At 37.2% G+C, this 144179-nt stretch overlaps 2 protein-coding genes and 1 pseudogene across 4 annotated transcripts; 2 read left to right on the forward strand and 1 right to left on the reverse strand.

Moving 5' to 3' along the window:
* Positions 1–18263: 18263 nt before the first annotated feature.
* Positions 18264–18956, forward strand: LOC120077785 (uncharacterized). The gene has a single exon (XM_039031809.1). It carries the CDS (start codon positions 18264–18266, stop codon positions 18954–18956), a length of 693 nt encoding a protein of 230 aa, XP_038887737.1.
* Positions 18957–51481: 32525 nt separating this feature from the next.
* On the forward strand, positions 51482–99649 carry LIG6 (DNA LIGASE 6). 3 transcript variants are annotated; one of them, XR_016525323.1, is made up of 19 exons: positions 51482–54172; positions 54285–54402; positions 54550–54631; positions 56581–56683; positions 56812–56908; positions 57429–57531; positions 75286–75414; positions 75626–75673; positions 79265–79362; positions 79460–79525; positions 85639–85798; positions 86136–86243; positions 87258–87307; positions 88138–88280; positions 96261–96295; positions 96398–96459; positions 96532–96693; positions 96777–96865; positions 99099–99649. XR_016525323.1 is itself a non-coding variant. In XM_039022288.2 (19 exons), exons 1-19 carry the CDS (start codon positions 51757–51759, stop codon positions 99405–99407), a joined length of 4335 nt encoding a protein of 1444 aa, XP_038878216.2. In that variant the 5' UTR covers positions 51486–51756; the 3' UTR covers positions 99408–99649. The 3 variants fall into 3 exon arrangements, 2 of the variants coding, with proteins under 2 accessions (XP_038878217.2, XP_038878216.2); XM_039022288.2 differs by lacking the exon at positions 88138–88280 and adding an exon at positions 98080–98179 and having other exon boundaries at positions 51486–54172; XM_039022289.2 differs by lacking the exon at positions 88138–88280 and having other exon boundaries at positions 51484–54172.
* On the reverse strand, positions 61512–66495 carry LOC150038574 (uncharacterized; annotated as a pseudogene).
* Positions 99650–144179: the final 44530 nt, after the last annotated feature.

The following is a 144179-nucleotide window of genomic DNA, read 5'->3' on the forward strand; positions in this document are numbered from 1 at the left end:
ATTCGAAGCTGACCCAGAGATCGAGTGTACATTTCGTGCAAGGGCACGCCAGAACAGAGCAAGGCGTAAAAGAGTGAATATGGCAGAAAAAACAACAATAATGAGGCACCCGCAGTAAATCAAAAGGTAAACCGGCCAGCGCAAGATCCCATTTTTCTTGCTGCTGACCGCAATATCCCAATGAGGAACTACACGGCGCCTAATCTGTATGATTTCTCGCTTGGAATTTCATGTCCAATAGTTGAGGAGAACGCAAGATTCGAGATTAAACTGGTCATGCTCCAAATGATTCAGAATACGAGGCAATTTGGGGGTCTACAAGGTGAGGACCCGCATGCCCATCTGACCAGCTTTGTCGAGATGTGCAGTAACTTCTCCATTCCTGGCGTCACCTTAGAAGGTATCAGACTATAACTTCTCCCTTACACCTTGAGGGATGAGGTTAAGAGGTGGGCTCATTCATTGGAGCCAAATGAAATAACTTTCTGGGATCAGTTATTGGAATGGTTTATGAAGAAGTTCTTCCCTCTAGCAGTCAACGCAAGAAGACGAAAGGATGTGTTAAACTTTGAGCAGATGGATAATGAGACCCTAAGCACCGCCTGGGTGCGATTCAGAAGATTAGTGAAGAATTGTCTGCATATCGGGATACTCGATTGCGTTCTGATGGAAACGTTTTACAATGGCCTGAACAGATTAACGCAAGCGGTTGTCGATGCCTCTGCAGTAGGAGGATTTATGGATAAAACATACAGAGAAGAAAAGGTCATCCTTGACCGTATCTCGCAGAATATGGATGACTGGATAGATGACGGGTACGGAAGAAGAGGCTCCGAGAGAAGAAGAAATGATAATGCCATTGTACCTGCAGATACAATGACGACTTTGGCTACACAGATGGTCGCGGTGACCTCTCTTCTACAATCGATAGCACTTAATCAAGGTGCCCTCTCCCAAGGATCAGCGCAACCCAATGCGCTGGCACAAGTGGCTGCAATAAGTTGCGTCCAATGTGGAGGGGGCCATGCGGTGGAAATGTGCCCATCAAACCCGCAGCAAGGGTGTGTTATCCAGAATAATCCGTACAGCAACACTTATAATCCTGGTTGGAGGAATCACCCTAAATTTTGTTGGGGAGGAAATCACAACCAAGGTGGGTCGAGTAACCATCAGAACAGCAACTCTGAGAATCGAAGAAACCCTCCACCTTTTCACCAATACCAGAATCAAGGTCAACAGAGACAACCGCAAAACCAACCATCCTCCTCAAACACCTCTGGAAATTCATTGGAGTCCCTGCTCAAGCAATATATTGAGAAAAATGATGCTATTATGCAGTCGAAGGCGTCTTCAATCAGAAACTTGGAGATCCAAGTTGGGCAACTGGTAGCCGAACTATGCAATAGAACACCTGGAACGCTGCCAAGCAATTCCGAAGCCCCAGGATCTCACGGGAAGGAACAATGTCTGTGATGACATTGTACAGGCAAGCTAGACCGCTTGCGGAGGTGTGGATTGCGTTCATCATGGAAAATTGTCTTCCGGTTCATATCTCTAAATTCTATGTTTAATTGCTTTCTGAATTACCTTCTTTATTGCTTTAAGAATTTTGTTATTTATTGCTTCTTGAAACTTGCTTTTATTGTTTTATGAAATCATTTCTCATTTAATTAACTTGCGTTTATTTTCGTGCTCTGCTTAGTTTCCTTACTTTTCTGTATTAAATGCATTATTCTTAAATTTTGGTGAATGATTATGTAAAAGAAATTGATTACCGCAAAGTCCTTATGACTTGTGTTGATGAAAAAAAAATAAAAATAAATAAATAAATACAATCAACATCTGGTATGCATTGCGATGATGGGTGCGTCTTGTGCTAACAAGATACACTTTGCGTTCATCCTACTCAAATGCATTGTGCCGAGGGGTGTGTTGCGCACGTATGTGTTTTTCGCCTGTCCTTAGCAAAGATGCACTATGTTGAGGTAGTGTTGTGCCAGTAGAAATACAATGCGCCCGTCCTCCGAAAATGCGTTGAGTTAAGGGGTGTGTTGCGTTGATACATGCATTGTTGCCCGTCCTCTGCAAAGATGCATTTGCGTTGATGGAATCATTGTGTTAATTCTTAACCTTACGCCCATCCGAATAAAACACTAAAGACAAATTCTTTTTGCAAATAGAGTAGTCCAATCGTTTAGGCTTCCCAGGAAATGATGATTTAGCAGATGAAAGGACGTACTTCTCTGCTGATTCATAAATGTGAGGAGTGCGGTGGTAGGCTTTTTGAGTACCTCAAGGCCTACCACCGCAGAATTTGCATTGGGCCCATCAAGGCCCAACCTATAAATTCCCACACCTTTGTCTGAGAGAGCCTATTTGAGTCTTTTTTAAAACCAGAAACCTTAAGAGCTTTTGCATACCCAGACTTGCTTTCTTCCTAAAACCCTAAGAGTTTCCCAACTTACTTACTCAATTCATCCATGGCCGACCAGTCTTCCCATCCATCTTCTTTACCCTCATCACCCTCAAAGGCCCAAACCACTGCAAGAGAGGCAGTAATCCTTGCAGCAAACCGCCATCTCACCATCCAGCCATAAACCATCCCTCGAGTCACCGAAAAACTTTGGTGAAAGCCTTTAGTGGTCAGACCACTCCAGTTTAAAAGAGGGCAGAGCTCGGAGAGTGCCTCACTCCCAACATTGTCCTCTGAAAGTGAAAAGAAAAGAAGGGACGATAGAGAGGTGTTTGGGAGTATACTCAGTAACATGGAGAAAGAAGGAGGACTGCCCAAAGCTGGGGTTGTGAACCAGCCACTGCCTTCGAAGGAGAAGATAAAGGAAGCATCAAGAAGAAGCACTCTGGCAATCTCGAATCCTAAGGAAACTACTCACGTAGAATCCTATGAGGGAACCTCCAGAGTTGCTTTGGAGGAAGTAGTGGCAGAGAAGCAGCCGAAAGTGGCTGGGGAGAAGAAGAAGAAGAAGAAGATCAAAGAGAAGAAGGCTGAAAGAGATAAGAAAGCCCATCCAATCAAGAAGAAAGAACTTGACGGAGAATCTACCTCCGTAAGGGTGGATAAGGGAGAGTCAGCATAACAAAGGGAATCAGTGCAACCTGAGGAGGAAACAACGCAAATCAAAACGGTTGTGCCTGATGATGGGGAAGATTCAGACATTACCTCCCTTATGCAGCGTCGCAAGGAGAATGCACCGCAAGGGTCAACAATTGACCCACCAATTTTGCAAGATGCTGTAGAGGAAAATGAGAGGAAAAGAAAAGAGGAGGAACAGAAGCAAGAGAAGATGTTGCGGGCACAACAGATCATCGTAGAAGGCAATTTAAGAAGGAAATTACATGATGAAGAGGAGCGCCGCAACAATGCAATATCGGCAGAAGAGGAAAGGAAAAGGCTCGAGGAAGAACAACGCATTTTGCTGGCCTCAGAGCAATTTGAAAAAGAGTTGAGAGAAGAGGAAGAAGAAGAAAGGAAGAAGAAGGAAGAGAAGGACAAGAGGCACCGAGCAAACATTCAGCACATAAGAGAGAATAAGGGAAAAGAAATTGCAGAGTGGGAGAAGGAAGAACAACACAAGGAAAGGGAAAGGAAACAAAAGCAAAAATCCCACCTTGCGTTGACCAAAGAGAAGGGCAAAGCAGTTGTAGAAAGCAATGAGCCCACGCTAGCTAAGGGACGTCCATCGAAGAAGAAAGAAAATGATGATATGTTGATGATACTAAGTACCGTCATACCTTAGGTACTTCTGTTCAAATACCTTCTCAAACATCCTTCAATATTTGGTTGGTTTGATACCTTCTCAAACGTCCTTCAGTACTAATAGATACCTTCTCAAAGTCCTTCGGTATCTAGTTGGGCGGATACCTTCTCAAATGTTGTCGTTTTGAACATTTCAGTATTTAGCACAACTTTTGTAACGAACAACCTTAGTACATATAAGTTACTTTCCATTGAACCAAAGCCTAGTTCCATTATATTCTTAAAAATAAACACTTTATTTTCAGAGAAGGATAGACAATACTTTTATTCAATCAGACAATAAACAGAAATTAAGTTTCTCTTGATATGAGGAATTACATATACGTCATATAATAACATATATCATTTCTTGTCCAAAAATAACCTAAGCCTACCTACGACAACAACTTAAATGGCCTCACCAGTTCTGAATGTAAGAGTCATCTCTCCAACTACTAATTGTCTTTAGGAATTAAATCCCTAATAGGAAGAACATACGTGATTAGTAGCTCCTGAATCAACTATCCAGGCAGAATCATCATTCTCTATTAAGCACGTCTCTAAGACAAATAAATCATACTTATTTTCTTCGGAGTTTTTTCTTTTCTAGAGAGTAGTGGAATCAACTCCATAATCCATATCATCAGCTCCAAGTTTCATCTTAGAGGACAATCCTCATTGATTAACTACTAGATTTAGCAACAATTGCGTTCTCTATTTGTACCTTCACATTCAGTATGGACTAGAGTTTATCAAAGGAACTGTCATTACTGGTTTCATCGTCATCAACCCCATTTAGGTTGAATTATGAGAACTTTCACTCAAACAATTCCTGCATTGATTGCATGATCTGATGTGCAGTGACCATGCTCTCAAATTTTTTGGCCAAGACATCAGGTATGCTTGTCAAAATGTAAACTCAGGCCTTTTCATTAGCCTTCATCCACATCTCGTATGCATCACGAACATTTCGTGTTACATTAGGGGTTAGAACTTAAGGACAATCCTCAGTCAAGATGATGTTTAGGTCGTTAACCATGGAAAACGTTTTAATTGAATCTTTCCACATTGAATAATTAAAACGGTCAAATTACTAGAGGCAAAAAACGAAAAAAATAAAATCTGACATTTTTCCTAAAACGAAACAAATTGATCTACATTAGATTTTAGCATAACACTAAAACATCCAATCGATTTTAGCAAAAACTAAATGAACCCCATATAACATTTAATTTTTTGCAATGATGCTTCAATGATTTAGAACAAAAGCCATCGAAGGGTAGTCAGTTATCCTTCACTGAACTGAGACATTTTCAACCAATTATTACACCAGAATAACTCTTATTCTTATAATAATCAATCATCATTGATTTGGTCAAGAAATCATTAACTAGCTTAACAATTTCTCGTAAGTGTGACCCTTTATTTTAGACTCTAGAGTTTCGCCCCAATGAGCCAACTGAAGAGCAAAAACCAGAGAGGACCTAATAGATCTATAGATTAAAGCTCCAATGGTATTTGGATAATTAATTAAATTACCCAACATCCATTAACTGTCGATCAGTCCACTAAAGACCGACAGTTACACTCTTCGCACTGTAAATATATTTCTATGTCCATTGGATATAACCAGTCAACAATGCGATGATCTGATAACTTGTAGAAATACAAGTTATTTATACTGCTTTATTTAGATATTGCGGCTAAAAGAGAGAAAATATGCGTCGAATGTATGGAAATTGGCTAAGAAATACAAGAATTAGAAATTATCGCCAATACACCCATTAACACCATTGCAATGGTAGGAAAGGATATTTTAAGTCTTTTTTACAGGAAATCAAGTCACCGCTTGTGTTCGTGACTCAAAGAGAAATTGAACAACGCATCTCCGTCACATTGCGCCTGTCAATCAATCATGAAGAGACGATCAACACAATGACAGCGCATGTGACAGTCGATCCAGAGCTTAACTTCAACCGCATGCGGTAATCAAAAGCAACACCGCATACGAACACACGATCGAAGATGCAATTGAGAAACGCAATTACAGAAGATTCAGACACGTGTACAGCTAACCGTTGTGCATTTCTGACGAGATTGATTGCATAACAAAAGGAATATTCATTCCACCATTTCCGAAAATGCCTTAACAATAAAGTGGGGTCCACACTACAGAGAGTCAAATCTGAGCCTATAGATACCCTCTGAAATTCCATTGCAAGATATACTTGATACGGGGGCGATTTTAATACTTGTATATTGAGAGAGAGGCCGGTCTGAGTGTTGATCGAAGAAGATCCAAGAAGAATTAAGAGACAAGGCCAAGAGGTGAGTCTCAGGACAAATCCTTCAAACCCCCGCCGTGAAGCTCTGTACCAAGGTCACTCCTACCGAATGAGCAAGCCTGAGAGGGAAGCTCTTCCTATTCATTCCATACGCCGGCAAGCAACTCCACCATCCAAATCTGTGTCAAGACGTTGTCACTTTTCTGTATTTGTTTCTATCTCTATCATCAATTGTATTCATTCTCTTAATCTCTATCATTCACACCATGTATCAGACACTAAATATTAGTATTGAATGTCATGATCATTTTCATCTCCATCAATCTATCTACTTTCGTTCATCCGTAAATCGCTTTCTCCACGATGTTTTCTTAATCCCTTGGTAATTTGAATGAATTAAACAAGTAAATTAAACTGTGCTAAAGAAATAAATATGTTTAGCTAAAGCATGCTAGACGGCATCTTCACCTGTGAGAGCAGAAGTGAAGATGCCATTCTGCCTGTCGAGAGAAGGTTAAAAGAATGCGTTAACTAAAGTGAGAAGTACTTCTAGAGATGGAAGCAACCTTGCGTTCATTACGTTCATCCCTGTTTCACCACAGAGATGTGGGAACGCGGCCGATCACCGAGAGGTGTACGCCAAGGAAAAGTGGAACCGTAATTATATCTTTAATGCAATTAATGAAATTGCGATGTTTTTACTAATTATCCTTTCTATTTCTGATTCATACATAAAGCCTTGCCACCACATAACATGATCCTTTATATAATCTTCACAATCTGTCTCAAACTCGATATCATGTATCATGTATCCTGTATCTTGTATCATAATAGCTTAGGTTTACTTTTATCGCACTTTACTTTATTATCACAACTTTACTTTATCTGCACAGTTACTGCAATTTAATTTTCTGTATAAACACACTACTTTTATTAATTGAAAAACCCCCGGTCGCATATATCACGAATGTAACGCATTAATCTAAAACAATTCCTGTGTTCAACCTCAGATCACTCCGAGAAACTTGCGTTGGAATTATACTTGGTTTCAGCACAAGGAAACTTGTGACAACGCATAGCATACTACAAGCATTCCACTAATAACACATACATCTAGAAGTAGTATCGCATAAAAGTCTGAATAAACATAACACATCATCCACATTCCATTTCCATCCCGAGTCATCAAGTTTATGGTAACATGAGCTTGTATGATCCATCATTCATCAATATCCACATGCTTATTTAGAAGAACAATCAATTTTACGATCTTACATGACCCTTCACGAATTACTCGTGAGTACAGTTGGGCCAAAATTATCGTTTTGCCCCTGTAATTACATCTAACTCCTTAAGTACCACTAGTTCCTCTAATGAACAATAAGTCATAATCCAACTATGACCAAAGCCCTTTCGAACCAAGAGAGGGTGTGGCCACAATGTTCAAGCCTCAGAATCAACCCTTAAGAGAGTAATTTATCTACTTATGATAGCTTGCAGAAATTCAAGCTATCGCAGCCTTTTACTTAGAATAATGAGGGTTGATGAGCAAAATATGCACTAATAATACTAAGAATTCATGTGAAATAATTAACTTGCGTTGATCTCAATGCGTTATCTTGCGTCATGCGTTATCCTGCGTTATCTTGCGTCAAAGTGTCTATTTTGTAGTTATTACAAGAGTCAATCGAATGCACTGATCTCAATGAAGAAAATTTGATCGCATGCACTGCCGCAACTATAATGATAGCCATGATAGAAGTATGATCGCAAAGAGTGGGTGGAATATGTTGATCCTTCAGAAGAAACAAATATGGTCGCATACCTCGGGATATCTGAGCTACATAGCAGATCTTCTTAAAAGCAATTAGATCATGATGAAATTCTCACCTACCACGTCAGTAAGGGCGGTGATTCAGAGTGGGATTATCAAAGCTCTCGGCATTTGGCTCTATAAATAGAGCCTTGATTCCTAAGTTCAAGCATTCGGGACTTCTGCCTTGAGTAGATTCCTGTGGTCACAAACAGAAGCATAAGCAAGAATTCCTCTGAAAGTTCTTCACTTCCACAACCACCTCCGCTTGATGACCAGAGCTTTGTCGGAGGTAGAGATCGAGAGGGCTTACTCCACTGCCCATCCATTGCACCACCGGTGGCCTTGACATACATATGATGGAAGCAAGAGATTGCCTATATCTAGCTTTCCACTTCTCTTTCTCACCTATATGTTGTATTACATTTTGGATTAAGATATTAATACACTTTGTAATCAATGCATCTCTCTAATTCCTTCAATATCATTTTCATCATCTTCTTCTATTTTATCATATTTTTCTTCACTACCATGAGCTAAGTGCGGATCCCAAAAGTCATCGTACACACTCATGCGTCATAGAGATATGACACATGTAGCAAACCACCGAGAGGTGTGCGACACGCGAGTGTAAAGAGTTAATCTTGTTTGCTTAATGTGAAGCTATCGTAGTGTTTGTCTATGATTGCTCATAGAAACAAGTAGTTATAACCAACTGCCTGAGAGGGTAAGTAGTTGTGGAACTCACTAAGTAAAGTAAGAAGTGTTCCTAGAGATAGAAATAACCTTATGCTCAACGCATCATCAATCATGCATCATGGAGATATGACACATGTAGTTGACCACCGAGAGGTGTGCGATGCGCAAGTGTGGCGAGCTAGGATTACCCATGGATCAAACTTAGGGACTTGAAAATGTCTCCTTTCCATCCCTACTTCTCCATACATCTTTTTACGCGTTAACAGCTATCGTGTCTCTAACAATCCTTATAGTTAGACTTCAATTGCCCACTCTGTTTAGCTAAGAGTAGGAGTAGCGTATAGTTAATCAACTTCTTCTTTTATATTTTACTCTGCCTCAAACACATTACTTTACATTCATCTTTTAGTTGCAAGTCCCTGTGTTCAATCTCGGATCATCCTGAGAAACTTGTAATCTTGTTATACTTGGTGAGAGAGTAAGAAAACTTGTGACAACAACGCATGATCATCGCATATGCACTCAACGCACATTCTTCAGACCATCGCATGATCATCGCATGACCATCAACCCATATCAACTTATATATTTCCCCCACCACTTACCTCGACATTAGGGAAAGAGTGAATTCCGTCTTGTATAGTTGTGTTCTCAGCTTCCCAATTAAACGAATTCCTAAAATGGTAGGCATATTGATTTCGCAATCCAGCCACTCTCACCCATACAAATCAAAGGACCTTTGCGATCCTATGAATGTGCAAGCTCGAGGAGGCTATGAGTACTTTATCAGTTTTACTGATGATTACTCGAGATATGGGTATGTTTATCTGATGTAATGAAAGTCTGAATCTTTTGAAAAGTTCAAATTATTTAAGGTTGAAGTTGAGAATGCTTTGGATAGACGGATTAAAACACTTCAATCAAATCGAGGTGGAGAGTTTTTGGATTCTAAATTCCAGGACACCTCAGTAGAATGGTGTAGCAGAGAGGAGAAACAAAACCTTGTTGAATGGTTCGTTCGATGATGAGTTATACTTTCTTACCAGACTCGTTTTGGGGTTTCGCAGTTGAGACTGCGGTATACATACTCAACTGTGTTCCTTCTAAGAGTGTTGCGAGAACACCTCTGGAGTTATGGAACGGGCGTAAAGCTAGTTTATGTCACTTCCGCATATAAGGATGCCCAACACATGTGCTTGAGGCAAATCCCAAGAAGTTGGAATCACGGTCAAGGTTGTGCCTCTTTGTAGGCTACCCTAAAGGTACTCGAGGGGGTTACTTTTATGATCCGTCCGAAAACAAGGTGTTCGTTTCCACGAACGCTACTTTCTTGGAAAAGGATCATATCAGGGAGCACAGTCTAGTAGTAAAGTCATGTTACGTGAGCTTTCCAACGAAACTACTGAAATTTCAACAAGTGTTGTTGAAAGACATGCTTCATTAGCCAGAGTTGTTGATGATAGTTCATCTGGTAGGTCGGTTCCACCTCAAGAGTTGAGGGAACCTCGACGCAGTGGGAGGGTTACGAACCCGCTTGATCGCTATCTTGGTTTCACGAAAATCCTAGCTATGGTGGCAAATGGCGACGTTGAGGAACTGTTGTCTTATCAAAAGGCAATGGAGGATGTTAACTGGGATGAATGGGTCAAAGCCATGAATCTCGAGATGGAGTTGATGTACTTTAACTCAGTATGGGATCTTGTTGATTAGCCTGATGGGGTAAGACCTATAGGTTGTAAATAGATCTACAAGCGAAAACGTGATGTTGATGGGATGGTGCAAACCTTCAAGGCTCGACTTGTGGCAAAGGGTTATACCCAGGTGGAGGGAGTTGGCTATGAGTAGACTTTCTCACCTGTTGCCATGTTAAAGTTGATACGCATTCTCCTGTCCATTGTCGCTTATTATAATTATCAGATCTGGCAAATGGACGTCAAGAAGGCTTTTCTGAATGACAATCTTGAGGAGACCATTTACATGGTGCAACCCGAAGGATTCATTGCCCAAGGTTAAGAGCAAAAGGTTTGCAAACTGAATCGGTCAATTTATGGGCTGAAGCAGGCGTCTCGATCTTGGAACATTCGGTTTGACGCTACGATCAAATCATATGGATTTGACCAAAATGTTGATGAACCTTATGTTTATAAGAAGATAGTCAACAGTTCAGTAGCATTCTTAGGGTTATACGTAGATGATATACTACTCATTGGGAATGATGTAGGTCTACTGACTGTAATTAACAACTGGCTAGCGACCCAATTCCAAATGAAATATTTGGGAGAGGTTCAGTTTTTTTTGGGTATACAGATCTTTCGGGATCGTAAGAACAAAATGCTAGCACTGTCTCAGGCATCGTATATTGACAAGATCTTGCTTAAGTACTTGATGTAGGACTTCAAAAGGGGTCTACTACCATTCAGGCATGGAGTCACTTTGTCTAATGACGTGTTTTAAGACACCTCAAGAGGTTAAGGAGATGAGATGGGACCCATATGCATCTGTCGTTGGCAGTTTGATGTATGCGATGCTCTACACTAAATCATACATCGACTATGTTGTGGGAATAGTCAGTAGGTATTAGTCTAACCCAGGCCAGGGTCATTGGACCGCAGTTAAGAACATCTACAAGTATCTTCGGAGAACGAGCGACTACATGCTTGTGTATAGGTCTAAGGATTTGATCCTTACTGGATACACGGATTCTGACTTTCAGACTGATAAGGACTCTCGAGAGTCCACTTCAGGGTCGGCTTTTACTCTTAATAGAGGAGTTGTAGTGTGGTGGAGCACTAAGTAGGGGTGCATTGCCAACTCCACGATGGAGGCCAAGTACGTAGCAACTTGTGAAGCTGATAAAGGGGTAGTCTGGCTCAGGAAGTTCTTGATAGAGCTAGAAGTTGTTCCAGATATGTCTAGACCCATTACCCTCTATTGTGACAATAGTGGTGCTGTGGCAAACTCCAAGGAACCCAAGAGTCACAGGCGCGTCAAACACATAGAATGGAAGTATCATTTAATCCGCGAGATAGTTCATCGAGGAGACGTGATCATCACGAAGATCGCCTCGGAGCAAAATGTTATTGATCCGTTTATGAAGGCTCTCATGGCTACAATAATTGAGGGTCACCTTCAGAGCATGGGTCTATGGGACTACTCGGGGCTAGACTAGGGCAAGTGGGAGATTTTATTGTACTGGGTTTTTATGCCCTAGTTTATTGTTTTGTACTTGTTTTTGTACTCCCTACTTCACTTTAGGACAAGTGGGAGATTATTGGGGTTTGTGCCCTAAAGTCTCGTGTCCTGTAGTTTGTAAACAATTTTGTACGAACGCTTGTGATATATAATATATATGATATTTGCTTCACTTCTTGACTTTGTACATTTAGATGTTTTTATTTTACCACAAACCAATAAACTTAATATCTCTGGTTGTCTTTATGTAACTTAAGCATGTATGTAGTGACATACGTGTGAATCATGTCTTAAGTGACAACAAAAGTGGTCTGTAATATATGGATATAGAAGGGAAACCTTATCCTAGTAACGCTATGAACGTGACCCGCTTTGTGGAATAGTTACAATGTTGCGACTTGTCATAGATAGTCTGATCCTAATCATTCGTGTAGGGGACATACGAGCGGGGGCGTCCTATACAAAGAGTTTGTATAAAACCTGACTACGAAGTGTTAACGTCTCGTCAAATAACTCCGTTCATGACAGAGACTTCACTTCACTAAGATGACCATAGGTAATATGACCTCAATCCTAAGTGAGTTGGAAACTCTTGCCATTGAGGGCGGTCCCTTGATTTGAATGGGTGCGAGTGGCCAGAGCGCCGACTCAAACCTATCACTTTGAGGATTCGTCTGATTTGGGAGATGGGAACTCCACTACACAAGATGGAGTTCACTCCTTCCCTGAAACAGGGGTAAATAGATTGCTCTCTTAAGGACTGATCCCAGGGCTTGAACGATGTGAAACCACATGAAGGAAATCGAATCCGAGGATTTCCATGAGTAGTAGAATACATCATGCCAAATTACAATCATGTATGAACGTTACAATTACAGTCGTATACAGAAATAAATAGTTATGCAATCAGCATGAACAACAAGAAATCAAGGAGAAAATCTATGAATGTTTGTTGACTCGTCTCCACGCTCCTTGCTCACAAATGCTCAAATACAGCAACCTCGAACACTTGACAACATGAGTGCTCCGCAGCACGAACACCGCGTACTCGTCCTCTGCAGTAGCCTCAGTCACGAACACCCTAGCAACACGAATAGCCTCCACAGAACCTTAACGGTTTTGAGTTGAGTATGACACCACCAAGAAGGTTACCTTGGTATTCTCGGTGTGAGAATCTAGAGGATGGGCTCTGTGTGGACTTGGTATGAGGCAAATGAAGGAGGAAACACCGATCGTGTACACAATTGGACAAGTGGGAGATGGCTGAGACCTATCGTATAGGCCGATGCCCAATCGTTTAGCACAAACTAAGCATCGTCTAGCAAAAGCTAAGCAATCGTTTAGCTCAGTGTCTGTTGTTTACAAAACACTACATGATCGTTTACTAAATCAAGTAGTCGCTTAGTAAATTGGTATTTACTTGACAACTTTCGTTCCGTGAGATTCTTTTTCCGAGAGAAATCTCAAAACTACTTTTGCAACACTTTTCAAAAAAAACTTACTAAAATTAGGAAAATAATTTTTCTTTTATCTCACAGTTACCATGAACTACCAATAACCTCCCACTCAATTGGTTATTAGAGTAAAAGATTTAATTATCCAATAATTAATATTATTACAAATATAAATGATAGCCAACTTATCATACTATATTTATAACCTATAGTTTTAATATTTCATCTCATGAAACATATAAACCATAGTTCTTTTTTCTATTGCATTGTACTTAATGTAAATCTCATTTACATTAATCCTCCACTAGATGTATCTCATACATCATACCGATCATATCATATATAATCAAATTACCTCTTGTCAATTTGAACATTTCAAATCAATACCAAGAACTGATCCTCAGCTGAATCCATTGAGCTACCAAAGGAACCTTATGGACCTGTAGCTCGAAGCTCCAACGGTACATGAATAACTGACTAAACATTTTAGTCACCGGATCCACCATCTGTTAACTGCCAAGCACTCCACTAAAGACTGACAACTGAACTCTTTAGGTATCATTTTCAACCTAATCATGTTACTGATTAAATTCTTATTTACATGACAGAGTTTAACATGCCAAACATCTATAGAACACAACATATACATAGAAGATTTCATTTTATTGAGGTCTAAATTTAATTTGAACATTCCTTCATTGCATACCCTTTTCCTACAAATACATTATTTTTGGTAAGGGTATATAGGTCTGCCCCTATAGTTTGAGTAAACCTGACTTTGTTGAGGAAATAGCCCAAGACCAAATTCTTTCTTATCTTTAGAGTGTGCAGGTTGTCCTTCAATATAAGGGTCTTTCTAGAGGTAAACTTCAGTTTCACCTCGTCGGTTCCAGGAACCTTCGTGGAGTGGTGATCCCCCAATAGAATATTCTTATTCTTAGTTTCAGTATAAGTTTTAAATAGACTAAGGTCGTGACAGACATGGCGCTTAGCACCAGTGTCTATCCACCACCCTTCACAACCACCGATCACATTTACTTCTGTGATCATGGCAATTAACGATTCTTCTGTCAGGTTCGCCTGACCAGTAGAACAATGCCTGTTCCTACAGTTTCTAGCCATGTGCCCAGGTTTATTACAATTAAAGCAGAGGAACTGTACCGTTTCTCCTTAAGGGAGCTTCTATTTTTTCTGTTGGTTCTAGTTGTTGGAGCCACAGTTCTGACCTTTCCTCTTTGTCCCCTTAGATTTTTGGTTTGGTTTTACCACGACAGAGGCGGGTTTCCTAGGTACTACGTTTACCTCCTCCCTCTGGTCCTGCTTCCGAGCTTCCTCCTCGATTCTTAGTCGGGTGATAAGACTCTCCAAGGAGAACTTCTTGGTCTTATGCCTCAAAATGTCCTTAAATTCTTCCACAAATGGGGCAGTTTATCAATAATAACAACAACTTGGAATTGTTCGTCTAGAGGCATACCTTCAGTAATTATCTCGTGGGCTATCTTCTAGAGTTCATGGGACTGGGCCTCCACGGATGTCATCCATCATCTGGAACTTGAGATAATGGCTAACAGCATATTTCTTTGACCCAGCCTCCTCGGTGTCATACTTCTTTTGCAGGGCATCCCAGACCTTCTTCGCTGTCTTCATTGTACTGTAGTCATACACATCATTAGTTAAACCATTTAAAATAAAGTTCTTACAAAAAAAAGTCTTTCTCTTCCCAGTCAGTAGCTTCTTTTTTTTTTTTTTTTGTTCAGTTGGTTCTTCTAAAGGAACGATCGGCTTATCTCTGGTGCAAGTTTCAACAACTTTCTTGACGGTGAGAAAGAACAGCACTACTTCCACCGTTTGAAGTTCTCTCCTTTGAACCGGAATGGAAGGTTGAGGTCATATATCATAACGTTGTTGTTGCTAGTAAGGGCCATTAGTGATGTGGCGGTACAAACGTCTTAAATTGTTGAAAACGGTAAGACCCTCAGAACGACGAATAGCAAATGGTCGAGGTGCGACGGTCAAGCAAAGAACAAAACCTGCCAAACAGAAACTCGTTATAGACTGAGTCGCGGAGCTCACTCTCTTTAAGACGTTTCTCGACTCTGTCCAAGTGTGCAAGTAGGACCCGAATATTGCCACGTCATCCTCAGGATAAAATAGCCAAAGAAATCCAATCGAAAATGCACCATTACCGACTAGAACACACACCCTTTCTAACCCACTACTCAAAGAACGAAAAATGGAAGAGTAGAAAAGGAAAGCAGAATATTCGAATGGGAGTGAAAAATTGTCTATGAACTGCTAAAGGCCACACCTTTTATAGGCCTTCAGTGTGGAACGGTAGAGTGAGAAAGAAGCAGATAGCCTCAGAACGTGCAAGACTCGCAGCAAGGGATAACTTTTCTTTTTCCAGTTTTAAAATAAAATAAATAAAAATAATAATATTTTTATTAAAGAGAATAATAATAATCAAACACATGCACTTCACCACACCCGATTGATTGTGTGTGGGACGTCCACCGAACCCACATTGGTCTATCTCTTCACTCCTTCCAAAACATGGATACCCCTTGGGGCCCAAACTCAAAGCTCAAGGTTGGAGTACATAAGGGAGGCTTCCAAAGCAAAGTTTTCTAATGTGGAATTCTCCAATCAAATATTGGTTCCCTCTTAATTTTAAAACTAATATTTTCACCCAACATTTCCATTTTTCAACAATAAAATCCTTGATAATAACACTGCAAAATCATAATTTTTTTATATCTCAAAGCTAAAAGTCATGAAGATGGTTGAAGTTACTCTACCTTACTAAACATGTAACCCAAAGAGATTAATGGAAATGATGGTAATTAGAGGAGAATGAATTATTATTGCAAAAAAGGATACTTACGTTCTTGTTTTCTTCTTTTCATTGTATCTCATCTTAGCTTTGTCCCTATTCCAATCCTTTGCATGTGGACCAATAGCTTTCATACTATAAAGTATATAAAGAGTACATTATAGTATATAATTGAACAGAAAAAACAGCTTTTCTCTTATAGTGGACAACCGACATTGTATATAAAGTGAACCAGAAAAAACTGCGAAAATTAGAGGAATACCAATGGATTTGGGTTTAAAATACTGAGAAATAAAGCAAGGACCATTGTATTTAATGGCACAGGGAAGTTTATGGGCTTTACCACTAAGATCCAAAGCTACAAGAGTCACTCCCAAAATCAAAATTCAAAATTACTTTCCCTTTCTTCGAGTTAATTAAGCAAAGCATTAAGACTCTTCATCAATCTCTAACGTTATCCGACTACTCTAGTGTTCAAACAATAGTCTAGCATGAAAGATCTAGTATAAGATCCTCTCGTTGAAGCAAGATTCTAAATCATAAAATCATTCAAACATTTATCAAACTTTCAAAAGCATTAAGAACGATCATGCTAGAAAGTATTAATGTAAATTGAATTCAAAATCCATAAAAGCGTCTAGCAATTTTTTGTAAAATCTATCTAACCCTAGAACAATGAGAACTTAGCTTAATATGGCTTTGATAGACAGAAACATCATTAGAATACAAGAATACAAAAATAATCTAAGATACAAAAAAAAGGGAAAGAAGGCGTATTTTGAGTAGAATCAACCCTTTAACGTTTTCCAATCAACTCCAGCATCAAGGACCTCGATACTATGCTAAAAAAACTCTCTCTAGACCTCAAAAACTCCAAAACTTGATGATTATGGCTGGCCAAAAATCCTAGATTAAATATGAAAAAATTTTCAAAAGTTGCAAACATCTTTCCTAAAATAGTCTCGGTGTCACAAAGCTTACTTAACACTGCAGCACTAGTGCCTCTCTTCTGCACTTTTGCTTCTTTAAATGGCGCCATGCCATAAAGCCATAGGGCACCGTGGCATTGCCCTATTTTTGGTTATTTCTTAATCTTTTCCTCCTATTTTCGATGTTTAGCTCGAATTTAACTTATTTAGGTAAATTTGGTCCATTTTAGTTCTTTTTAACTTTGAATGTCAATCTCAAACACAACTTCTGAAAATTGCTAACAAACGATATTAAATCTAATGAAATCATATAGAAGTGTTCTAAATTCAAGGAAAAAAGCACACATTTAAGGTGCATTTGATGTATTGCCTACAAGACCCTTATTGGGATGTCGCCAAGTAGGTTGGTCTATGAAAGGGTGTGTCATTTACCTATTGAGATGGAGCATAAAGCCTGTTGGGCAATGAGAAAATGCAACTTAGATACAAAGGCCACTAGAGAAGCTAGACTTTTACAACTTCAAGAATTTGAAGAGATTAGACTTGAAGCCTATGAAAATTCAAGGATCTACAAAGAAAAGACCAAACTGTTTCATGACAACATGATTGCCCCTAAACAGTTTGAAGTAGACCAGAGAGTCCTTATGCTTGATTCTCACCTCAAGTTCATGTCAGGTAAGCTTTGTTTTAGATGGCTTTATGTTAGTAACTCAAAACTACAAATTAGATTTTGAGTTGGTCTAGTCAATTCCTAGTTTCTAGGAAATAGTTGAAGTTATTTTTAGTTGTAGTCAAGTCTAAGTTCCTATTCTTGTGGAGTTAGTGGGATTAGTTGTTAACCTTGTGGAATCTATTTTTATATTCAAGATATGTATTTATATGGAGTTTTCTAGAATGAAAAACACACTTCCCATTTTTCTCATTTCCCTCTCCTCAGTTAGAACAACAACAGTGGTATCAGAGCTCTCTAGGAGTGAGAATCAGTGAAATATCTTCGAGAGAAACTAAGTGATACACTTGTGAGAGTTGTTAGAGATGCAATTAAGATCAAACAGTCTTTTTTCATTGGCTCCACCTGTGTTTGATGGTGAAAACTACCAGGCATGGGCTATCACAATGTAAGTCTACATGGAGGGTTGTGATTATTGGAAAGCAATTGAGCAAGACTATGAGATTGCTCCACTTCCTGATAACCCAACATTACATCATATCAAGACTCACAAGGAGAGGGTCACTAGGAAGGGAAGGCAAAAGCTCGAGCTTGCCTATATACAGCTGTGTCTCTCGCCATATTCAAAAGAATTATGGCCTTGAAGTCAGCAAAAGAAATCTGTGAGTTCCTCAAAAGTGAGTATGAAGGTGATGAGAGGATTAAAAGCATGAAAGTGTTGAACTTTGTGCGAGAATTTGAGAGAATGAAAATGAAGGATTCTGAGTCAATTAAAGAGTACTTAGATAAGTTGATTGGGATTGTTAACAAGGCAAGAGCATTACGAACCAATTTATCTGACAATAGATTGGTTCAGAATATTCTAGTTTCAGTACCTAAGAGATATGAAGCAACCATTGATACCTTAGAAAATACTAAAGACCTCTCAAAACTCAAGGTGATAGAAGTGGTTAGTGCTTTGCAAGCACAAGAGCAGAGGAGGTTGATAAGACAAGAAGGAAGCATTGAGGGGCCATTGAAAGCTAGAGTGCAGCAGGGGGAAGGTGGAAGAGAGAAGAAGGGAAGTGGCAGTAGTAGCTCAGAGTCTGCTGCAAAGGATGCTGGTAGTGCATACAAGCACTATGGGAAGCAGAATCATCCACATTTCAGATGCTGGAGAAGGCCAGATGTGAAGTGTAAAAGATGTCATTTATTGGGACACATTGAACAATTCTGTAAGGAAGTAAAAACTCAACAGCAAGGAGGAGCACATGTTGTAGTACAACAAGAAGAAGATCAACTCTTTGTGGCTACTTATTTTTCATCAATCACTCAATGTGATGATTGATTGGTTGATAATGGTGTACCAATCACATGACAAGTGACAAAGAGTTGTTCAAGGACCTTGACAAGTCATTCAAGTCAAGGGCGAAGATAGACCTTGACAAGTCATTCAAGTCAAGGGCGAAGATAGGAAACGGTGAGTATCTAGAAGTAAAGGGAAAGGGACAGTGTCAATAGAGAGTTGTGTTGGAACCACGTTGATTATTGAAATGTTGTTTGTCCCTGAAATTGATCAAAACTTGTTAAGCGTTGGTCAATAGTAGAGAAGGGATTCAAAGTGTTGTTTGAAGAAGGAAATTGTCTCATTTCTGATTCCACTGGGAATGAGTTGTTCAAATAAAGATGCAGCATAAGAGCTTCTCATTGGATCCACTCGAGAAGGAGCAAATGACACTAAGTTATAGCACAAAAGGTTAGGGAATTTTCATCAAAAAGGGTATGCACAAGTCTAGAGAATTGATTTTTTTGAAACTTTTGCACTAGTTGCAAGAATAGACACAATCAGGTTGCTACTGGCTATGTCAGCCCAGCATGGATGGAAGGTGTATCAGCTAGATGTGAAGTCAACATTCCTAAATGAAGTGTTAGAAGAAGAGATCTATGTTGAGCAACCAGACGGATTCATCATACCAGGACAAGAGCAGAAGGATTATTTGTTGAAGAAGGCTCTCTATGGGTTGAAGCAAGCTCCTAGGGCATGGTATAGCAAGATGAATGATCACTTGCTAAACCTGTGTTTTGTGTGAGTCATTTTCAAGCTCTTAGGAGGAAGTTAGGTGTTTGCAGTATTTGAGTTAAGAGGAGAATGTTAGTAACTCAAAACTACAAATTAGTTTTTGAGTTGGTCTAGTCAATTCCTAGTTTCTAGGAAATAGTTGAAGTTATTTTTAGTTGTAGTCAAGTCTATGTATCTATTCTTGTGGAGTTAGTGGGATTAGTTGCTAACATTATGGAATCTATTTTTAGATTCAAAATATGTATTTATATGGAATTTTCTAGAATGAAAAACACACTTCCCATTTTTCTCATTTTCCTCTCATTAGTTAAACAACACTTTGTCCTTTTGTTGTTTCCAAAGTCTTTTTGTAAGGTGCAGTTGAAGTGTTGAGGATACCGATTGGCATCGATGGAAGATCTTCTAGGAGGATGACTTCATTTTGCACTATAAGAGCTTCTTCTTACTCAATCTAGCCACCTATCATTGACCGAGTCAAGTACTATCAAGCAATCAACCATTAAAAATTTGCTCTCTGAAGGCAACTAGGATGTTTTTATGCCTTCTTGATTTTTATTGTTTGTTTTAGCTTTATTCTTCCTTTCTTTTTTTTTTCTAGGTTGCTTTTAGCCCATACATGAAAAAATAGCGAGGGTTACGGAAGAAGCCAGTTTTACCCATACCCAGTGCACATAAAATTTTTTCAGTTGGGGTTTTCTATTCCCTTCTAATTTTCTCCTTGCTTTTATTATATTCTATATATTGAGGACGATGGTAATTTCAAAAGTTGAAGGTGGTTGAGTGTTGGTATGTTATGGATGAATGATTGTTTAGTTAATTGCATGCTCTCGTAATTATGACAATTGATGAGATATCTTCCCTATGACTTTGTTTTCTTGGAATAGTGTTGGAAGAATAATCATGATTTGAGACCCTTTAAAAAAAAGTTTCTTAACTCTCATGCATGTCCAAGTTCTTTGTCTAGCTATTTTAGGCCATTTTGAGTTTAGAATTAAGTTATGTGGTTCATATATTTGTTGTCACTCCGAAAGGCCCCACTGAGATTAGATAGTTGTCTTGCATGATGGATTATAATGTGGTATTGAGTGAGAAAAAAAGATGATATTTGCCTAATCTTCATATATATATGATAATAAACAAATGATGTATAAGAGATGATTGATGAGAAAAAGAACAAAAGAAAAAAAACTTTTGATGTGTATGCATGGATAGGAGTAAAAGAGTTGTGTTTGCTATGAACAATTAAGCCACCCATCAAGGTAATGTTCTAGGTATAGGTCCCTATAGTGAATGTGTGAAAGCTAGTGCTCCTAGGTAAAAGAGATGCAAGTTTCGAGATCCCCAGATTATTGTTTCTAGGAACCTTAGTTGATATATTACTCTCTTGATTGTTGGGACGCTTAATGATTGGTGTTTATGCTAGAGTAAGGGAAGATGAATTGAGGGCTGCATAAAGCCTTCTAGGTATGAAAGGGTCTAAGTAGAAGGGCCTTGCACTCATTCTTGCATGATTAGGTTAAGAAATTCTTTTAAGATTGCCTCATTGATTCATTAATATTCTATGACATTATGAATTGTAAACCTTGTCTTGAGAAGATGTTAAAACTTGAGTTACGAACCTTTCATTAAGTGAGCACTATTTGTTTTGTATGATCATAATTTTTTACCTTACTCAAGGATGATCAAGAATCAAGTTGGGGGTGATTTGATAGCACCTAAAATGTGCTATCTCGTTTGGCTTAATTCGAGTTCGTTATTATACTTTATGTGTTTAGTTGATGATTTTGGAGGTCTCAAATGCTAAGGAGGTAAAATCGATTGTTAGGACAAAATCAAAATGAATTGAAGCACTCAAAAAGGAAACTATGTCAAAATAAGGACCAAAAGCAGCGCCACAGTGCTATGCAACACCATCTACTGTGCTGAAGGCAGTAGCTGGGGTTTCAGACAGTGCTGATACTGTCCTATGGTGCCACAACGCCAGTTCATATATGGAAAAGAGAGATGTGGCAGCAATGGCCATTGAACTGCAATTCCATCCTTAGCACCGCAGAGCCGTCACAGATTTGGTAAGTAGGAAAATAAGGGCATTGCAGTGCCACATGCGGCAACTGTAGCGTTCTCAATGGTCTACAAAAGAGATCTTTTGTGTTAGGTCAAATCATCAAGCAATCCTTTAATCACTATTTCAACTTCTCCATTGTTCCCTATTTATTTCTTCTGTATTATCCCCTCTTATATCATATTCCAGTTTTCCAAACTTATATTCATTGCAGTTGAAGACTTGTATGGGCTATGAGGTTTGTTCTAGCTTAGGTGACAGGTTTTCCCTATTGTAACACTTGTGAGACTTGTTATAAACTTGACTATTTCTTTATTATCTATAGATGTTTAACTTGCTTTATATTCATGGTGTGTTTCTTTGGTATTGTCTATCAAACTAGTCAAAGTTTCCTGATCTGTTGTTATAAGGTTAAAGTCTTAATTCGTAATTGTTGAGATCTTCAATCACATGGTAGTAAAGTTATTTTAAACTTATGAAGTTGTTTGGTATCTACTCAACAACTATGGTTTATTTAACTTCGTTGAATGTCATACTATTTGGCTTGTGAGGCATTACCTTCTTGTCATGCATCTTAGCTTTATCCCTAGAACATAATGTAATTGATTGACACGTTTAGGATGCATTACATCTAGAAATGTTAATTGATTAGGTGTCTTCGACTTCCATTTAGTATTACTAAATTAGTTGGTTAAGCATAGATAATAATAGAAGATATTTTCTTGTGTTCAATAATCAATTGAGCAATTAGGATACCTCAAAAATCTAAGTTAGACTTTTTTAAAAAAATTGTTATTTTCACAATACTTGTCGCTCTTTTTACTTTTCTTGCATATTCAAAGCATATCTATAGAATTTTGTATTTAGTTGATTATCTTTTGTATATTTATTTGTATTTGTATCTTTATTTTGGTGTATCTAGTTAGTTGAGATAAGTTGTTTAGATTTTATTTTAGATCGTTATTCTTAGTTCTTTGCTAATTCTAGTTTAGCCTAATTGTATCTTTAAAAGGTCTTATTGTTCTTTGAAGCAAATGAGAAAGTATTATTCTACTCAATGTCACATGGTATCAGAGCTAAAGAAAATCTCTAAAAGATACGTTGACATTTAGAATTTCCATCAACCCGAAAAACCCGTCGAAATCCTTTTCTCCAACTTGATTTCTTTCTTCTTGGATCATCTTCATAGTACGAGACCCACAAGAAACTAATACCCATTCACCAACATTCCTTCTCTCAAGAACAAAATCTTCATCAGATAATAGATTTAAGAGCTACTAATCGCATGACTAGTTGCTTTAGCCTATTCTATTCTTATAAACCTTGTGTAGGAAATAAAAATATGAGAATGACAAATGGTTCTTATTCTACCATAACTGGTGTTGGTAACATTCATATATCATCATCTCTAGTCATATATAATGTCTTGCATATTCTCAAGTTGACTTATAGTCTTATAACTATATAAGTAAAGTAAAAATAAAAATAAAACCATGTCATGTTGATAACAGGCAAAAATGCACGTTATTACAGTGCTAAGTTATTAAACAATGCAAGTTTGCATTGATAAAATATATAAGATTGCGTCCAAAAAGCATTAAGTTTGTAACATTGCAGTCGCATGCGTTCATCGCATAAAAACAGTTAACTTTGGTATTTTTATGCAGAATATACGTTAATGCAAGGCGAAAAGCGCGATCACAAGAAATCAACGATCGAGCGCAGCGTTACCACAAGGCTTTGTGGTGACTTGTGCTCGTAAACATCTACTCAAGAGGATTGCCATATAGAGTCGGTGCAACTTGGTGGGCGCATCTGGGTGAAAAGCATAATTAATCACGATGGGACAGAAAGCTAATGACGGTCGAATCCGAATTAAGTTGACAAGCCGCTAATGATAACAAGTACACTCAGCTTTTCGGTGAAAAATATTCGATGCATCAGTCAGAGAATTAAAGTCATCCCATCTGTGTAATCATAAGAGAGAAGCCGCCTTTCACCCCAAAAGCTCTATAAATACCGAAGGCAACTTTCAGAAGAGGAGTTCGGATAGTTAGAAAATTTTCCCTTAGAATAGCCTTATTCATAGTTTTCCTTTTTATTTAGAAGGCGGAGCGAGAGAAGGGAAGAGACGCTGGAAGATCGCTCAGGGCAACTTGAGAGAGAACCCAGAGGCATGGAAAAGCAGAGAGCGGGTCGACTCTCACGAGAGCGAGACTTTCTTTTGAACAGAGTAGAAAACACAGTGTAAAAGCCTTGGGAAGCAAGATATTGCTACTAGGCTCTTTATTCTCATCTTGCATTGTTATTTTGTATTTCAACTCTATATCTATACAATGGAATTTCTTTATCTACATTTGTTCACTCTCTTAAAAGCACGCATGAGTAACTAAACTTGTCGAATAAGTTGAGAAGAACTAAGCTAACATGACCTAGGATGTTCATTGCTTGCGATTATCTTGTGTTATGCTGTGCCAAACATCCCTTTAGAGCTACTTGAGAGAGAATCTAAAGAAAGAACCTAAGACTTGAGAGAGCTAGGTTATAATCTAGACTAAAGAGAGCAAGATTAGATTTGCATAATCAAGAGATAGGGACTTAAAGATAAGCTCTGTTTGTCAACATGCATCACATGCACCCTAGAGATAGGTTAGAATATTATGTGGTCGCCTTATTTGTGTGTGTGTCATTTTGTCGTTGCATGGATAAGAATAAAGGCTTATGTGTAGGTCCTATAAACTCAACGCATATTTCGCATGCGTTCTAGTATTAGAAGTCATAGCATTCGCGTCGAGAGATGGTTTGCTATTGTATGTGTGTTGCATGGTCGCATAACATGAATGCATCCTAGGAAGTGTTAGTCAAACCCCTTCTCAACCCATTCACCGCATACTCATCGCATCTTCCCTATTATCAACTCTTTTCATAACTTCGCCACATTCGTTTATTTTATTACCATACACACAACATAAAACAACTATTTGATTTCTTGGTTACCGCAAAGTCTTCTTGAAAATTACCACCGTATAACATTTTCCCTAGTCCCTGAGTTCGACCCTGGACTTACAAGGAAACTCAATGGAATTTATACTTGGATCCCGCTGAGAAAACTTGTTGCTCAACGCATTTCCATCATCGCATCTCATTCCATAATTTCACCTCATAAAGTAACGCATCAAGTTTTTGGCTATTGTCGGGTATTTCGGCAAATCAGTGTGCTAACGGTAATTTTTCTAATTTCTTTGCATCTCTCAATCTCTGGCAAATTACGACACGGAGATTGGGAGGACAATTCGAAGACGATTAAGAGACAGCCGCAAATAACAACAACCAGATAAGGATGATATGGCGGAGCAGCCTGGAAACGGAGTACCAAACGAAAACAACGTCATGGCAAATCCAATCCTACTAGCAAACGATCGCAATAGGCTCATTCGGGACTATGCATCGCCAAACCTATAAGATTTCTCTCTAGGAATCATGAGGCCTGCTCTTGATGGAAGCTGATTCGAAATGAAATCAGTGATGCTACAGATGATCCACAGTGCAGGACAGTTCGAAGGACGGCATGGCGAGCACCCGTACACCTACCTCCCTCCGTAGCTTTATAGAAATATGCAACACTTTTGTGTTCCCGAACATCTCTGCCGAAGAAGTTCGACTAACTTTGTTTCCATTTTCTCTGTGTGATCAGGCACGAAAATGGGCATATTCCCTCGAGCCAGGAGAGATCACTTCCTGGGAACAGGTCATAGAGAAGTTTATGAAGAAATATTTTCCACCTACTAAGAATGCTAAACGAAGGAAACTAATAACCAATTTTGAACAAGACATGGACGAACCACTCAGCGATGCCTGGGTGAGGTTTAAGAGGCTGGTAAGGGACTGTCCACACAACGGATTACCAGACTGTTTGCAAATGACTATGTTAAAACAATTGCACATTAATATTTCGTTCAGTGAAGTGATTGAGGAGATGTCTGCATACACGAAGTTTCTGAAGGATATGGTAACCAAGAAGAGAAGCATTGGTAAGTTTGCCATGGTGGCTTTGACGCAGAGCTCGATATCAATAATTCCATCGAAGATAAGCGATCCTGGGAGCTTTACTATACCTTGCTCCATTGGAGGACTGTACATCGAGCAAGCATTGTGTGACCTTGGAGCCAGAATTAACTTGATGCCTCTGTCGATCTAAGCAGCTGAATGTGAGGCAACTTGCGCCCACAACCATGACTCTCTAACTAGCAGATAGATCTCTGGTGTATCCAGAGGGGAAGGTGAAGGACGTGTTGGTTACCATCGACAAATTTATATTACCAGCCAACTTCATCATCTTAGATTACGAAGCCGATAAAGATGTGCCCATTATCCTGAGGCGACCATTTTTATCAATAGGTCATGCCCAGATTGATGTACACAAAGGAGAGATCACTTTGATTGTGAATAGATAGAAGTTCAAGTTCAACATCATCCATGCCATGAAGTTTCCTGACGAAGAAGACGTGCATGAATCTGATAATGACCAGAATTTGACTGAAGAAGAAAAGTCTGATGATAAAAATGAAGAAGATGATGCAAGTGCATCCATTGTTGCATGAGATCATAGAAAAAACAAACAAGGAAGTTGAGATGATCGCAACCCAAGAAGAAGAGCCAACAGAAAATGAAGAAAGAAAAGCAACGCAACCGTCCTTGAAAGAACCACCAATAATAGAGCTGAAGACCCTGCCGAATCACCTATAGTATGCATTTTTTGGGCAGAATGAAAAGCTGCCAGTAATTATTTCCACGGAACTTAATGAAGACTAGGAGAATTCGTTGATGCGCATTCTGAGAAAATATGTGCGAGCAATTGGATGGACGCTCGCAGACATTTGAGGAATTAGCTCCGCACACTGTATGCATCGAATTCGTCTCGAAGAAAACCATAAGGGATCGATCGAACATCAGCGCAGACCCAACCCTGTGATGAAAGAGGTCGTTAAGAAGGAGATCATCAAGTGGTTAGATGCGGGCATTATTTATTTGATAGCAGACAACACGTGGGTCAGCCCCGTGCAGTGCGTGCCAAAAAAAAGTGGTATGACAGTAGTCCCCAACGAAAATAATGAGCTGATACTGCAAAGAACCGTCACTGGGTGGCGTATTTGCATGGACTACCGCAAGTTGAATGCGGCAACGAAGAAAGATCATTTCCCTTTACCTTTCATTAACCAAACGCTGGATCGTCTAACCGGAAATGACTCTACTGCTTTTTGGATGGGTTGCCGGGTATAACCAGATTATGATTGCTCTAAAAGATCAGGACAAGACCACATTCACCTGTCCATATGGAACTTTTGCTTTTCACCGCATGCCATTTGGCCTCTGCAATTCGCCGAGCACGTTCCAAAGGTGCATGATAGCCATCTTTTCAGAACATCTTGAGGACTCTGTTGAAATATTCATGGACAACTTCTCTTTCTATGGGCACACATACGAAGTCTGTCTTGCCAACCTGAAGAAGATGCTGAAAAGATGCGAGGAGACGAATCTCGTCTTAACTGGGAGAAATGCCATTTTCTGGTGAAGGAGGGCATTGTTCTGGGCACAAGGTATCTCGGGACAGGTTGGAGGTCGATAAGGCAAAAATAGAAGCAATTGAAAAACTCCCACCTCCAACAAGTGTAAAGGCTGTAAGAAGTTTCTTGGGGCATGCTAGATTTTATCGACGCTTTGTCAAGGACTTCTCGAAAATAACACGACCGTTGAGTGCGTTGATGGAGGCTGACAGAAAATTTTACTTTGACGACAATTGCCTCAACGCATTCAGGATTTTGAAGAATGCACTGATGACCACGCTCGTGTTGATCGCACCAGATTGGACACTTCCCTTTGAATTAATGTGCGATGCAAGCGGGTATGCGATGGGAGCAGCTCTGGCACAGAAGAGAAAAATAATCTTACATCCCATCGCATATGCGAGTAAGACTTTGAATCCTGCTCAAACTAACTACACCACCATAGAAAAAGAGCTACTTGCTGTAATTTTTGCGTTGGAAAAATTTAGAGCTTATTTGCTAGGAACAAAAGTACTCATCCACACTGATCACTCGGCGATAAAGTATTTAATGACAAAGAAAGATGCAAAGTCGAGGTTGATCAGATGGGTTCCCCTCCTCCAGGAATTTAACATAGAAATAATTGATCGCAAGGGAACATAGAACCAAGTTGCGGATCACTTATCCAGATTGGAAAACCCAGAGGTTGACCGCAATCAGTCAGAAGTGAGTGTGGTGTTCCCAGACGAGCAACTGTTTCACATTGAAGAATTGCCATGGTACGCAGATGTGGTAAATTATCTGGTTTATGAGAAATTTCCAGAGGATTATACTGACCACAAAAAGATGAGGCTCAAGTACGAATGCAAATCATATTTGAAATAAGCCAAATCTGTATAAAAAGGGGGCAAACCAGATTCTGCGATTATGTGTACCGAATGCTGCTCAACAACGCATATTATCGCAATATCATGATTCACCATATGGTGGGCACTTTGAAGGACAGTGCACCGCAGCTAAGTATTGCAAAGTTGATTCTATTGGCCAACACTGTTTAAGGATGCAACTGACTACGTGATGAAATGTGACCGGTACCAATGCACAGGTAACATTTCGTGGAAACGTGTGATGCCTATGAACACCATTTTAGAACAAGAGTTGTTCGATATCTGGGGACTCGATTTCATGGGACCATTCCCACTATTGAATGGTAAAAATTATATTTTGTTAGCCGTCGATTATGTGTCCAAATGGGTAGAAGCAATGGCATGTGCCGCAAGCGATGCGGTGGTAGTCTCTAAATTCCTAAAGAAAAATATTTTCACTCGTTTTGGCACCCCAAGTGCCATAATAAGTGATGAAGGATCCCACTTTGTCAATCATACGGTCAAAGAATTGCTGCGCAAATATAATATCCTCCATAAAGTCGCTACCACATACCATCCGCAGACGAATGGTCAGGCCGAATTGTCCAACCGAGAGATCAAGCTGATACTTGAGAAGGTGGTAAGGCCTTCGTGAAAGGATTGGGCAACAAAGCTCGACGATGCATTGTGGATATACCGGACTACATATAAGACACCTATAGGTATGTCCCCGTATGCGTTGGTATTTGGTAAAGTATGTCATTTGCCATTGGAGCTGGAACACAAAGTGCTATAGGCGGTGAAGAGACTAAACTTTGACTTGAAGACAGCAGGAGAAGCGAGAAAACTTCAATTAGTCAAGCTAGAGGAATAGAGGATCAACGCATATGAGAACGCAAAGATCTACAAGGAGCACATAAAGCGCTGACACGACAAACACATATGTGGCAAGAACCTCCAAGTTTTGTAGAGGGTCTTACTATTCAACTCACGACTATGGCTCTTCCCTGGGAAATTAAAGTTACGTTGGTCTGGACCATTCATAATCAAAGAGGTATTCCTGCATGGTACGGTTGAGTTATCTAATGATGATGGAACCAACATATTCAAAGTTAATGGGCAACGAGTAAAAGTGTATCATAGAGAAGGCTGGCATCGCCAAGACGACTCCATGGACCTGAAAAATCCAGATTGAGAAAGAAGTGGGTGGTCCCTGCACTGTCAAGCCATTTAAATTCATCAAGGACACAAGTTTTGTGAAGCTTCCGTTGAAATATTAAACTCTTCAACTTATCTCTACTCCTTAATATTTGCATATTCACTATCCTTTTCTTTAAAAAAATGATAGTGCTCAACGATTGCAGTAAAAAAGTTTATTTTGTTTAATATTATTTGACCTTCTCAACATTTTTATTGCAACGATCGAGGCAAACGATTGCGGAGGCGCTATACGAAGAAGCAACTTATCTTGATTCGTCACCGCAATCCAAAGAAGATAAATCGTCGCAAAACAGGATGCATCAACAAACAATGCGGGTGATAGCACAAATTTGGGGGTTGTATTCTTCCTTAACTTTATTCCAAATTCTGCACTATCGCATCACATTTTAATTCTGAAAGTTTTATCACCGCATCCTCTTTGATTATCGCAATCATTTAACATTGATGAATTTAGCAAGTCATCGTATGCTTTCTCTTTGCCAATTATGATTCAATGATGAAACACATGCGTCTATTTTTTCGTATACACTAGAGTTAACTTAATCTTAGAAAAGTCACCTCATGAAATATTTTTAGAAGTTAGTGGTCTGCTAGCTTTCTTTCAAACTGACCCTTTACCAAACTTCCTAAGAACATCGCATAGACTTCTTTTAATCTTTTGGCAATGAGGACATTGCCACATTTTAAATTTGAGGGTGAGGTATTTATTTTCGACCTTGCTATTTTTAGCTCTATGAGAAAAAAAAAGAGAAGAAAATTTTGAGAATAACAACTCCACTGTCAATGCAATGGGGAAACTCATGTTGATAAGAGTTAAGTTGTGAAGGGCACTTACCCGTGGTTGGATGTCTGTATGACACACGTGGGGGCAAGTCAAAACGAAAATAAGTCACCAGGATCAATGCATAAATAAATGATCGTAACTCCGCTGCCAAGTAGGCATGAGTTTAATCTGAGAAAGAGCGTCTTACTCGTAGTTAGATGTCTGCATGACACACGTGGGGGCAAGCCAAAACGAAGGCGAGGCACTTGGATCAGCACAAGGTCAGAAAAAATAACGTCAAAAATATGCAAGGATAAAAATCATTTAACACCCCAGTGAAAAAGTTTTTTTTTTAAATAAATCATACGATGTCCTGGAATCTAGTAAAGTCCTTTTGAAGGTTAGGCTTGCGGTCCCTAGGTCTTAGAAATATTTTAAGAAGAGACTTGAATAAGAATCAAGAAAATTTTGGTGTATAGGAATTGAATGAAGTATCCTTGAGAAATCTAGGAAAAAAAATTGCAGGCGACTTTCTAAAGGAAATCTTTAGCTTATGCTTGAGGACAAGCACTGTTTAAATTTGGGGGTGTGATAACGGGCAGAATTGCACATTATTATAGTGCTAAGTTATTAAACAATGCAAGTTTGCATTGATAAAGTATATAAGATTGCGTCTAAAAAGCATTAAGTTTGTAATATTGTGGTCGCATGCATTCATCGCATAAAAACAATTAACTTTGGCATTTTTATGCAGAATATGCGTTAACGCAAGGCGGAAAGCGCGATCACAAGAAATCAACGGTCGAGCGTAGCGTTACCGCAAGGTCTTGTGGTGATTTGTGCTCGCAAACGTTTGCTCAAGAGGGATTTTCGCATAGAGTCGGCATAACTTGGTGGGCGCATCTGGGTGAAAAGCATAATTAATCACGATGGGATAGAAAGCTGATGACGGTCGAATCTGAATTAAGTTGACAAGCCGCTAATGATAACAAATACACTCAGCTTTTCGATGACAAATATTCGGCACATTAGTCAGATAATTAAAGCCATCCCATCTGTGCAATCATAAGAGAGAAGTCGCCTTTCACCCCAAAAGCTCTATAAATACCGAAGGCAACCTTCAGAATAGAAGTTCGGACAGTTAGAGAATTTTCCCTTAGAATAGCCTTGTTCATAGTTTTCCTTTTTAGTTAGAAGGCAGAGCGAGAGAAGGGAAGAGACGTCGGAAGATCGCTCAGGGCAACTCGAGAGATAACTCAGAGTTGTGGAAAAGTAGAGAGCGGGCCGACTTTAATATAGATGTGATTTATATTAAAAGCCATTAATGTTTGAAAGAAGAAAATACATCTATAGGTTATATTGAATTTGATACAATATGTAACTATAGATTATGTGTTATATGGGATATAACATATAGTTTATATACCTATAATAAGGTTGTTATTACATGTATAATTATTCTTAATTTAATTTTATTAAATTAATATTAATTAATTCAAAGGAGGGAGTTACAACTCCCTCCCCCTAATTTCTCTTAGTCAAGTACATGATGAGGGGATGGTGATTTATCATCTTTCTCCTTGGATTTACTGAGAGAATGGTTCTCTCTGAAAGAAACACACGGAAGAGAACATTCCCTCTCCTCCTCTCCATCTCCCTTCCCTCTTCCAAGGATTCAAACAAAGTCCACAACTCTTGCTTGAATCCTTTGTCCCAAGAGAATATGGAGGGTTCTCAAGTGGTGGTGTCCATTTTAGAGAAGGAGATCCATTCGTGACTTGTTCGAGGGATTTATGAAGAGTAGTCTTCAAAGGTAAGGGTTTCTGAAACTCTGAGTTTTCCTTTATTGCATGCTATAATTTATGTAAATGCATATCTTGTTCTTGTTTTACTGTAAAACTTAAATTCAATAAAAAAAAAATGGAAATTGGGTCAATTTTGCTTCCACTCAAGGATCTCTCCTCAGTTAGAGTTCCTTCAATTGGTATCGGAGCCAGGTTGGTTGTTTTCTGATCCCAAATTCCATTCTTTTATTGAATCGATTTTACAGTGATGGTGGGTTTTACAAATTTTGCATTATGTTTCATGTGATGAATGGTTTTGAATGTGGTTTTGTTGATGGATGTTTCGGGATAGGATACTATATTTTAAGGTTTTTTTTCTTTTACAAATTTGGTTTGTCCCCTGTGGGCATATTCTTGCTTTAGAGTATGTAATTCATAAGTTTGAGTCACTCGTGCTGTTGCTGAGGAGCTTTAAAGAAGTATTGCAGAGCATTGTTTCAATAAGGAAGACAAAGAAGTTCTACAAGATCGTGTAGATACAACTACATGATCGTGCAGATTTTGCTTAACAATCATGTAGCATTTGCTACACGATCGTGTAGCATTTGCTACAAGATCGCACATCCAGTTTGCTACACGATCACTGCAGAGGGTTCGTTGAAGGGCAGTTCGGTTCGAGCGGTTCAAGGCCTAGTTCACCTGTTTTGAACCAGAGGACTATTGCTTATGTAATAGATAGCCTTTTAAATTTCTTTTAGGTGTCCTGGGTCCATTAATTGTTTGTATTAAATATATATATGATGTATATTTTTTCTTATATGTCATATTGTATGTCATACAAAATCAAAATGCACCATAGGTTACGCATTTAATTTCATGCATCATTTATATTATAAGTGTTATAATATATACATATGTATGATTTAATTTTATAACATGCTCATGCATCATATAATATAAGTGTTATACTATATGTTTGCATGCAAATAACATAGCCATGCACCGTTTATATTATAATCGTTATAATATATAGTTTGAATGAATGCATGTAATGTATGTTATTTAATTTCATTACTTTGATATATATAAGTGTTGTGTATGTATAGTAATGAAATGAACATTGCATGATGCATGACATTACTTTAGATAATCTTATAAATGTTATAATTTTATAAATATTTGTGTAGTAGGTCAATATCAAGGCAAACTCCAAAAATGGATAAGATCACTTTAGTTTTTGCCCCAATTGGTTTTTTCCTTCAATTGGCTCACTGAGGCGGAACTCTAGGATCTAAAATGAAGGATCACACTTACGGAAAATTATTGAGCAAGTTAATGATTTCTTGACTAAATAAATGATGACTGATTGTTATAGAAATAAGAGTTATTCTGGTGTAATGATTGGTTGAAAGTGTCTAAATTCATTGAAGGGACAACTGACTACCCTTCGCTAGCTTTTGTCCTAAATCACTGAAGCGTCATTGGCAAAATTAAATGTTAAATGGGGCTCATTTAGATTTTTCTAAAACTAACTGGATTTTTTAATAGTTAAGCTAAAATCTAATGTAGATCGATGGAATGTCCTAGAACTCATAGTTCGTGTTAAACATTCTTTTTTATCAATAACAATGACTTGTTGATTTTGCATCTTATTATGAAAATCCAATAAACGCATCCTTGGCTATAGTTTGAATGCTGCAACTTTATGTAGTGACATAAACAGGATCAAGTTGACAGTATATAGCCTAAATGGTCTAATAAGTATATGGATGAAATTGGATATCTCATCCTAGTGACATTATTGGCTGCGGCCCACTCTGTGGTTGTTACAAGAAGTTGTAAGGTTCTACAAACAATGTGATCCACAAATAATTCATGTTAAGTCATGAGAGTGGGGGCATCCTATGCAATGAGTTCTCATATAGACTGGACCACGAAAATAGTCACTTTTCTTTATAACGACCGTTTACTATTAAAACTGATTATTTCATTTATTTTATAACCTAGGTTAACTCGATCTTAATCCTGAGCTAGCTATGAACTCCTGTTTGTTCGGGATTATCCTTTGATCTGCAAATGGTGAGAGTAGTCCAACAGCACTGCTCAATAAGCTTACCATTTTGGGGATAAGACCAGATGAATATCTAGGGACATAGCCTTACAAGATGGAATTCACTCCTAGCCTATTTAGGGTTAGCAGATAGGTTGTTCTCTTAAGTACTGACTCCAGGTCTTGAACAAACGGGGCCCCGCCTTCTCATAATAGAGAAAGGATTTGATTCATAGAGATCATGAATTAGAATTGTTAATTAGAGGATCAGTAGAAACTTAAGGAACAAGATGTAGTCACAGGGGTAAAACGATATTTTTGACTTAGCTGTGATTACGAACAACCTGTGAAGGATCGACTTACTGATTATGGTTATTAAGTGGACATAATATATCTACAGCGAGGGGAGTTCAACTATGGGCTATAGTGGAATGTCCTATTAGTTAACGAATGGGGGTTAGATCGGTCTAATGAGTTTAGCTGATTAATCTCGAATCGTTGGGGCCCATGATTTGTAGGTCCGCGGGGTCCCCCTACTAGCTCGTAAATGGATAAGCTTTAGGGTAGCTTGAGAAATTAATTTGAAACGTTCAAATTAAATGGAACAAGAGAATATATATTTAAATATGATTTAAATATATGAAGATGATTATTGTGCAAAAATTAATTGAATATTGGATATTAAATTAATTAATATTTTAAATTAATTTATGAAATTAATTTAAGAAAATAATTTTTGAATTAAAATGGTTTAAAATCATTTTATGTTTTAAAAAGGAAAAAATGGAAAATCGTTTTGCATGGTTGCACAAAATGGAAAATGAATTTTCTCCATTACCTTCATCTTTATGCTCACACAAAAGTCATTATCCTCTCTACTTTGATTCTCCAAGCATGAGCTGCAAGCCATGCACTCCATCTCTTTGCATGTTCATCTACTATATATAAAGAAGATTGGAGTTGTTCGAGAGGGATGAATGCAGAATTTTTAGAGAAAAATTTCTGTGAAGAAGAAACTATCTTCTTCAATCGGCTGCTGTGAGCTCCACTTGCTTCTTCATATCTTTAAGTTATTCTTGAGTCCCATAGCTCTGCCTAAAGCTCCAAATGCATAATAGGGAAGGCTTTGAGGTGGTTCACGGTGATATCAAGTGAAGACAGAAGCTATACAAATGTTTTCTTGAATAGTTCATCAAAGGTATGTTTTGAAAACCCACTTTTTAGAAGAGCATGCTTTAGTTTTTGCCAAAATTAGTGAATTAGATTGCTTATAGATCCTTGATACTTCCGCTGCATGTTATTTAAATCTTTTAATTGGTATCAGAGCATCTTTTAAGCTTTCGATTCAGTCTAATTTTGGCAAGGTGGGTGTTTTTTCATGAGATATATGAAATTGATGCACTGTTATGGTTTTCTCTGTTTTGGCATCTTAATACTCTTTAATTTCTTAATTAAATTTGTAATTGGCTCTTGTTTGATGAGCATTTATGTGTTAGCAAGAGTCTATAATTTATTTGGAGTCATTAGAGTTGAAATTAAGATGTAATTGAAGAAACAAGCGAAGGAGGTCGAGCTGCTGTTCCAGTTTTTTCAGCTTCTAGCTTAAATTTGTTGTTGAGGTCCAGTTGCTAAACGATCGTTTAGCTCCAGATGTTACACGATGAGAAGAAAAGCTAGATGATCTTTTAGTAATATGCACTGGTCGTTGTGATGTTGAACATTAAACGATCGTGTACCTGTGGGAGCTAAGCGATGTGTTCATTTGCTATACGATAGCATTACACGATCGTTTAGTTTTGTCTTAGGAACTAAATGATACGTTGATTTTGCTAAACGATGGCGCTATACGATTGCTTAGCAATGATGCACATTAAGCGATGCGATGAAGTGCTACGTGATAGCACCGAGCAATCGTTTGGGCGCGGAGCTAAGCGATCGTGTAGATAAATGTTATGCGACGTGATGATCTTCTATACGATGGAACTATATGATCGTTTAGATGCGGTGGATACTAAACGATGACTTGAAAGTGTTGGGTGATGGTGTTATGCGATCGCTTAGTACTATGCAATGGAGCTAAGTGATTGCACTGTGATGGAACTCAGCGATCGTCTAGTCCTATGCGATAGAGCTAAATGATCGTTCAGCTTTTAACAAACACTATGCGATTGTGTACTTCCTCTCAACCCAAGGCGATGACACTAGACGATTATCCGATCAGCCTTAGCAGCATATTGAGGTTAGACCGAGAGCAACCGATTTGACCGGTTTACTCAAGGTTCAATCTGGTTTAGCCTCAAATGGTTTTGGTTGGTCCGGTTCAGACTCGTCCAGCCCAGTTCAAGTTGTTTTGGGTTCGGTTTGGAGAAGTTTGAGCGATTCAAAGACGGTTATGAAGTTGTTTGTAATAGTTAGCTATCTGTTTGCTTGTTTATGCCAAAACGAAAACCATAACAGTTAGTATTTAATTGTTTATGCATGAGATGTATATGATAATTAAATAATTCATGTATATGCATACAGTATGCCATGTAGATTTAAAATCCAATCGTAGAAAGCATGTTACATGCATTGACAGCATGCTATGATTGTTATAATATATAGTATGCATGTTAGGGTTATGTTTAATATAATAGTTATATTAGATACCTTTGTTGAATGTTGTGGATGTTAAGCATGTCTAAATTTTGTAAGTTGTTATAAAATTGGTTAGACGTTTAAAATCCATAACGAAGAACAGTTGCATGCTCACTTAGGTTAACAACTAATTTTAATCATTAAAATAGATTGTTGCCTTATAAAATACGGTTACAAACTCATATCGGTTCATAAACCTGTCTAATGCTGGGGGTACTTAAGTTGATGGTTTACGGAACACCTCTTACCTAGGGATTATGACCGAACTATTGAGAGTAGTTAACTAATTTTATGAGCTTGCGTGAGAGATGTGAGGTAATAAAATGGTTTATCACCTAGACATTGTAGGTTAAATCCAATTATAAGAGTTATATTTGGATAAACCACTTAGACTTAGGTTGTATGAAATTAGCCGTCATGCCTAAGTAAATTACCCAAACATATAGAACCCTTCAATGAGAGATTAACAATATATTTGATATATAGTTATTAGCTCTCACGTCCTCAAGAGTTCACACCGGGAGATCCATGCTCGGCTTCTTGTTGATTTTACCTCGAATGATCCATATGGAAAGTGTTTGCATGGGTCAATAACCAGGTGAATGAGGGAAGTGGTTCATAGTAAGTGGGTGAATGAAATGTGTCAACATTTTCCTACGGTCTCCTCCATTAGTTTGAACCATGAAATTCCTATGTTGCGCCTGCTGTCGTTTTTATGCAGCACTAGCTAGTCGTATATTGACAAAATGTTTGTCAGATATTCGATGCACAATTCCAAGAAGGGTTTATTACCTTTCAAGCATGGAATTGTATTGTCTAAGGAACAGTGTCCTAAGACTCCTCAAGAGGTTGAGGAAATAAGACGAATTCCCTATGCATCGGCTATTGGTAGCCTTATGTATGCAATGTTATTTATTAGACCCGACATTTTCTATGCAGTAGGAATTGTCAGTCGATATCAATCCAATTAATGATTAGATCACTGGACAGTAGTCAAAATGATCCTAAAGTATCTTTAGAGAACGAGGGACTATATACTTGTGTATGGAGATAAGGTTTGATCCTTATAGGATACACAGACTCTGACTTCCAAACTGATCAGGATTCTCGAAAATCTACATCAGGGTCAGCCTTTACTCTGAATGGAGGAACTATAGTATGATGGAGCATCAAGTAAGGATGCATCATAGACTCCACTATGGAAGTCGAATATGTAGCTGTTTGTGAAGCTGCTAAAGAGGCTGTTTGGCTTAAGAAGTTCCTTACTGATTTGGAAGTTGTTCCAAATATGTCTTTGCCCACACACTTATTGTGATAACAGTGGTGCTGTAGCAAATTCTAAGGAACCTAAGAGTCACGGAAGAGGCAAACACATAGAGCGAAAATATCATTTGATTCGGAAGATAGTGCATCGAGGTGATGTGACTGTTATGAAGATTGCTTCGGAGCACACCATAGCTGATCCGGCTACAAAGGCTCTCATAGCTAAAGTGTTCGAGGGTCATCTAGAAAGTCTGGGTCTACGGGACATGCGACATATTGTCTAGGACAAGTTGGAGATGTTACTAGGGTATAGTATGCCCTGGTTTATTGTGATTTTGTACTTCATTTGTATTGTACATTAGGCTCCCTAAGCTTTAGGACAAGTAGAAGATTGTTGGGATTGGTGTCCTAAATCTCTTATAATCTCGTAGTTTGTAAACTTTGTATAAACATATTGTTATTAATAAAATAAGTGTTATTTTTTAAGCATATACTCAATCCAATAAACTAAGGTCTGAGGTTATTTCATGTAATTTAAACAAGTATGTAGAGACATACAAGTGGATCTTGTTTAAATAATAACCTAAACAGTCTGTAGTAGATGGATAAGGTTGGGTACCTTATCCTGATGACACTACGGATACGACCCACTTTGTAGGTGTTACAAGTGTTGTAAAGTGCTACAAATGATATGATCCTGATCATTCATGTGGAGACATGTGAGCGGGGGTATCCTATATAAAGATTTTGTATAAGACCAGACCACGAAATGATTAGTCTCTTTATATAACATCGTTAATAATAGAGACTTACATTTCACTAGGATGACCATAGGTGACAGGACTTAAATCTTGAGTGAGTTGTGAACTCCTGCACATGAAGGTGGTCCTTTGATTTGTATGGATGAAAGTGGCCAGATTTCAAACTCAACAAGCCTACCATATTGGGGATTCGTTTGACTGGAGAGCTGGGAACACAGCTACACGAGACGGAATTCACTCCTTCCCCAATGTAGAAGCAAGTAAATAAATTGCTCCCTTAAAGGCTGACTGCGGGTCTTGAACATAGTAGCCACATCCTTTCTTGGCCCAAGAGGTACTTGATCATAGTTGGACTATGACTTACTGTTTATTAGAGGGATCAGTGGTACTTAAGGAGTTAGATGTAACTATAGAGGCAAAACGGTAATTTTTGCCCAGCTATACTTACAAGAAATTTGTGAAGGGTCATCGCACTATTGATTGGTTATATTCAATAGACACAGAAATTTATCTGTAGTGCGAATAGTGCAGCTCTAAGTCTTTAGTGGAATGACCGGGAAATTTATTGATATTGGGTAATTTAATTAAAGAGTTTAATAAATTATCCGAGTACCGTTGAAGCTTCAATCTATAGGTCCATAAGGTCCGCTCTGTAGCTCAACGGGGATTTAATTGAGAATTGTTTTGGGATTAATTTGAAGTATTCAAATCAATTGAGAGAATTAATTATATTTGATATAATTAATTAAATTAATTATATATGTGATATAATTAATATAATGTATTTAATATATTATAATATAAGATAATATGAGAGGAATTTGAATATGATTCAAATACTAATTAAATGAATGAGATTCATGTAATTAAATTTAATATAAATATGATTTATATTAAATACCATAAATAACTTGAGAGGAATTAAATATTTGAATATAATTCAAATATTAAATATATGAAAGAGATTCATAAGGTGAATTTAATATAAATGTGATTTATATTAAATGTCATGTATGGTTGAGAGAAAATACATTTATAGAATATATTGTATTTGATACAATATGTAACTATAGATTATGTGTTATATGAGATATAATATATAGTTTATATACATATAATAAAGATGTTATTACATGTATAATTATTATTAATTTAATTTTATTAAATTAATATTAATTAATTAAAGGGAGGGTGTTACAATGTTGACAGTTGCCGCATATATTTATCTATTTTTATCTATTTTTCCATGCATCTTATTACGCGTTGACAGTTGCCGTATCTCTACCAACTCTCATAGTCATACTTCTATTACTTAATCTGTTTAGTTAGGAGTAGGAGTAGCGCATAGTCCTTAAACTTCATTATTCTTTTATTCTTCGCCGCAAACACATTACTTAGTAACATTTAGCTACAAGTCCCTGAGTTCGACCTCGGATCACCCCAAAAAACTTGCAATCTCGTTATACTTAGCAAGAGAGCAAGAAAACTTGTGGCAGGAACGTATGGTCATTGCATAGATTCTTAGACGCATATTGCATATCCCTTAGTCCAACGCATGACCAGCGACGCATGGAGAACGAATGCATATCATAAGATGAACACATATATTTACTCTCCATTTTCCACACATCAAAGTTAATTTGGAGCAATCAAGAGCTATAAAAAGAGCAACCAAAGTTCAAATGAGGGGGAAAAATCCAAAATACCTCTAGAGAAGCACAACGATGTCGCACCCAATGTTTTTTTGCGAGAGCGTTGTTTTGGTAAAATGATGATTGTGTCGCGACGCTCCGGAGGACATTAGCAGGCACACGTACATGTAGCGCTGCGCTTCGACAACAAGGCCTAATGTCACGATGCTGTCCCTCAATGTCACGGTGCTGTCGTGACTATATATATATGTTCCTTCATTTTAGGGTAGAAATGATCACTTCGTTCGGCTTCCTACTGAATTTCTCTCCATTTTCTCCCTTCCACTTGTATTTCTCTTCATTTTCTCTCATGTAATCGACAAAAACCATGTCGAATTTTTTCTTCTCCATCATCATGGGAATGTAAGATCTAGATCTCTAGTTTAGGGGATTTGGAACTTTGTAATTTTTGGAGTTTTATCTTAATGTAATTATTATATCTTAGCGATGAGTTTCTTTCTATTTAAATTTGTTTTGTGATTCTATTTTCTCTTGATTCTCTGACAAACTACTAGGGAAATTACGATTGAATGCATGAGATTAACTTGAAATAAGTGAGATGAAAATATAGGTTGATTTCCAAGAAGCAAAAGGTTAGATAAGCTTATCATTTGTTATCTATAACGAAGAGTATTGACCTATTGACCTAGGAAAAACTATACTGATTGTTTAATTAGGCGATTGTAAATTAAATGTTTATCTTGGCATAATCTCTAGAGTTAAATGTGTTTACTATGGAATCATCTATTCATGTTTGGCTAATTGGGTAACTAGGACCATGAGATAGGATTCTAATTGATTAGGCTAGGCATAGGCAACAGGCCAAAATTATGTTTTGATAATTAGATGAACAAAGTTATATTGGTCCATTCTAATCCTCTAAGCTCGAATGTCTTTATTGATTGCATTTCTATCCTTTTGTTTTCTTTCTTTTTATCTTTATGCAAATTCATATCTCCAACCATACCAAATCCCTTCATTTACCACTTTAACTAAAAATGAGCTTTGAGGAGTTAATCTTCACGCTTTCCTATGGTTTGACTTGGACTTGCCACTTGTACTATTCAGTAATAAGTAGTTAGAACATGAGTACAAATATTATTTGATTGATAGAAAGCCTCAAAAACTTTTTGTCTATTAAAATGGCGCCTTTGTCGGAGAAGCCAGTTAGTTGTTATTAGTTAGTTATTAGTTAAAGTTTCATTTTCTTTGATTTGTTTTCCGTTTTGTGTCATCTAAGTATGACGAGATTTTTTTAATTGATCTTGAAAGTCTAAAGACAGCATAGCAGGTTCTAACGGTGAGGTAAGTGCATTTAGCCACCAAGTTATCGAGTTAGCCTTCTTGATGGGCCACGTGATGGGACGGAGTTTGCAGCAAGCAGAGGTGTGCAGGAGTTGCCTTCTCAAAGGGTATCCTACGCAAGCATGTTTGAGGTTGCAGTGGAGTCCAACACCACAACGATTCACTGAGGAAGAGTATTATGGTCATTTGGACTATTAGTCTCATCATTCTACATGAGAGGAGGCCATGGACTATAAATACCCACGATGGTGACGAAACCCAGATGCTTGATGCTCGAAATTATGTGGTGGAAAAATGGATGATATGCATTGATGGATTTGCATTGTGCACTCAAGTTTCCCCAACGGAATTCAAGTGTAAATTCCTCTGAGTTTCCTGGTAAGTCCAGGGTCGAACACAGGACTTGTGAAAATAGTTGCGTTGGTGATTTTTATGAAGACTTGTGGTAACCAGTTAAATAAATAAATCGTTGGGTTTGTTATTTACATTGATGAAAATAAATAACAAATGCGGCATAGTTTGAAAAGAGTTTGTAGACGGGAGATGCAATGAATATGCGGGGAACGGGTTGAGCAGGGTTCAGCTAACATTCCCTAGAATGTGCTTTGCGATCATGCAACATGCATACAATAGTAGACCACCTCTCAGCGTGAATGCTACGACTTCTAATAAGAGAACGCATGCAATGTATGTGCAAAGGTTTCTATAGGTCCTACACATAAACTTCTAATTCTTGTCTATGCGACGATGCACAAACAAGGCGACCACATATCATCATACCTATTCCTAGGATGCATGCGATGCAAGTTGACAAACAGAACTTATCTCTAAGTCCCTATTTCTTGTTTATGTAAGCCTAATCTTGCTCTTGCGAGTCCAGATTCTAACCTAGCTCTCGCGAGACATTAGGTTCTTTCTTTAGACTTTCTCTCGAGTAACTCTAAAAGGTATTTTGCACAGCATAAAACAAGACAATCGCAAGCAATAAACTTCCTAGGTCATGTTAGCTTAGTTTTTCTCAACCCATTTGACTAGCTTAGCTACTTATATGTATTAAGAGAGTGAGCAGATGTAGAAATAGAACTTCTATTGAATAGATATGAAGATGAAGTACAAAATAACAATGCAAGTTTAATAAAGAGCCTGGTATCAATTTCTTGCTGCCAGACGTTTACACTGTTTCTACTCGTGCTCTAAAGATAATCTCACTCTTGCGAGAGTCGGCCCGCTCTCTGCTCTTATGCCCCAAGGCTCTCTCTCGAGTTGCCTTGGGTGATCTCCGGTGCCACCACTCTTCTCTTGCTCCGCCTTAAAATGGAAAGGAAATTATGAACAGAAGCAACTGGTTAACTCGTCAACTGATCAACCCCTTCTCTGAAGAATGCACTTGGTATTTATAGAGCTTTCATGGTGAAAGGCGGCTTCTTTCTCCTGGTTGTACAGATGGGACAACTTTAATTCTTGACTGATGCGCCGGATAATTATCATCGATAAAGCTGAATCTTTGTGACCATTATCAGTTGTCAACTTAATTTGGATCCGACTATCATCAGCTTTCTATCCCATCGCTCTTAATTATCCTTTCACCCAGATGCGTTCATCATGTTGCGCTGACCAAATTGCGGCGATCCTTCTCGGGCGAATGTGTGTGAGCACAACTTCACCGCAAGCATAATCAACGCAAAGCCTTGCAGTAAAGTTGCACTCGACTAGTGAATTCCTATGATCGTAATCTTTGCATTGTGTTAACGTATATTCTGCACAAAAATATAAAGATCAACTGTTCTAATGCATTAGACGCATGCGACCGCAATATTATAGAATTTATGCTTAATGGTCGCAATTAACATATTTCATCAATGCCAATTTAACATTGTTTAAGAACTTAACACTATGATAACATGCATTTCTGCCAACATTTGATTAATAAATGGCAGGTGAATGTGGTCTTGTCTTGGTCTTTAGGAGCTATCATGATTTGATTGTATCCGGCATATCCATCCAAGAAGCAGTAAAAATCATTCCCGGCTAGTCTGGCCAGTATTTGATCAATAAATAGCAGAGGGAAGTGATCTTTTTTTGTGGCCACATTCAACTTGCGGTAGTCCATGCATATGCGCCATCCAGTGATGGTTCTTTGCGGTATTAATTCATTGTTCTCATTTGGGACTACCGTCATTCCGCCCTTCTTCGACACACATTGCACAGGGTTGACCCATGTGCTATCTGCTATGGGATAGATAATGCCCGCACCCAGCCACTTGTTAATCTCTTTTTGACGACCTCCTTCATCGTAGGGTCAGTCTGTGTTGATTTCAATTGTTGCCTTGTGGTCGTCTTTAAGACGAATGTGGTACATGCAGTACGCGGGGCTAATTCCTCCGATATCAGCGAGCGTCCAGCCAATTGCTCGCACATGTTTCTTGAGAATGCTCATCAACGCATTCTTCTGATCTTCGTTGAGCGCAGAGGAGATAATCACTAGCAGCTTCTCATTCTGCCCTAAAAATGCGTACTTCAAATGGGTTGATAGGGTCTTCAGTTCAAGTGTTGGTGGTTCCACTAGGAAGGTTACGTTGTTTTTCTTTTTTCTTTTGGCTATTCTTCTTATGTTACAATCATTTCTTTTTCTTTGTTTGTTTTTGCTACGACCGCATTGCAGGCAGCTACGAATGCGTTGGCATCCTCTTCTTCACACTCTTCATCAGACTTTTCTTCTTCAATCAAATTCAGGTCATCATCAGAATCTTGCAGGTCTTCTTCATCCGAAAATTTCATGGCACGAATCATATTAAATTTGAGCTTCTATCCGTTTATACTCAAAGTGATTTCTCCCTTGTGCACATCAATTTGAGCACGACCCGTTGATAGAAAAGGTCGCCCTAAAATGATGGGCACAGCTTTGTCGGCCTCATAGTCTAAAGTGATGAAGTCAGCTGGCAAAATAAATTTATCAATCGTTATCAACACATCCTTCACCTTACCTTCTGGATGGACCAAAGATCTGTCAGCCAATTGGAGAGTCACTGATGTGGGCACAAGTTGCCCCACATTTAATTGTCTAAAAATCGACAACGGTATCAAATTTATGTTGACCCCCAAGTCACACAGGGCTTACCCAATATAGAGTCCTCCTATGAAGCAAGGAATAGTGAAGCTCCCAAGATCGTTCATCTTCGGTGGGATAATAGATTTGGAACTTTGCGTTAATGCCACTGTGGCAAATTTTCCAGTGCCTCTCTTCTTAGTTACCATGTCCTTCAGAAACTTGGCATAGGCAGGCATTTCCTTAATCGTTTCACTGAAAGGAATGTTAACATTAATTGCTTTAACACGGATAAGAAGCGTTGGTACTGTACCTCTTCATTTTCCTTCTTCCTTAGCCTCTGAGGGAAAGGTGGTAACTGAACTTTCACGGTTCTCGTTTCATTTGGCTTTGAGGTTGACACAACCTCAGGTTCTACTGTTTCATTTTCTCTTTCTTCTTCTTGTGTTATCGCAATCTCAGGCTCAATTGCGATGGAAGTTGGTCTATTCTACTCCTTCTTTTCTCTCTCCACAATCTTTCCACTGCGCAATGTCACAACCTGACATTGCTCCTTACCTGATCCCTCTGGGTTGTGTGGAAATTCGGTTGAACTTGGCAATGCCCCTTGTAGTCGACTCTTCAACTCATTCACAATCTGGCCCATTTGCAATTCGAGGTTGCAGATAGACGTAGCCTGACTTTGAAGCACTATCTCGTTTTTCTCTATATATTGCTTCAATAGGCTCTCCAAAGAAGAGGATTGCGGTGGTTGTTGTGAGTTACTTGCTTGGTTGCTCTGTTGACCGTTGCTGCGTTGGAAGAATCCTGGTGGCCCTTCTTTTTGCGCCACAAATTGAAAATTTTGTTGTTGATTCTTCCAGGAAAAATTGGGGTGATTTCTCCACCCTGGGTTGTAAATGTTTCAAAAGGGATTATTCTTTACAAAGTATACAGATTGTGGATTTTGCAGGCAATCTTCCATCGCATGCCCATCACCGCAAGTCGCACACCTTGCAATGTTTTGACTTATTGCGTTGATTTGCCCACCTTGCAGTGTTGGGCTGCTGATCGTCATTCCTTGAATCAAATTCATCATTGCGGTCATTTGGTTTTGTAATGAAACAATGGCACCGTTATTTGCGTCAAAATCTTTGAGTCTCAATCTCTGGTCACTCTCCCTCTAGTCTTCATGGTTCTTGGAGATGCGGTCCAGAATATTCTTCGCCCCACAGTAAGTTTTGTCAAGCAGACCACCAAGGGTTGCCGCATTGGCAGCGATCTATGAAGTGAGACAAACCATGATAGAAAATTTCCATTTGGAGGTAGTCTAGTAACCCATTATGCGGACAATCCTAGACCAGCCTTTCAAACCTCGCCCAAACATCGCTGAGTGATTCGTCCATATCTTGTTCAAAATTTGTAATAAGCTTCCTTCGTCTTGCGTTCTCAGTAGGTGGAAAATACTTCTTCATAAACTTCTCCACCACCTGCTCCCAAGAAGTGATCTCTCCTGGTTCGAGCGAATAAGCCCATTTCTTAGCCTGGTCATAGAGAGAAAATGGGAACAATGTTAGTCAAACTTCTTCAGCAGAGATGTTTAGGAACACAAAAGTATTGCAGATTTCAATAAAACTTCAGAGGTAGGCGTGCGGGTCCTCGCCACGCTTTCCTCTAAATTGACCTGTAATTTGGATCATCTGCAGCATCATCGGTTTCATCTCAAATCTACTTCCGTCAAGGGCAGGCCTCATGATTTTCGGAGAGAAATCATAGAGGTTTGGCGATGCATAGTCCCTAATGGGTCTATTGCGATCGTTTGCCAACAGAATCAGATTCGCCATGACATTATTATCGTTTGTTGCTCCATTTCCAGGCTGCTCCGCCATCTCTTCTTTATCTGATTGTGGTTGCTGTCGGCGGTCTCTTAGTCTCCTTCGAAACGTTTTCTCAATCTTCGGGTCATAGTTCGCCAAAGATTGAGAGTTCTACAAAGAAATCACAAAAATTATCGTTAACAAACTATTTTGCCGAAGTCCCCAACAATGACACCAAAAACTTGATACTCGAAATTATGTGGTGGAAATATGGACGATATGCGTTGATGGATTTGCGTTGTGCACTCAAGTTTCCTCAGCGGAATTCAAGTGTAAATTCCTTTGAGTTTCCTGGTAAGTCTAGGGTCGAACACAGAGACGTGTGAAAATAGTTGCGTTGGTGAATTTTTTGAATACTTGCGGTAACCAGTTAAATAAATAAATCGTTGGGTTTGTTGTTTGCATTGATGAAAATAAATAACAAATGCGGCGGAGTTTGAAAAGAGTTTGTAGATGAGAGATGCGATTAATATGCGATGAACGGGTTGAGAAGGGTTCAACTAACATTCCCTAGAATGCGTTCATGCTTTGCGATCATGCAACATGCATACAATAGTAGACCACCTCTTGGCATGAATGCTACGACTTCTAATACTAGAACGTATGCGATGTATGTGCAAAGGTGTCTATAGGGCCTACACATAAACCTTTAATTCTTGTCTATGCGACGATGCACAAACAAGGCGACCACATATCATCATACCTATTCCTAGGATGCATGCGATGCAAGTTGACAAACAGAACTTATCTCTAAGTCCCTATTTCTTGTTTATAAAAGCCTAATCTTGCTCTTTCGAGTCCAGATTCTAACCTAGCTCTCGCGAGACATTAGGTTCTTTCTTTAGACTCTCTCTCAAGTAACTCTAAAGGATATTTTGCACAGCATAAAACAAGACAATCGCAAGCAATAAACTTCCTAGGTCATGTTAGCTTAGTTTTTCTCAACCCATTTGACTAGCTTAGCTACTTATATGTATTAAGAGAGTGAGCAGATGTAGAAATAGAACTTCCATTGAATAGATATGAAGATGAAGTACAAAATAACAATACAAGTTTAATAAAGAGCCTGGTAGCAATTTCTTGCTGCCAGGCGTTTACACTGTTTCTACTCGTGCTCTAAAGATAATCTCGCTCTCGCGAGAGTAGGCCCGCTCTCTGCTCTTACGCCCCAAGGTTCTCTCTTGAGTTGCCCTAGGTGATCTCTAGCGCCACCACTCTTCTTTTGCTCTGACTTAAAATGGAAAGAAAATTATGAACCAATCAACCCCTTTTCTAAAGAATGCACTTGGTATTTATAGAGCATCCATGGTGAAAGGCGGCTTCTCTCTCCTGGTTGTATAGAGGGACAACTTTAATTCCTAACTAATGCGCCGGATAATTGTCACTGATAAAGCTGAATGTACTTCGTGACCGTTATCGGCTATCAACTTAATTTGGATCCGACTGTCATCAGCTTTCTGTCCCATCGCTCTTAATTATGCTTTCACCTAGATGCGCCCACCATGTTGTGCTGACCAAATTGCGATGATCCTTCTCCGGCGAATGTGTGTGAGCACAATCACCGCAAAGGCTTGCGGTGAAGTTGCGTTCGATCAGTGAATTCCTATGATCACAATCTTTGCATTATGTTAACGCATATTCTGCAAAAAAATATAAAGATCAATTGTTCTAATGCGTTGGACGCATGCGACCGTAATATTATAGAACTTATGCTTAATGGATGAAATTAACATATTTTATCAACACAATCCAACATTGTTTAAGAACTTAGCACTATGATAACGTGCATTTCTGCCCATTATCAATGCCCAAGATCATATCACATCTCAGTAGTCGGCTCATGCTTAGTCTTTCAAGTCAGGTAGTCCTTAGAGTTTTTGGTTATGGAACTTACTAAAAAAACTCTTGAGTTTCTGCAGGAAAACCTCCGTAGGCAGCAAAAGTTCGAGAGCTTCCAGTAGGAGAGTCTTTGCCCCGAGGCAGAGGCTAGAATTGATTTGCAAAATCTGGGTGACCTTGTTGCTCAGCTTGCAACTTTAGTTGGAAGGCATGATAGCACTGAAAATGTGCTATCTCCTTTTATTAATTCAGGGTCGTTGGTCTACTTAATGAGCTTAATTGATGATTTTACAGGCCTTTGTTGTCTAAGAGGTAAACAAGACATTTGGTACGAAAAGGTGATAAAACAGTCAAAATTGGAGCTTAACTGCACTATAAGAGGAAAAAGGCAGTGAAATTATGAAACTGGCCCTGGTGGGAGTGTAGTTATGATCTGTGAAGCGTAACGTTACACTCAAAGACAGTAGTTTCAATATTTTAGAGAAACAGAGGAGCATAGCATTATGTTCAAAGATAGTAGTTTCAATATTTTAGAGAAATAGAGAAGCATAGCATTATGCTCAAAGATAGAAGCATCATATTCGGGAGAGGCGCTAGAGCATAGCTTTGCAGAGCACTACGCTCCATAACTTGATGGAAATCTCCTTCCATGTGTGCACGAGAGCATAAGGCCTCAGCATCGCTATGCTTAAGGTCTACACTATGGCAAGTTGAAGACCAGTGTCGCGATGCTTCACCCTAGCGTTGCAATGTTGCACGCTTGTTATATAACGATTTGTTGCCCTATTTGTCAAGGTATCATGTTGTTTTCCATTTTCTTCACTTGTATTCTTCTCCTCACCACTGTGATCATTAGTTTTATTCTATTTTTGTCATCACCAAGCTTCAATATTTTGATTAAGAGGATGATTAAGGGCTAGAGGTAAGTACTTAGCTTGGGTTTTAAAGTTCTTCTTCTATTTCTTGTAAGTTCTTGAGTTTTACTGTTGGGATTTTGTTGGTTTTCATTAGATTTCATCTTATGTTAATTCTCCAATCTTTTGAGCATAGGATTATCTGACAAATTAGCTATATTCTCTTGATTACTTGTGTAAGATTAATCCCTAATATGTAATTGTTAGGAAGTTAATTAAGCATGAGTTAATTTAGATTGTCACATGGTTGATTAGCTCAATGGATGGTTGCTTCTCCCAATATCTGGTCAAGGGCTTTTGGATGCATGGACAACTCAAGTTGGACGCTTGGCACCTATATTGGATGCATGGTTCCCCCACTTAACACCCTAAGTCTCTTCTCTCATTCCTCTCTTGAGTCTTGTTTGAGAGAATTTTGAGTAGTGTGGTGAAATGAAACTCCCTTGGGGTATTTATAGGCAAATTCCAAGCCACCATCATCATTCTTCTAAGTTTTCATAGCATGACATCTCCTACTTCCATGTAAACCCTACATGTAACCACCATGCAAGGTCCGACACATGGCCCCCTTTGAGGTGTTAGCCTAACATTTCGCATGGCTCCTCCTTGTTCCATAGGTGGGCACCTCCCACTTGCATGCAAATCTTATATGTCCTCACCATGAAATGCCCAACAGATAGCTCTTCTTGAGGTGGCAATCCAACACTTTTCATGCACTACTTCGTCCCTTAGACATCCACCTCCTATTTGGACTTAGTTAATATTTCATTTGGTTGAGCTACATATGCTACCTTACTGTCAACTTGACCTTGCCCCCTAAGTAAGTTCTACTTCAATGCATGGTGTCCAATTAGGGTTGTTTGAGGTTTTTTATGCATCCAAGATGGTGGTCACATATTCTTTTGTGCACCCAACCATCTCCCATGCGTTCAAGGTAGTCCTTAGTAGGGTATGTGTCTAGTGAGCTCTCCAATACTTAGCCAAATCCTCACATCATGCATCCAACTTCCCTTTACTATGCATCCAACTAGTCCCTAGATCTCCAACTTGTTCCTACTAGGCATGTGTTCAACGAGTCGTCCAACACTTAGCCAAATTCTCACCCCGAATATACAATCCGTCCACTCTCCTTACTATGCATCCAACACTTGTGTCCTTAGGGTTTTATTCAACTTCATAAGCTAACCCTACTTACATGTTGTCCAACACTTAACCAAACATTTTTCTATGCGTCTAAGATAGTTCAACTTGCCCTAGCATGCATCCAAGTGAGTCTTTGTTGGCCACGACATGTCCAAAGTTTCCAACAACTCCAAGTATGCTTCCTATTTTAGGGTGATGGCTTGAACTCATCCAAAGTTATGCCCTTTACCTACCTAGTACTTAGTTTAATCTTCCAACTCCTCTATGGTTATGTGTCCAAGTAGGCTTTCTTAGCTTGGTATGCGTTCAACCTAAAAGATAAGTTGAACTTGTCCTATCATGCTTCATTCGTTGAGTCTCTCTCCTTCTCTACTAACACTTAGTCCAAATTCCTTATTTTTTATTGGACTATATCTTCAACATTTAGCCAATTTTACTAATCCTTTACTTCTAGGCCAACTCATGCCCTTAAGCTTCTCAATGTTCAAAGCATAGTTTGAACACTTAGGCAAATTGTAGCTTCTTTAATCTAACCTAGAATCCATTCTAACTTCTTAGCTCAATTGTTGGCTTGACTTATTCTTTAGCTTAGATCAAAGGCTTACATTCGGGGTGTTTGGTTCATCAACTTCACATGTCGATGTTAAATAACTCAACTCCACCAATATCAATAGTGTTCATAAAGTTTGCACATTTATTAAGAAACTTCATCTTCTCATTTCTCTCTTTTCCACATTTATCGATGACCATCTTCACAACTATACACAACACTCCCAAACACTCCATTTGTCTCCTAGAATCTCTATAAAAAAAAATGGAGAAAATGACCTGGATAGCTCAAATGAAAATTGACCTAGGTTTTGAAAATAAGGTTTCTCGCCTTTTTGATGTCATCGTTGAGTGAAATTAGTAAAAATACCAAAATTGAATCGTGCTCGTGATTCTCGCCTTCTTCCAATTCTTCTTTTTCCGTTTCTCTCTTGTGCTCTCAACTCCGTAGCTTTTTCTTTTTTTCTTTTTAAAAGTCCAATATGTATTTTTCTTCTTCTCTCTCTAAAATCCAAGATGAAAGATAGAGTGTGAATTAGAGCTACAACGAGACCAAGGAGTGAGAGTCAAATTGAAGAGCTAGGAAAAAAAGCAAGAAGATGAATTCAGCTGCGAATGAGAAAAAAATTGCTGAACGAAAAGTAGAAGAATTAGAGAAATGAGGAAGAAACGAGATCTACGTTTGCTCTCGGTCCATCGAGTATATTTGTGTGTTGAATTAATAAATTTTCAAACCACGCCTGCGTAGTAGAAAGTGAAACTTCGCTTGATCTCTATGCCCCAAGAGAGGGGCCATCTCTACGAAAATCCACAAAAATCGAAACTGCAACGGCTCTTTCTTTATTTTCGCGCACTGAGCCGATGCCTTCCGTTAATGGCTTCCGAATCTTCCACACCTGAACCCCTGACAATCGATTCTTCCCTCTGCTTCGTCACTGCCATCGAATCGTTTTCGCGGCAACTGAATTTATCTCTTCCTCCGCTGAAGCTCCCATTCCGCCCCCCTCCTTTTCCCTCCGATTTCCCCCAATCCAAACTCATCCCCAAATCCCGTTTCGTCGTCGACGCATTCGGCCACGCCGGCGAGTATTCTCTTTCCTATTTCCTCTCTCATTTTCACTCCGATCACTATGGCGGTCTCTCCCCTACTTGGTGCAAGGGTATTATCTTCTGCTCCCACCTTACTGCTTGCCTTTTGGTCGAAGTTCTCAAAGTCCCTTTGCCTTTCGTCCAGCCATTGCCGCTCCGGGAGCCTACAACAATCGATGGTTGTGAGGTAATACTTGTTGATGCCAATCATTGTCCTGGTGCAGTGCAGTTCTTGTTTAAGATTCCCTGTGGGGATGGAAAGTTTGAGAGATATGTTCATACTGGTGATTTTCGGTTTTGTGATTCTATGAGAGTGGACCCTATTTTGGAAACATTTACTGGCTCGGATGCGGTTTTCTTGGACACTACGTACTGTAATCCGAAGTTTATTTTTCCCTCCCAGGAGGAGTCTATTGAGTATATAGTTAACATCATAAACAAAATTGGTGGTGGAAGTAAGGGTTCTATGGGGAACGTTCTTTTTCTTGTCTCAACTTATGTAATTGGAAAGGAAAAAATTTTGCTTCAAATTGCAAGTCGTTGTAATCGTAAGATAATGGTGGATGCTAGGAAAATGACAGTCTTACGGGTTTTGGGATATGGTGAGAGCGGGGTGTTTACTGAGCATGAAAGTGAAAGTGATGTTCACGTTGTTGGATGGAACGTGTTGGGTGAAACCTGGCCTTTTTTTAGGCCTAATTTTGTTAAAATGAAGGATATAATGGTGGAAAAGGGGTATTCTAAGGTTGTTGGTTTTGTTCCGACAGGGTGGACTTATGAGTTGAAACACAACAAGTTCTCAGTAAGGACCAAGGATTCACTAGAGATACATCTTGTGCCATATAGTGAACACTCAAACTACAATGAACTTAGGGAATATGTGAAGTTTTTGAGACCTAAAAGAGTTGTTCCCACCGTAGGTTTGGATGTTGATAAACTTGATAGCAAGCATGCTGGAAAAATTAAGAAGCACTTTGCTGGTCTAGTTGATGAAATGGCCAACAGGAAAGAATTCTTAAAAGGGTTTCATCGTGGATCCAGTGAAATGAGTGATGATGCTGATGAAAATACCACAAAGGCTGAAAATGAGTTCTGGGAGTTCGAGGAGAAGGAAATTTCACCATGTATGGAGATAAGTGTCAAAGCAGAAGAAGCATGCAGTAGTGGTATGGGGTTGTCTTCTCTGCAAGAAGTTGGTTCTACCAATCTATTTGAGTCAAATGATGAGGAACAAAACAAGATTATCCAGGAACTTCGTGAGTGCTTGCCTGCATGGGTCACTCAGGATCAGATATTAGATCTGATTGGCAGCTCTGGAAGAAATGTGGTTGATGCAGTTTCTAATTTCTATGAACGAGAAACTGAATTTTATGAACACATTACAACTCTAACGGATAACCTTCCCAAGCACCAGAGCAAAGTACTAGATAGCCCATTTACTTTTCCTGCAACAGATATTAAAATGAAGGTCGTTTTGGGAAAAGTCGACATTTCTTCAGGCCAGGCTTCAAAGTTGTCCAGTCCAAGGGGCACGACCAAGAGTAAAACTTCTCCTGGAAAAAGGAAGAGAAACGCTCAGGATAAGCCCAAAAATAAGTCAAAAAAGAATCCAAGTCTGCAATCGGATGGGTCAAAACAATCTACAATCACAAAGTTCTTCAGGAAAGCTTCACATTTGTCAGAAGGTCCTAAAATGAAATCTACAGAAGAGCAAAGTTGTCAAGATCAAAGTTCTCCAAATGATGTTACTGAATATGTAAACAAGATTGACAAGTTTATTCAAATAATAAATGGTGATGAATCTTTAAAAACACTTGTTGCATCATTATTGGTAAAGACCAACGGAGACATGAATATGGCACTTGACTTGTATTATGCTGATCCTCAGGAGAGGCTTGGTCAAAATGAAAAGGGTCACATCTTCAGTGAGAACCCAGTCCAAACTGAAAGCAATTTAGATGAATGCATATCTACCCAGAAGGAAAACATGCTAGAAAATGTTGGACTCAAGACTGATTTGTCTAAGCTGTCAGGTTCAATGAAGAAGATTAATGAAACCTTTTTATCTCTACCACCCGAAGAGTATGACCCGGTCAAGCATGGTTTGTATTAGTTCATTTACGATTTTGTCAAGCTGCCACATTTTCCTAAGATATGTTTGCATATTTGATTTTTTGATACACTGCTTGAAAATCTTGCATGATATAAACTTAGCCTGTTGGCGGTATGGACAGCCTGCCCCATATATACATCTTGTACGTACCTTTGATCTGCTTGAAGAGGAAAAAGGCAAGATAAAAGCTACATCTATGCTTTGCAATATGTTTAGAAGGTTTGGATTCTATTGATTGTGTCCTTTTGTTTTATTTTGTATTTTAAATGTCTTTTGCTTTGTTGATTATTGGTTAGGTTTTACACTATATCTTATGTAATACATTGTTTTTTTTTTTTTTTTTCCTGTTCATTTTAAATTTTGCAGTTTATTGGTTTTGTCTTCTGAGGATGTGCTGCCTGCAGTGTATTTGTGCACTAACAAAATTGCTGCTGACCATGAAAACATGGTTTTGTTACTTAACTTTATTCTCTGTAAATTATGTTCCAATAATGCAAATTTTACTATGTTTTTTTGGATAAACGGGCTTTTTACGTTTTACCTGATGGTTAAGCACGGAAGTTGTTACCCCCCCTCCCCCAATCATCTTAATGTGTTTTTATTTCAGTTATTGGAGATTGAGAAAGGAAAAAAGAGTTATGGGGATAGGAGATTAAGGCAATGTGAAATTTTCATAGTCATTTTGAAGCAATAGACTAGGATTTTCTTGAGGGTGTTCTTGATGGAAGATTTTTGTTTTGGGGAAAGAGGAAAGACTAAGTGAGTGGGTTGTCTAAAATCTTTTAAAGAGGGATGTATAGGGATCCTAGTGGTTTTTGGTCCTTTGTTAGATTCGATATTTCTCTTTTGATGTCGGTAATGAAACTTTTTGTGATTATGTGATAGGTCTTATTTTACTAGATTGGAGCCCCTTTCTTTAGTTAGGATTCCTTTTGTAGGCTTGGTTTTTGGGATTCTCTTGTATTCTTTTTTATTTATTCTCGATGAAAGTTTGATTCATTATATAAAAAAGAAACTTTTAAATTTTCGATGTTTTTACAAGGGTAAGAATTAAGATTAGAGCTTCTAAACAAGAGGGATGGGACAAGGCAGTCTCTTTTTGTTATTTATAATTATTATTTTCACAATTTGAAAGTAATTTGAAGGTTGCATGTACGATCCATGTTTGGTGTACAAGGAAAAAAAGAGGGAAAAAGAGCAATATTATAATGTATTTTCTATTTTTCTCAAAGTCTAAAAGTGTTGTGGTTCTTTTTGGGGAGGAGCTTCTTGCCACTCTACCCCTAGGCTGTTCTTGTTTTTGATTAATACAAAGATTCGTTTCTTATCAGAAAATGATAACGTGGATCTGTCTCTCATGTCCTTGAATCTTTGGGACTAATTAATTTCTTTTTTCATAAATCCTTTTTTTCCCAATCTCAGAATCGAATTGTGTCACGAAATAATAGGCATCTTTCGGAAACAAGTGCCTTAAGGAGGTTTTATAGGGATATTTATAGCATTTTTGGGTTTATGCTATTTCTAGATGTTGCTTCATAATTAATCTGTGCCTTTCTTTTTTTCCTAATATGAAATTCCCTCGCATGCTCTGTTTCTTTTATATGGATGAATATTATTGGGAATTTGAGTATCTAGTTGAGTGGTTGTGTAGATGTAAAATTTTTTAATTTAGAGTTGCATGCGTAGATTCTTTTGATATTTTAGTGCACTCTTGAATCTCTTTCCTTTCTGCAATGGGAAGGTCCAAGTTATTGTTTAGGTCATCTTTGGTGATTGGGCTAGGGTTCAAGTGATTTACAGTGCTCGGAAGGATTATTGTCTAGTGAAGGTGAAAGTCTTATTTTGAGTTCTTTTTTTAGTGTTATTCCGAGATTAATTATAGATCAAGCAGTCTGTCTAATTCAGTTATGAATGTCTCCTTGCAGGATGGTGTGTTTTGTGCATAAGTTCTTCAGAGTATGCGGATTATATCTTCCCCAGTTTCTGCATTGCAGACACCTCTTTATGGTGGAAGGATGTCTAAATGGCCTTCCCGCTTCCCTTTCATTGTTACACTTGCAATCATTTTAAGATTGTTTTGAACGATTCTCAATAATGGGCATGTGTATTGTTTTCTGGAGTAATGTTGTCAGAATTATCATTTGAGAAGTGAGGCTTGAGAAAAGTACTTGATTTTTTCTAGATTGAAAATTGTTCGTGTGTTAGGAATTAGGATGCTGCTATTGTTGTTGTCTCCTTCTATTACCGTGGGTTGAAAGTTCATTTTTTGGTCTTTTTCTTTTATAGTAATTACTCCCCCCTTCTTACATTGTTCTCAACCCAAGAATATTGTTATAATTTCATTTATTTTGAGGCTCATATTTGATGAAATTCATTGCTCGTGAAAAAACATTGCAGGAACTAAATATTGGTGGGAGTGTTGTCACAGCAGCACTTGAGGAGGCATGTGGGGTTAGTCGTTCAAAGATAACTGAAATGTATAACGAATTAGGTGATTTAGGTACGTACAACTTACACTTGCTATTTTTATATGTTGTCTTGCACATATTCTTATCACCCTTGGCCAGGTAGCAGCCTCCAGGCCAAGGTAATATCAATAACTTGCAAGGGTTTCTTTTATGTTTGAAGGAGATGTTGCTCTTGCATGTCGCCAAACACAGAGATTATTGGCACCTCCATCACCCCTCCTCATTAAAGATGTATTATCTACCCTTCGAAAAGTTAGGTAAGCGAAGTTGATCTTGAACTTTTTGATCACAGTAAGAATTTATTTACTACTTTACACTGATAATATATTAATATGAATTTTTTTTGGTTTTTGTTTTTGTTTTGTTTTGGTTTTTTTTTGTTTTGTTTTGTTTTGTTTTGTTTTTTTTTGTTTTTTTTTTTTTTTTTTTTGTATTGTTTAGAGGAGAAACAAATTTTTTTGGTGAAATAAAATAGAAGGGTACAGCCCCCAAATACCTAATGGTGAATTACACGAAAGTTTATGTAAGGTATCACTTGCAAACAGCAAATATCAGCACACACGCACATTGGTGTTTAATTTGAGTTATGCAATGATTATCTTTTTGTCCAATTATAGTCTATTGAAAGTTTTATTTATTTATTTTTAAATAAATTCATTTTTGTTTTGGAAAAGTAAACCTTGTCATCCTTTTAACTGTCATACTTTTTTCCCCCCTTTCATACGAGTGTTTATTAATGAAGAAAGAATTGGTTTTTTCTCATGTAGTATTTATCAGTGTACAAACAGGTAGTGGAAGTTCTGTGCGCAAGAGAAACCTCATTGTCAATCTCATGCGATCTTGTAGAGAAAAGGAAATGAAATTTCTTGTAAGAACCTTGGTAAGAACTTGCTGCTTTCGTCTTCTCCCCCCCCTTTTTTGTAGCTTTTAAATCTGTGTGAATGTGAACTGTGTATATTAAATTTAGTAGTCATCTTTGGTACAATTTGTAAAGTATAGTCGTACTTTGACATGTAGAGCAAAGTTTATTTTGCTTATTTACGGGAATTATGGTTTTACATGTATATTTAGCTAATATCTTTCAATTCACATCCCTTATCTGCAGCATCTTACATTAGTAGAAGTGTGGCATATAGTCCACTTTGGTCATAAGCTCAGACATTATAGCATATGCTACTTCAAATAAATACCTATTTATTTTTCAACAATCTCATTCCGTGGAGGAGTATCTTGGTAAGTTAATTGATGAACAACACCGGTACCTTTCAGGAAGCCACCAAACTATTCATTAAAACATCAGTTCCATTAGAGTGTAAAATCAAAATTTGTATCAAAATTAGGTTTCGATCGTGTTATAAAAATGCCTAAAAATGTCTTTCTCCTCATATATATTTTCCATTAAATAAACCCAAGATGGCGATTTTGGTCATCAATAACGTAATAAATAATCTCTTTTCACTAAGTCGTTATTTTATAAGCACCCCAAACATCACTGAAGTGAATAAAAAGGTTTGAAAGTTTGGTAAGATTATGGTAAATTTGAAAATAAATGCTTGAGATAAGAAAGAATGAGATGTCCTAGCCTAAGAAGTAGTAGCATAATTTGTTTAATGGAAAGAGAACTAATAGGACTTGAATATTGGGTTATTTTATTACTAAACGGACCTTCATTAAAATAGCAAAGACCATCAAACACACTCATACTTTTTTTTTGGATGAGAAACAATCACTTGGAATTTCATTGATAGTATGAAATTACAAAAGTGCAAAATTGTAGTGAGGGATTACATTATTCCACTGTGAAATAGGAGATGGAAGATTGTAATCACAGGGGTGAATTTACACAAAGTGAGTGATGTATACAAAAGGTGATCAAAAGAAGCGAGTGAAATTCGTCTCTCTATCTTCAAAGATACAATGATTCCGTTCTCTCCAAATGAGCCAAAAGTAGGCTTTGATGATGAAAGTCCATAATATCTCTTTCTTTGCTTTGAACAGATGGCCAATAAGAAGCATATTCAATAGAGTGAGAAGGTCATTTGGGAAGACCATTTGATAGTTGAAGCATGATAAAACTCTCTCCCAAAAAGATTGGACAAATTCGCAGAAAATCAATAAATGCATAGTGTTTATAGAAGAAAAACAGTGCATAATGGACTCTCCATTTTGATGACAAGGAGGAACACACCAATTTGGAGCCAACGTAATCCAAGGGGCCTTTTTAATAAGAGCATCTGCATTATTTATGCTACCGTGACTGACCTCCCATAGGAAGAATCGGGCATTTTCAGGAATGGGACCTTTCCAGATATTCCTATAAAGGGTAGCATTCCGATCAATGCCGCAAGAGGCAATGCTTCCCTTCAACTTATCATGGGTGTTTAGCAAAGACTTCCGGGGGAATGTACAACAACTTCTGGTTGGAACGAGCTTTAATAAACCCATTTGTTTACTATGGTTTAATGCGGTCAAGGCATTATTGGCAGAATTATGGTTTGAGAGAAATCAGAGGGTGTTCGATGATAAATCACTTGGTTGCCTGAATCATTTTGAATCTGCCCGTCGTATTGCTTCATCTTGGTGCATCCTCTCTAACCATTTTAATAGCTACAACATCCTGGAGTTCAACCTCAACTGGAGAGCATTTATCCTCCCTTCCTAATTGCGGTCTTTTGGCTCCAACAACTGCTGTTTTCTTCCTGTTATCTGTTTTCGTTCTTCCTTGGTTCTTCTCACTATGTTGTTCTCTCTTGTACTGACCATTTGTTTTGGTCTAGCTAAACAGTTTTGCATTGTTTTGGCTGTGTTTCAGCCGTTTCTCTTGTCCTTCTTGTGTATGTATGTATTTTGGATATGATGAGGGGGCTATGGGGTTCAACCTAGTTGAGATGTCCGAGTGCCCTTGCTGATTCTTAGGCCTATTGCTCATTGTATAATACTCTTGTACCTTGAGCTTTTGTCTCACTATTCAATTAATATAGAGACTTGTTTCCTTTCAAAAAAAAAAAAAAAAGCCATTCTTAAGGGGAGGGTTCCCACCCAAAAGTCAATCCAAAATAAAATATTATGATCATTGTCAATCACATGAACAATGTTATTGTGAATGAGATCACTCATCTTAGAAATGTAAGTCCATGGGCCTTTGGATTTTTCAAAGAATTTGCTGTGTGATTGATTGTAAAGGGGAGCCATATTTCAAATCAACAAGGCGCCGTCAAAGAGCATCTTTCTCAAATTGGTATCTTCATATCTATTTCGCCAAAAGGCCTTTATTTCTTTTCTTCAAGTGGGTCAAGCCAAGACCTCCTTGGTACTAGGAAGTTGGACTGCCAGTTAACTGAGTGGATGATACCTCTTTTGTCATTGTGCCCATCCCAAAGAAAGTTCGTGTATAGTTTCTCAATCTGCTCAATAGTCTTGGATGAGATCTTGAAAATAGATAGGTAATATATAGGGAGATTGCTGTGAGTGGCTCGAGTCAGAGTAGGTCTGTCGCCTTTGGATATATGAGTACCACCCCAACTGTTGAGGCGCCTTTCCACCTTTTCAATGACAGGTTCCCAAAATGCATATGAGAATGGTTTCCCATTCAAAGGTAAGCCATGATATGTGAAGGGCCAAGTGCCAACTTGACAACCATATGAAGCAGCCAATGTGGAAACCGTGCTAATAACTTGGAGTGATTGATGTGAAGACCAGATGAATGCTCAAAAGAATCAATAATCTAAAAATAGGTTTGCTAGTTTTTTCTCATCATTATGTGAGAAAAGGATAGTATCATCAACGATAAATAACACATAATAAACATCTAATATTACAAAAATATAAAGGAAATCCAACACTGTCTCTCAAGCTGGTTTGTAGATGTCTTTCACAACCAGCTTATTGAGAAGTTTATCGAATTGTTATTTTAAGAGTCCTCAGTTTGCATATCATTTCAGAAGGTCTTTAGTTAGCATATCAATTTTGTTCTGTCATCAGAAGATAAGATGTGCATATAACACTTGCATCAACTTTCTCTTTTATGAAGTGCTTGTCAAATTTCTCACTAGAAGGAACTTCTCCATTCTAAAGAAGATAATTCTTTCTTAATTAATAAGAATAGGTACAAGACTAATCTTAATAGAGATTACAAGGAAAAACAAGTTTTGGAAGGAGAAAATATACAAGGAAGCAATTACCAATTAAGAGCTCCTTACAAATAAGGAAATAGAATACACAGAAAATAGCTGTAAATTGTAATCTGACACTCCCCCTCAAGGTGGTGAGTGAATGTTTTCCATTCCCAGTTCGCTAACTAAATTCTCAAAGTTGTTGTTGCTCAATCATTTGGTGAGGATATCTGTTATTTGATTATCGGTTGACACAAAAGGGTTCAAATGAGACCGCTATCCAACTTCTCTTTTATAAAGTGTCTATCCACTTCTACATGCTTCGTTCTATCATGTTGAACTGGATTATGAGTGATACTAATGGTAGACTTATTATCACAATGAAATTTCATAGTTCCTTCCCATGGAATCTTTAAGTCTTTTTAGGATAATTTTTATCCAGAGTAATTCACAAATGCCCAAGGCCATCGCTCAAAATTCTGCTTCTGAACTTGATCTTGCAACTACATTTTGCTTTTTACTCCTCCATGTAACCAAATTTCCACCTAGGAAAGTACAATAGTCAGAGGCTGATTTTCTATCATCAACTGGTACTTCTAGATTGAATTTCTCACCTTTCTTAAATAGCAGTCCTCTCCCAATGGAGTTTTTGAAATAATGAAGTATCTGATATACTACTTTAAGGTGAACTTCCTTGTATGAGAGAGATATATTAGTTTACCAACTAACCCTTAGTATGTTTCCTTATTTACTGGAGAACTCTCTTCGCTTGCACATAATCTATGATTTTGATCAATTGGTGTTCCCACTGGTTTGCTACCAAGCTTCCCTGTTTCAGAAAGTAAGTCAATTACGTATTCATCTGTGATAAGAAAATTCCTTTTTAGAATAGGCAACTTCGATTCCAAGGAAATATTTCAACTTTCCAAGTTCTTTTAACTTCAGATTCACTAAGCAAACATTTTCTCAGTTGATCTCGTTCATTACTATTGTTTCTTGTGACAATAATATCATCAACTTAAACAATTAGTACTGTAACTCCCTTGCCGAATTTTTTATAAACGTATGATTTCCTTGACTTTGTTTGTAGCATATCTTCCTCATAACTTGAGAAAATCTACCAAACTATGCTCTAGGAGATTGTTTTAATCCATTCAATGCCTTAGTTTACAAACCTTATTTCTTGTTTGCTCATACCCGGGTGGAATCTCCATATAAATTTCTTCTTTTAAGTCACCATACAGGAAGGCATTTTTCACATCATAGTGTAACATGTCCCATTCACGATATATTGCAAGAGATGGAAGTATTTGTACAGTGTTCATCTTGGCAACAGGTGCAAATGTTTCAAGGTGATCAACCCCCTGTAGGTTTGAGTATATCCCTTAGCAACCAACTGTGCTTTGTACTTCTCGTGTGTTCCATCTGCCTTATACTTCACCAAATATACCCAATGACAACCTACTGCCTTCTTGTCTTTAGGCATTGTAACTAACTTCCGTGTTTTATTTTTCTCAAGGCTTCTATTTCATGATTCATTGCTTGCTTCCATTCTTCATGTTGCACTGCTTCTGCATGTGTCTTTGGAATATTTGCATGAGCAAGGTTAACCACAAAACTTCTATGCTTGCTTGAAAGTTTGTCATAGGATACGAAGTGAAAAAGAATAGAGTACAAGTTCGCCTTCCCTTCCTCAAAGCTTTAGGCAAATCCATATCTGACTCATCATTAGAAGATAATATGATGTCAAATTTATCACTTACTATTTTCTCATTAATTTCAGTTCCAGAGGTATGTTCAGATTCTTGGACTTGCTTAGTTTTGTCATTGTTCCTCGTCAACTAAACCTGTAATGGTGCAACAGTATGAGAGTTTGATGGCTCCGATGAGATGCTTATGGGAGTTAAAGGTGAGGATTGTTTGGAGTCAATGTCAATCGGTATGAAGGAAATGTGAGGTCGGGAATGGGTAAATCCTTATCTTCCAGTAGTATGTCTTCCACTTGAAGAAAAGGTGATGCAAAGAAGCTAGTATCTTCATAAAAGGTAACACCCGCTGAGACAAAGTACCTTTTAGAAGGTGGATGATAGCATTTATACCCCTTTTGTGTAGAGGAGTACCCAACAAAAATACATTTGAGCGCCCTTGGATCAAGTTTACCTTGTTGATGACTATGAACATGAACAAAGGCTACAAAACCAAATAGTCGAGGAATCAAGTTATTGGTCGTGCAAAAGTTGAGATAAAAATTGGATAAATTATTCTTAGGAGTTTTCTGATCTAGAACAATAGAGGGTAGTCGATTGATTAAGTTTCTGTCAATATAGCTTTCCCCCAAAAGAATCTAAGGACATTCCTTTGAAAGAGAAGTGCATGAGTCACAGAAAGAATATGACCTATTTTTCTTTCTGCAACTCCATTTTGTTGTGAACTTTATACACTAGACGACTCACAGATGACTCCTTGTTTTTGAAGAAAGAAATTAATGTCTGATTGAAGTAATCTAGTATTGTCAGAATGGAACCATTTGGGTTGGACTCCAAATTGATTTTTTATCATATGAAAAAAGGTTTGAATAACAGAATTCACATTAGACTTTTGTTTCAAAAGATACGCCCATGAAGCTTGGGTACAATCATCAATGAAGACCCAACAAAATTTAGAAACATTTGGAACATTAGGACTCCAATCATCACTATAAATAAGGGAGAAAGGCACAGATAATCTTTTGGTATTACCATGGAAAGGTACACGCTTGTGTTTAGCAAACTCACAAATATCACATTCAAATTGATTAAAAATTGAACTTTTGGAACAAATCAGCAAACAAAATTTTAAGAGATTTCAATGATGGTCTCTTGTAATCTTTGTTTCATGTAATATTGTATCTTGAGCTTCTGCTCTTTTCATTATATCAATGAAAATTGTTGTTTCCTTCGAAATAAAAAAAAAAAGATTTAAATGATGGATGTCCTAGTCAGTAACGGTATAACCAAAGTGGATTTGAAGAAATTTGAGCTTGTGAGGTGAAGGAAATTTGAGCATCTTTCCCAACACTGTTTTGACCAGTAGGTTCATCAAGGTAGTAAAGTCCATTATATTCTTTAAATCATCTTCCCATTGCCCTGGTCCTGAAAAATACAAGAAGAATGAGAAAAAGTTACATTGCATCCCAAGTCTTTGATCAAATTCTTTACTGATATTAAGTCAACAGTCAAACGTGGTATGTGGAGCACATTCTTTTAAGTATTGTTTGAATTTAACTTGATGTCTCCTTGTCCAGCCACTGTTACTAAGGTTCCATCTGCTTTAAATATTTTCTTACGGCTTGGGCAGAGGCTATAGGTTATAAAATTATGGGTACTATTTGTCATATGGTCAGTTGCACCATAATCAATAATCCAAGCAGAGAGTTTAGGCTGAGAAATTGTACCTGAAAAGGCTATTGAACATGTACCTTGACTAGGAGTTTTTTGCGAGGTTTCTAAGAGACTTCTTAATTTTTCAATCTCCTTGGAGTTAAGCTCTCCTCTTTCAAATGGCTTTTCATTCCCTTCGCTTTTCTGAGTTGTTGAAATATGAGCTTTGTCCAGGCCCTTTATTCATGTAACCTTTATTTGGCCCATTTTTTGGATTTGAATTCTGACAATTGGTAGGTTTGCCATGCAACTTCCAACATTTATCCTTAGTATGCCTCGGTTTTTTTGCAATAAGTGCACACCACTTGATCCTTATTTCCTGGTTTTCCTCCTTCCTAATTATTAGATTCAGCATGGGCGGTTTGATCATTGATATACCTCCTACCTTCATGGCAGGTCCTTGTGCTTATGATTCCAGCATAGTATTGCGACGGGATTCTTCACTTCTAACAATTCCAATAGTCTCATTTAGAGATGAAAGATCTTTTCCCAAAATTTTTATTCGAATAGCATCAAATTCAACATTAAGATCTGCAAGAAACGTGTAAATTCGATCTTTTTCAATCATTTTTTTTTTAAAAAGCCACCTCTTCAGTGCATTTCATTTCAACACATTGGTAATGATCCAACTCTTGCCACAAGCTTTGAAGAATAGTTGAATATTCTGTCATTGTTTAACTCCCTTGTTTTATTCCTAAAATACGAGTCTTAATGTATATATTTGTGCATCATCCTTCACTTTTGAATAAGTTTCCTTCATTGTTTCCCATATATCTTTGGCAATTGAAAGAAACATGCATGTATCACTAACTGTAGGTGTCATTGAATTCCACAGCCAGTACATTATCATTGAGTCGTCTTCATCCCATGCATCAAACTTTGGGTCACCCAATTTGGGTCCTGTCCCAATTATATGATCCAACTTTCCTTTGCCTTTTAGAAAGGTTCGGACAAGTTGAGGCCATTTGAGAATATTTTTCCCGTCCAACCGAGAACTAGCTAGGATGAATATTTTGCATGGCTGTACTTTTATTGGTTTCCTACGGCAGAGCTTCTTTGAGGACTTTGGTGGAGTCTGACATAGTGTTGATTTGAGGACTAGGTCACAACACAAAAAATGGGTTTCACAAAGGAAAAAAGTACCCATTGGATAAAGAGAGCTTCCAGCTTACTGAAACTCAAATACCCAGATGTGTGAATGGCAAAAGAAACCCACAGACAAAAAATAATAATAATAATTCTGCAATTTACCCACAAATGACACAGAAATAAATACCCATGAATGGGATGCAACACAAATGAAAAAAGCTGCAGCCTCCAAGGAAGCTTCCAATACAAAGGCTTTGCGATGAGAAGAATTCATCTGGATGCAAGGTCGTTTTTCCTTTATCATCTTCTCTGCATGATGTAGTAGGATTAGAATAAGTTAGGGTATTATGGTCAAATCCTTAATTGATTAGGATTAGAATTAGTTTCCATGATTGATTAGAATTAGGATTAGTTTCCTTGGTTTATTAGGATGATGATTAGTTTCTTTGACTAATTAGGATTAGGATTAGTTTCTTTGATTAATTACGTTTAGGATTAGTTTACTTTCCAATTCTCTATAAATAGAGAGATTGTCTTCTTGTATTGGCAACTTTTGATTCATAATAAAGACTTTGATTTTATTATTGGAGATTTCTCTTCTTTTATCTCCTAGGCTAATCATTGCATCTTTCGAATCCTCTGCCTCTCCAAGAGCCACTAATGCTACACACGTAACCACAACACGTCTTCCGTGACCATAAGCACAGTGGATGAACACTGGCTTCTTCTGCTCTCTTTTTCTACAAATCCACCGAACGGCCGATTCGATTTCTTGAGGCTGAGGAGAGCGTGTATCCCAAGTTGGAACACACAAATAACCTACCTACACCAGAAACTTCCAATCACCTTGCAATTCACAGGTACAAGTACAATCAACAATGGCAGGATTACAAGGAGCCAATCTATCAGGTGAACTAGGCCAAACTCCAACAAATAAACCTTCACAAATTTCACTTTAAGGATCATCCCTATGGTACAACCCACATAATGAAGGAAGATATTGAACGAAATACAAAAATGGACGAAAAATAATTATGAACCAAATTGGAAAAGCAGGGGAAGATTGATAGATGGAAGAGAAGCAAGTGAAACCAAGAGAGAAACTAAATAAGCATATAAGAATTGAAACGATAACGATCTGAAGCCCTAGAATCTAAGAAATAGAAATAGAGAGAATAAGGCTGCTGCCTTCAACCATATCAAAGATGAAAGTCCTGGTTTCATCGTTTTGAAACCTCAAAAATTTAGATTAATTGAAACCCAGAAAGAATTTTTCAGATTAGAAGATGAAATGGGTTCATACCAAGGAAGCCTCCAATAAAGCAAATATACCCACTGTGTTCAATGGGTGAGAAGAAAATGTTCACAAATGGAAGAAAGGAATAAACCTAATCGACAGTGAAGGCCAACTGGAAATAAAGCCTCAAGGCTCTGATACCATCTCAATAGAAGAAACTTCTCAATTCTGAAGAAGATAATTCTTCCTCAAGGCTCTGATACCATCTCAATTGAAGAAAATTCTCAAAAGAAGATAATTCTTTCTTAATTAATAAGAATAGGTAGAAGACTAATCTTAAATAGAGATTACAAGGAAAGCAAGTTTTGGAAGGAAAAAATATACAAGGAAACAATGACCAATTAAGAGCTAATTACAAATAAGGAAGTAAAATACACAAAAAAATAGCTGTAAATTATAATTTGACAAACTTAGATATGTTTTGTCATATCATGTAGAATTGGATTACGAGTTATAGCAATGGTAGCCTTGTTATCACAATAAACTAGTGTAATATCTTTCAAGACAATTTTAGTTCCTCAAGAATCTTGTTAATCATATACTTTCACAAATTTTTTGGGCTAAGGCTATAAATTTTGCTTCAGCCCTACTTCTGGCTACTACATTTTGTTTTTTCTAGCCATGCAACTAAATTTCCTCCAACAAAAGAACTATATTTAGAAGTAAATCTTCTATCAGTAGTACTTCCTCATTAGTGTACACTTTCACTTGAAAATGGTCATGTTTTTGAAATAATATACCTTAACCTGGAGTTCCTTCATATATCTCAAGATTTTGTACACAACTTCAAAATGAATGGGTCTAGATGAGTGCATAAATTGACTCATCATACTACTCCAAATGTTATATCTGGACATGTGTGAGATAAAAAGATCAACCTTACCTACAAGTCTTTGTCATATATCTTTCTCCATAATTTGCTGCTTGTAATTTTAGATTCGTTTGACAAGAGTATTTGTTCTCTGATTGCCAAGTAAGCCTATTTCTTGAAGTAAGTCAATAACATATTTCCTTTGATTAACAAAAAAATATCTTTTTAGATCTTGCAAACTCCATCCCTAAGAAATATTTTAAGACTCCCAAGTCTTTGATTTGAAACTCACTTGCAAGTTTGTTCATAACATCAATCAACAACATAAACAATTAAAATAGTAGTTTTGTTATTCTTAGAGTATTTGTAGAAGATTGTATGGTTTGCTTGACTTTGGAGGTACCATTCATGTGATCTGATGCTCCAAAATCTGTTATCCATAATGTTGCATAGTTGTCATAGTGAGACAATGGTGGAGTATTGGTAGTGGCAAAGATTGAGAGAATGTATCAAAAGCAATCACTATTGGAGGTGTTGAGAAGACCCGAACAACACCGGCAGCGACGAGACTTAGATCATGCCAACAATGGAAAAGAAGACTGATGAGACCTAGGAAGATGAAGAAATTTGAGACCCATGAAGGAAAAAGTGAGATTGAAGCATTTAGAAAAAATGGAGACCGAAAGCATGAAGCAACCCCATAGACATGATTGAAGGTGGCAGATGATGAGCAAATGGGCAATGATCGATTGAAATCGCGGTGGCGGAACAAAGTTGTTGTGTTGTACTCGATTTTTATTGAGTGAACAATTGGAATTGAGGCAAACAAGCCTAAGAAGTAACGTTGAAAATCGACGGAGGTGAAACTAGAAGAAGGAATCGCCATCGGAGGGAGATTGTTTTGACAAAGATGACGACTGACGACTAGGGTGTTTTATGGTTGGGGTTGCTAACCATTAGGGCTTGGATACCTTGTTAGATAACATGGGGTTCTATCTAAAAACCAATTGGCAATGTGAAGAGTGAACCTTGTACCCTATAAAAGTTATAAAATCTTCCATGTTTCCAACGTGGTGGATCCTCAACATGCCCCCTCAAATGGTGCCTCTTTGGATTTATCATTCTTGGATTTGATCCTTTTTTTTTTTTTTTCTTTAGAACGAATATCGGTTTGGGCTTTATGGACTCTGATACCATGTTATTTTTGGAGAATATATTTTTTTATTATAAAAAATGGCCCAATAATGGGTAAAGATAATACGAGAGAAAATCCAACTACAGAAACTGGTATAAAAGGAAAGGATATCTAACAATATCTACGATTTGATAATTTTCTTAACAAGCTAGTTGTGGAAGGAGATGCTCTCAAAGGGCATTTGGTTTATCAAAGTGTTATTTCAAAATGTCTCTTGCCTTCGGTGTGCCCTTAACTTTCAGGGAAGGAGAATCTCTCAATTGAAGCCTTTTCCATTCCTTGGGTTTTTGCTGATTCTTGGAAAGCAAATGTGCTTCAGCTTCTTTGCCATTAGGTGGAATTCAAAAGCATTTTTAATTTGGGTTAATACTGAGAAGGCCATTCTTTCTAAGCTTTGGTTGGAAAGAAACCAGTGTATCTTTCAGAATTCTGCTTAAGCTCCTTATGCTTGTTTTGATTTGACTTGTCTCAAGTCTTCTTCTTGGTCTGTGTTCCCCTTACAAGAATTTTAAAGGGTTCTCAATTCAGGATATTTATAATGGCTGCAATGCTGTCATCTTTCTTTTGTAACTCTTTGTTTTGACTTTCGGTTTTTCAGTTGTATTTATCTGTTCATTTCTTCCTGTCTTTGATCATCCTTGTATTTTGAGCATTAGTCTCTTTTCATTCCCTTAATAAAAAGTATTAAAAAATAAAATAATAATTACGAGGTAAATGATTGATAGTTTAATCTAAATGCAACTATATTATTCACAAATCTACAAAGACGATAAAGTTCAAATATTTGATCATTAATATTCACACAAACATTCATAATAGTAGAATTTTTATAAAATGTACTATTACTAGAACTATGAAGCGATGCCTGGCCTTGAGAATAACAGAGCGAAGAGTTTGGTTATTGGTATCTGTTAAAAATTAAAGAATAGAGAAGAGATACACAAGGTTACGTGGAAACCCTAGTACAGGGAGAAAAACCACGATATAAAGATTTTTCTTATTCGGTTTTAAATCTGATACATTGAACACACAGGGACACACTGTTTAAATAGACAGTAGGAAACCCTAGGGGTCTTACACAATTACATAAATGCCCCTAGGTTAATAACCCTATTTTCAACACTCCCCCTCAAGTTGGAGCATAAATATCGACAAAGCCCAACTTGCTTACACAATAATTAAAATTTTGTCTCAGTAACCCTTTTGTAAGAACATCAACAACTTGTTGGTTTGAAGGAATATAAGGAATGCATATGTTTTCATTGTCCAATCTCTTCTTAATGTAGTGTCTGTCTATCTCTACGTGTTTAGTTCTGTCTTGTTGAACTGGGTTGTTTGCATTACTGATGACAACTTTATTATCACAAAACAATTTCATTGGAAGCTCATAATCTTGCTGGAGATCTGATAATACTTTCTTCAACCAGATTTCTTCACAAATCTCTAGACTCACGACCCGATACTCAGCCTCAGCACTACTTCTAGCAACAACTCCTTGTTTTTTACTTCTCCAGGTGACTAGATCTCCCCAGACAAACGTACAATACCCAGACATAGATTTTCTATCAACAACAGACCCTACCAAGTCAGAATCAGTGTAAGCTTCAACAGATCGTTTATCGGTTTTTCTAAACATTAGGCCTTTACCAGGAGTTCCTTTCAGATACCGAAGAATACGTTCAACTGCTATCATATGATCTTCACAAGGAGCTTGCATAAACTAACTTGCAACACTTACTGCATAAGAGATATATCTGGTCTTGTGTGAGACAAGTATATTAACTTCCCAACTAACCGCTGATACCTTTCTTTATTGACAGGAATTCTATCATTCTTATCACCGAGTTTCGCATTGTATTCTATTGGTGTGTCAACAGGTTTACACCCAGTCATACTTGTTTCTTTTAGCAAGTCCAGAGTATATTTTTGTTGAGAAACTGATATACCCTCTTTTGAGCGAGCCACTTCCATTCCCAGAAAGTATCTTAGCTTCCCGAGGTCTTTAATTTCAAACTCTCTAGCCATCTCTGTTTTTAGTCTCGTGACCTCGACATCATCATCCCCAGATAAAACAATGTCATCAATGTACACAATAAGAACAACTATCTTCCCTGATGTTGATCTTTTTATAAACAGAGTGTGATTGGAATGCCCTTGAACATACCCCTGTGCTTTCACAAACGTTGTGTACCTGTCAAACCAGGCCCTTGGAGACTGTTTCAATCCGTATAGTGACTTTCGCAATCTACACACCTTATTTTTGAATTGACTCTCGAACCCGGGAGGGGGACTCATATAGACTTCCTCCTCAAGTTCCCCATTCAAAAACACATTTTTAACATCAAGTTGGTGTAGAGGCCAATCTTTATTCATAGCAACTGACAAAAGTACTCGGATCGTGTTAAGTTTAGCCACAGGTGAAAAAGTCTCAGAATAATCTACTTCATAGGTTTGAGTAAAGCTTCTTGCAACGAGTCTAGCCTTGTACCGGTCAATTGTCCCATCTGACTTGAACTTTATAGTAAATACCCATTTACATCCAACTGTCTTGTGTCCTTCAGGCAAAGTCACCGGTTCCCAGGTTCTATTTTTTTTCAGAGCTCTTATTTCTTCCATAACAACAGACTGCCATTCTGGTTTTTTCATTGCAACACTTATGTTATCTGGAACCACCTCAGTGTCCAAGCTAGTAGTAAATGCCTTGAACTTGGATACTAGATTACTATACGTCATGTAACTATGCATAGGGTATTTAGTACATGAACGAGTACCTTTCCTCAGGGCTATGGGAAGATCAAGTGATGCATCACGTTCTTTCCAAGGAACTTGATTGGTAGGAAGGACCAAACTATCATGCTCAGGACTAGGGTTAGACAAGGTTTGAATGGATGCTGACTCTAAAGGAATAGCATAAGATGACCAGTTAGTCTCTTCATTTACGTTCCCCCCCTGAAGATGACTAACAAGGAAAAACGATTGATCCTCGAGAAAGGTGACATCCATGGAGACATAGTACTTTCTAGATGACGGGTGATAGCATTTATATCCACGTTGATGGAGTGGATATCTAACAAAGACACACTTCTGAGCACGAGGAGTAAATTTCGTACGGTTTAAACCATGGGAGTGAACAAAAGCAACACAACCAAAAACCCGAAGAGAAACATAAAAAATAAATCGAGTAGTATGAAAGGACTCTTTAAACAATTCTAAAGGAGTGAAGATTAAGAATACGGGATGGCATCCGATTAATGAGATGAGCAGCGGTGAGAACTGCATCTCCCCAGAGGTACGACGGAAGATTGGTGGATAACATAAGAGATCGGGCTACTTCAACCAGATGCCGATTTTTACGCTCAGCTACTCCATTTTGTTGCGGAGTGTAAGCACACGAGCTCTGGTGAACAATACCTTTAGAAACAAGAAACTCTCTGAAAGAAGCATTAAAAAATTCTCGCCCATTATCACTTCTTAAAATCCCAATCTTTGTTTGAAATTGAGTTTCAACAGTTGTGTAAAATTGTTGGAAAACAGAGAACACTTCAAATTTATCAGTAAAAAGGAAAATCCAGGTGAGACGGGTGTGATCATCTATAAACGTGACAAACCATCGTTTACTAGTGGAAGTAATAACCGGTGAGGGACCCCAGACATCACTATGAACAAGAGAAAACGGACTCGAGGGTTTGTAAGGCTAAGAACGAAAAAAAACCCGATGTTGCTTGGCATGAATACACACATCACAATTAAAAGAAGAAGTACTAGCATTACGAAATAAATGAGGAAATAAATACTTCATATATTGAAAATTCGGATGTCCTAAGCGAAAATGCCATAACATAACATCATGTTCAGAAACAGAGAAATTTAAAGACATAAACCCAAATTGGTGATCATTCCTAGAGGAAGCTTCGTCAGAAAGGAAGTATAGTCCCCTATCGTGCCGGGCAGTGCCAATCGTCATCCCCGATTTCAGATCTTGAAACAAAACGGAATCTGGTGAGAAAATCGCCTTACACTTCAAATCTCTTGTTATTTTACTGACAGATAACAAATTATATGATATTTTAGGCATATGTAAGGTATCACGTAGAATTAAACCATTAAATGGAGAGATATTGCCCTTCCCTGCAACCGGGGCAAATGACCCATCTGTAATTCGAATACGCTCATTACCGGCACTTGGATTATATGACATAAATAACTCTGAGGAACTTGTAAGATGATCAATAGCTCCTGAATCCACAATCCATGGTTTTTTACCATTTATACTAATCAGGCCAAAAGAAGGGAAATTACCTGACTGTGCAATTGCACTCACCCCAATCGTACTCGAGCTATGTGTATTGTCACCAGAAGATTGCTTCTGAGTTGGTTCATCTACTGAGCCACTTACCAGGGCACGACTAGGATTAGATTTGTCATGAGACTATCGTCGCCTGCTATTTGGGGGCTTCTCGTGTAATTTCCAACATTGGTCCTTTGTATGCCACAGCTTCTTACAGTGTTCACAAACAGGTGGAGATTTTTTATCACCATCAGTACCGGACGGCTTCGCGACGAAGGCGGCTACATCAGTAGTAGGAATGGTATTATTCATGGCACATGACCGATCCTCTTCCAACCGTACTTCAGAACAGACTTCTCTAAGTGAAGGAGTCGGGCGCTGGCCTAATATCCGATTACGGACACCATCAAACTTTGGGTTTTATCCAACCAAAAACATATAGACACGATCTGCTTCCTCAATCTTCAAATATTGGGCTCCATCCTGTGGACAATTCCAGACAATCTCTCTACACAATTCCATTTCCTACCACAGAATTAACAGTTTGTTAAAATAAGAAGTAACATCCATGGACCCTTGTTTGCACTCATGGACCTGTTTGTGGAGTGTATATAGCCGAGAGGCATTCTGTCTTTTAGAATATAGATCTTGCGTTGCCTCCCAGATATCCTTGGCTGTTGTATACAGAGTGGTCTTCCTATCTGGGGTTCCATACTATTCACCAAAACAGACCGTAACAACGAATCTTCCTCTTTCCAAATTCGTTCTTGTGGATTATCTGGTGCCGGCTTTGGAATTTCCCCTGTCAAATATCCAAACTTGTGACGCTCTTCCAAGGCCATCCAGATTGATTGGGACCAGGAAAAATAGTTTTGCCCATTTAATTTTTCCCCTACGATAAATCCTGCAGAATTACCCATCGAACCAGATAAGTATGAAACATTAGGCACAATAGGCAATGAGTTTACCGGATTTCCTGAATAAACTGGTTGAGGATTTGCACCGAACATCGTATCCAAATCAGAAATCTGCTGTTGTAGGTAAGCCAACCGTTGTCTCACATCGTCTGGATAACGAGTTGAATTACAAGTGGTTGGAACAGGTGCTAGTCGCTTAAGCTGGTCAAAACCTCTGCTGTTGACCATGGAAGGACCCTCGGGTTGGGCTGTGAAGGAAGAGCTCGGGTCGGTCTGGTCAGGTCGGGCTGTGAAGGAATCACGCGGGTCGGGAAGCACGCGGGTCATACTCGGGTCGGGCTGGTTGGGATTGTGAGACAACGGTGCGGAAACTTGGGTTTGCTCCAGACCGGCACCAAACCTGTTCAGATCGGACCGATAACCATGCTCTTCGCGTCCGATGCTCCCGATTCTTCCCCGATTGTGATAGCTTCGGTCGAAGGTCATCTGTTCTTCGCGGCCAACCTGCTCTTCGCGTCCGAGGCTGCTGAATCTACCCTGATCATGACAGCTCCAATCGTAGGTCGTCTGTTCTTTACAGCCTCGGCTTGTTTCTGCATGGAGAGACTCGATTGGCGCAATCTGACGTGATGGTTCCCATTGATGCCGACTTTCCGATGATTGCAACTGGACAGTAGAAATTAACTCCGGTAGGGCATCCTGAAAACATTCTTTTACAGCCGCTCGGATCGCCGTTTTCATGTCAAAATTCGAATATCCATCAGCAGAAGAAGATTGGGGTTGATTTTCTTCCATAACAGCTAGGGTTTTGTCACCATGCTTTGATACCATGTTAAAAATTAAAAAATAGAGAAGAGAAGAACACAAGGTTACGTAGAAACCCTAGTACAGGGAGAAAAACCACGATATAAAGACTTTTCTTATTCTATTTTAAATCTGATATATTGAACACACAGGGACACACTGTATAAATAGACAGTAGGAAACCCTAGGGGTCTTACACAATTACATAAATGCCCCTAGGTTAATAACCCTATTTTCAACCGTATCAATTGTGATCCTTCTAAGTTGAGCTCTTCGGCAGCTTTTGTGCATTGTGAGGTGAGTGCACGCCTTCTTCCTGTTTAGGCTCCCTCTTGGTCACAATCTGAGGACCATCTCTTTTTAGTCTCCAATCATTGGGAAGGTCCACAAGTGCCTTGCTTCTTGGAAAGAAAACCTTCTTATAAAGATGTGGTCTTCGTTATCCTCTCGTTGATCTTCTCACATTCTTAATGGGAAGTACTTTTTTTCCCCTGAAATAATAATGGGACGTACTCAGTTTCTTATATATATGTATATATAGTACTTTTAACTGGTCAAGTATTGAAAATTCTTGAACTTTTGCCAACGGCATTCTACTTATATCTTTTGATTATCTTCCATTACAATGTCTATGTTTTTTTTCAGAAATATTTTATCATTTTATCTAGAGGTTTTCATTTTCTATCTTTGTCTTCTGTTCAGGTTCGTAACTTACGTATAGGAGCCATGTCGAAAACTGTTCTTCATGCTCTGGCCCAAGCTGTTTTCATAACTTCGTCGCTCAACATTTTCAAGGAAGGAATGGTGGAGAATTTAAAGGAGAAGCTTCAGGTTCAAGTTATATTTTTCTGTAATGACATTTTATCTTTTTTAAAGGGTTACGTCCTTACTTAAATAGGATCTGTCTATAGGTTGTACATCTGTGTCCTTGAGTTCTAAAAATCTCTTTTAAAGGGTTGTGCTTTCTATTTTATGTATTTTACAAGGGATTGACTTCATTTGATGTTGTCATGGTGATCTCTTGACTTTTGTTTTTTTGTAGAACTTTTCAGCTACTGTACTAGATGCATACAATCTGCTTCCAAATTTTGTAAGTCACTACTTGTGTGTTGTTAAGTTCGTCATTGTGCTTTTCGCTTTGCTGCATGAATAAAGAAGAATAGGAGAAACAGAGTGAACTTGTTAAGAACGTGAACTGAAGAGAGGAAATACAGCTAAAAGGCTTCGCATTGCTTATTCATTTTCTTATTTATTTATTTTGTATCTGGTAAGAGAGTAAGAATTTGTGTTGCTCATTCTTATTTACTACTAAATAAGAGTGAAATTAGTTTTTCCAAAAGAAGCTACGACAGTTCTCATGGAGGAAGGTAAGAGGTCAAGGGGAAGAAAGATTCCCAACCGGCCGACAACATAGAAAGGGAATAATTGCAAAGTTGATTAGATCAAAAACCCTAGAGACATAAAGATGTGGTCTCCTCCCAAAGTTGCTCTTTTGGTCTTTCTTCCTCGGCCCCTTCTATTTTGCTAAATCTAAATAACCCATAAAATAGTCTCTTTTAAAAGGAAAATATAAAAGTTTCTTTTCATTTATTCAATCAAATTTCCTTCTCACATGTTTGGTTTGATTGGTGGATTGATGTTCAATTAAAATGAAAAAAAAAAAAAAAAAACCAAATTCAACTAAGCTTAATTAAAAGAAATAAATAACCCTATCCGTTTCGTCTTCCACCCTCCAACTTCTCTGTTTGCTGTCGTCTCCGATCACCGTCGTCCATCCTTGACCTTCTGTTGCTACCCTCGGTCTTCTCGTGCTCCATTCTCCGTAACCCACTCTTTCTCCCTCCCCCACCTTACTGCGTTCGTCAGCTTCCCTCGGGTTTATGTCTTAGTCTTCTCTGACCATCGTCGAGTCGCCTCCGATCTCTGTCGACCATCCTCAGGCTTCTGTCGCCTTCCTCGGCCGCCACTTCTGGTTTTTCTCCCCAAAACCCAAACTTTTTAACCCCATTTTTTCTCTCTTTTCTTTTCTTCTCTCTACCCGAAACCCTTGCTGCTTCCATTCATCAGCCTCTATAGCCTTGCCTCCATTTTCTTCCCCCCGACTTCTCCTCTATCAACTCTAACCTCCCATTGCCTCTTCCACCTTTGTTGTACATCTTTTGTCCTAAGATTTTCCCATCCCTTTCAGCCCTCTCAGTCCGTGCTTTGGACAATTTGGAGGCAATGAGTTGTTGCATTAGAAACTCTTATTTTTGGATAAAGTATGAGAAGAACTTGTTTTCTATTGAGAATTCAAGTATTAATCAGAACTCAGAAGATTTACCTTTCAATCACTCATTTGCGTTGGTTTGAATTATCTTTGGTAGAGTTGTTACAAGATCCGCTTCATGTTTTCTTCTCCAAAAAGGATTGGGATGACTCTGGATTCATTCGTTTGGTTAAGCTCAAATCATTCAATGAAAGATTTTTCGACTGTGCTATTTGGCCGCCTACTGGTGGTAGGAAAATCTACGTGTTTTGGCTAGTTTCTTGAAGAAAGGTTGGATGGTTTTCTGAAAAATGATTAGAGACTTTTTGGGTAAAGTGGAGTCTTGTTTATTGTCCTCCCCTTGGTTTGGTGTTGGTGAGTCTGATTTTGGGGAGCCTTTAGCTCCAACTTTCTCATATGATTTGAAGGTGGCTAGAAAATTTCAGGTCGTTTCTCAGTTGATTGACTTTGATTCTTATTATTGTGTTAGAAAAGACAAGGAAGTGTTGATAATGAACTTCAACAATTTGTTTGTTGTTTCTCGTTTGTTTGTCTTCTATTCTTGAAAAGATATTCATATTGCTCAGGAAGATTATTTTCAGTCTAAAGTTCTAATCAATCCTTTCATGGTTGATGAGACATTATTAAAACTCGGTGATTGTTTTGCCGATATGGATATGGAAAATGGCGAGAAATTGGATCCTTTCATTTGAAGGCTGAAAATTGGTCTTATAAAGCACATTCTCATTGTGAGTTATGGAGGTTGGCTTTCAATAGAAAATTTACCTTTGCCTTTTGGCCTCCTACTTTTGAAGCCATTGGAGAAAACCTTAGGGGTCTGGTTAGTATTTCTTCTCAAACTCTGTACTTGGATTGCTTTGAAGCTCCTATTGAAGTTAAAAGAAATTTGTGTGGTTTTCTCCCAACTGAAATTGAAGTTAAAGATAAGACTAATGGTAATTTTCACCTTAGATATTGTGATATTTCTCCATTAGATCCTCCTAGCATCGTGTTTTGTGGTTTGATCCTCACACTTTCTTATTGGACTTCTTTCCTCATCGGCACATTGGACTTTTGTTGGCTTTGGGTTTTTAGTTTATGTGCTCTCTAGTTTTGCTTTCCTATTTAGTGTTGGTTTGTTAGGTTTTAAGAGTTTTGTCTTTCGATGTCTTCTCCTCTTTGTATCTCAATAGTATTTTTTCTCCTTTTATTTTTCGCATTTTCTCTATCCTCTTGAAGGTTATTGTATCTTTGAGCATTAATCTCTTTTCATTTTATCAATGAAAAGTTTTGTTTTCTTTGAAAAAAAAAAAATTAAAACAAACAAATAAGCTCTATCCTTGCCCCCCAACTCTCCTCTCCCTGCCCCAATTGGCCCAATGGCCTTGCCCCCACTCTCCCAACCACCAACCCCTGGCATACCCATTTCCTAGGCCAGCCAACTGGCAGCCCACAATTCTCCTCTCTTCTAATCTTTAAGGGGCATGTTTGAGAGTGATTTGAAAAATAGTAATTTGAGCAAAAATGACTTGCTTGTAAGTGATATATTAAAAATAATTATGTATTATCATTTTAATGTTTGATTTTTTACACTTCTTAACACAATTTTCATTCCATCAAAATTGATTTTGAATAATTAAAAAAATGTTTGAGAACGATTTCTACATGCCCTAACTCTAGGTAATGTTTGAAGGCCAGTTGGCAGCCTCCATTTCCTTTCTTCTCTTTCATACTTCAGCCTCCTTACCTCTTCTTTTCTCTAACTGCTCCATGTTGACGTTCATTTCCTTATCCCATTATTCTTTTCTTTGAGACTCTCCAGTTGCACCACGCCAATAACGTCCTCTCTTATCCCTCTCTTCCATTTGATTTTTAGCATAATCTCTTGCCTGATGCCAATTGAGGACTTGATGAACTCAAGGAATGCTCAAAGAGGGCTGTAGAACCTAAGATGAAAAGGAAATTACATCGAACCAAAGGTAAACAAAGAATTACCCAATTTAAACAAGAAACATTCTAAAGAAATACAAGAAATCGAAGTTTAGATAAGCCCTGCATGAGGACAATACAACTGTCTTTTATTCTTATTCTCGGACAATAAAAGAGTCTGATTGATTTTCATACAATTTTTTTCCCAAACTCATAATTGACTAATTGTTCATTTATGTTTTTGGAATTGTAGAATTTCTGTAGATTTCTTTCTGTTTTTCTCTTTCTTCGTTTCCATCAGTTTTCTTTTTCACATGTTTGTTAGCTGGTTTAATCAGCTATAAAATCCTTGCAAGTACGGTAATTATGAGTGAGAGAAGCAATTGTTTTTTTCTTTTAACTAAAAAGTAATGATGTGAGGTTGAGAAAAAGAATAATGATGTGTTGTCATTGTGTGTCATGGGAGTTGATTTAAGTCAATTGCTTTCTTCTTCTTCAAAGCAGGATCTGATTGTTCCTTCTCTTATGAGCAAAGGGATTGAATTCTCATCATCGTCTTTATCAATGGTTCCAGGAATACCTATTAAGCCAATGCTCGCAAAGTACATTTATGGGCCAGTTATAACATTCATCATTTTTTATCATTTTTTTTCTATAATTGTAATTTGTCTCATTGTTTGTTATTGGTTCCTACTGTAGGATTACCAATGGTATTTCTCAAGCATTGAAAATCTTTGAGAATAAAGCTTTTACATGTGAATTCAAGTGAGTCCTCTTCTCTTGGATTGTTTGAGAATAATCTTTGAGAATAACTCTTTGATTGTTTCTTTTAACTCAGTCCTTGTATGCATGCATCATTTGTGATCTTTATCTTGTTGATCAGCTCATGAATCGTGCTTCTTAAGAAATTTAGTGCAAAGCTTGTTATGCATTTCTTTATGGCAAATAGATGAACTTGGATTAGTGGTGGTTTCATTTGGAAATCTATATAATTTTTTTTTAACAAAATTGAACTTCTCGTTGAATTTAAAAGATACAAAAATGTTGAAAGAACTAGTAGTAGGATTTATAAAGGAGCAAAATAAAAATAAAATTGAATATAAAAGTACAAGGACCCTTGTTATCCAATCCAATGCTATCATAAATGTCTTATTCTCAGACCAACTAAGAAGAGCATGAAAGAGAGAATAGGGTTCCATCTTTAAAAGCCTAAAAAACTTAGCACAAACTCCATGAATGAGTGCAAACGAGAGAGGAGAGAGGATAGATAGTAACACAAAAGGCGAATGCATGTGCCCAAGTTAAAATTAGAGGGTGAGGGAGAGAATCGTCGTACTCTGACTCTTCTTACAACTCTTATTGTTCTAGGAATAGTACATTTATGTAACTCAGGGTGTATTGGTTAGTGATTGTTGCAGAAATTGGCACAAAAGGAAGAGAGAATCTCTTTTAATGAAAGAAACTTCTATCAAGAATGTACAAAGATTGACACTTTTGAGAATCTTCAAGCTTTGGCACCAAGTCCCACATTCGATTTCTTCTTAATGTGTCTACTTCTTCTTCCATGGCCTTTCTCCATTGGATGTTTTGTGACACTTCTTCGTATGTCGTTGGTTCTTCAAATGTTGCTAATGTTGCATTCTTTTTTTCTTTTTTTGAAATGGAAACGAACTTTTCATTGATATGATGAAAAGTGACTAATGCTCAAGATACAAAGTTCAAAATACAACAAAACGTGCATAGTAGTCCAGAGATCTAAGGTCTAAGGATCAGTAGGTGCACTTGTACATTTGAACTGGATTGCACCTCAATAGCACCCTTGTCATATCTCAACTAGGTTGACTGTAACAACCCAAATTTTTAGTATGTTTCTAGGACGCCATTTTATGCATGTATAGGCTTGACAATACATTTCTCGAAGAGTAATTGAAAAAAAAAAGAGAATTTTTATTTCATTAAATAAAGCTCAAATAAATAAAGAAGAGAAATCTTGGAAATACCGTTCGGGGTACCCTTAACCCAACTTTAAAATAAATAACAATTAAATAAATCAATAAATGAAATCAAGGAATATTTCATAGGATTTTAAAATGCTCGACTCCTAAACTAGACACTAGTATATGAAACCTAAGTGCAGAAGCAATAATTCGTCCAAATGGCCAGGTCACGGATCTCTCTTGTCATGCACCGGTCTATCTTTGCCCTTACCTGAAAAACATGAAAGGAAAAGGATGAGTATAAAAGTATACTCAGTAAGCGACCCACTACTGGGCCCACTCAGTGATCTATTAGCCTTTCCATTGGGACAGAAGTGCACAAGGGCATCATAGGCGTAGGCATAAGGGGCGAACCCGAAGGCACGCTTTCATAAGTAGTGACCCCGGAGGGCACAATCACAAACATACGCGATGGTTCCAAGGGGACACCTACAGAAGCATAAGGTGTGGGCCCGAAGGCTCACAACATGCGATGTGCATAGCCCAATAGAAGTGCCAACAATTACTGCAATCTCATAAAGTCATAAGCATACAATCGAGGTCTTAAATCATGCTAAGATCACAAAACAGTTCACAATTTATCCATACGTCAAACACTGTTACAACACATAACATCAACATTCCACGACATAAGCGTAAGTTACCAAAATTTTCAACTGACCAACAGGCATATCAAGATATCTCATACTAAAGTAGGGACCAATATGTAGTACATGCTTGGGTTCGAGGGCGAACCGGTAGTAAATCACTTACCTTGAATTTATGTCGAACAATTAGCAAACAAATTCCAACTATCAATCAAATCCCCCTTCGACTTGAGTCAAATGCTTGAATCGCCCTAGAATAAACCAATTTAATGTCAATCCTTATAAACACAACCTAACTCACCCAAAATGTCAATCCTTATGAACACAACCTAACTCACCCAAAATGTCAATCCTTATAAACATAACCTAACTCACCCAAAATGCACAACCAAAAGTCTCCAAACCACTTACTCAAAATGTCGACTTAACCAGAACTACACCTGAGCTTCAAGTACGGAATCCAATCCAGTCATAAGCCAAACTGAAGGGTTTCAAAACTCAATTCTAAAATCCAATTAACACAAATATTCACAAAACCAATTGGGGAAACAAGAATTAACCAGAACAACCATTATTTATAGCTTACCAAAAGGCACCCAAAGCGATCTTTGATGCTGCGGGACAGTATCGAAAAAATGTCTTGAAACCCCGAATTGAGCAACAGTGCATCATGAGTATTACTTAAATCAGACCAAATTTGATAGGCATTCAAAACCCATTAACTAAAAACCAAATAAAACTTAAATCTCACAAAAAATTCCAAGTTTCTGGCAAAACGGAAAAGATCGGCCAGCAACAGTAGACGACATCGGCGTGAGCAGCGGCGGATGGTGTGGGTTGAGGCGCGAGCGGCGTGGACGGCTGGGCTGAGGCGTGAGCGGCGCGGACGACTATCGTGAGGAGGCGGCGGCGTTCAGACGACCGACGACCTGTCAAACCACGTACGGCTGGGCTGAAGAAACGAGTTGGGGGAAAAGGGTGGTCTTGCGTGTGGGGCTGGGAGGAAGAAGGAAAAAAAATTTAAATTTTCTTTTCTTTCTTTTCTCTGCACACAAACCGAGGTCTCTTAAATCCCACATTTATAACCAATTGTACTCCCACTAAACCCTAACTTCTCCCTTTTCCTTAAAGAAATATACATATAATTTTTTTTTCAAATATATATAAATATATATATATATATTTTTCTAAAACCCCCTAATTCCCTCATTTAATTAAATAACCACCCCCAACAAGGTAAAATCCAAAAATTAACTCAATTCCAAAACCGCAAATGACTTATCACATAATTTCAAACCCAAAAATAAAAAGGAACAAAACGAATTTTACCTTACAATTTTTGGGACGTCACATTGACACCCTAATGTTGCATTTACGTATTTGGAATTTGGTTTTCTTAGTCTGGTTGATCTTCGTAATTGTGGCTCTTGATTATGTACTCCCCTTTGTCAAGGACTTTGTGTCCTTAATTGCTCTTCTTCGTCTTCGTCGCTTTCTTCTTCTCCTTCACTTGACCTATCTCTTGTTTTGATCATTCTTTGAAAGACTTCTCATCTTTTGGTGCCTTTTCTGATATGGGTGCCACCATGATGAGGCTTCATCGAATATAACATTCATTGATGTATAGCATCGTCCATTGATAGGATTAACACACCTCCACCCATTTTCTTTAGTTGTCATATCCGACAAAGATGCATTTGATTGCTTTCTTGTTAAATTTGCTTCTGAGATGATCTAGTACAAATACGTAACACGAATAACCAAAGACTCGAGCGTGTCCAACTGCTGGCTTGATGTTCAACAACCTTTCGTATGGCAATTTAAACCTAAGCCTCTACTAGGGATGTTTGTGAACCACATGGGCTTCTATCCTCATGCACTCAACCCAAACTCTTCCTGCACATTATTTGCATGTAACATACTACGACATACTTCTGCAAGATGTTTATTTTTTCTTTTTGTCACTCCATTTTGTTGTGGAGTGTTTGAACACGTTAATTGATGATGTATCTGATACTTTTGGAAGTATTGAGAATTCATTAGACATATATTCTCCCCCGTTATTTGTACATAGGCATTGAATTTTCTTTCCTAATTCACCTTCTACTAGTTTGAATTCTTTAAGCTTTATAATTATTTTAGACTTCTCTTTCATAAAGAACACCGAAATATACCTGGATGGAGAAGTCATCAATAAAGGTCACCATGTAGTGCCATATTGCTGATTGAAGATTGCTTGAAAGGACCAAATACATTAGAATGCACCCAACTCTGATGGTTGCTTTACTCTAAATTTGGACTCCTTGAATGGTGGTTGATGTGCCTAACCATACTAGCAACCAACACAAGCCATGTCTTCTCTGATATCAAGTTGAGGTTGCCTCTTAAGCATAAACTTGTTTATCATTGCCTTCAATTTGTTATAACTAGCACGACCAAGTCTTGCATGCCACTAATCTGTTGTTTCATTCTTCCATGTCTTATTCATGTATAGGGCCTCTACTAACATGACGTAGATGGGGTCCATACTTCACCCTTCCATCAACGACATAACATTGACTTTGAGATCATGGTGCACCATGACATCATTCGGTTCAAATACGACAAAGTTGCCTATTGATGTCAATTGAAACACTAATTCCAAATTCTTCTTTATCCCAGGCTCATAAAATACGTTTTCCAACTCCATTTGATTGGAACTGGAATGAGACACTATCATAGTTTTGCCAATGTGGGCTATTGACAACTTTGAGTTGTTTGCAGTTACGACAACTCAACTTCCTTTGTAATTTGATGTGTTTTGCAGCTTCTTATCACCTATCATGTGGTTAGAGCAATCTGAATTAATAAATCCAATCATTTTCCAAATTTACCTATTCAACATAGAGAACCAACACTTCATTACCCACCATATTGGATGTCGATTGAGGGTTGGGATCTGTTATTGCAAAACATGCATCTGCATCACATCTTCACTAATGCTCTCACCCTGGGAGGTGACTACAATTTTTTTATTTTTTTATGGCATGAAATCCTTCATGCCCAAGTAAAAGGATCTCTCTTGCTTCTTTATAGATTCTACAAATATTCATATTTCTTAGATTATCCTTGTCTAAAGAAATTTTCTAGAATTCCTTTGAACCTAAAGAAAACCTAGGACGTTTCTAGATCTTTACTTTTGTGGTGTTTATTTATAATTTACACATTTGAACATAATTCTAGAAAAACCTAATTTAGACCTTTATTTTATTTTGTAGATACTTCAAGAACCTTCTAGATTAGTTAGTGTTGTTTTCTACTTTAACAGTGATTCTAGATTAAAAAATTAAAAATAAGCTTCAATGAAAAATAGAGTTATATTTTTTTTTTTTTTGAAAAGGAAACAATCTCTTCATTAAGATAATGGAATGAGACAAAGCTCATAGTACAAGACTAACAACGATCAAGACTTGACACAAAGATCAGGAAGTGCACTCGGGCATCTCAACTAAGTTGACACCCCCATAGCACCCTCATCATTTAAAAAATAAATAGAACAAGAATAACAAAGACTAACAGAAAACCAACAAAAACATAGTACAACCAGAGCCATGGGTACAAACAGAGCAGAAGAAACTATTCCAATAAGAATGTTCATTACACCACACAACCAACAAAATAGTAGGAAAACAAGAATAGTAGGAATAGAGTTGTATTTTATGTTTTTAATTTTTTCAATTATGAGTTTAGTATAGATTTAAAAACTAGATCTCAGTGTTCTCAATTAGGCGTTTAATATAAATTTGAAAACCTGATCCCAATTTAGTCCATTGTTAAAAATGTGTTTCGCAATATACTTTTAAATGATGAAACTTGTGGTAGTTACTAACTAAATAATTAGTTGAATCTCAAATATTAATAATAAATATATTACATATTTTACTTTTCAAAATCTTGTATAGGTGTTATTTTACAATATTAAATAATTTATATTATATATTGTTCATATTTTATCTTTTTTTTTTCAAAAAAAATAGAATGATGATTTATAATATGAAGTTGTACAATTATCAAAGTTTTTATCTTTTTTATGGTAACTTTGCATTTTTCTTTTAAATTTCATTTCAAGTTTAGAAGTAACATGTTTTCAAACTTTTCACTAAAGCAGAATACAGCTGTTCTAAAAATAAATTCACCGTACATGCCCTTCTTATCTAATTCTTCACCGTCTCCTTATCTTCTCCTGTAGATTAAAACTTGAACTTTTTTGCTAGTTCAGTTGCATTTTCGACTAAGTTTTCTTTTATGTATTTAGATATGATGGTCAGCGTGCACAAATTCACAAATTGGCAGATGGTTCTGTGCGAGTTTTCTCTCGGAACAGTGATGATACAACGTCAAAATTTCCAGATTTGATCGAAATAATTAATGAATTGTGTAAACCTGCTGCCTCAACTTTCATACTGGATGCTGAGGTAAGAGGTTGCTGTCAGACACTGTTTGAACCTTTTTCTTATGAACTCTGAAGCTATGTATAAGAGAACGGTATTTTTTATTATTGAGATGTGAGAAAACCCCCCACATATTCATACAAAAGATTTCCTAATGAAAGACCTAGAATTAAGCAATCAATCTAAATCTCTATGGAAATAAAATATACAAAAAAATGGAATATACAAGGAAACAATCTTAACAATCCCTAATTTTCAGCAAAGACAATTAAGCTTGATTTTCTTCAAACTCTTTTATCGGTTCTGTTGGTTGACAATACTTCTTCACCACAAAATGATATCTTACTGCTCCATGCTCTAGGTTGTTGCTGTTGATAGGAAAAATAATTGCAGACTAATGTCTTTCCAAGAACTATCATCACGTGGGAGAGGGAGCAAAGGCTCACTGGTTGCTGTTGATAGCATAAAGGTCTGGTATATTGTTACTTTTTAGTATTACCTGACATGGATTGTTGCTCTATAGCACCGATAGCAATGTATAACATGTCCTTTTAATGTTCTAAAGTACGGACGGAAGACGATCTAGCATTACTCTTTTTAGTTTCCATTTTGTACAGTGAAGTTTCCTGATTTTTCTCCCTTGCTCCTTGTTTTGGAATAACATAAGACAGAAGTATCATTTTTTGTATTCTTTTTTCTTTTGCCGTTTGGAGGTTTTCTGTTATCAAAGCTCAAATTTATAATGATACTTGAACTCAAGCAAGTTGTTTATTTCCATTTCTTCTTCTGTTGAACTGTGTTCTTCTTATTTATTTATTAATTATTATTTATGTATCCATCATTATCAAACCAAATGTGCAACCATCAAAACTAATTTTGGACATCTTTTGAGAAATCCACGGAACATTTTATTTTTTTCTCATTGAATTGAATTTGTTTTTCTCAAGAGTAGCATCTCCATACTAGGACTAAGCCTGACCTAACTACTTCTGTGGATGCTATGCTAATGTTAAAAAGTTGAACAGAGTTTTAGTGATAAATGTATGTCACTTACTTGGATATCTATGTTTCACTTTATGGTTGATTCATTGTGCAAACGAGATAACTTCTTATTTATTTTATTTATATCATTCAACCAGCTCAGTTCTAATAGCAATGCCTGGACAAAATATAAAAGGAAAGATAGAGGGTAGGGATATATGATGAAGAAAACGGAAAACTAGAAAGGAAAAAACATAAACTGTATGAAAAGGAATGTGCTTAAGATTAATTAATACTAAAAAATAAACGGGCCTAAAGATTGAGTCTTTAGTAAATGTTCTTCAACAGATTTGACGTATGATGCATTTTCTTTTTCGTTTTGGGGTCGATCATTTTTTTTGTAGCATCCATTCTGAGAAGTATTTGTTGTACCCCATAGCAGCTACATGCTGATCAAATGTTCAAATCTATCCATTCCTTTAATACTTGTTTGTTTTTGCAGGTTGATGTTTGTGTGTTTGTCTTTGACATCATGCTTGCCAATGGAGAGCAGTAATCATTTTTCAACCCTCAATCTTCTCATGATTCGAAGTTTTGAATTTTTTAATTTCTCAGAATGATTTAGAATACTAATGCAATAGGATTAAACTAGAGTAATAGTGCATCATGGAATAGATTCATTGAATAGAATACTAATGCAATAGCCACTTGAGTCAATTGGCTATCAATGTCAATCATGGAATAGATCCATTCTCCTTGCCTTTTGAGTTCAGCTTTAAAGAAATTGTTTTTGGCTACTGATGAAGTTTGTAGGTTAGTAGGGTAGTTCATAGTCACACACCTAATAGTTGAGCATAGCATTTGATATAAGAAGTTGCTTTTATGTGTATAGACATATATGAAAGCCCTAAACGAAGGTAATTAATTCGAACTCTATTTAAAGTCTATGTAAAAATATCTCCTAATTGTTCTCTATCATCACATGTCTTGTAGACACCAAACATTTTTTTGTATTTTCGTACGAACAAAATGACAATCAATTTCAATATGTTTAGTCCGCTCATGAAATACTGGGTTGGATGCAATATGAAAAGCAACTAGGTCGTCACAACACAACTTGGTCGGAACTGTAATATTTTTTAAGAGTTGATGTCTCTACATTATTTCACATATTGATTGTGTCATAACCCTATATTCTTATTTAGCATTTGATTGTGAGACCACATTTTGCTTTTTACTCTTCCATGAAACTAAATTGCCTCCAACAAATATACAATAGTGAGGAGTTTATCTTCTTGATCCTGCCTTTGGCATCTAAAAAGCATTCAATCTCCATATTGCATTCAATCTCCATATTCCATGGTCTTTATGTATGATTCCAGGTCCATGTGCAACCTTCAAATAGCAAGGTATTCAAGGAGAAATATTGTCAATCCCAGTACCCAAAGGAAGCTGGCAACTCTAAGTCTGTTTTGCTTAGGCAGCCCGTGGTTGAGAGATTTTAGCATAAACTCCATAATTGGAAGTATGCATATATATAGAAAAGGGGCCATCACACGCTCATTCAATCTACTCTTTCTAGCTTCCCAACTTATTATTTGTTTCAGGCTCCTTCCTCTGTTATTAGTTGCCTTGATAAGTTGGTTCAAGATTTCTTTTGAGAAGGTTCTCGTGGTGATGGTGTAATGTAAATCTAATGAAAAAACTTTATTCAATTTGTTGATAATTTGAATACTCTGAATTTTTTTTCATATCTTTACAAATGGGTATGGTCCTAATATGTACACTAATGAGAGCCAAATATGGCAAAGATAATCAACGGTAATATGAATGGAAATAAGGAAAAAATATTACAGGAAAGGAATGAACACTAATTACAAAATAATATTCCAAAGAGAGGGGAAAGGAGAAGACTTTCTATATTCAAGTTGGATTGTATATGTTGATTAAGTCCATCTTGGCCTTTAAGACTTCAAAAGTGTTCTTGAATAGTGCTTTTGTGAGAATGTCAGTAACCTGCATCTTGGTAGGTATGTAGTTAATGGAGACACTTTTGTTTTCTATTTTCTCTTTAATAAAGTATCGATCAATATCCACATGCTTTATGCGATCATGATGGATCGGGTCTTTGACAATACTTATAGTAGCTTGATTGTCGCAACGTACCTCTATTGGTTCTTTTGATGTGATTTTAAGTTCTGATAGGATGCTTTTGAGCTAGATTCCTTCACATATTCCTTGAGCTAGTGCCCTTAGTTCAGCTTCGACACTACTCCCAGATACGACTGCTTGTTTCTTGTTTCGCCAAGTGACTAGGTTTCCCCAAACAAAGGTACAGTATCCAGTTATTGATCTTCTGTCTATTTTTGAGCTTTCCCAAACAAACTTTGGTAAGCCTTTTGAGATTGTTGTTGATGCTAGTGGTGTTGAAATAGGAGCAGTGCTATCCCAAGAATCACACCCTATAGAATTTTTTAGTGAGAAACGAAGTGAACCTCAACAAAAATGGACCACTTATGAACAAGAATTATACACCTTAGTAAGAGCCTTACAATATTGGGAACACTACCTTATAGGTAAAGAATTCATTCTACTTACCGACCATTATTCCCTCAAGTTTCTTCACTCACAAAAACGTATTAGTAGAATGCATGCTAGATGGATAGTATTTATCTAAAAATTTGATTTTGTAATAAAACATACCTCGGGTACCACCAATAAAGTAGCTGATGCTTTAAGTAGAAAGTCATCTCTACTAACTCTTCTCCAAGGCACTATCACAGCTTTAGATCATCTACCCACTTGTTATGAACTAGACCCTGACTTACATACAATTTAGTAGCAGTGTAATACACATTCTGCCCCTAATGATTATCATTTGTTTGAAAATTATCTCTTTAAAGGTAATTCGTTATGTATACCTCAAGGGTCCCTAAGAGAAGCCATCATACATGAAGCTCGAGTGGTTTAGCTGGTCATTTGGTCGAGATAAGACCTATATAATGCTGTCTAAAAAATTCTTTTGGCCACAACTTAGAAAAGATGTAAATAATTTTATAAAACGATACTTTGTGTGCCAAACAGCAAAAGGCCAATCTCAAAATACAAGACTTTATACCCCCCCTTTCCCAATTCCCCAAAATATTTAGGAGGATCTCTCTATGGACTTCATCCCCTTGGTCTCCCATGCACACAAAGAGGGTTTGATTCTATTTTCGTTGTTGTTGATAGATTTAGTAAGATGGCTCATTTTATCCCTTGCAAAAAAACCTCAGATGCTTTAAATATTGCTCAATTTTTTTTCAAAGAAATCATACGCTTACATGGAATTCCCAAATCAATAGTATCTGACAGAGATGTTAAATTCATGAGTTTTTTTTTTTTTTTTGAAAAAGCCTTTGAAAGAAATTTGGAATTCACTTAAAGTTCAGCTCAACAAGCCATCCACAAATAGATGGCCAAACTGAGGTGACAAATAGAACATTGGTAATCTACTTCGATGCATCTGTGGAGAACAACCCAAAAAATGGGATCTTGCACTCTCACAAGCAAAATTTGCATACAACAACATGCAAAATAGATCAACAAGGAAGTGCCCTTTGAAATTGTTTATAGTCATCCTCCTAGACTAACTTTTGACCTCACTAATTTACCTTCTGTTGACAGCAACCTTGAGGTAGATTACATGGTGGACAGATTCAAAAGATACATGAAGAAGTTGTGAAGAACCTAATAGCTGCCAATACTAAATATAAGGACAAAGCTGATGCTCACCAAAGGAGACAAACTTTTCAACCTGGAGATCTAGTCATGGTGTACATCAAAAAATCAAGACTACCAGCTGGAAGTTCTTCCAAATTAACCAACATAAAGTTCGGCCCATTCACAATACTAGAAAAATTTGGAGAAAATGCCTTCCGGAGAGATCAACCTACATCTATGAACATTAGCAACACATTCAACATTGCTGATATTTTTCCCTACTACGCACCTGATGAGTTTCAACTTTCATCATAAATTCGAGGACGAGTTTAATTCTCAGGGGGTCGAATTGATGTAGGGACATTTTGGGAATATTCTATAATTTCCATTTGTATCCATTTACAATTTAATTTGTTTTCTTTTTAGTTTAGGTGTGAAAACACCCTTCCCCTTTGGGTCTTTTTAAAGGAGTTTTAGGATTTGAATTAGTTAGTTAGTTAGGTGTGAAACAACCCTTTCCTTTTGGGTCTATTTAAAGGGATCATTGTGTACAATTCTAATACAATCAATAATACTCTACTTCACGATTTTCTCCAAGAATTGAGTTACATCAGTTACCTTCAGTTGTTGCACTTGTTTGATAGGCCTTTCCACATCTATCGCCCGTTCCCTTGTTTGGCTTCCAATCCAGAGGTTTGCCATGAATATCCCAACACACTCCTTTATTGTGTCCTGGTTTTCTACAATGCTCACACCATGATCTTGGTTTCCGTTGTCGATTATCAGTTCCTTTATAGTCCTGATTTCGATTGTAGTGGTAATCATGAGTATTTATACGTACCTCATTACCAAGATTTCGAGCAATTAAAGTTGATCCTTCAGGTTCAGAGCTTGCAGACACTCCTAACAGTAGTTTCTTCCTACTTTCTTCTCTTCTTACTTTTGCAAAAACTTCTCTGATGTTAGGTAAGGGTTTAATAGCCAAGATTCTACCACGTACCTCATCAAGGCCAGAAGAAATTTGAACACTTGTTTCTTCTCAACTATCTTTTTACATATAGCTCCATCTATAGTGCATTCCATTTGTGGCTTTCAAATACATCAAGTTGTTGCCAAAGACGAGGCAGTTGGGTGAAATAGTGAGTAACTTGCATATCCCCTTGCCGTATCTCGTGAATTTTGCCTTTAATTTCAAATTATTCCACTGTATTTTCTTGGTCGGAATAGGGTTTCACGAGCTGCTTCCCAGATGTCGCTTGCAGTCGAGAAGAGTAGAAATCCTTCACCAATTTCTGTCGTCATGGAGTTGATTAGCCTTGACATAACCATACTATTTTTCAGCTTTTCATGTCCTGTATTTTGGATCAACTTGGTATGGGATGAGATTTTTGCTTGATAGATAATCTTCCTTTCCTTTTCTACATATAAACATGATAACATATTGTGACCAAGGGAGATAAATCCTTCCATTTAGTTTGTGATTAGTAATTGGAAGAATGGTCCCTTCTGTACTGTTAGTATTCATAGATGTCATATTAGAATGTTCAATTCTGTAGAGGAAGATATTTACCACTTACCCAAATATTCCTTGTAACAAAGGAAAAACAGAAAAATACTTTCTCACAGACTTGAAGCTTGATGAAAAAATTATCCGAAATAATATAAAAAATGAATACGGAATGTCCAGACTCGGAAATGAAAAAAATAATGTGCCCAGTCTCGGAAATAAGGAAAAATGATGTGCCCAGACTCGGACGGAATGCCCAGACCCGGAAATAAGAAACGACCTGGACCGCGAACCTGATTCAGCAACCACAACCCACGAATCGGAAATAAGAAATGGCACGACCCACGATCCAACCTGGTTGGCTCCACGACTGGATTCAATAGCGGCATGGACTCAGCCCACGACCTGGATATGTCCGACCCAGTTGGATACACGCGACCCGATTGTCCCACGATGAGAAATCCTTGCTTTTTGTTGCTCAGCCGCGACTTCAATCCACGATTCTTGGCTGGTCTGCTTCAGAAGGTTTCGATCGGTTGTGGTTTGCTTTTGACGTGAGCTTGACTTCAATTTTCTTCTATTTGGATGATTCGTCACGGATTGGCTTTGGATGTGAAACTCCCGTTCATAGATAGAGTTTTTCTGATGCACAACTTCAAACGAATGGGTATGTTGATTGAAGTTTCAATGCCCTGTAGTTCCTTACTAGGGTTTCGGAAGTGAAAATTCACAGAGATGCTCTGGTACCATGTTGATAATTTGAATACTTTGAATTTTTTCTCATATCTTTACAAATGGGTATTGTCCTAATATATACACTGATGAGAGCCAAATATAAAATATTACAAGAAAGGAATGAACACTAATTACAAAATAATATTCCAAAAAGAGGGGAAAGGAGAAGACTTTCTATATTCAACACAATTCATCAAAATTTGCTCAATACAAGGGAGGGGTCTCTATTTATAGAGAATTACATGTGAGATAGGGTCTAATATTAAATTTACTAAACTATCCATATTTCTACTACGTCATATTCTATCCCTCCCAAAAGAAAACTCGTCCTCGAGTTTTAAAACGAAAATGAAGGTAAAAATAAAAAAGTAATCCACTTGAACGGAAATAACTATGAACATCCAACATCAATAATATCCAAATTTGATGGTTCAAGGCAACAAATCCAACAACTAATTGGTTCAAAAAATCCTTTGTTGTACAAAGATATGCAGAATTCTTAGAAGATTTAGGACCTTGATCAAAAGTCAGATTTTTTTTTTTGTCTGTAGGTATGGGCTGAAAATTGAAATTTGGGCTTCAGGAGGTGATTCACGCGGGAAAATTGGGTTTTGTTCATTAAAATTCAGGATTCTCAATTTTTTTTATTGGCCTTCTGGAGGTTATTCATGTGGTTCGATTCACATGGGTTATGGGTTGAAAACCCAAAATTTCATAAACATATTGGATTTTCTTGGTCGGGTTAGGAAAAAGGAAATGGGTCAGAGAATTGTCAATTTGGGTCGGGTCTAGGGTTGGGTCTTTTGGGTCGGGTCAGAAAGGGAAAATCAGGTAAAAAAATTTGCAAAAATGTTCACCTCGCGGTCGCACGACTGCTTCATCTTCTTCAATTTCACATTGGACGACAGATAGGTTGCCTACGAGCTTCCAAGGATCTCCATCATCAACCACATGATTTTCTTCTTCCTTCTTCCTTCTTCCTCAGGTCTTTTGTTACGGCCACCACTGCCTTGTCAGTGATTTTGCTGGAAAACCCAACTTTTTTCGATTTGGGATATGTCATTTCCGAATCAACTTGCCCATGGTTATTGTCTATTTCTACCTTTGCAACGTCTTCGATCTCTTCCAAATTATGTTACACAAACTCCAATTTAAAAGTACTTTTGTCGTTTTCATTCCCACTGGTGATTTCTACTACATCATGGTGGCTTGCATAATATGAATTGGGTAGTTTCTCAGCGTCCTCAATTATTGGGTGGCCTCGGTATCGAAAATTTGAAACATCGAAATTCTACTCTTCTTGTGAAATGGACTTGACGATTTTTATTTGAGCATGACGCTTTATGGAGGAAGCTCATTGTTGCTAAGTATTATTCCTCTGATTGTGTTCTCCCATCTCTGGTGATTCTTCTATAGCTCCTTGGAGGTACATTTGTCAATTTACCGATCTGATTGCCAATCGGATAAGTCGTCGTATTGGTGATGGTTCTTCTACATCTTTCTGGCACGACTCTTGGCTTAGTTGTGGTGTCCTTGTCAACACTTATCCATGGCTCTTTCGTCTTGTGCAGCAACCTAAGGTTATTGTTGCTAACGCTTGGATCTCTTCTACGTCTACTTGAAATTTGAACTTACGTCGTAATCTTACTGAATTGGAGATTGCTGAATGGGCTTCATTATCCCTTCATCTGGCATCTGTCCGATTGCATTCCTCCCCTGATACTTGGTTATGGCCACTTGATCCTTTTATGGGCTTTACTATTAAATCTCTTATGACTAATTTGGTGGGTGATCTGGATTCGGGTTTGACTGACCTTTATTTAGCGATTTGGAAGGATAGATATCCCAGGAAGATTAAAATATTTCTTTGGGAGCTCAGCTGGGGTACCATCAATACTGCTGACCGTTTGCAGCATCGTATGCCTATGTCTTTTTCTCGCCCTTGGTGTCATGTGTCAGAAGCATGCTAAGTCGCTGATTCATCTATTTTTTCATTGTTTTTTTGCTACCAGCTTTTGGGATCTTCTCTTGCCTGTTTTTGGTTGGTCTTTCCCTTGTCCTAATAACGTATCAGATGCTTTGGCCTCAGTGTTAATGTGTCATCCTTTTGGTGGTACTAAGAAGGTGATTTGGTTGGCTTCTTTCGTGAGTTCCTTTGGTGCTTATGGGGTGAAAGGAACAGAAGACTTTCTAATGATACTTGTTCTTCTAATGCTCGGTTTTTTGAGTTTTTCTTCTCTATTACTTTTTCTTGGTGTAAATTAAAGCATCCTTTCACTCATCCCAGTTTATCAATTTTGGTTAGTAATTGACGATTCCTTTTGTAATTTCTTTACTTGGGGTTTTCCCCTTATACATATCAATGAATTGTTTCTTTTACTAAAAAAAGAAACATTCACGGCGATTGCTATAGTGGCGCAGTGACAACTCTGATGGGAGTTTAGATGAAACAAAAAGACATTGGACAAACCGTGGGCAGTTGAACGATAGTGATGTAAACGGTAGAAGCTACGCAAACATAAAATTTACCTCAAAACATCGGTGATGTTACAATCAAAGATGAACATTAAAATGGCTGAACGCGTGCACGATGTTGGGCTATGGTTGACATTAGGCCATGGTTGGAGTGTATCTTTGTGATCGTATGGGTCACTGACGGAGATGCTACACAATCTTGAAGACAAAAACTCAGAACAATCAATTATCTGCAAGTGTGAAGATTCTGATTGGAAGTAGAGTGCATTGTTTGAACTCGGTGGCTAGGGTATTTTTGTAGTGACAGCTAGAATTCCTCAGGATTTCTTAAGAGTTGAGTTTCACTGCTCTAGAACTATATTACTATATTAGATAAACATAGTGTTCCATCTCAAAATCAAATTCACAATGAGAGGAGTTACTCATGTATTTTATAAAATTTGTGACGTCTTTCCATCTTTTCAACTTGAGATCCCCAAGATGATGCCTCTTTGGGTTCACCATTCTTAAATCGGATCCTAATTTTTTGGACTGAATACCTGTTTAGGCTTCATGAGTTTCGGGCTACCTCTTGCCCTTCGGGTTTTTTTATCAAACTCTTTTTGTATGCCCTTGTATTTCCTTGTTTCTCAATACAAGTTTGGTTTCTTATTTGGAAAAAAGTGAGAAAAAAACCATACAAGGGAAGTAAATAAAAGAAAAGAAACATATAAGGGTCTATTGGTGAAAGACGGCACAGCCCACTAAATGAAGGTTTAAAAAAAAAAGGAGAAAACTAGTAGGCTTTAAACATAAGCCTTTGACAAGTTGGATCTCTAATTTTTTTCAACAGAAAGTTTCATATTTTGTATTTCGAGTACTGTAATGTCCAATTTTTTCATTTTTAACTAGAGTTTCTTCGTAGAGGGGAAACAACGTCAGTCATTTTTGTTGTCATGTCCAAGATCTGAGTAGTTATTAGTGTACTACTACTTTGACTCGTGTTATATCAGTGATGCACTTTGGGAATTTTATTTTGATTCTAGATATATTAATTTCTCTCATTTTACAATATACAATATGAGTTTGTTAAATATCTCATTGCAGACTGCTGGGATTACCTCTCCGGCATAGACGAAAATGTATGATCACCATCTTTAGTTATTACTTTACTTTTTTCAAAGCTATAATCCTGCATGAGTTAGTCTGATCAGGTGCATTATTCACTATCCGAATTTTAACAGACTTGAAGGATTTGTTTGGTGATGGGAGGCCAGGATATTTTGAATATGCCAAAGAAATTTCAGTGAGTACTTGACTTCATATATGAATACGACACTAACAAAATGGTGATTTATGGAATTATTCTACTCTGCAGATTGAAAAGGATGACACCTGCTTAAACTGTGAATCCACTTTGACTAAATTAAATTGTTTCCTTGGAGAAGCATTCCAGTCATCGTGTGAAGGAATTATGATCAAATCTTTAGATGTAGATGCTGGATATTTTCCCTCAAAGCGTAGCGATACATGGTTGAAGGTCTGAAAATTATCTGTTGATTATTTGTGTAGATAAGAAGTATATTGAATATGTATGTCTGATCAAAATCTTCAACTGTTTAGGTCAAGCGGGATTATCTTGAAGGATTGAATGATTCTCTTGATTTAGTCCCTATTGGTGCTTGGCATGGAAATGGAAGAAAAATGGGATGGTAGTACCATACACCTTGACAGTTTTCTCTAGTCATTAATCTGGATACAAGTTGCATTTCTCATTCTATATCCTCATCATTTAAGACACTGCAAATCATTTTATTGTCTCGTGAATACTCTTGGGGGGTGGGGGGAAGAAAAAAAAAATGAAAACAATTTCCTTTCCTTTTTTTTTTTGTTTTTTTTTGTTTTTTGCTAATACGATCCCTAACTCTCAACTCCCTCATACATGTTTTCAACCTTCTCTAGAATTAACTAGCCTACCCCTGTAACTATAGGCTGAGCGGAAATGTTATTTAATCATTCCTTTATTTGTCCATCTTCTATAAGTCTGGAAAGAGTTGGAGAAGATTCCTCATTAAATAGACAGGCAATCTAGAAATGGTATGAGTGCCCTCCTCATCTCTCCCTAGTTCATTCTATCTTTAATTTACTGTCCAAAGGTCAGCTAGTTATGCTCTCTCCTCTGCATTACAATTGCTAGCTTGTATCTAATCTAACAATGAATAACAATCTACCTAATGTGAGGTTACTGATGGGGATATGTGGGGAATATTATTAGGATTGTAGTAAGGGTATATTAGTAATTAGGAAGGGAAGTAGATATGAAGTATAGCTAATAAAGGAAGTGAGGAAGGAGGGAACTGGGACTTGGGAAAGATCCCAAAAGGGAGTGTGCAAGTACCTCGAATTGCTGGTTTATCTGGTAGTTTTTCTTGATATTGTAATATATTAGTTTTGTATATTTTTTTCTGGATACCTAACTATTTTGGGTAAGAATATGAACAACTGAAAATGAGATGACTTTGATCCTTGGAATCCCACCAACAAATAACAAGTTGTGATTATTCTAGAAGCAAAAACTTTATGACGGGTTACCAATGGTCTGCACTGTATAAGCTTAGCAGAACTCCCGTTTTGATATTTCATTTCCTATCCTGTGAGTTTCCGGTGGTAGTCATTTAGTATGAAAACTATTAAGTTGTTGTATGTCTTCAATGATTGTCATTTAGTATGATAACTATTAAGCTGTAGGATATGTTAGATGGAAGTTGTCTTTGCGGTTTATGAAGTTCAAATGAATGGGAGGTAAACCAAACTGAGGGAGTTATGTGAATGAGTTAAAATCCTGACTTTTATATGAATAAGAGTTGTGATACATTAGTACTTGAAGTGAAACCGCTGTGCACAATTCCATTATTTACAATTCCAGGTTCAGCCCTTTCCTTATGGCTTGTTACAACCCTGACACTGAAGAATTTCAAAGCGTATGTCGTGTTATGTCAGGATTCTCTGATGCTTTTTATATTAAGGTAACTAGTTTTCCGTTTATTTATTTTCTTTCTGATATTTGATATATAAATTATAAATCAGGGTAGCGGTTGAAATACGTATTATCAATTTACGAGTGTAGTATTTTGTTTTGTTAAACTGTGATGAACCAACTTCAAAAGGAGATGAAGAACTCTCAACCAAAATCTCTAATACTGTTCAAAAGTATGTCAATATAAAGGGAACGGCATGAGAATCCTTTAGTAGGACCGGGTCATAATGTCTATTGTTTCCTTGTCAGAAAATGGACGACAAAACTCGAACTAGAGAAGAAGAGCTCCCAGAAGAGAAATAATAATATCTCGAATAGAAAAAATGGTATAATGAGAAATTAAAGTGCAAAGCACCCGACCATTTATCCTTGTAACAATAAGTATATTTTCCTTGCCCACCAAGCTCCGAACAAAGTGCGTGAAAGAGGGAAGTCCATCGAAAATAGTTTTCCACATTTTTTTGGTAGCATCTAGTAAAATCTCACTTGAGTCCCACTCGAACGGATAAGATCTGTATATGCTCACAGTAACCTTATGTCATGGGGTGTTAGCCTTTCAAGAGAAGCCCCTCAACCAATTTACCAATAAAGCCATGTTTTATACCCTTAAACTACCATGCCTAGATCTCTTGCGTCCAACGGCTAGCCAGCACTCTCGATTCACTAAGTGAGAGCCTTTTTCTTCATTTTCCCCCTCCAAGGAAAATCCTTTTATGCCCCCTACCAGTTTTCTTAAGCCCTTTGTTGGAGGAGTTCTATCCCTATGCTTTCTCTCTGTCTAATTATAAAGCATCTCTTATATTTGATGGATGTTCCATATTCTTATTAAGCATGAAAAATTGCCAGCATATTTTTGTTTATACTCTGCTTGCTTCATGGTGGTATGCTTCTTTTCATTGAAACTGCAGATGAAAGAATTTTTTTCTGGGGATAATATTTTGTGTAAAAAGCCAGCTTACTATCAAACTGCTGAAGTTCCTGATATGTGGTTCTTGCCACAATTCGTTTGGGAAATTAGAGGTGCAGACTTAACAGTGTCGCCAGTTCACCAGGCTGCTGTAGGTTTAGTTCATCCTTCTCGTGGTATCTCAATTAGGTTTCCGAGATTTATTCGTTCGGTTCCCGATAGAAATCCAGAAGAATGTAGCACGGCTGCAGATATAGCAGAAATGTTTAATTCTCAGACGAGGAAAATGGATGTTGCATCAGGAGATTAAGCTTTATTTCATCAGCCTTTTGGTGGACAGCTTGCTTCAGTTCTGGCTTTACATCACATGTATAAGGGAACTTGTAAATTTTAGAAATATGGGTTTTAGATATCCATGTCTTTTCATTTGTGAGGCTGTAAATTGATTAGAATAGGGGTTGATTTGGAGTTTCGATAGTATGTGAATTTCATTCTGTATATAAAACCAAACGTTTCAAGTTTATATATGAATTGCTTTTTCTTTCAAGTTTATATATGAATTGCTTTTTTCTTTCTCAAAAGTTTTATAATTATGCGTTGCACTCGGTGATTTTCTCCTCACTAGTTTAGTTGCTTGTTAAACTTTTTTGAGCGACATTCTTAAAGAAAAGTATAAATTAAGTTTGAAATTCAGCCAACTTTCGAACCTTTTGTCTGCCTTTCCTTTAAAAAAAAAAAAAAAAAAAAAAAAACATATCCCTAGTTGCCACCATGGATCGAACCTCCCATCCACTTAGGATGAAAGATCGTGCTAATTACTATTGAGTTAAGCTCACTCGGTAGTTGCAATCATATTGGGAAATATATATATATATATTTTAAATATTGTAACGTGAATTGTGATAGGATACTTAAATGGGTTGTACATAGATGGGTATAGCTCACATTAAGGAGTTTTTTCTGAGTTATCGAAAATGTTGGAGGATTCTATTAAACCCCAATCCTATTCACAGAAACAGAAGGGGAAAAAAAAGGAATTGCACAGAAGGCATTTGCTGCAAAAGCCGTTAGAGAAGAGGAAATGCAGGGAAGGTCCACAAAAGTTGTTATAAATGGAAGATCTAGGAATTAGTGTAGGCGGGGGAATTTTGAGTAAAAGCTTAGAGTAGCTTTTAGAGCAAAGGACTATCAGCTCTCTCGGATGTGTTGATTTGCTATTTGTTATCTTTTCCTTTCTTTATCATCTTTGTTATTTCCTTCATTTGCTATTGTTAGTTGTGTTAACTATGAGGTTTTGTTTTTCTTTTGTAAGCAAGACTCTGAATATTCATCTATATAAATATATCAGTTCCTTAGAGCTTGTTGCTCTATTCTATTGCATATTTTGTTGGGTTTTATTGAATGGAGGGAAGAAAAACCTAACAAATTGGTATCAGATCCCATCAATCTTGGGACGAACAAGATCAGTGGCTCAAAAGCAAATAGAAGAAAGAATGGAGACCAACGAGAAAGAGATTCCGAAATGAAAGATATGCTCTTAGGCCTCTGCAAGAGTATCGAGAAACTTATTGAGGAAGTGAGAGACAATAGCTCGACGCGAAAGATTGAGGAATTTGGGACAACCGATGGGGCTCGTCTCAAGATGAAAGGGAAGATTGATGAAGTAGACTCATCCCAAAACCAAGGAATTAGAGGAATAGATAAGAGTAAGTATAAATGCCTTTAGATGCCTGTTTTCTCTGGTAGAAACCCGAAATCATGAATCTACGGAGTTGAGCACTATTTTGAAATCCACGAGTTGACGGACATTGAGGAGGTGAAGGTGGCCATCGTTAGTCTTGCTCATGGCGAGGTTGACTGGTTTTGATGGAGCCATAATCGTAAGGCAATCACCACTTGAGAAGAATTGAAGAAATGGATGTTTGATCATTTTCAAGACATTGGAGAAAGTTTGGGGGTGCGGTTGATATAGATCAAACAAGGACCATACACCGATTACGTGAAGAAGTTTGTAACCTACTTGACACTATTGTCGAAAATGGCAGAGAGTGTGCTCAAGAGTGCATTTGTAAATGGATTGGACCAACATTGCATGCTGAAGTCATCAGTCAACACTCAACAACATTAGAGGTGATGGTATTGACATTTAACATGTGGAGGCAATTAGGATCTTAAGCACTCTAATTTCATCAATTTAAGCAAAGCAACATACAAGTTCAACAAGAGAAAATAGAGTTTTGAAGTTATACGTTTGTTGAACTCTTCAATCCTTTAATTCCAGTACGAATTTCCTTTTCAACAAGTTGTAGCCCATTACTTGATCTTTCCTTACTATCTTCTAAGACCTTAGATTAGATTATGAGATCCAAAATGAGTAGGAACTTTAAAGAAATAAAGGAGGATTTCAGTTTTGGTGTTGCATGTGAAGGTACTTTCTTCTTCAGAATTTTAGCATGAAAACCTTCTTAATTCTCAGCAAACTCCACCTTTTGATCAGCATCTACATGCATATCAAAACGTCTAGAAGATGACACCAAAACAAATATATTTTTAGTGGAAATGTATGGTGTCATAAGTGGGATAAACCCACTTTAGGATTCTTATAATTTTCATTTTCATTTAAATTGATTTTTAAACAGAATCAATTTCTAAATGAAATCAAATTTCAATTTTATAACGGAAAAGATATTAATTCAATAATTAATATTAAATAAACCCATTAATTTTAAAATTAATTCTATAATTAATTTTAAAATAAATAAATAATTAATTTTAATTAATTAATTTAATTGAATATAAAATACTAAATTAATTAAACACCAATTCCTCCAACATGAATCCCTATTCATGTAATTAATATTTTAATCATTTTTAAACCTTTTCAAATTCTCCATTTTCGTTTAATTTAATAATTAAACGTATAATTATATCGTATATAATAACTGATTCCCTTAATTTGAATTTGAACATTTCAAATTCTCTTATCACGCTATTATAAGGTTTAATCTGTTTGTGAGCTAATAAGAGGACAATGGACCTATAAATCATGGGCTCCAATAATTTGAGATTAATCAGCTAAACTCTTTAACCTAATTAACCAAAATTCGTTAACTACCGGGTCATTCCACAAAGGCCAAGTAGTTGCACTCCCCTCACTGTAGATATATTTTAGTCCAGTCGATATAACCATAATCAGTAAGTCAATCATTCATAGGTTTTCCATAATAGTGGCTAGGTCAAAAGTTGTTTTACCCCCAAGATTACATCTTGCTTCTTAAGTCCCATTGATCCTCCAATGAACAAATAGTTTGTGATCCAGTCACCAAATCGAGTCCCTCTTAGGCCAATGAGAGGGTGGGGCTCTTTGTTTGAGATCCAGAGTCAGTACTTAAGAGAACAACCTCTATATTATCCCTAAAAATAGGTAGGAGTGAGTTCCATCTTGCACCCTACGTCCCCAACTATTTACTCGGTCATACCCCTGAAATGGGAGGCTTATTGAGTCGGTGCTTTTGAGTCAACCCTTACCCATGCAAATCTATGGATAATCTTGAATAAATAAGAGTCCATAGTTAGCTTAGAATTAAGGTCAAGTTACCTAGGTCATCACTTTGAAATAGTCAATCTTAAACAGTAAACAACGTTATAAAATAAGAGTGACTTATTTCTTGATCTGATCTTATACAAACTCTTTGCATAGGACGCCTCCATTCGCATGTCTCCACATGAACGATTCAGGATCACATTGTTTGTACTGAATACAAAGTGGGTCGCATCCGATAGTGTTTCCAGAATAAGGTACCCAGTCTTATCCATATACTATAGATCGTTTTGGCTATCTACTCAAACTTGTTCCACTCTTATGACTCCACATAAAGTCCAAAAACTCATGTAATAGCCATGGATATTAGTTTATTGGATTTAGTTTTTACAAGTACAATTTACATATTCAATAATAGTCTTATTGAATAAATCTTAATAACTTCTTTAGTGAAAACAAAACATGTTTAATTTTACAGACTTGTCGATGATGATTTAAACACTACTAGAACAAAACGAAGATGTGTTTGACATTCCTACAACTCTTCCTTCCAAACGAGCCATCGATCATCGGATATGATGGAGAGGCAGAATCTAATCAATATTTGATCATATAAGTAAGTTATGCTCAAAAGGGAGATGAGATGTTAGTCAGCAAAATGTTGCAAGCAGAAATCATCAGGCCTAGTCACAGCCCATACTCTAGTGCAGTGTTGTTAGTCAAGAAGAAAGATAGTGGATGACGATTTTTCATTGACTATAGGAAACTAATTCAAGTCACAGTGGCAGATAAGTTCCCCATTCTTATGATTAAAGAACTATTTGACGAACCACATGGTGTAATGGTTTATTCAAAGTTGGATTTTCGATCAGGGTATCATCAGATCTGAATGTGAGACAGTGATGTAGAAAATACTATATTTAGAACCCATGAAGGACATTATGAATTTCTGGTAATGCCTTTTGGGTTAACTAATGCATCGACCACTTTTCAGTCATTAATGAATCATGTTTTTTGGCCCTTTTTGCGTCGATTCATACTAGTGTTTGATGATATATTGATAAAAGAAACAAGCATAAAGAGGAAGCATGTAAAATCATTAAGCACTTTAATTAATTTGAGTTCAAAAGCATGCTTAAAATAGTTTTCATAAAATGAGGGTTTCATAGTGTATACCTTTGCTGATTCTCTTCAAACCCTTACTGAATTCCATGAATTGGTTATCTAAATCCTTAGTAGACCACTAAGAGGAGATTCTCTACTATTCTCAGCCTTGGATTGAGCAGTGGAAACTTAGAATTGAGGAGAATAGATGTATTTGAAAGAGATTTCATAATTTTTAGAAAAACAATTGCATGATTGAAAAATCTCGAAAATTGAAGTATTTAACAAGTTTAAGCATTCAAGGACTTAGACTATCAGCTAATTTACACTTCAATTAGCACTAAGTGAGTGAACAAGATGTTGAATTATGGATTAATCTACTTCAAATTGAAGAAATGGGATAAATCCACTAATTCATCTAATTTCCAATTTCAAAATTTAATTAAATTAAACAAAATTCAATTTAATTAAATTAAACAAAATTTAATTTCCAAAAAAGAATTTTTTAATTTGAAATGAATCTCTATTCATGTAACAAATATTTAAATCAATATTTAAATATTTCAAACTCTCCAATATCGAATATAATTATCCCAACCCTAAATTTGAATTTGAACATTTCAAATTCGCTCAATTTTCTAATCCAAGGTGTAATGTTTTACGAGCTAGTAGAGGGACCTTATAGACCTATAGATCATTAGCTCCAACGATTTGAGATTAATCAGTTAAACTCTTAAATCCAAGTTAATTTATATTTGTTAACCACTGAGACATACCACTATAGTTCGATGGTTGCACTCTCCTCATTGTAGATATATTTTTGTCAACTTGATTTAATCATAATCGGTAAGTTGATCCTTCACTGGTCGTTCGTATTTATAGCTAGGTCAAAATCACCGTTTTACCCTTGTAAGTACATCTTGCTCCTTATGTCACACCCCTACTAGATTACTCTCTGAGCCTAGGAAAGGACATGACTGCAGTAGTTATCAACCCTTTTGTTGACACTTACTGCCTAATAACTCTAGCAGAAATAACTCCAATACCAACATGCAATCTCATACACAGCGGATGCCTCCTAGGCCAAATACATTAAGTTTAAACACACAACATATTTAGAGAGATTACATTACTAGTTTCACAAGTCCTGATACCCAAAACCTTAGTCCCTATATGAACAACTGAAATATGTGTACAATATTTATAGTAACCACCTAGCAGATGGGTTACAATATCTTTCTCATTTAGTGATAGAGCAGATGCAGAGTTACCTCCTGAGGATTTGACCGTTACTTGGGAGAAAGGAAAACATTTGAAAACGGGGTGAGCTTGCTAGCCCAGTGAGTGACTTAAGAAAGAAAACTGATTCTCATGCAAAAGTCTTGATAAAGAGATTAAACTAAAATATAAATTTCTTTAGTAACCTTGTACTGCAATATAAACATTTTCCAAGCATAAAGAATATAAAGTTGTTCTTATCATAAAACATTAAGTTGTTCCTTAGTTGAGAATAACCCTGTTGTGGTTAAATCCCCTCAGGCTCAGGAGGCAGGCTCGAGGTGGGCTGTGACACCTTAAGCTCCCAGTAATCCTCTATTGAACAATTGGTTTATAGTCCAACTAATAAACCATGCCCCTCTCACCCATGAGAGGGCGGGGCCCCTTTGTTCAAAACTAGGAATCAGTACTTAACGAAACAACCTATCTGCTAACCCTAAAACCGATAGGAGTAAGTTCCATCTCGCAGGACTATATCCCAACTATCTATCCGGTCTTATCCCCAGAATGAGAGGCTTATTGAGCAGTGCTGTTGAACTACTCCCACCTATGCTGATAAAAGGATAATCTCGTATAAACAGGAATTCATAGTTAGCTTAGGATTAAGAACGAGTTACCCTAGGTCATCAAATTGAAATAGTTAGTTTTAATAGTAAATGGTCGTTATAAAGAAAAGTGACTATTTCATGATCCGGTCTTATGCAAAAACTCTTTCGCATAGGATGCTTCACTCGCATGTCTCCACATGAGCGATTTTGGATCACGTCGTTTGTATCAGTATACAAAGTAGACCACATCTATAGTGTCCCAGGACAAGGTACCCATTCTCATCCATATACTTATAGACCATTTTGGTTAGACCAAACAATATCTCCATAATAACTCTTATTCCTATAGTCGTTTAGTTATCGTTTTCGGTCAGAAATTACTAGCACTTTCGTAATTCTATAAGTGTAACCCTCCGTTTTTAGACGTTAGAGGTTGGCCTCAACTATGCTACCGAAATGAAGAGTCAAGGTTAAGAATGGACCTAAGAAATCCTATCCATTTCTAAAGTTTGTTGTTCCGAATCCTATGTTACAATCCTCCGAAAAGATAGCCGTCATTAAATGACTACCAATGGTTGCCTAAAGAAAACCAGCAGACGCAACATAGGAATCTCACGGTCCAAACTAACGGAAGAGACCACAAGACACGTTGACACATATCCTTCACCCACTTACTATGAACTACTTCCCCCGTTCACTTTGTTATTGACTCAAACAAACACTTTCCGAATGGAGGTCACTCCCAGGGTGACACGAAGCGTCATATGAATCTCACGTTGTGAACTATGTGGAGATGTGGAAGTTGAAATCTATGTATCATATATTTGATTTATATTTGAACGACTTCCCCTTATTCACCAGAATCTAGATTTATGCAAATACTTTCCGAATGGAGGTCACTTCAAGGGTGACACGAAGTACCGCTTAAATCTCGATTGTGAAATCTTAGGGACGTGAGAGCTAAAAATAACATATCGTATATGTTATTAATCTCCCACTGAAGTGTTTTAATGACTTTATCCTATAAGTTATTAAACTCCCACTATTATACTATTAATTTGGGTAAAATTATACTTAGGTTCAGTTTCGGCTAATTAAAAAACCCTAAGTCTATGTTGTTTATCCAAGTATAACGCTTATAAATGAATTTTAAACCTACATGTCTAGGTAATAAACCGTTTTATTACCTCACATCGCTCAAGTATGCTTATAAAACCTATTAACAATGCTTAATAATTCAGCCATAATCCCTAGGTAGGAGGTGTTCCGTAGACCGTCACATCGCTCCGTTTTATTACCTCACATCGCTCACGTATGCTTGTAAAATTGGTTAACAACGCTTAATAATTCGGCCATAATCCCTAGGAGGACGTGTTCCTAGATCGTCAGCTTAAGTACCTCCAGTCTTAGACAGGATTGTATACCAGTGGAGTTTGTAATCACGTTTTACAAGATGTCAGCCTATTTTAACTTATTAAAATGGGTGATTAACTTACATGAGCATGCAGCTTATCTTCGTTATGGATTTTAATCAATTTTATAACAACTTATAAAAATTAGACATGCTTTTACATCCACAACAGACATCAAAGGCATACAAATTTAATATAACAGTTATATTAAATAAGTGAAACCCTAAACATGCATTTTATACATTATAACAATTTATAACATATACATAATACGTGTAACATGCTTCCTATGGTAGGATTTTGTATCTAAATGACATACGATATGTACAAACATGTTTAAATTTAAATACAACATACTTCACATGCATAATTATTTAAATAAACACTGATATGGTTCAACTTTGGCATCCTAAGCAAGCAAAATAACTAAATTATTACAAAACCAGGTCCAAAACAGCTTCAATTTTGGTGTAGAATGGCCCAAACTAACCCAAACCGCTCAAATTGAACACCGAACTGCTCGAACTGGACTCCAAAGCATCAAAATAGGTTGAACCAGTCCAAAAATGGTCAAACCGGACCGAATAAAAGTTAAACCAGTCGAACCAAAAAAATCCCACGCGAACTGGCTCGAGCGCGTGCCTTGGACCTAGGCTGGGATGAACAACGTCATGACGCTGCATCCCAGCATTGCGACGCTGCAGGAAGAACATCATGATTTGGGCAGCCATGAAGAACAGTGTTGCAACGCTCAAGGGCAACGTTGCAATGCTGCCTAGACAAAAGCCATTCTGCAGAAATTTTCTCCTCGACCTTGCTTGCTTCAATCTCCAAATTACAGCTTAATTTAGACTCTAATGACTCCAAAGAAATTACAGAGTCTAGAGCATACATAAAAGCTCATCAAACAAAAGCCAATTACAAATTTAACTTGGAAATCAAAGAGGAATATAATGCCAAAGCTGAAAAAACCATCCATATCAGTCCAAACATGCAACTTCGGAAAATTCACCTACCAAAACTCAAATTAACACTAATTGAGTGCTTAAATCATATTATGATACCAATTGATAGAATACACAAGCATGCAACGGAAGCAAATAAAATCAATAAGCATTCTAATTATATTTAATTTGAGTTTTAAAATATGCATTTTTCAAAAAAAAAACACAATAGGGTTTCAAGTTTCATACCTTTGATGAATTATCCTGATTCCAAGCTGCTCTTCACTCCAATTCAGCTCCAAATCAACCGTTAACCACCAAGAGATCTTTTCTACTATTCTTAACTTTGAATTTGGGTGGTGGAACTCTAATTTGAGTTAATTAGGTGAAGGAAATTTCTGGGTTTGAGAGGAAGAAGAAGATTTGCGTTTCTGATCACCTCTAATGCGGATTCTTTCCGCCCCGAGTATGAGTTCAAAAACTCATTTCTCATATCAAAGCACTACCTCTTCCACTTCCATTCAGAGTCTTTTATCACTCTCCACCATGCAAGCACTCACCATCAACCAAATTTCCAACTCCAATTTGCAAGTGTTAGTGGGATTTGTATGTGCATGCATGAAGAACACCTCATGCATGGAGAAAATGTGGGAAAAACCCACTTTCTCCTATTTTTCCAAAATTTCTATTTTCTCAAATTTTAATTTCAATGATCAATTGATTCTTTAATTAACTAAAATTTGATTTGATTAATTAAGAATTAATCAAATTTGAAAAAACAAAATCCAATTTCTTAAATTGGATTAAAATATGAAATTAATTAAACATAATTAATTAATTTATTAATTTAACATCAAATATTAAATTGATCACACATCTAATTTTAAACATGAATCTTATTCATGTAATTAATATTTAAATATACCAACTCTCTAATTTCGTTTAATTTCAACAAATTAAATGTTAATTATATGGAATATAATTAAACAAATCCTAATTTGATTTTGAACTTATTCAAATTCAAACCCTAATTCAATTTGAACAATTGAAATGATATCTTTCCAAATTCACTCAATTCATTAATTCAAGATGTTCATGTTTTACGAGCTAGTAGAGGGACCTTATGGACCTATAGATCATGAGCTCCGACGATATAAGATTAATTAGCTAAAACTCTTTAGACCAAATTAACCAGTATTTGTTAACTATCAAGTCATACCACTATAGCTCGATAGTTGCACTCTTCTCACTGTAAATATATTTATGTCCATATGATTTAACCATAACCATTAAGTCGAACCTTCAAAGGTTGTTCGCAATAACGGCTGGGTCAATATGTTGTTTTACCCCTGATATTACGTCTTGCTCTTTAAGTTTCACTGATCCTCTAATGAATAATTGGTTTATGATCCAACAAACATCCTGGACTACCCAACCCAAAATATAAGGGTTGGGTTGGGTTAGTTTTAATTTTGGGATGAGTTGGGTTGAATTTTTTTTATCTTTTTTCAGGTTAGGTTAGGTTTGAGTTATGATAGAACTGAAAATATGCTATCTGGATTTGCTTAATTCGGGATTATATTTGGATTTTATGTGTTTATTATGTTATTTTGAATGTATCGAGCACTCAAGAGGTAGAATCGACAATTGCAAGCCAATCAGGGTTAATTTGAAGCAAATTGAAGGTAATTTGAGCATTTAGACTTCAAATGAGAAGAAATGACTAAAATGCCCCTGAACCGAGCATAGCAACCCTTTACACAGCATAGCTCTACACTCCAAGACAGCCTTGGTGATCATCGCAGCTTCGCAACCCTATCACTATGTTGGAAGGCATGACACTTGAAATACAGGGCAATGTCATAATGCCGATACTAGTATTGTGACGCTACAGACATTAACGGGAATTCGTTGAAAGTGAACGCTTGCCCAATCCATCCCATCGTCACTGTGCTTGTGCTACCTTGCTACCTTATGATGTGATTAGAAAAACCAGCTTTGCAACGTTGTCCTCAATGCTACAACACTACGACTACAAATATAAATGGCTATTTTTGCCGCTTAGGTCAGTTTGTCACGAACTCTTCTTGTTCTAGTCGGCCTATTCTTCGATTTCTCTCGAATTTTCTTCTATTTTTAGTTTGAGAATGTATCAAGACAATACCTTGGCATTTTCCATGATTATTATGGACTAAGGTACTCATCTTGCTTGAGTTTGTTGAGCTTATGAACTAGAGATTTGTGGTTTCTAATTTCAATTCTATTTATTTAATGTTTACGATTATTTCATTGGACGCTTGGAAATGCTATAATAATTGCTTTTCGATTGGCATTGGATATGTGACATGTAATCTTTTGTTGATCAATTAGAAGCAATAGGTTAGGGTAGCTTGCAAATCATCTAGATGAGCACTACTCTAACCAACTTAGGTTCGAATCAACCAAATGTTTAATTAAGGCTTTTCCTTATTGAATGTTCTACCTAGCTTTGCCTTAAATCTTAATGCAATTAGGTCAATTTGAATTTTCATGTTATTCATCGATTTAAATTAGTCTAATTAGTTGATTAGGTCAGATTAAATGACTGTTCCAATTAATTTTGTTAGGTAAAATTAATTACATGTCTCTAGTAATGAGAATTTTGTGATCAAATATATTGAATAGGCGGATTTCGTAAAAACCCAAGCTAGGCCTTCTCAAACTGAATTTTCCTCATTTGACTTTAGTTTATGCATTTTAATTTCTCGCAACCAAATAAACTTTCAAACCTCTCATTTGGTTACCGTGGATTGAAAACACTTTGATAAAGAATTTCTAGTGCTCCTTGTGTTCGACCCAATCTTTCTAATAAGACTAGCAGTTTTTTGTGGTGGATATGATTAAATTATTTGGTCCATATTTGGGCAACAAAATCCACTCCGACCAAATTGACACCATTTCTGGGGAGCCAAGTATTTTTTCTAAAAGGTTTTTGGTTTTTTGTTCATCATTGAATTTTCTTTTTTTTTTTTTTTTTTTTTGTATGAACCAATACTCCCAGGATCGAAATTCTTTGTTATATTTTGCAGAGCTTGGTAGGGAGGAAAGAAGACGAAGAAGAGAAGTTGGGGAACGAAGAGCTTTAGAGGATTAGATCTGTGTAGAAGGCACAATTTAAGAAGAGCATTCTGAAGAGGAGCTTGAACAAGAGACGATGGCACAGCCTGTCGAGCTCACCCTGAAGGAGCTTTTAGCTCCTTACCTTACCCAGCAGCCTCTCTGCATCACCTATCCTGAACGGGTAACTTTGATCTAAAAACTGGTCTCATTCACATCATGTGTAGTGGAATGCGCCCTCATGGTGTGACTGAAGAGTGGCTCAACCTTCAAGCCTTCCCCTTGTCTTTGAAGGATGATGCGAAGGATTGGTTATATTTGAAGGGATGAAAACCCTAAGGCACAACGGAAGCCAAAACACAGAACCATTTCGTTTTTTCAAATTGGCATTTAAAATCAAAACAATTTTGCTTTGGAATAAAAGGTAATATCGATTAAGCATGCAATTCCCAAAAAGGCTAATTATATAGGGGAAGAAACCCTAAATTGCAAACCTTTTGACAATTCTGTAGAATTTCTCTATTGAATTGGGATTGGGCACCACCACTTGGAAGCCTCCCTATTCTTGTAGGGAATTGAGGCTATAGAGAATTGTGAGATTCTCTCTGTTGGGATTTGGGAATATCACATAACGATTTTTATTTCTTTTGTCAGGAAAAAGAAAACACACACAGAGAGCTTGAAAGTCTTCTCTTTTCTTCCCTCTACAAAACAAAACCCTTTTGTTAGAGAGAGAAGGATGGTGAGAAAGGGAGAGAAAAACGTGGGATTGACTAATGTTTTCTCGTAACTTCCCAGGAGTTAATTTGTTTAATTTAAATTAAATAAAATTTAACTAAATTTATTAATTAAATCATATTTAATTAAATGATCATTTAAATCATATTTAAATGATCTCATATCACATAACCTATAGTTTTAATGTGCATCTAATGTACATTAATTTTAACCTATAGTTTTGATTTAATCAATTTAATTTAATTTAATAATTAATTAATTCTTCAATTAATTAATCATCCAATTAAATATCACATATTTAATTTAATTTTCCATTTGAATCATATTAGAAAACATTTCTCTCATTTAACCTATAGTTTTAATGCGCATCAAATATACATTATTTTTAACCTATAGTTTTCAATATGAATCTTATTTATATTAAATTAATATTGGAATGCCTTTCAAATATTTCCTTCTCTCATTTATTAATTTTGAATCATATCCAAAATTAATAATAAAGTCTAAAATTAAACTTTATATTAAAATATATCAGCATACATTAAAAATTCCCAATCCTGAATTTAAACATTTCAAATTCAATTTAATGGCAAATTACCTCAATACCCTTTACAAGCTAGGAAGAGGACCTAATAGACCTGTAGATCAGAAGCTCCAATAATGTGAGATCAGTTGGCTAAACTCATTTACCAAATTAATCAATTTTCCTTAATTGTGGGTACACTCCACTAAAGACCCACAGTTGTACTCTTCTCACTACAGATATGTTTCTATGTCCACGAATTTAGAACAATAATAGCAAGTTAGTCCTTCACGAGTGTTCGTAACACCAGCTGAGTCAAATTAAGTACCAATGCTCCTCCAATGAACAACCATTTTATGGTCAAAAAATTAAACAAAAATCCCTCTCAGGCTAGTGAGAGGGTAAGACCCTTTGTTCAAGTCTCGGAGACACCACTTAAGGGAACACTCATCTACTTACCCTGAAATTGGGAAGGAGTGAAATCCATCTTGTATGATTATTTTTCCAGCTACCCACTTGGTTTTATCTCCAAAATGGTAGGTATATTGAGTCGTCAAACTAGCCACTCTCACTTATACAAATCAAAGGAAAATCCCTCTGAACAGGATAAGGTACACTAATGCCTTGAATCACTGTGTTTGTATCAAATACAAAGTGGATCGTATCCATAGTGTTACCAGGATAAGGTAGCTAACCTTACCCCTATACTATAGACTCTTTAGGTTGTATCTTGAACATTGATCCCTATATGTCTCTACATACAGTTCAAGACTCATAAAACAGCCTAGGATGTTAGTTTATTGGATTTTAGAGTCAATAAGACAAAATTAAATAAAACTTCAATAACACTTATTGATAAAAAACATTGATAATTATTTATTATTGACAATCATTTAATTGCATTCACTATCTATGAGTTAGGGCATAAAACTCAACAAACTTCCACTTGAACTAAAACTCTAGTTAGTGGGATGTACATTACATGGAATAACGAGGATGTTACAAATACAAAGTAAAATACAATGAACTAAGGCATTTCATACCCATTACACATCTCCCACTTGCCCTAGATTACACAATGTACATATCTCGTAGACGTAGATTCTCTAGATGACTCTTGGCACTTTAGCTGAGAGATTCTTTATAAATGGATCAACAATGTTGTGCTCCAAAGCAATCTTTGTAATGATCACATCTCCTCGTTGCACAATCTTCTGTATCAGGTGATACTTCCTCTCAATGTGCTTTTCTCGTTTATGGCTACGAGGTTCTTTCGAGTTGGCCACAGCTCCACTGTTTTCACCAAATAAGATGATCGGCTAGTTGATGTTTGGAACAACTTTCAAATCACTTAGGAACTTCCCTAGCCAAACTGCCCCCTTTCCTGCTTCACAAGCAGCTACATACTCAGCCTCCATGGTTTAGTCAGCAATGCATCATTGTTTGATGCTATGCCATACTACAACTCTTCCGTTCAAGGTGAACACTAATCCTGATCTGGACTTCCTAAAATCCTTGTCAGTTTGGAAATCAGAGTTTGTGTATCCCGTAAGGATCGAATCCTTAGCTCCATACACGAGCATATAGTTCCTCGTTCGCCTAAAATACTTGAGGACATTCTTGACCGCAGTCTAGTAATCTAACCTTGGATTGGACTGGTACCTATTGACTATTCCCACTGCATAACAAATGTCAGGCCTAGTGCAAAGTATAACATAGATTAAGCTCCCCAAAGCTGAGGCATAGGGAATACGTCTCATGTCCTCAACTTCTTGAGGTGTCTTAGAACATTGTTCCTTAGACAAGTGAACTTCATGCCTGAAAGGCAATGAACCCTTCTTAGATTTCTACATCGAATATCGAATCAACATCTTGTCGATATAAGTTTTTTGAGACATGGCTAGCTTTTTGTTCTTACGATCCCTAATGATTCGGATCCTAAGAACATATTGCACTTCTTCCAAATCTTTCATTTGAAATTGGGCTGCTAGCCACTTTTTAAAAACAGTAATGTATCCTACATCATTCCCAATGAGTAGGATATCATCCACAAAAAGTACTAAGAAAGCTACTTTATCATTGATGATTTTCTTGTACACACAAGACTCAACAACGTTTTGGTCAAAACCAAAAGATTTTGTATCAGTATACAAAATAGGTCGCATCCAATAGTATCTCCAAGATGAGGTACCCAATCTCATCCATGTATTTATAGACCATTTTGGCTATATACTAAAACTTAATCCAAATATATGTCTGTACATAAAATTAAAGTATTCATATTATAGCCATGAATTTGTTTATTGGATTTTTATAACATAAGGCAATATCAATAACATTTTATTGAATGAACAACTCAAAAATACCTTTATTGATAAATAGAATATGTTTCTAATATTTATGAGCTGCGAGTTTTAGGACATTCCTAATAGAAAGGTGTTTCAGAAACACTCTTCGATGGAACATTGTTCAAGATATGAATTGCCGTCTTTACTGCATACGCCTAAAACGAGCTAGGTAATTGAGCATAGCTCATCATAGAACAAACCAGTCTAATACGAATCTATTTCTCCTTTTTGATACACCGTTTTGATGAGGTGTACCAGGTGCTGAGAATTGAGATTGGATTCCATATTCTATCATATAGTCTTGGAATCTTAAATCCGTATACTCTCCATCTCGATCAGATCGAAGTGTTTTAATCATCTTACCTAACAGATTTTCAACTTTTTCCTTATACTCCTTGAACTTTTCAAGGGCTTCAGACTTATGTTCCATTAGATATAAGTAACCATACCTCGAATAATCATCTATAAAATAGATGAAGTATTTGTACCCTCCTCGAGCTTTTACATTTATTGGACCACAAAGATTCGAATGTATGAGCTCTAAGGGCTCTTTGTCACTATAATCTTTTTCACTAAAAGGTCCTTTAGTCATTTTACCCTCAAGGAACGATTCACATGGAGGTAACGAATCATCTTCTAACTCACTTAGAAGTCCATTCTTTACCAATCTCCCAATCATATCGAGATTATTGTGACCTAATATTAAGTGCCAAAGATAAATATTATTGTTACTTGGAGAAATTCTTTGCCTTTTAGTTTGAGTATTAGCAGTCTTAAACATCTCATGATTTAAAAGTGCTTTTGTTTCGGTTGGCCTTAACACATACAAGTTGTTTTCTAATTTAGCCGAACAAATATGTACCCCATTTTTTGAAATGAACGCTTCATTACTTGTAAAAATTACTGAATACATATATTCGATTAAGCAGGAAAAAGGTACTAAGTTCCTTTTCATTTTAGGAACAATATAAGACTTTCTAAGAAAAGAAATCTATTTCCAAAAAACACTTTGCAGTCCCCACTGCACAAGCTGAAATGAGTGTCTCCATTTCCAACCTTGAGCGTCATTTCACCCTCAACAAGCTGCTGGAAGGAACTAGTTTCTTGTAAAGAAGAACAAACATAATCAGTGGCTTCTGAATCAAGTTCTAAGCATTGTGGTCATTTTCCACTAAACATGTTTCTAAAACAAGTAAATCACAATTACCTTCCTTTTCCTTCATCTTCTTAGCAAGGTACTTTGGGCAGTTCCACTTCCAGTGACCTTCCATATTGTAGTGGAAGCACTTGCCCTTGTTGGCCGCCTTGGCCTTTCCCTTACTCTTCCCAGTAGAGGGAGCATTCCCCTTTCCTCCTTTCTTCTTCTAGACCTTCTTAAGACCAAAAGATGAGAGTACAGACATAGTTCATGAGGATGAACATTTATGGAACTTTCTGTAATGGACAACATTTTCCTCTCCTTCTACCGGTCCCTTACCTTTCATATAAGATTGTCAGATCTGCTACTCATTCAGGAGAATCGTTATGGTGTACTGGATTTTATTGATAACCTCATTTCTGCGGAATTGAAGAAAGCTCTTTGAAAGAGATTCCAAGATAAAAGACACCTAACATTCCTCATCAATGATCGCCCCATTCATTTCAGCCACGTTAAACTAGATCATCAAGTCGAGAAATTGTTCTCTAACTGAATGGCCTTTCTTCATACGTGCATTATAAACGTATTTGAAAGCCTCATGCTAGATCTGAATGGACGGTTGCCCCAAACATACCCTGGAGGGACTCCATGATCTTATGAGTAGTGAGCATGGCCTCATGCTTCTTGTTGGTTACATCAGATAGACTTGCCAAGATATAGACTCAGGCATTTTCATTGGCCTTTGGCCAACAGTTCTATGCATCCCTAACATTTAGGGGTGTATTTCGAGCGGGGACCTGAGGACACTCCTTAGTTAAGATAAACTACAGATCATCAATAACAAGAATCGTATTCAAGTTCAATTTCCACATCATGTAATTTTTGCCGATTACTTTCTCATTTTTAAGTAAAGCGATAATTGAGGAAGACATGTTGAAAAAAAAACAAACAAACGACCGTTTTAGTTACCTTTACCTTAACCCATCACACAAAACATCCAATCAGTTTAGCAAGACCAGACAATCATAGAACCCTAAATAAACTATTGATTTTATTTTGCAATGACAGTTCAGAGGTTTAGTACAACTGCCACCGAAGGGTGATCAGATATCCCTCCACTAAATTAATACTATCTCAGCTAATTACTAATTCCAGAATAACTCTTATTCCTATAGCTCTTAGTTATCGTTAATTTGGTCAAGGATTCATTAACTCGTTTAATCCTGTAAGTGTGACCCTTTCATTTTCGAATTTCAGAGGTACGCTTCAATAGCAGGAATGACAATTGTTGAAAATTAACCTAAGAAATCCTATCCATTTTTGGAGTTTGCATTTTTTTGAAACCTATGATTAGGCCTTGCAAAGGGATGGTCACTCTAGGATGACACGCAGAAAGATCATAAGAATCTCACAGTAAAACCTAATGAAGGAGACAGTAGGATACATTGACACATGACCTTCTTCCACTTACTCTGAACATTTACTCTATTCACCTTGATATTGACCCATGCAAACACTTTCCAAAGGGAGGCCACGCCCGGGGCGACACGAAGCCGAGCATGGATCTCACGGTGTGAACTCTTAGGGACATGAGAGTGTAAAAATGATATATCTTATATACCATTTTTCTCCCACTAAAATGTTCTAATTATTTTAGGATTTTGTTATACTTATCTAAATTTCGGCTAATGAATCTATCTAAGTCTATGCCTATTATAACTCTTACAATAAAGTCTTTATACTAAAGTTATAGATGTATTAAACCATTTAATTTACCTATGACATTTCATGCTAATAGGACCTCGGTTAATTCAAATCAGGTTTCGATCAAGTTCCCAATTAAGAGGTGTTACGCAAATCGTCAACTTAAATACCTAAAGTCTAGACAGAACTGTATTAGTTGAGTTCCCTTATAACCGTAATCCTATTTGTCCTACTTAGTTAATTTTAAAATTATTTTAAAAGAAACTAAGCAATTATTCTAATCTAATTAGAAATGTGAGCTTAGGTCTAATTAATTTTAAACAATTTAAAATTAATATATTTTTCCTAAGATCCTATGTTTGCATGCAACTCTTTGTTATAGGTTAATGGTTGCTAATCATTAATTTTTATAACTACTACAAATTTTAATGATTAGCCCTATAACATACTCACTATGATTTTAATTAATTAACAATCATACTTAATTAAAAAATTAACCATATTACTGTTGGGGTTTATGCCCTAAACCTCGTAGGGTCTTATGTTTGTAACTATAATGTACAAACATTTTATTTATACAATATGTGATGTTTTATTTCAAAATTAGTTACATTAACCAATAAACTAACATCCAAGGTTTTATCTTGTAGCATAAACATGTATGTAGAGACATACAGGTGGATCATGTTTAAGTGATAACTTAAATAGTCTGTAGTAGATGGATAAGGCTGGATACCTTATCCTGGTGACACTATGAGTATGGTCCACTTTATAGATGTTACAATTGTTGTAAAGTGCTATAAATGATCTGATCTTGATCATTCATATGGAGACATGTGAGCAGGAATATTTTATTCAAAGGAGTTTGTATAAGACTAGACCACGAAATGTTTAGTCACATTATATAACGTCGTTCATAATAGAGACTTACATTTCACTAGAATGACCATAGGTAACATAACCTGAATCCTGAGTGAGTTGTGAACTCCTGCCCATGAGGGTAGTCCTTTGATTTGCATGGATGAGAGTAGCCAGATCGCAGACTCAATAAGCCTACCATTTTGGGGATTCATCTAATTGAGGAGCTGAGAATACAATACACAAGAAGGAATTCACTCATTCCCCAATGTCGGTGCAAGTAGATAAATTGCTCTTTTAAGGGCTGATTCCGGGGCTTGAACAATGTGGCACCACATCTCTCTTGACCCGAGAGGGGTTTTGTAAAGTTGGGTTGTGATTTATTGTTCATTAGAGGAACCATGGTACTTAAGAAGTTAGATGTAACTACAGGGGCAAAACGGTAATTTTGGCCCAACTGTACTTACGAGAAATTTGTGAAGGGTCATTGTACTGTTGATTGGTTATATCCAATGGCACAGAAGTATATTTGTTGTAACAAGAGTGCAACTGTCGGTCTTTAGTGGAGTGTCCAACAGTTAACGGATGGTGAATAATTTAATTAAAGAGTTTAATTAATTATTTATGTACCGTTGGAGCTTCAAGCTACATGTCCATGAGATTTTCTTGGTAGCTCAACGGAATTTAATGAGAATAAGTTTTTGGATTAATTTGAATTGTTCAAATTAATTGAAAGTATATGATATAATTAATTTGATTTTAGTTATATGTGATATAATTACTATAATGTATTTGATACAATATAATATTAAATATTTATTTAAGAGAAATTAAATATTTGAATATGATTCAAATATTAATTATGTGAATTGGTTTATATAATTAAATTTAATATAAATGAGATTTAAGATACAATATTAAACTATAGGTTATATGTTATATTTAATATAATATAGTTTAATATATATTATATGATAAAGTAGTTATCTATATATTTTTTTTTAGAATTAATATAATAGTTATTATATATATATATATACACATAATTTTGATATATTAACTCCCTCCCCTTTTTCTCTCCACAACGTGCAGGATTGGAGTATGGTAAGTTTCTAGTCTTCTTCTTCCTAAAAGAGAACACAGAGAGTACTGTGCTTTCAAATTTTCTCTCCTACATTCACTCTTCTCTCATGAAAAAATTATTTTCTCTCTTCCCTCTCAAAACCAACTAGTCAGAGCTCCACACACTCCTAGATTCTCATCCCAGAGAATACAGAGGCAACCTATTGGTAGTTGCCATTTGGGATAAATTAGGGTTTCAAGTTCGTGACTTCTTTGGAGAAGAGAATACGTGAAGAAAACGTTCGTCAAGGGTAAGTCTCTTCTTCCCTATTCTCTTCTTAATTTATTTAGCATGTTGTATGTTTATTTATTAAATGCATGATCTTCTTCTTATTTACTGTAAAAATTAATGTTCTATAAAAATTGGATTTTTTGGGTCCGATCCGCTTCCGCTTATGGTCCCTTCACAAGGTTCCTTCAATTATATGCATTTCATGACTTTAATATAACCATTATATCAAGCTATGGATGTGTCATGCTCAATGCATATTGATTTTCATTTAAATATAACACTTATATAATATTATGAAAATCAACCAAGCAAATTCATATACATTAATAAATATAACTAATTATATTTTCTAATTAATGTCATGTAACATGCTTCTCCAATTTCATATATTTAGCATATCACATGCATTAAATAAATCTTGAAATTATAAATCATGTGTTTCATACCATACACTCATCTACTTACCCTAATAAATTTTGGGCCAGTGAGATGGTAGGGCGCTTTATTCAAGTCTCGAAGACACCACTTAAGAGAACACTCATCTACTTACCCTGAAGTTGGGAAGGAATGAAATCCATCTTGTATGATTATGTTCCCAGCTACCCACTCGGTTTTATCCCCAAAATAGTAGGCATATTGAGTTGACGCTGCCACTCTCACCCATACAAATCAAAGGACAATCCCTCATGAATAGGAGTTCATAATATACTCAGGAGTAAGACTAGGTTGCCTAGGTTATCCTATTGAAATAGCAACCTAACTAGTCAATGAAGTTACATCTAGTGGTTACTATTTTGCGGTATGGTCTTGTGCAAGCTCATTGCCTAAAGATACCCCCACTTGCATGTCACCTATAAGAATGATTTGGTTCACTGTGTTTATATCAAATATAAAGTGGGTCGTATCTATAGTGTTACCAAGATGAGGTACCCAACCTTACCCTATACTATAGATCCTTTAGGTTGTATCTTGAACATTGATCCCTTTATATCTCTACATACAATTCAAGACTTATAAAACAGCTTAGGATGTTAGTTTATTGGATTTTAGGGTTAGTAAGACAAAATTAAATAAAACATTAGTAACACTTATTGATAAAAATATTAATAACTATTTATTAATGATGGTCATTTAATTACTTTAACTATCTACAAGTTTTAGGGTATAAAACCTAATAGTATTATCTTCCATCGGGATACATCACCACATGAACAGAGATGAAGAAGAGGTTTTCGGACAAGTTTTTCCAGCATCTTGAGCTGCCAGAATAAGAAAAGAGATTTACAGCGCCTTATAAGGACATGGGGAGTCTTTATAAAAGTAGGGAGAGGTTTAAGTGCCTCTGCATTGGCTTCCCCAATCATCAAATCCTAGATCACCTCCTAATTCACTACTTTTATCAGGGTTTACTACAACAGGATCAAAGTGACATCAATGCAGCTGCAGATGAAGCACTTGTGAACAAAACCCCCTCGGAAGCTATGGAGCTGATTTCCACCATGGTTGAAAATAGCTAGCAGTTTGAGACTAGAGATTGTGTCTCTCAGCCAACCACATCTACACAAGAGGTAAATGACCTTAGAGTTGAAATTGCTGAACTTTCTACTTTAGTGAAGCAAGTTTGCTCTGCAAGGTCACAATCTCAAGAGCCTATTGTGGATGTAAATTATACTGGAAATCAACAAGGCGATCAAATGTACAACAATCGATGGGGCAACCAAGGACACTAGAGGAAGAGTAGTTCGAGTATGCCTTTGGAGGATATGGTAAAAAGCCTGGTAGAGTCTACCATGCAGATTCAGTAGAGCCAAAAGAAGTTCCAGTAGACTACTGCTTCTCACATTAGTAGCATGGCCACTCAGATTTCTCAGCTAGTCGACGTGGTCAATAGGTTGGACCCCTAGTATGGGAAGTTTCATTCCCAACCAGTCTCCAATGTGCATAATGTGAGTGCCATTTCTATTGTGAATTGTGTGGAGAGTCGAGAGGCAGCTGTTGACGATCTAGTAGAGGTTGCAAATGGAAGTGTTGAGGATGTTGATGAGTTTATTGCTAGCACACCTAGAAGATGACGTATAAGATTTGATCCACCTTTAAATTTTAAAGCTAATATCCCTCGTGCTCCTTTTTCTAGTAGGTTGATTGTTGCTGAAGGAGGATCACTTAAGGAGGAGGTGAAGTCTGTCCAGTCTTTTGGTGTCAAAAGCCCTACTGCAAAGGGTAAAAAGGTTTGGGTTGAGATTCCCAAGATAAGAAAAGTTGAAGTCCTGAGAAGAAGGAAAATGAACAATGAGGGATGGTCATGCAGGAGGTAATACTATTAGGTATCTTCCTATTAAGCAGAACGACTCAAGTTCATTTTCTATGCCCAATCTGATAGGCACTAGGAAGTTTGAGCATGCTATGTTAGATCTAAGGTCTACAATTAATATTATGTCTACTCCTGTCTTCTATGAATTTTAGTCTCATATCCCACATTCGCCTGATATTTTAGTGCATTTAGCTGACCACTCTATCGTTAGGCCATTAGGATTAGTGAAAGACATGCTGGTTAAAGTCAATGGTCTAATGTTTCCTGCTTGTTTGTATGTTTTGGATGTGAATGATTTTTCCTCTCCCTCTGATTTATCTATTTTCTAGGGAGACCCTTTCTTAAGACAACTAATGTTGTCATCAATGTGGACGAAAGGTCTCTATAAATTGATCAGGAAGGAAAACTTGAAAAAATTTGTATGATTAATTTTCCTTCCCCAGTTTGTTGGGTTGTATGTCCTAAAACTCGTAGTTTTGTAAACAATAAACATATATGAAGTTTATTCAGACAAGTGTTGTTGATTGTTTAAGAACTCTAAATCCAATAAACTACGAACCATTACCTATTGTCATGAGTACTTAGACTTTATGTGGAGACATAAACTTGATCAAGTTCGAGTAAAATAGCCTAAACCGTCTATAGTCCTTGGATTAGGTTGGGTACCTATTTATGGAGGTACTATTGAAAATGACCACTTTATGATTGTTACAAATGTTGTAAAGTGTCATAAATGATGTGATCAGTTCGTTCATGTAGAGACATGTGAACGGGGGTGTTCTACACTATGAGATTGTGTATGACAGACCACGAAATAATCATTGTTACGTTTTAACACCGTTTACTGTGAACACTGATTAATTTCACTTCTTGATGATCTAAATAACTTGATCTGAATCCTAAGCTGTCTATGAACTCCTGTTTATTCACGATTGTCCTTTCTGCATAGGTGAGGGTAAGCCCAGTGTCGTTACTCAATATACCTCTCATGTCAGGGATAAGACCAGGTAGATGGCAAGGGACATAGAATTTGCAAGATGGAATTCACTCCTTGTGAAATCCAGATTTCAATTTCCCTACTTAAGCAGGTAATTAAGGAAATTAACTAAGTATAGGTTAAATCCTATGTTAAAGAGAAGAAAAATTCTAAGTGTTTGAATAGGTTTGTTTAGTAGTTTTGAGTTAAGCCTTAACTAGTAAAATTTGGCTAAGTGTGAAGTCAAAAGAAACCATGCTTGGGGTGTTAGGAAACATTAAACACATGAGGCCTTAATGAGGCTAAGTGTGTAGAGGTTAAAAGGAATTAAGCATTGAAGCCAAGGACAACCATGCGTTGAGCTTGTGAGGTATGGACGCATGTTGGCCGAAGTATTGGTAAGAGGCACTGCCCAAAGGTTGCTCATATGTTGGGATGATGAGAGGATGCATGAGCGAGAGCGAGAAGGCTAGACAATGAGCGCAAGGCGTTAGGCAATGAGACTGAGCATACCTGCTGACTAGTATGCACGAGCTTGGGCGCTGGGCGTTGGAATGTTGTGTGCAAACGATCATATAGCTACATGCAGCACTAAATGATGCGCTAGACGATAGCACTACAGAATAGGTGATAGCACTGCACGATCAGCATAAGCGCTAGTCGATAGCAATAGATGATAGCGCTAAATGATGAGCTCGGGTGCTAGACGATAAGTGTAGACGCTAGATGATGTGTTAGGTGTGAGAGCTAGATGATAGACGCAAGTGGTAGATGATGGCACTACACAATAAGCGTGAGCGCTAGACGATAGGTGAAGCGCTAGACGATGGCCATTGTGCGATAGACGCAAGCGCTACACGATAACACCAAACGATAAGTGGATGCGCTAGACGATGGCCATGATGCGTTAGACGATAGGCGTCAACATTACACGATGAGGGACAACGAGATCATTAACAGTGAAAGATACATGGTGAGCGATAGCAAGATCGTTAACAGCGAGAGATCACTAAACATAAACTATGCGATAGGCATAGACGCTATGCGATGGGCTATGCGCTAGACGATTGGCAACAATGAAAGGGCTAGATGATGAAAGATAGCGAGAGGGGATTGATGATAAGCGATAGTGAGAGATTTAGCTAGACGATGAGCTATGCGATGATGTGTAATAGCTACACGATAAATTAAACGATGGGCCAACTGGGTATGCATTGCTGAGGCTTGCATTACACAAGGCTGATGGATTCACCCGGACAAATGGCTATACCGAGAAGAGGTTGAGCTTGAGTTAGTAGGGGGTGGACAAATAGAGTTTCATGAAAGGAAGACTTATGTATGAGGAAGACAACTCAAACTTCATGCAAGTTGGTGAGTGGCATGGAAGTAGGTGAATGGCAAGGAAGTAGGTGGTGGGAAAGCATGGCACAAACACTCCAAAAGTTTCTAAAGAAGAAGGTGTCATGTGTTGGAAGCTTTAAGAAAGGAGAAGGATTGATTTCTTTGGCCTATAAATACCATCATGTTGTGTCTCTTCAGTTCATAACCCGAAATCCTCTTGAAAACAGTAGGAAAAGTGTTAGAGGGCAGATTTGGAGGAGACTATGCGTTGATCAATTGATTCCAAGAGGAGGAGATGTTGTCGGACAGTGAGGTTTGGAAGTAGCATTAACTTGGGACGAGGAGTTCTCCCATAATACTCGTGTGTTTTAAGTGATTTTAAAGATAGCTGAAAACTCTAAGAGTTTAGTTTTCAAGGTAGTGCTTCCGGAGAAGAAGCTTTAAGGAATCAGGTTGGAGAGTGAGGAAAAGACATAAGGGTCGAGCTCTCGGGTAAGCTTGAGCCAGTTTTGATGATTTGAGGATTCCAGCCAAACCACGAGGATTTCTAAGCTGAGATTTTAAGGTAAGATTCCGGAAACATTATAGAACATGTTTGTAGAAGGAAGTATCTTGAGATAAGGCTTGAAATGATAAGTAATCTAAGCTTGTAGTTGAATCTGGAATTTAGGGTTCAAAAGGGAGCCCGAGGAAACTAAGGAAATTTTAGAGAGAAATGTTCCTACCTTACCAAGGTGAGTGGTATTTTCTTTAAAGTCTTAAGCATATCTTTTAGAGTATATATATATATTTATGTTGTGAATGAGTAATTAGAATGAGATTAAGAATATGTGAATGGGATGGTCAGGGGGTCAATAGACCTAGTTACTGAGCTCGAGAGTAGAACCTCACGGGATGATGAGAGGACCGAGAGGTCTAATTCCTGAGCCTGTGAGAGGAACCTCGTATGGGATGGTCAGAGGGCCGGTAGGCCTAGCCTCTGAGCCCATAAGTGGGAATCTATGTGCACATAGGAAACATAGGGAACGCAAGAGAATAAGAGTTTATGACTTGTATCTGTTTAACTATCTACTGTGTGTGTAGATAGAGTTTGAGAACAGACTCATTCTGAGTAGTATCAGTTTAACTATCTACCGTGCGTGTAGATAGAGTTGAGAACTGACTCATTCAAGGCTGAGGTTTGAATGTTAACCTCGTAGTTGTGATAGGTTATTTTATTATGAATTGAAATAGACTCTAGAAGTTGCTTACCATTCACTGAGCTTCTTGAAAGCTCAATCGTTTCTTTCATGTTTTTCTTCCCAGGTAGTGAAACATCAAGAGTTCTAAGGTCATGCTAAGGTCAAGGTCTGCCACAGCCATAGTCACACTTCCGGTTTTAGAGTTGTTGATGTAAACTTTGTAGTTAAGCCTGAGAGTTATATAAATGTTGTACTATTTGTAATCAAATGAGCTTAATCAAACAGTTATTTACATCTTTGGCTTAAAGTTTTATGAGAGTAAAGAGGTTCAGATGGGCAGTAGGTATAAAAAAAGGGTGGTATCTATGGTCCTTCATGCCTCCCCTCGGGCTCAGGAGGTGAGCTCGGGGTGGGGTGTGACAGCTTGGTATCAGAGCAAAGGTTTACGTAAAACCTGGGGAAAGATTGAGTTGAAGAGTTAGTTGATACCAGTTTGGTATCAAAGCATAAGTTCTTGAAAACCGGAGGGTTGAGTTTAGAAAAACCTAAGTTTTGAGTTCAACAAAACCAGAGGGAAGTATGACAGAGTATAGGTTTAAAGAGAAACCTAGGAATTAGTCAAAGTGAGACTACGAGAAACAGCGGAATAGGCAGAACCTAGCAGGCAACTAGAGCTGGAACTCACAACACTACCTGAAGATCCATCGAGGAAGGTAAGAATGAATTTAATTATTCTCATTTAGAATTTGAGATAAAAAAAAAAAGTTATTAGTAGATAGTTTGGTTCAACGACTAGCTTACAAAAGGCTAGGAGTTGTATCGTTCGACAAACTAAGGAAATTAATATTAGAGTAGCACAACAGAAGTGTAGTAATGGACAAGGTTATAAGAGTTTGCAACAGAGGTTGTTGTGAAACCTTAAACCGAAGTAAGTCCAAGTAAATTTCGAGGATGAAATTTTCTTAAGGGGGAAGTAATTGTGAAACCCGGATTTCAATTCCCTACTTAAGTAGGTAATTAAGGGAATTAACTAAGTATAAGTTAAATCCTATATTGAAGAGAAGGAAAATTTTAAGTGTTTGAATAGATTTGTTTAGTAGCTTTGAGTTGAGCCTTAACTAGTAAAATTTGGCTAAGTGTGAAGTCAAAAGAAACCATGCGTGTGGTGTTAGGAAACATTAAATGCATGAGGCTAAGTATGTAGAGGTTAAAAGGAATTAAGCATTGAAGCCAAGGACAACCATGCGTTAAGCTTGTGAGGTATGGACGCATGTTGGTTGGAGTATTGGCAAGAGGCGCTACCCCAAGGTTGCTCATGCGTTGGGATGATGAGAGGATGTGTGAGCGAGAGTGAGAGGGCTAGACAATGAGCCCAAGGCGCTAGGCATTGAGACTGGCATGCATGCTGACTAGTATGCACGAGCATAGGTGTTGGCTGTTGGAATTTTGCGCACGGACAATCGTGTAGCTACATGCAACGCTAAACGTGCGCTAGATGATAGCACTACTCGATAGACGATAGTATTACACGATCAGCATAAGTGCTAGACGATAGCACTAAACGATAGAGCTAAATGATGAGCTTGGGCTCTAGACGATAAGTGTAGACGCTAGACGATGATTAGGCGCAAGAGCTAGGCGATAGATGCAAGTGCTAGATGATGGCGCTACACGATAAGCGTGAGCACTACATGATAGGCGAAGTGCTAGACAATGGGCATTGCGCGATAGACGTAGGCACTACACGATAGCGCTAGACGATGGCATCAACGCTACATGATGAGCGACAGCGAGATCGTTAACAGCTTGATACACGATGAGCAGCAACGAGATTGTTAACAGCGAGAGATCACTAAGCAATGAACTATGCGATAGGTGTAGGCGCTATGCGATGGCCTATGCACTAGACGATTGACAATAACGAGAGGGTTGGATGATGAATGACAGTGAGAGGGCTAGATGATAAGCGACAGTTAGAGATTTAGCTAGACTATGAGCTATGCGATGATGTGCAAGAGCTACACAATGAACTAAACAATGGGCCAAGTATGTATACGTTGTTGAGGCTTGCGTTACACAAGGCTGATTGATTTACCCAAACAAATGGCTATACCGAGAAGAGGTTGAGCTTGAGTTAGTAGAGGGAGGACAAATAGAGTTTCATGCAAGGAAGACTTATGCATGAGGAAGACAACTTAAACTTCACGCAAGTAGGTGAATGGCATGGAAGTAGGCGAATGGCAATGAAGTAAGTGGTGGCAAAGCATGGTGCAAACACTCCAAAAGTTTCTAAAGAAGGAGGTGTCATGCGTTGGAAGCTTTAAGAAAGGAGAAGGATATGTTCATTTGGCCTATAAATACCACCATGTTGCATCTCTTCAATTCATAACTCAAAATCCTCTTGAAAGCAGTAGGAAGAGTGTTAGAGGGTAGAATTGGAGGAGACTATGCGTTGATCAAGTGATTCCAAGAGGAGGACATGTTGTCGGATAGTGAGGTCTACAAATAGCATCAACTTGGGACGAGGAGTTCTCCCAGAATACTCGTGCATTTTAAGTGATTCCAAAGCCATCTGAAAACTCTAAGAGTCTAGTTTTCAAGGTAGGGCTGCCGAAGAAGAAGCTCTAAGGAATCAGGCTGGAGAGTGAGGAAAAGATAGAAGGGTCAAGCTCTCAGGTAAGCTTGGGCCAGTCTTGATGATTTTAGGATTCCAGCCAAACCACGAGGAGTTCTAAGCTTCCCAAAACATGATAAAACATGTTTGCAGAAGGAAGTATCTTGAGATAAGGCTTGGAATGATAAGTAATCTAAGCTTGTAGTTGAATATGAAATTTAGGGTTCAAAACGGAGCCCGAGGAAACCAAGGAACTTTTAGAGAGAAAGGTTCTTACCTTACCAAGGTAAGTAGTATTTTCCTTTAAAGTCTTAATCATATCTTTTAGAGTATATGTATATGCTTATGTTGTGAATGAGTAATTAGAATGAGATTGAGAATATGTGAATGGGATGGTCAAGGGGTCAATAGACCTAGTTACTGAGCCCGAGAGTAGAACCTCACAGGATGGTGAGGGGACCAAGAGGTCTAGTTCTTGAGCCTGTAAGAAGAACCTCGTATAGGATGGTTAGAGGGCCGGTAGGCCTAGCCTCTAAGCCCATAATTAGGAATCTATGTGCACATAGGAAACATAGGGAACGTAAGAGTATAAGAGTTTATGACTTGTATTAGTTTAATATCTACCATGTGTGTAGATGGAGTTTGGGAACAGACTCATTCTGAGTAGTATCAGTTTAACTATCTACCGTGTGTGCAGATAGAGTTGAGAACAGACTCACTCAAGGCTAAGGTTTGAATGTTTACCTCATAGTTGTGATATGCTTATTTTATTATGAGTTGAAACAGACTCTAGAAGTTGCTTACCACTCACTGAGCTTCTTGAAAGCTCAATCGTTTCTTTCATGTTTTTCTTCCCAGGTAGTGAAACGTGAGGAGTTCCAGGGTGCTACTAAGATCAAGGTCTGCCACAGCCATTGTTACACTTCCGGTTTTAGAGTTGTTGATGTAAACTTTGTAGTTAAGCCTAAGAGTTATATAAAGGTTGTACTGTTTGCAATAAAATGAGCTTAATCAAACAGTTGTTGTTTACATCTTTGGCTTAAAGTTTTATGAGAGTAAAGAATTTCAAATGGGTAGTAGGTATTATAAAAGGGTGATATCTATAGCCTTTCACGCCTTCCCTCGTGCTCAGGAGGCGGGCTCGAGGTGGGATGTGACACTCCTACCCATTTTAGGGATAGTAGAAAGGTTGTTCCCAAAAGGGCTGATCCCAGGTCTTAACAAAGGGCCACATCTTCTCGTTGGCCCGAGAGAGAATGAATTTAGTGATTATGACCCTAAATCAATTGTTCATTTGAAGAACAGTGGTACTTAAGGAGAAAAGATGTAACTCAAGGGTATTTAGGTATTTGACCTAGCTGAGGTTACGAACAAATTGTGAAGGATCAACTTATTGATGACAGTTATATCAAATGGACACTTAATATATCTACAGTGGGGGGAGTGCAACTACAGGCTATAGTGAACAGTCCTGTTAGTTAGTGAATATTGATTAACTAGGTTAAAGAGTTTGACCAGTTAGTCTCGGATCGTTGGAGCTCATGATCTGTAGGTCCATCAGGTCTCCTTGCTAGCTCAATACGGACAAAATTGAAGAACTAGGTGAAGTGAGAATTTGAAATGTTCAAATTCGCTCTTAAAGGAATATTGTATTTTATATGAGATATAATTTACAATTGAATAATTTATTTATTAATTAATTAATTTTTAGAGTATACTTGATCATTAGCATGAAAGTGTTTTTTTAAAACTTGATTAATGTGATTAATCAAAGTTAAGTGTCTTAAACAAATTAATATGTGATATTAAAATCGTTTATTTTTATTTAATTGAAACTGATTTAATTAAATAATTTCCAAATTTTGAAAATTGTTTTTCATTTTTTATTAAAAAAAATTAGTTAGTGGAAAAATCCAACTGTTGTGGACATTGAAGTGGCATTTCCCAAGCTTGAGACCTAGAAATTACATGCTATTAGAGTTTGAAGTGGAAGACATGCAAGATGAGATTTTGCATGGAATTTGTCTACAAATTTTCTTGTTTTTGAAATTGAAAAAGATTAATGCTTCCTTGACAATTAACTTAAATTCTTCCACCAAATTCTCTTTACTCTCCTACTCAATTTAGTGAAATTCCCTTATTTTCACTAACATAACGATCCCACAATCGTGTTCTTCAATCGAAGAATAGCGGGATTTACTGTTGGTGGTGTCGATCGAGCTTAGGAGAGGAAGATTTCGGTGGATTCAACAAAGGTTGTATTTTCTAACCCTTCTTTGTTTTAATGAAATTAGAACGTTATCAATTCATCGCTTCTACTGTGCATGCGTTCATTTTAGTTCCATCACATTTATCCTATGTGTTCTAGTACTTCTGTTTTTCAGGATAGTGGCCAACCTCCTAAGTTGTGGGTGGAGAATGGAGACTTGGTGGTCCGTGATGGTTATGGTTGATGAAGCCAAGTTAGGTCGAGCATACCAACCTTAAACAATTGCACTACCTAGAGACTGCCAAGATTTATCTTTTTATTGCTTTCTTAGTGTAGGTTTCTTTTCTGCTATTTTTATTTTTCTTCGGCCTAATTCTTTTTCTTGATCTTTAGGTTTTTGTTGTCCATGAGAAGATGAGAGAATTATATTTTTGATGAGCCAGATATCACCGTCATCGAGTGTGCTAAATTTAAGAGAAATCTTTTGTTTCCCATTTTACTTTTGTCCCTTGTTTCTATTCTTATCACATTGGGCATAATGTTAGATCTTAAGTTGGGGGTGGGGTATGTCTGTATTCTGGTTGAAGTCCTATGCTCGGACTATGTTTATATGCTTGAAATGATTGTTTGCTCTTTTTCTTGGTTGTTATGATGAATAATTGATGACATACTCTTTGATTAAATTTGCATGAGATAATGTTTGAAAAGCATGATCATGATTTTTAGCCCAATTTTTTTTTTTAAAAAAATCTCATCTTTCATGCATCTTTAAGTCATTGCTCTTGCGAATTTAGGTCTTGCATACCTAGAATTTTATTATTTGGTTTAGATTTCTATTGTCACCTCGAAAATCTCACCTTTGGGTTCAAAGTAATCTTACTTGTTTTAGAGCAAAACTAGACAAAATGGATAAAAAAGGGCCTAGTGTGTGATAAAATAAATTTTTTTTAAAAAAAAGGCAAAATAGTTACTATAAAAAAAGGGTAATTTAAAGTAAAAGAAAAAAGTCGAAAAGAAACATTGCTATCTTGCAAATAAAAAAAAAAATTGTATGTGTGCATGGATAGAGGTGAAAAAAGCTACTTCCACCATGTCAAGTTAGGGCCCATGAGAAAATAGTAGATAGGTTTCTTGCAATTGAGTGTGAAAGCTAGCCCTCTATGTAAAACAAATGCCCTCTATGTTTTGTGTGTATGAGTTAGGCACACTATGAAGCACAGATACTTCATGTGAGGCAAAAAAATTCGTATCAGACACGTATCAGATACCGATACTTCCAAATACTTTCTAGATACATACCTGACATACGATTTGATGTATCTATTTTCACGCTTATCTTTTTTAAAAGAAAAATATAAGCAATTCATCTAACCTTTCCCAATCTAAAACTGGACAGACTAATTAAAAAGCTCACTAATCGAGTCCAAATCTAGAAAGAAAAAATAATAAAAGACCAAACCCTAGAATCATCTAACTTCATCTTTATATTAGAGTCCCCACAAAGTCCACCAAAATATAACCCACTTGAATATCTTCAACATTTCAATGAAGAGTTATTCGTTTATCTTCATACTTCTCCCTCGATCTTCTTCTTCTTCTTCTCTAATCAATATGAATCACTTTTCTACTGCATTTTATTGACTATTTTACTTCAACATCTTAGTTGTTTCTTTTTGTATTGTATTTCATTATTCGTATTGTATTCTAATGTTGTCATTAACTTATATGCTAAATTTATCTATAATCTAGATTTTTTTAAGAAAAAAAATGTATCTTCAACATATCAGTATCCTAGTTTTTTTTAAATTGTTATATCGCATATTCTATCATATCCAATCTTGTATCTGTATTCGTGTTTGTGTTTCATTGTAGGCACCATTGTCTTAGTGTTGCCCTCTTTTTTGCAAGTTTGGTATGTCTAATGCTGATAACCGAGCCAGAGTAGAAGAAAAGCGGATTAAGAATCTTATAAAATCTTTCTAGGTTATGCAAGCTTAACTAGAAAGACTTTGGGCTCATTCATGCATGAATATATTTAAAATCATTTTTAAACATGTGTTTCATTGATTGATTGTAATCGAATTTCATTCTTGATTGCAAATTTCATCCTAATAGATTGTTAAGGCTTGAGTAATGAACCATGAAATTTGAGTGAGCATACATTTGTGTGACTGTGTGTTCTACTCTGCCTTGCTCGAGGACGATCAAGAATTAAGTTGGAGGTGTTTGATAGTACTGAAAATTTGCTATCTGGATCCACTTAATTTAAGACTGTCTAGGATTTTTTTTTTTTTTTTTGTTTACTTTGCTATTTTTTTGGTATCAAAAATTACGAGCCAATTGGGGTTAATTTGAAGCAAATTAGAGGTAATTTAAACATTCAAGCTTAAAAAGAGGAGAAATGACTAAAATGCTCTTGACTCGAGCGTAGCAACCCTTTACAAAACCTAGCTCTATGCTCCAAGACAGCCTTGGATGATCATCGCACAATTGCGACGCTATCGCTACGCTTTCATGCTACATTGGAAGACAGAACGCTTGAAATATAGGATAGTGTCACAATGCTGATATCAGCATTGCGATGCTACAGACATTGACATAAATTCGCTAAGCACGCATACGCTTGCCCAATCCAACCCATCATCATTATACTTGCATTATCCTGCTGCCTTATGCTGCGATTAGAGAAGGCAACATTGCAACACTATGACTACAAGTATAAATGGTTATTTATGTTGCCTACATCAGTTTTGAAGGTTTGTGAAAACCAATGCAGAAGTGATATCGGGTCCCAAATTTGATTTTCACAAAATATGAAAAACATAGAGAAGGAGAAAATATGCATTCTAGAAAAAACTTATAGCATACTTTAATTAGATTAGAGAAGAATTATGGTTTAGATATACATACCCTTGACGACACTAATTTCTTCACAAAAAAAATCCCCTTCAAATATATGAAACTCATGAATACTTCGATCACCCAAATGGCCAAATGGTTGGAGACCACCACAGGGAAACCTTGGTATGCTCTTGTTGGGATTGAAAATCCATAAGATTTGTAGGCTCTATGTTAATTTTGGGATAGAGAGATAGTGATTTTAAGAGAAAAATTTTCCAGGAAAAAACTTAGGAGAGCATTGTGAGAGCACACTGAAAGATTATGTGTTTTTGGGAAGAAGATGATGAAGGAACTCGTTTTACAGAGAACCTATGCGCGGAAGCGAATCGTCCAAATTCCATTTAGATTGAAACAAACATTTATAGTAAACAGTATAGATTATGCATAAAAAAATAAATTACAACATGATTGTGAACTATAAAAAGGGTTTAGAGATTATACCTTTGAAGAACTCTTCTTCAAGTAAATCCCTCGTACTGTCACGAACACCACGAACAGACACGAACACTCCAAACAGTAGCAAGAACTCAAACCAAAGGGAGAGGACACTACCACTTAGTTACCTTGGTATTCTTGAGGTAGGAGTAGTGGGCTCTGGCCATTTTGGTTAAGAAGGAGTTTGTGGTTTGAAGGAGAAGATGATTGGAGGAGGAAAATCTCTATCGCATAGATAATCGTTCAATCATGTAGGCAATCACGTCTATCGCATAGACTCTCTAAGTTGATCGTATAGTATCTCAATCGTGTAACTCAGATTAGTGGAAAAAATAAAATCATATTTTATTTTTTTTCCAATTTACCAGAAAAACTGATTAACTTCCCACTAAGGTGGTTAGAGAGAAAAAAAAACTAATTATCAAATAATTAATAATTATAAATAAATATAATAACCAACTTATCATATTATATTTATAACCTATAGTTTTAATATTGCATCATATACAATATATAAATTGTAGTTCTTTTTCTCTATTTTATGGCATTTAATATAAATCATATTTATATTAAATTTAACAACTATGAATCTTATTCATAGAAAATATATTTTAATCATATTCAAATATTTATTCCTCCAATTAAACAATAATGTTTCAAATACATTATATCAATTTTATCATATATAATTGAATCAATTTAGTTATATCATATATAATTAAATTCCCTCTTATTAATTTGAACAATTCAAATTAACCCAAAAATTGATTCTCACCTAAATCCTTATGAGCTACCAAGGGGACCTTATGGACCTGTAACTTAAAGCTCCAACGGTCCGTGAATAAATAATTAAACTCTTTAATTACTTTATCCACCATTCACTAATTGTTGGGCACTCCACTAAAGACCGACAACTGCACTCTTCGCACTACAAATATATTTCTATGTCCATTGGATATAACTAATCAACAATACGATGACCCTTCATAAATTGCTCATAAGTACAGTTGGGCCAAATTACCATTTTGCCTCTATAGTTACATCTAACTCTTTAAGTACCAGTAATCCCTCTAATCAACAGTAGATCATGTCCCAATATGGCAACAAACGAGAAAGTCTCCTCATAGTCGACTCCCTCCACCTGGGTATAACCCTTTGCCACAAGTCGAGCCTTGAAGGTTTACACCTTCCCATCGGCACCCTGTTTCCTCTTGTAAATCCATTTACAACCTATAGGTCTTACCCATCAGGCTGATCTACAAGATCCCATACTGAGTTGAAGTACATCGACTCCATCTTGAGATCCATGGCTTAGACCCATTCATCCCGGTCAACATCCTCCATTGCCTTCTGATAAGACAACGGATCCTCAACGTCACCATTGGTTACCATAACTAGGATTTCCATGAAACCTAGATAGCAAACAGGTGGGTTTGCAACCCTCCCACTGCGTCAAGGTTCCCTCAACTCTCGAGGTGGAACCGACATACCAGATGAACTATCATCAACAACTCTTACTGATAAGGCAGGTCCTTCAACAACTCTTGTTGAAGTTTTAGTAGTTTCGTTGGAAAGCTCACATAACACGACCTTACTACGTGGACTGTGCTCCCTAATATGATCCTCCTCAAAGAAGGTAGCGTTCATAGAAACAAACACTCTATTTTCTGACGGATCATAAAAGTAACCCCCTCGTGTACTTTTGGGATAGCCTACAAAGAGGTACAACCTCGATCGTGGTTTCAATTTCTTTGGATTAGCCTCAAGCACATGTGTTGGGCAACCCTATATGCGAAAGTGATGTAAACTACCTTTAAACCCATTCCACAACTCCAGAGGTTTCTTGCAACACTCTTGGAAGGAACACAGTTGAATATATACATTGCAGTCTCCATTGCAAAATCCCAAAACGAGTCCGATAAGGAAGCATAACTCATCATCGAACGAACCATGTCCAATAAGGTTCTATTTCTCCTCTCCACTACACCATTCTGTTGAGGTGTACCCAACACTAAGAGTTGGGAAATGATTCCATGTTCTATCAAATAGTCTTGGAACCCCAAATCCAAAAACTCTCCACCTCGATCCGATCGAAGTGCCTTAATTCGTCTATCCAATGCATTTTCAACTTTAGCCTTGAACTCTCTGAATTTTCAAAGGATTCAAACTTTCGTTACATCAAATAAACATACCTATACCTAGAGTAATCATTAGTAAAACCCATAAAATCTCATAGCCTCCCCTAGCTTGCACATTCATAGAACCACAATACTATTGAGATACCACTAAAAGTTTATAAGGATTCAAACTTTCGTTGCATCAAATAAACATACCACTAACTCTAGAGGCTCTTTGGCTCAATAACCTTTTCCAGTAAAAGGTTTTTTAGTCATCTTACCCTCAAGGAAAGATTTGCACACCGGTAAAGAATTTTCTTCTCACTCACTTAGAAGGCCATTCTTCACCAACCTCTCAATACTATTGAGATTGATGTGCCCTAATCGAAGGTGCTAAAGTTGGGTATTTTCTTTTGGAGAAACATGTTGACGTTTATTTTGAGTTATGGCAGCTTTAAACAGCTCTATGTTATGGATGGAACTTAATGCTAATGATCTTAGCACATACAAGTTATTTTCCAGTTTTGCTGTACTGATCTCAACTCCATCTTTATGAATAAACATTTTGTCCACATTAAAATTAAGAGTATATTTACACTTTAACAAGCACTTTACAGAAATTAAGTTCCTTTGCAACTGAGGAACTACAAATACATCTTGTAAAATAAGAAATTTGTTCTGTAAAGTCAACTGAATTCCTCCCACTGCCACAGTTGAGATGATGTGTCTGGTGCCTACTCGCATCGTCATCTCACCAGCCTTCAGCTACCACCAGGATCTAATTCCTTGAAAAGAAAAAAAAAATATGATTAATGGAGCCCGAATCAATAATCCAGGCTGAATCATCATTCTCCACTAAACAAGTTTCTAACACCAGTAAATCATATTTACCTTTGTTCGCCTTGGCCACCTTCTTTTCCTTAAACCAACGAGGACAATTCCTCTTCCAGTGTCCATCTTAGTTGCAATGTAAACACTTTCCCTTATCAACCGGCGCCGAATGCCTATTCCGCTGGGCGACAGGTGGTTAGTTAGCAGGCGCCTTCCCCTTCCCCTTACCACCCTTCTTCTTCTTCCACTTTCCAGTTTAGAAGTAGAAGGTATAGACTTAGTCCCAGAGGTCGAACCTCGATGGAACTGCTTTGAAGACGAGGCAACATTTGCCTCACCTCCCCTCTTCTTCTTACTTTTCAGTAAGGATAATGTCTGCAACTCGTTGAGGAGAGTTGTAAGGGTATAGTCCACTTTGTTAAGAATCGCATTGCTAACAAACTGCAAGAAGCTTTTCGGCAACGAATGTAGAATTATTCTAACCTGACTACCCTCATCGATCCTAGACGATTCACGAACAGAAGCACATAAGAATCGCCATATTGAAGTGGACCATCATGTTAAAGCCCTAAGAATCGCCATATTGAAGCACCTGACTGCCCTAAGAATCACCTGACTGCCCTTACAATTGAAGTGGACCATCACGAACAGAAGCACCTGACTGCCCTAAGAATCGCCATATTGAAGTGGACCATCATGTTAAGCACGTGTTCACGAACAGATGTGTCTTCCTCCATTTTGGAGATGAAGATGTATTTTAGAGCCTCATGCTTGAGCTGTCCAGACGGTTTTATGAACATCCCTCGCATGGGTTTAGTCATAGTGGCCATGGGCTCATGCTTCTTGGCCAACACGTCGCTAAGATTGGCCAAGATATAGGCTTGTGCCTTCTCATTTGCCCGTGTTTAATGCTCATAAACCTCCCGAACATTTCGAGTGACGTTAGGAGCTGGAATAGGAGGATGTTCCTCTGTAAGGGCAAACATAAGATCCTCGATGATTAGTATTGTCGTGATTATATGTTTCTAACTAGAATAATTGTCGTCAGTTAGCTTATCGGTGCTAAGCAAAGTAATTGTGGTTGTAGCCATTTTAAAACCATTGCTGAAAAACACACACTTTTATAAGTCTATACTTAAACCACATTTTAACACCAATTAGTTTTAGCAAAATAGTTTCCAAGTATCCTAAGTGATAAAGACTTCTATTTCCAAATGATGCCCGAGGCAAGACAAACGTCACTGGTGGGGTGATCAGATGCCCCTTCACTGGGAAGAGACACTCTCAACCATTAGGCAGAACCAACTCTTGAAACTGAACCTAACAGTTACCATTTGTTTGGTCCAAAACTGTCAACCCTTAATAATTCTGTGTAACTATAACCCCTCGTTTTTGGCCCCAAAGTCCCGCCCTAATGTGCCTACCATCAGGAAAAGGTAGATTAGGACAAGAACCTTATCCTATACAGGAGATCAAATAAAGAAACATGCAAAACTTTCATCCTATAGGGGGATACTTCTAGGGTGCCTCGAGGCGATGCACAGAAACTTTATCCAACCTAACGAGAGAAACCGTGGGATATGTTGTCGCACGTCATACTCCCACTTACTATAAATATTCTCTCCATCCACCTTCATATTGACCTACCCAAACACCATCTTTTAGGGGGACACTCCCAGGGCGCCACGAGGCCGAGGATAGATCTCACGATGTAGACAATCCGGCTACTGATTTTAATCTAAGTGAGTTGAATCCACTAAAAAACAACTCTTGTCTTTGAAATTAAACGAGTTCAAGTAGTCACATTAAACTCTTTAATGGATGGTTCTCAATCTTGCATGCATGCATCAAATCTATCTAATTCACCTTTCCAGGTAAGTTCCCAGGTAGGGGTGTTCCATTTCCGTCATCTTAAATATCCCAGCCTAGACAGAACCCGCCTTAGACAAAAGGTCCCTTATAGATAGATTTGTTACACTTTAACCTTTTATTAGTCAATCTAATCCTATTAAACTGATTACAAAATTAAAGCCTAAGGTTGCTAATCATATTAGATGCGTGATTTTAGGCTATCTCCACCAATTTTAAAACACTTTTAAAACCTTGATTTAAACCTAAGTTGGCATGCATGTCTTCCTTATAGATTTTAGTTCTGATTTCCTTATAACTTTTATAAAAGAAACAACTAAAACCACATTGCCACACAACTAGGTATTTATAACTTATAAATTTAACCTATGTGTCATGCTTCATGTAATGTCTGTTCATTACTATACATAACTTCTATATACAAGTAACAAACCAAGCACACATGCTCCATACACCCCTATACTATAACAATTATAATATAAAGATGATGCATGTCAATGCCTTATGCATGCATAAATATAACTCTTATGTTATATGATGCATGAACATGCTCTTACATAACTTAAATCATGCTTCTCTAAATCATAAACATTTATAATAAAGAGATGATGCATGACCAATGCATAACCTAATGTGGGATCTCTTCTATATGGCATACCATATGATATATAAATAAACATACATCCTATGTACATTCACAAAGATTAATGGACCGGGATGAACTACCTCAAAACTGGAAGTAAAAATTCTATCTATTATATTTTCCATCGAGTAAACCGATTCACAGGCAAACCGGGTCTTGAATCACCAGGCAAAGCTCCCATCATTTAGTAAACGTGTCCAAGTAAATGATCTTTTAGCTACGATCGAATACCAATAACTATGCAATGAAGCATGAGGTACCCGATTGTTTAGCGCACAAGACAAAAAAACATATGGGTGTTAAACGATCGTTTAGACGACAACGAAGCTGTGAAGCCCGATCATCTAGACAATCACTTAACAAGCGATAGGTAAACGATTTACTTCGGGGATCATATAGTCAGTAACTAAGCGATGAAGCTTGATGATTACACGATCGTCTAGTGCGCGCGTGTAAACCAACTCCCGAGTATCCGATACTCAACGATCGTTTACACGACCCGACCAACGCTTCATCATCTTCATCCTCGAAGAAAAACAACCCTTACTATGAAGCTTCTTCACGAATGACTCACAGACTCAAACAACTTTGAAATTACAGATTCGATAGCAGTTAATATGCCCAAAAACACAGGGGCCCTTACAATTAACTTCAAATGTAAAAGAATTTAAACAATCCAGAGGCTTCATCCCAGAAACTCCATTAATCCCACATCCACAAACTATTTAATGCTTAAACAGAGAGCAGGCATGCTTTTACCCACCGAGAAAGTAAATGCAATTCTTTGCATCAATGAATTTAGAATATCAGAACCTGGCTCTGATACCAATTGAAAGAACTCTTACACAAGAGTACCTCTGAGCGGAAGCAGATCGTTCCAAACTCATTGTGACAGAATTATCGCATTTACATTCTAACAGAATAGACATGCAATATACAACAAATTACCGGCATACTTTCTAACTTAAATAATAAGAGAATAAGAAATGCATACCGGTTAAAGGACTCTTCTTCACAGAAAAAACTCGTTCTCTCCAAACGAATTGTTCCTCTCGCTCTCGCTGGGAAAGTCCACTCCAATCGTTCACCAAATCACGGTCGTCTACCCATAAATAGCTTTCACACGAACATAGCAATGGGGAGGACACCACCACTTAGAACCCTCGATATTCTTAGTGTGAGAATCCAGGAGGTGTGGGCTCTGTTGGATTTGGTAGAGGGAAAGAGGAATCGAAGATTGTATACCACAACCAAGCAAGATGGAGAATATCGGGTCTATCATATAGACAATACTTGATCATTAGGAAGCGATATACGATCGTTTAGTAAATAAGCTGTGATCGTATAGACAATCGTTTAGTAAATGCTCGGGTGTGATATTGTTTAGGAAAGAGCTAGACGATCGTTTAACAAATTCTATGCAATCACTTAGAAAGAGGCGTGTGTGTATACGATCGTGTAGAAACGTTAAGCTATCGTGTAGGCTCTCAGTTTGCTATATGATAGGCAGTTTACAACTTGTGAGTGAATTCTCTAATCTCTTTGTAAAATGAAAACGATTTTCATTTTATTCTTCAGTTATGAAAACTGCATGAAACCTTCCACTATCACACGGTTACGGAGAAAATGCTGGCACAATTATCCTATAATTGTCCAATTAAAAATAATAAATGTAATCATATTATATTCTTTAACCTATGGTTTAATATCACATATAAACCATAGTCTTTTCTCCTCCACTAGACATAAATCATATTTATATCGCTTTCCTCCAAATAATGTATCTTATACATAAAGTCAATCATATCATATATAATTAACCAGTTCAATCATATCATATATAATCGAACTCCCTCTTGTCAATTTGAACACTTTAAACTGACCCAAAAACTGAATCTCAACTTGAATCCATTGAGCTACCGAGGGGACCTTATGGACCTATGGCTCGAAGCACCAATGGTACGTGAATAGCTGACTAAACTCTTTAGCCATAAGATCCACCATCCGTTAATTGTCAGGCATTCCACTAAATATTGACAACCGAACTCTTCTTACCACAAATATATTTCTGTGTCCATTGGATATAACCAATCAATAGTACGATAACCCTTCACAGATGCTTGCAAGTATAGTTAGGCCAATTTATCGTTTTACCCCTGTAGTTACATCTAACTTCTTAAGTACCACTGATCCCTCTAATGAACAATACAACATAGTCCTACTATGTGTGGACACCTCTCATGCCATGAGAAGGTGTGTGGCGCCACATCGTTTAAGCTTCAAGATCAGCCCTTAAAGGAGCAATCTATCTACTTACGCTTGCTTCGGGGAAGGAGTGAATTCCATCTTGTGTAGCTGAGCTCCCAACTCCCAAATTAGACTAATCCCCAAAGTGGTAGGTTTGAGTCAACAATCTGGCCACTCTCACCCATGCAAATCAAAGGACAGCTCACTCAGGATTGAGGTCATGTTACCTATGGTCATTCTAGTGAAGTGAAGTCTCTATCATAAACGGCGTTATATAATGAGACTATAACACTTCGTGGTCCGGTCTTATACAAACTCCTTTGTATAGGACGCCCCCGCTCGCATGTCTCCACATGAATGATCAGGATCAGACTATCTGTAGCAAGTCATAACACTTGTAACTATTCTACAAAGCGGGCCACATCCGTAGCGATACCAGGATAAGGTTTCCCTCCTGTATCCATATACTACAGACCATTTTGGTTATCACTTAAGACATGATCTACTTGTATGTCTCCACATTCATGCTTAAGTTACAAATGACAACCAGGGATTTTAGTTTATTGGTTTGTGGTAAAGCAAATAAAACATTCAATGTTCATAGACAATAAGTGAAGAAAATATCATATATTATCACAAGCGTTTGTTAAAAATTATGTTTACAAACTACAGGACACGAAAGTTTAGGGCATCATCCCCAACAGGGGCCCCTTGTTCAAGAATCAAAGTCAGCACTTAAGGGAACAACCTCTCCGCCATCCCTAAAAGTGGGTAGGAGAGAATTCCATCATGCACCCTATGTCCCTGGCTATCTACCTGGTCTTACCCCTAAAATGGAGGTTTATTGAACCAACACTGTTGAGCTAACCCTCACCTATGCAATTCTAAGAATAATCCCAAATAAACAGAAGTTCATAGTTAGCTCAGGATTAAGGTCAAGCTACCTAGGTCATCACTCTGAAATAGTCAATCTTATATAGTAAACAATGTTATAAATTAAGAGTGACTGATTTTGTGGTCCCATCTTGTACAAAACCATTGTATAGGACGTCTACACTTCTCATGTCACAACATGTACAAATTAGGATCACATCGTCTGTAGCACTTTACAACACTTTGTAACAACTACAGAGTGGGCTGCATCCAATAGTGTTACCAGAATAAGGCTTGACTATATACTCGAACTTGATCCAGTTTTATGTCTCCACATAAAGTTTAGGTACTCATGTAATAGTCATGGGTCTTTTAGTTTATTGGATTTCTAAAATGAAATAAGCAATCTATATATTCAATAACACTTTATTGAACTTTCAGAATAAGTTTTTATTGTTTACAAACCATGAGTTTTAGGACATAAAACCCAATAGTTTCCACACATCACCTATTAGACTACGTTGAGGTATGATGCACTCTTCTTTCATTAGACTATCTCCAATGCATGGTTGCCTCCTCTTGGACAACACTTAGAAATTATTTCCATGCTAAGTACCTTTGTGTGCATCAACCTCTTAGAGCGTATCTATCTTTAACTTCACCAACTCAAGCCTTCCTTCTTGAATTCTCCTAAGGCCAATGCAAATCTTGCTTCCAAACACCTTGGGCCATACTTCATAGGTCACTCCACCTTGGAGAATCCTTAGGAGAAGTTTTAAGGGTTACATATGTTGCATTAAATAAACATAGCCATACCTTGAATTATCATCAGTAAAGGTGATGAAATATTTAAACCCTTCTCTTTCTTTAACATCCATAGGACCACAGAGGTCTGAATGTATAGGCTCTAAGGGCTCTTTGGCTCTGTGACCTTTTCTAGTAAAAGATCTCTTAGTCATTTTGCCTTTAAGGCAAGGCCCACATATAGGTAGAGATTTTTCTTCTAACTCACTTAGAAGTTCATTCTTAACCAGTCTCTCAATCCTATTGAGATTTATTGTCCTAACCTTAGGTGCCAAAGATGGGCATTTTCTTTAGGAGAAATTTTCTGTCTTTTATTCTAAGTTACCGTAGTTTTAATCAGTTCAGTATTTATGAAGGCTTTTGTTGCTAACGATCTTAGCACATAAAAATTATCTTCCAACTTAGCAGAATAAATATTAATATCATTTTTGCAAATAAACAATTTATTTACAGAAAAATGTACAGTATATTGTTGTTCAAGTAAACACCAGAAATTAAGTTCCTTTCTAAATCATGAACTACAAATACATTTTATAATAAAATACAAGATTTCTGTGAAGTAAGTCGGAGTTCTCCCACGAACTTCACTAAGACAACGTGCCCAGTTCTAACATGCATCGTCACCTCACTAACTGTCAGCTGCCGTCAGGAATCAATTCCCTGAAATAAAGAACAAAAGTGGTATTATCTAGGCAAAATCATCATTCTCCACCAAGAAAGTTTCCAATACAAGTAAATCATATTTACCTTGTTTGGCCTTCTTCTTCTCTGCCAAGTATTTGGGACAATTCCTCTTCTAATGTCCCTGTTGGTTGCAATGAAACATATTCCCTTTGCAGTCTTGGTCTTCTTGCCCTTTTGGGCAGCAGCTGGTGGGTTAACCTTCCTCTAGCCTCTCTTCTTCTTCTTCTACTTTTTGGTGCCAGAAGAAGAGGGTACAGACTTAGTTTCAGAGGTTGAACCTTTGTGGAACTTCTTTGAGGAAGAGACAACAATTGCCTCACCCTTCTTCCCCTTTACTTTCATTAAGGATTGGTATGTCTATAACTCGTTGAGCAGGATGGTCAGGTTGTAGTCAATTCTGTTCATAAAAGCACTATTACAGAATTGTAGGATACTTTCAAGTAAAGTTTCTAAAATGAAG

This window comes from Benincasa hispida, chromosome 1 (genome assembly GCF_027475165.1).
Source record: "Benincasa hispida cultivar pf3 chromosome 1, pf3_genome.v1.1, whole genome shotgun sequence".
Taxonomy (NCBI): Eukaryota; Viridiplantae; Streptophyta; class Magnoliopsida; order Cucurbitales; family Cucurbitaceae; genus Benincasa; species Benincasa hispida.

Excerpts from the sequence above, each read along its gene's own strand:
- LOC120077785 (XM_039031809.1), top strand. The coding sequence starts at position 18,264 with ATGGCCTTGAAGTCAGCAAAAGAAATCTGTGAGTTCCTCAAAAGTGAG.
- LIG6 (XM_039022288.2), top strand. The coding sequence starts at position 51,757 with ATGCCCCAAGAGAGGGGCCATCTCTACGAAAATCCACAAAAATCGAAA. Across the intron at positions 56,684-56,811 it reads TAACGAATTAGGTGATTTAG|GAGATGTTGCTCTTGCATGT; the intron begins GTACGTACAACT and ends TTATGTTTGAAG. Across the intron at positions 96,694-96,776 it reads GTAGCGATACATGGTTGAAG|GTCAAGCGGGATTATCTTGA; the intron begins GTCTGAAAATTA and ends TCAACTGTTTAG.